The sequence below is a fragment of the Prinia subflava genome, chromosome 11 (assembly GCF_021018805.1).
Source record: "Prinia subflava isolate CZ2003 ecotype Zambia chromosome 11, Cam_Psub_1.2, whole genome shotgun sequence".
Classification (NCBI taxonomy): Eukaryota; Metazoa; Chordata; class Aves; order Passeriformes; family Cisticolidae; genus Prinia; species Prinia subflava.
The window spans coordinates 24,815,112-24,956,359 of record NC_086257.1 but is presented as its reverse complement, the minus strand read 5'-3'; the positions used below and the strand labels follow the sequence as shown (position 1 = coordinate 24,956,359).

General features: G+C 48.8%; 3 protein-coding genes and 2 long non-coding RNA genes across 6 annotated transcripts; 1 reads left to right on the top strand and 4 right to left on the bottom strand.

Annotated features, from left to right (window-relative positions):
• Positions 1–20,986: 20,986 nt before the first annotated feature.
• LOC134556352 (uncharacterized) lies at positions 20,987–23,576 on the bottom strand. Its single transcript, XR_010081655.1, has 3 exons — positions 23,342–23,576; positions 22,818–22,937; positions 20,987–21,120 (listed from the first exon to the last, which is right to left on the bottom strand). It is a non-coding gene; the product is annotated as an uncharacterized LOC134556352 (long non-coding RNA).
• Positions 23,577–56,601: 33,025 nt separating this feature from the next.
• Positions 56,602–85,740, top strand: ARHGEF26 (Rho guanine nucleotide exchange factor 26). Its single transcript, XM_063408510.1, has 14 exons — positions 56,602–58,177; positions 59,560–59,596; positions 62,084–62,229; positions 65,587–65,643; positions 67,473–67,633; positions 73,579–73,731; positions 74,135–74,264; positions 75,395–75,469; positions 76,412–76,501; positions 79,121–79,275; positions 80,386–80,592; positions 82,954–83,021; positions 83,387–83,491; positions 84,310–85,740. Exons 1-14 carry the CDS (start codon positions 56,645–56,647, stop codon positions 84,450–84,452), a joined length of 3,060 nt encoding a protein of 1,019 aa, XP_063264580.1. The 5' UTR covers positions 56,602–56,644; the 3' UTR covers positions 84,453–85,740.
• Positions 85,741–86,575: 835 nt separating this feature from the next.
• DHX36 (DEAH-box helicase 36) lies at positions 86,576–102,823 on the bottom strand. Its single transcript, XM_063408511.1, has 25 exons — positions 102,506–102,823; positions 101,818–101,939; positions 100,707–100,908; positions 100,025–100,063; positions 98,726–98,896; positions 98,046–98,125; positions 97,032–97,106; positions 96,736–96,902; positions 96,095–96,176; positions 95,706–95,846; positions 95,092–95,194; positions 94,716–94,803; positions 93,825–93,880; positions 93,654–93,718; positions 93,022–93,165; positions 92,414–92,531; positions 91,680–91,778; positions 90,773–90,946; positions 90,415–90,501; positions 89,696–89,779; positions 89,497–89,596; positions 89,321–89,411; positions 88,817–88,937; positions 88,096–88,248; positions 86,576–87,490 (listed from the first exon to the last, which is right to left on the bottom strand). Exons 1-25 carry the CDS (start codon positions 102,707–102,709, stop codon positions 87,305–87,307), a joined length of 2,952 nt encoding a protein of 983 aa, XP_063264581.1. The 5' UTR covers positions 102,710–102,823; the 3' UTR covers positions 86,576–87,304.
• A 632-nt stretch (positions 102,824–103,455) lies between these two features.
• GPR149 (G protein-coupled receptor 149) lies at positions 103,456–113,526 on the bottom strand. Of its 2 annotated transcripts, XM_063408674.1 has the most exons (5): positions 111,018–113,526; positions 109,978–110,170; positions 108,991–109,367; positions 106,732–106,953; positions 103,456–104,315 (listed from the first exon to the last, which is right to left on the bottom strand). In XM_063408674.1, exons 1-5 carry the CDS (start codon positions 111,954–111,956, stop codon positions 103,749–103,751), a joined length of 2,298 nt encoding a protein of 765 aa, XP_063264744.1. In that variant the 5' UTR covers positions 111,957–113,526; the 3' UTR covers positions 103,456–103,748. The 2 variants fall into 2 exon arrangements, with proteins under 2 accessions (XP_063264744.1, XP_063264745.1); XM_063408675.1 differs by lacking the exon at positions 106,732–106,953.
• A 1,046-nt stretch (positions 113,527–114,572) lies between these two features.
• On the bottom strand, positions 114,573–133,679 carry LOC134556280 (uncharacterized). The gene is made up of 3 exons (XR_010081631.1): positions 133,521–133,679; positions 126,935–127,010; positions 114,573–114,761 (listed from the first exon to the last, which is right to left on the bottom strand). It is a non-coding gene; the product is annotated as an uncharacterized LOC134556280 (long non-coding RNA).
• Positions 133,680–141,248: the final 7,569 nt, after the last annotated feature.

Genomic DNA, 141,248 nt, shown 5'->3' with positions numbered 1-141,248 from the left:
ATAGATGTAGTAATTATTAATGTATTTGGTTGGATTATGAAGTCTCAAAGCTCATTAAAAATGAGAAACCATGGCAACCTCGACAATCCCTCCTACACATATTATATCTACCTAACAATGTGCAAAGTACATTTAGTGAAGAGAAATAAAGCATAAAGAAAGGGGAAGGAAAAGCATTCACTTTTTATATTACTATTTTTAATTCTCAGCTCCTGCATACCAACACACTTGTGCTGGCAGCCCTTCGAACTCTTCCACGTGAAAAATAAGTAACTGATTATTAGATCTCTTCTCAGTATTGTTCTTTATTCTCCTGAGATTTCCTATGGTGCATTTTTAGTAAAGAATAGATTTTATGGGAGGTTGGTAGCTGAAGAAAGAAAATGTTTCTCTGGTCCTGTCCCCTCCTGAGTCATTGGGAATATGGGTCAGTCCTACCTCTCCTTGACTCTGCAGGTCACAAGTATAAATCTAACATCAGTACTGGTCATCTATCAAAAGAAAGGTGAAACTGCAGCTCTCTTAAGATCAGTTAAAGGATTTTAGAGAATACTAGGTCTTACATCTAATTATGCCTATTTTCTGTTTTAAAATACAGAACATTTGCATCTGAAACTTAATTAAAACTGTTACAGTGGTTTGTGTGGAACAGAAGGTAACAGTGGCAGATAACACAAAAGACAAGAGGCCACAACCTCCATCAGGCTTTCCTGATAAAGGTTTTTCATTTTCTGTGTCTGCATTGATCCAGGATGTTTTGGTAAAAACTTGGAATAATGACCCTGACATCACACTTGAACTGCACTGGCCTGCTCAGGAAGTTCTTCCTGTATTGCAGCTCTTCAAAGGGCACACTTTGCATGAAGGTCATTCATTCCAAGCTTATCCACATTTTCTACACAAAGTGCCTGAATTCAGAGTTTTCTGTTTAGTAATATACTAGAATGAACTCCTGGTGAATGAGGCTTAGAAACGGAATACTCTAAAGAAAGAGCTCCTGGCTGAGCTCTCTGGCACCCTGAGTTAGCTGTTCCAGGATGGAGCTGTCAGCGTGACTGTGAGTGAAGGGCTGGGGCAGGGTGTGCACAGCCAGCCCCACCTGAGCCACTGCTGTGGGGAGGGCACAGCAAGCAATGGCTCTGTGCTGCACCTGCGAGGTGCTTGCTCTCCAGAGTGGATGGAACCAGCTGGAAGGTTCTGCTTTCCTCCTTTTCCTCATCTCCAGTGCCCTGGCACCGGACAAGACAGCTTGGAGGTGTAGGAGTTCTCCAGCAGCCAACAAATTCTGAAGAAGGAAAGATGCTGGGATCCCTCAAAGGCATTTGAGGTTACTTGCACTGCAGGGGTGAAAATTCCTTACAAAGGGGTGGAATTTACAGCTCCCAGGTAATCTGTGTAGATAGGCATACATTTTTGTGGATAAGTATGGGAGTATTCATTTATATGCACAGCAAGGGCAAAACCTTTGTTTAACCAGTACTGGTTAGCTGACTCCTGGAATTTCCTGGAGCTAGGAAAGGAAAGAGCTGGTGCCTGGAGAACTCTCCAACGAGAATGTATCAGACAGCCCTGCACTCCGTGTGGGAGTGCTGAGTGTGCTCACAGAACATGCAGTACCAAACTGAAATAGCACGTTTAACACCCTGGAGACTGCCTGGGGACACTGATGCTTTCTGGGCTTTCTTTGCAGGGAAAAATAATATTATTTGTTTCGGCAGAAGGCTATTTTTATATTGAGGTGGTGTAACAACCTGGGGCTAAAGGACCCTGTAGATTAACATAGCCACAAGGTCTGAGAGGATGTAAAAATGGGTTAAAGAGCTTCTGAGGAACTGTTTTCCCAAATGCTATGCATAAGGAGCTAAGAATCCCAAGTCCAAGGTTAATGAATTTTATTTATCTAATGTACCATATGCACTCTGTGCTCATGGCAACAGTGAATGAAATTTAGGAGTACAGTAAGAGGCAGTTTAGCACCAGGGAGCTGAGTGTTAATGACCTGCTCCCCCCATTCGGGCCACAGCACCTGGGTTTTAGTGGCATAAGGAATAGAAACTGAAGATATTTTTACCTCTGTATGAATTCATAAAATCTGATCATTATTGCTTCCTTAATGGTTTCTTTTTAGCAAAGTCACTATGGCTTTAGCAAAAGTTACTGTGGCTTTTCAAGGAAGGATGAATTCTGCTGGTTTTCCTGCCAGTTTTCCTGCCAGTTTCTTAGGAATGTTCTGGCATGTTCTGTTCCTTTGCTGAGGGAATAATACTGAAATTATAAGGGTTAGCTGTAACTGGAACAATGAGGAAAAAGGGATGGCATGTTTGGGATAATAATATTAAGGAATAACGATGCTGCTGTTCCAGTGTGTGTGTAGTCCATTATCAGCAGTATTTGGAGTGGTTTGAGAGACAGTGGCTTAGAGTGGAGACAGATCCCTCACCGAAAAAGAAGGATCGAGTTGCTGATGGTTGATCAGAAGTTGTGCACCTGAGAGTTACAGCCTCTGCAGTGTGTTTTTTACTGACTGGCCCAACTTCTTGCTTGTGTAAGCCATTATAATTCTCATTATGATTTAACTACATAGCCCATATTGATTTTTACATTTGAAAAAATCTTCAGCTTGGTGGTCTGTACTGTGAGAAATAGCCCAGGCTGACTGTACCTCATTTGGGGGCGTCTTTCCAGTCCTCAGCTTTTAGCATGTGACCTTCAGTGCTGTCCAGGAGCCACTTGCTTCCCTTTTCCAAGAGCTATCACTGCTTTTTAGCTGCAGATTTTTTCTGTGGCCTTAAGTGTACTCAGTTTTCTGAACTGGAATTTAAGCTGAAGCAATTATTTCACCTGGTATTTTGCATGGGGAATGATTGATGTATATATTGGAATGGTAAGATTTCTTATTTTCAATCCTTATTACTCTTGCATTTTTCCTGTTTTTATAATCATGGTTCTTACTTCCTATACCAACACCAAGCTCCTTGCTGGAAGAGTCAATTCACACTGAGTCCTGATGGATTTCCTGGCTGTTGAAGCCAGGTGGGCTTCAAAGATTTAATTTACCATTACAGTTTTACCTCAGAATTTCTAAGGGGCCTGGGAGAGCATTTGGCTTAAACGCATACACTGAAAATTAGACAGTTTTAATTACTTGGCCTGGTAAGTGTCTTCTGTTCAGTTCTCACTGGGGGCTCAGCCAGATCAGGTTGATTCTCTCTGCAGTACATACTGCTGGGTGCCACACGGTGGTTAGCAGGGGAGAAACAGATTAAATGATTATATAATTGTGTGGGGATAATTATGGGAGTTCATGTTTTATTAGTAGCCTGTGTTTGGAATTTTCCTATGTGCATCATTACAGCAAAACACACAAGTTCTTTGCTCTCTGAGTGTACTGTGTGATGTCTCACTAGCGAGCTGGCAGCAGCCCCTTCTCACCTTTCAGCATACAGACAGTATATGGAAAGCTGTAGCATGTTTTAGTCGCCTAATTATTTTAATTCAGTAAACATGCTGCAGTACAGTAGTGCACTGTAGCTGTTGGAACAACTACTTAAGGTGTGGTTGTCAAAATTAGTCAGCACGTTCATTTTCGATGTGTGACTCTTCCTGCTTTGGGGTATTCCAGTTTAAATGGTCACGTTTTGAGGACAGGTCCTTGAACGTGAAAGGATTTCTGGTTTGGAGCAGTTGTGAGCTACAAGCCGGGGAGTATCTTAACCAGTGAGCAGTTCTGAATGGTTTCCTGGTGTTCACACTTTCCCCCTGTCGTTGGTGTAAATGATTTCTGCCTCGATGTGTACAGTGACCCCCACAGGGCCCCTGGGGTGGGCATGGTTCCCAGCTGATGCAGGGAGAGCACGGGGTGACGTTTCCCGCACCAGGTACACTCCGAGGTGTAAAGGTCGGCTAGAATGCAGATCTGCAGCTCACACCTGTGGAGAGGAGGCGTTTAGCCATGGATCTCATTTGTTAGCATGCTGATCTCTTGAGAGGACGGGAGGCAGAGCCCCGGCCGTTCGGCCCCCACGCCCCGTGTGCAGAGCCCGAGGCGGCTCCATCCCCACCAGGCGCGCACGGCCTGGGAAGGTCCGTGTGCTCTCCGGCGGGAAGATCCTCCCGTCCCCAGCCTGCTTTCTCTTCTCCTTCCAGGAGCATTCCGAGTCTCTCTGAAATCGCCCCTTCAGGCCCTGAGGCAAACTGTTCAAGGCATGCCTTTTTATTTCCTCTAGATCGTGGAACTTCTCTGACGCAGAATTATTACTGTGGCACATAATTATGATTGGATGTCTTCATCATATAATTGCATGATATATAATGAGCAGCAAAAGCTTATTTCCTCTGCTCTTTGAATACTGAACTTCTGAGATTAATTAGGCTGATACTGAAAATGCTTTTAATTATATATGCTGCATAAACAGCACTATTAAGATCAGATGAGAATATTATTGCCTGAACAGTTTCAAAATTTTTTCAAATACCCACTGTGTGTTTTACATTACTGTTTAAAGAAATGTGGGGAATTTTGAGGGGATAAAAACGTCCCCAGACAGTGGATGGGATACTGAAGGAATACCTGAATATTTGCTGAAGCAAATCAGTTATTTTGCTCTAATTTCAGTGTATAAAAGCAAGAGACCTCAAAATTAAGAGTATTTTGTTTAAGTAAATAAATGCTTCCACGTGTCTAATCCCCAGTCTTTGTAGGCAGGAAATTCATAAAGTGTGTTTTGATCCTTCCTTCTGAAGCTCCAGTCACCCCAAATCAGAGTGCCAGTGATGCCACTGCAGGAATGGATGTGCTTTATCCAGCGTCAGGTGTGTGCCATATACCTGCTCACCTGCTGGAAACCCTGTGTGAACAGGATTAGAACTGGGGCTTGGTGACTGAGTTTGTGAGAGAAATTTCAGTACACTGACAAAACCTGACATCTCTGCTGAAATCATTCAGATGAAAGAAGGAATCTGAATTTCTTAACCCCGAATTAAATTAAGGGATGTACTGGCAGAATTTAATAGTGATTGTGCCATATTTGACTTCCAGGAGCTATGTTGTTAGTATTTTTAAAAGCTATTCCATATGCAGCAGTAATGTAAATGAGGCCAAAAAAATACACCTTGGACAGGCACAGGTGCCTGGGACGTTCTGGCTGTCCTGGAGCCGGTGGCAGCCCTGGCCTGGCTGCCCGTGGCAGGGCTGTGTTTCTGAAGGGAGGCAGCCGGAGGGCCCTGGCCACCACGGCAGCTGGCCCAGTCTGTGTGCAGATGGCAGCACAAGGCTTGTGAGGCACCTCTGAACTCGCCCTTGACCTCCAAAGGCAGGAGTGGCAAAGGCCAGGAGCAGCTTCCCCTGTCAGCCCTTGGAGGTGGATGCAGACCTCTCTGCTGTGCTGGGACCACATGGGGGACATCTGCCTCGCTTCAGGACGAAGCTAAAACTGAAATTAATGGAATTTATTCGTGAGCTTGTTGCTACACCTTGATTAACTGGCCTTTTGTATCTTCTAACTTCTAATAGAAGAGGAATCCTATCAGCTGGGATTGGTCTCAGCAGCAATCTGTTCTCCACTGACTGTCACTTTTTAAGTGTCTGTCTAGTTACATCTTTGATGCCCTTTGCAGGGATTATTTTTAGCATTGCTGCAGAACACAGGCAGAATAAACTTGGACTTTTTGGAATACCATTTGTTCTCTTGTGTTTCAGAAGGCTTAAAAGGTTGACTAAGAATTACAGTTCTGTAGACTATGCTGCTTTGTGCTGCTGTCTTTATCCATCTGTAGAGCTCCCCATCTCTTCCACAATGGACATTTTGGTGTCTGTCAAGTGCTCAGGAAAATGGATTCATTTATGTTTTCCTGTTCCTCTCACTAGTCATTTGCAACCATTTGAAATGGATGTGTATTTGCAGCAAAGAAAACTCAAATTCACTAATTGATGCACAAATATGCTCATTTACATGCAATTTGGTTTTTTTTTTTTAGAAATGCATCTATTTGCATAAATAGAACCTCTTTCCCAAATATTAGTGTGAACAAAAGCCATTTTCATGGATGCCAAAAAATGGCTGAATAGAAAAGCCAATTCAGAATTTGCATAATAGTTACTAATTGTTTTCCTTGCTATTAGCTTGTCTCTGCTTAAGAGGCAATATTGGCTTCTGTTTCCTTTCTGGGTGCAGTTTGATGCAAGAATATTGAGCTGCTGTAGAAGATCTTAATAGTTTAACTTTCCTGGTGTGCAATTCCAGGCCCTGGTTCCACCCATGAGCAGAGCAGTGGCACACCCAGCGTGCGGCCCCTCGTCAGGAATGTACTTCCCTCAGTGGGGCACAACTAGGAGATCATTTATTCTCACAAAACATTATGAGGTTTGGAGAAAATCTTAGCTTTTCTTTGGGGGAAGGAAGATATATCTTGGTTGCAGCCAACATCTTTGGTTGAATGTTTTGTTCTTTCTAAACAGTATTGCTAAAGCCTCGAGGGAGATTAGGGGAAACACAGTTTAAATTGGCAGTAAATAAATAAATAAACAAATATCTGCTTGCTCGAGTATATTTTACCAGTTTCCTTCGTTTAGAGATCCAGAGAAAGATCTCATGTGATTTTTGCTGTTCTTGGTATTTATTGCAGCATTCCTGTGTTAAAATGTGAAAGTCAATATGGCTCGAGACCATTAAGTCAGACTGAGCTATCAGCCGTCTGCAGGAAACACAATCTGGTTTGCTGGGCAGGGATTTATTCAATAGAGAACTATTGATTCTCCTTGTGAAGAAAGGGAAGAAGAGTAAACCAGATATGTTTTATGCTAGAGCAGAAAGGATGATTGCTTTATTTCACGGATGTTTTGCTGCACCTTAATAACTTCACTGTTAAAAAAGAATTGTTTCATTTCAGTGGAGCTGGAGATTCCAGTGTGCCTGCCTGGAGCAGCAGCAGGGAGCAGGGAAGGTGGAACAAGCTGTGCTCACCTGCAGCACGGCCCCCTGGCAGAGGGACTGCCTGCACTGGGAAACACTTGGGGTTATTTAGTGTGCACAGTGAAAGGATTCAGAGGAGCTGGGCAGATTTAGGAGTTGGAGAAGTTTTGTAAAGCACAGCAGAGAGGAAAATCTAATGGCCTGCTTGGAGGATTTATTGGGAAGTGTAACTGAGATCCCTTTTTAACTCAGATTTGTCTGTCAGCATGGGATAAAGTCTGGTTTGTGCTACAGCAGTTATTAATAGAAGAATTGCATTTCCTTAGAAAAAGGAGAAACAAGAGGGTAATTTTGGCCAAGCTTGTCTTCCAAAGCAAATTGCAAAGATTTGCAATTAATCTTGAGAGGAATGCATTAGATTTTTATTTTAAAGACCAAATTATAGAGGGGATCTGCTAAGTTTGTATAATGTTTATTCAAATACACATACAGAGAGGAGAAAACTGTATCTGCATCTGTATACATTCTTGTCACTTGATATTCTGAAATTCGATATTTAGGGATGAAACACCGTATTCAACAGACCCTCCTCCTCTTAGGTCCAGTATAGCTTTGCAAAGTTGGCATTCCTCATCACTAAGTGCTTCTTTTGGGTGCCGCTTTGGGCTGCAGTGACCAGCAGGAGTGTGCCTGGGGAAAGGTTTGTCCACCCCTGCTGCAGCCCAGCTTGGCGCTGTGGGAAGGGCTCTGCCTGGGGACGTGCACTGTGCCACCCCTGCTCCTGCTGCCCTGCGGCCAGGTGACAGCTGGCAGTGTCAGCAGCCACACTGCTGGCCCTTCGTGTTATCAGGGTACAGAGAGCCCACTAAAGACACCTCCAGTCTCATCTCCAGTGCCGTTCAGCAATCCAGGCAATTCTGGGGTGAGAAAGATTTCTTCCCTTATTTGCAACTTTCTTTCCTTCTCTCGCCCATACTTCCTGCTTTTCACAGCAGTAGTTGTAAAAGAATTTCAGGAAGTGGATCTATTATCAGTCTTTACAGATGTTTCTTCAGCTTCTTGCCGCTTTCAGAAGCAAATCTGTTTCCTTTGAAGATGCAGTGCCCCTTTGCACAGCCCCAGTGGGAGTTCAGCATCCCCTGAGCAGGGCTGTGACCGCCTCAGGAACGCCCTGCCGAAGGTCTGGTTGGACATGTGCTGCTGTGTTCCTGTCTGCTCAGGAAAAGTGTGACACTGTGGTTTCCTTTGTAAGAAACGTATCTCTGTTGAAAAGGAAACATGTTTCCTTTTGGAAAGCCGTGTCACGGAGAAAACCACAGGCCATTCAAGGCGGGGAGGCTGGAAGTGCTGTGTGTGACAAGGTCTGTGCCCTGTCCCCCCGGGCATGGCTCAGGGGGTCAGTGTGCCATGAGAGCCACGTCACCCGGCACACAGGTGACTGCACTGCCCTTCTCTGGGATGCTTTTCCCTCTCAGCACATTTCAGGACGTCTGACAAAAGAAAAGGGATTAGTGCTATCATTTCCACCGTGCAGAGGAAGAAGTAAAGCAAGGAAGAGTTAAATTTGTAGGGAAGAAATTGCAATGTGCAATGCAAGATTCAGGTCTCCTGGGACTGATTTTTCTGCCGCTCTGTTACATCCTATTGCCATTGATGATGATCCTTTTTTAGAAATAGATGATGAATTGGAGCAATAGAGATGAGGTTTAATTTGTTTATCGGCTAGTGAGTTCATCCCTTTTTAGTTGGTTGCATTGTCCAAGGTGCCAAAAATATTTTGTGTAGTCTCCTTTTCCTAGAAGATGCTTCTGAATGATTTATCGGTTTAAAAACACCAGAGGTGAGCAAGGCAGTTGGGATATTTAATTTTTGTGTAGTCATTCAGCAAAGATCAGTGTAAAGGCTTTATCCTCTGCAGTTTTTAATTTCATGTAGATGAGCAAAAGCTACATTAATGCTTTCCCATGTCATGCTTAGCCGGGGTCACCATCCCCAGTAACCTTTTGACCCACGTGTGTCCCAGCCTGGTTGGTTCAGGGGTGTGCAGTGCCAGGGGGAGGTACTGGAGCTATCAGTGCAAACACCTCCTGTACCCAGCTTCTCTAGAGAGCAGAAGAAATTGCTTTACTTTCATCTCCTCATTCAGCATGAAAAAATTATGATCTAAACATCAAAATTTAAAAATACAGTCGTGGCAAGATCGATCATCCTGTTTTAATCACAGTGATTTCAATTATGAGATTTGTTAATTGTTATTGCTACAAGTATTGCGAAATTTTCTTCTGCAAAATGCATCTCTTAATTTAGCATTCGTCAATCACCAGTTCTCTCCAAATTGATGGTATCTTGCCTACTTTTTTAACCAATACAACATAAACCTGTGGCATAACGAGGCAGGAATAACAGGATAAAAACTAAATTCACATTGGTAAGGTCTCTTGATACATTTCACTTTTGTCTGTATGCCATTGGTATAAATAATCATTATCATAATTAAACAGAAAAGGCACTGTGTGAATTTTTTATTCCCTTGATGAGGCCACAGAAACAATATGCATTATATAAAGGTGATAGTCGCTCCAAAGTCAACTTCCACACAGTAGCTTTTAAAATTTGCTGTAAAAGTCTTTGGCAGTTGTGCTGTTCATAGGGAATTAATCTCTTGCTTTTTAGTTCTTTTATATTTTGAAGCTATAAAGTTTATATTTACAGCTGTGTTATTGTATTGCTGTGTTACTCATTACTGTATTAATGGTCATTTCATCATAAATAGAAATAACATTATATTCTCCTACATCTTACTTAGTCAATGCTATTTATTTCTGTTATATTATTTCAGGAATCCTCACCTTAGCAGCACTTGGAAATCTAAATATTCTGCTGCTTTTGGGCAGGACTTGAAATGCTCAGTAGCTTCATAATTACAGACCAGTTTCCCTTTGCTGTTAGAATATGTGAGCTACACATAATTTTAAATAAAATTGATATACCAGGTGCCATGTGTGGAGCAGGGTGTGTCTTAACACATTGTATGAAATGTGGTACTTTAGACAATATTTCACTCCAAGGAGATATTTCATTTAAACCCTTGGTGATTTTGTATTTGCCTCTTATTTTCTTTCAAAAGCTAGAAGTCTGTTTTGACAAGAATTTTACACATAGAAACACTAATTGCGTGGTAATTCTGCTCAGAAGCTGACAGTGCACAACTGGCTTTGGGATAACCCCTTTCCCTGGCTGGAATTACAATCAGCCTTCAAAACTAATGTCGTTTAGGAGACATTGTTAATCTGCCTCGTGCTTACTCACTTGAACAATAAGATCAGTTCAGGATTCCCTCAGGCAGAGTGTAATAATAATTTGTCACTTATGGGAAAGGATGTTTCCATTTATTCATTTGCACTTCTTGATGGGGGCTTGGGCTTCAGCCGTTGTAGTTTTTGAACACACAGTGTTTCATCTGATTGAATTTTCCCAATGCGTCTGTGTTCCACGAGTTTTGTGGCAGAATTGTCAGGACTCTAGAGCGACATCAAAAATTCTGAGCATCAATTGGGCTTAATTCAGTGGAAATTTTATTTCACAGTGGGTAATTCCAGAGCTGCTTGGTGGGGCTGTCCCGGAGCGTGACGCTGGCTGTGAGGAATGGTTTTCCTGGTTTTCCTCCCACAGGATGTCGGCTGTGCCCGCGGCTGTGCCGGCTGTGAAAATGCTCAGGAGACACCGGGGAGCCTTTGCAGGAGGCAGAGCCGGGGCGGGGAGCGGGGGCTGCTCGTGTGAGTGAGATCCCTGCGGAGAGAGGGGGAGAAGGGGCTCCCTGCAGCTCCCTGCCCTGAGCATGGGGCCTGTGCCCTGGGAAGACAAAAGCAGACAGGGCATCACAGGAGCCTTTTCTGGGTGCCAAAAGGAGTCTGTTACCCAAGGAGGGGAAGGGATGGGAAAGCATTGTAGCTGGGAGAAATTTTAAAAGGCTGTAGAGAAACCATGGGAGATCACAGTGTGGAACACCTCGTGCAGCGTGTCGTGTGGCACAAGAGAAACGGGGACAAGCCTTTGGGAAACTCTCGTTAATCCTAGGAGTGAGGAAGTGGATCTGCACTTCTCCCTGACAAGGGTCAGATCCCAAATTAGTCTTTGAGTCTGTGTACTTTCATACTTCTTTATGCTGTCTTGATGTCACCTGAGAAAACAGTCCAGACTGATAGAATGGCTTAGCTGGATGTTTGCATCTCATCTGCTTCCTTCCATCTGCTCACAGGTCATATGTATCTCTGATGTTACTTTAAAATTATAGCAGTGCTTTCTGGGCCATGCTAATTTCATTATTAGCAGTGTCGAGCAGAGTATCAAAGCAAAAGTGGAGGAAAAAAAGGATTTGAAGGCAGGGCCTGACTGTGTGTTATTTTTAGCACTTTTTTGGAGTGACTGTTCTTAACTGCCAGGAGCTGACAAGCAGGAGAAACACAGTGTGAATCAAGATGTTCACTTGTCATCTGTTCACATGTTTAATTTGTGAATTTGACATGCAAATGGTTCCTGTGCCACTGGTGTTGATGTGGCTGAGTGATGTACCAGCCGTGCTGGTGCCTGAGAGCAGCTCCCTGGGGGCTGGGGTCTCACAGAGGGGGGATTCTGGCCATGGCATGGAGGGCCCCGTGGGGCTGGGCAGGAGCATCCTCAATGGGTTACCAAGGCAGGACATCCTAATGTGTGTTAGTTCTCTCTTGTGAGTGTGCTTGTTTACGATTTTTATAATAAAAACAGAGAAAGAAATCCCAAGAGGAGTTTTCAACAGTAGGCAGTATTTTTATGTATGCTGAAAGTGGGAAAATAGTCAAAAACCTCTCAAAGAGAATGACTACTTCTCACTCTCTAGCAGGCTCCAAAATGTTCAGCAGGAGACAAAACGTTCACTTGAATGAGATCCTTATTTTCAGGTTTCCCCCAACGTGGTGCCCAGCTAGCCCAGGCAGGGACATGTGAAGGCCTCCAGGCCCCAGCATTCCGTGTGCACATGGAGCCTGGCACTGTGACTGCACAGGAGAGAGACAAGGCTCGTCACACACAACACAGGGAGAGGCATTAAAATCAGCAATTGTACCAGGAAAGGAAATGGAATAAATTTGTCAAATAGTAGAGATAGAGAAGGAGGAGGAGAGTAACTGGGAGAAAGAATGCATGGAGATGGATTATTGCAAGAGAATGAAGGAAGCTACAAGTGAAAAGTGAGGTGAACTCAGAGATAAATGGGATTAATTTAGCAAGGAAAGCAATCATACCTTGCTGAGTCTGGAAATCAAAATGTCAAGATGTTGTGTTAAGAGGTTTAATAGTTGTATGATGTGCTTTGTGGCATGTACCGAGCTACAGCAATTTCATATAGTCAGAAAGACACTAGAAATATTTCCACTTGCCAGTTTTTCCCAAGGCTTTCTGGTTTTAAACACTTTCTTGTCTATGGTATTTTTCCACATGGTCACAAGATTTCCCAGTACAATGTGTGTGAGGGCTGAATGGTGGGTACATTCATCTGTGTGAATGTAGAAGATCTGTAGAGGAGTACTCAGCGTCTGTTAACGCTGGGGCTGGCACGGTCCAGCAGCAAAGCCTGCAGAATGGCAGGAGGGCATGACACCCTTTATTCACGTCACGGTGTCCCCCGTGGCTCCAGTGGATGGGAAGGAAGGGGGCAAGAGTCCTGAGCTGAAAAATGTTCAGGATGACTGGCAGCAAGGGTTTACTCTCCTACCTACATACTGCTCTTTGTGCAGTTTTGTGGGGTATGGTTGGTTGTTTCTGGCCGATTGCCAGGAACAGTTCAGTGCGTGGCTTGTGCAGCAGCCCTGCGAGGAGGGCCCAGCACAAGCCCCTGAGGCTCCGTCCCGGCTCTGTGGGGACAGGAGGCACCACTGCCTGTGGCCAGACACTCGGCAGATCCCTTTGCTTGGTTTTGGCTTTTTATCTGAAAGAGAAAGAAACAGCTCCCACATTTGTGTGGAGTGGTGGGGAAAAGGTTCCATTGCCTCAGCCCCTTCTGATAGGGATGTTATTCCAAAAGTCTCAGCAGCTGATCTGGTGAAGGAACAGGAAAACGTGTTGTATTCTATAGTACAGCTGGGCTCCAATTCTACAGGAATTTTTAAAGCACTAGTTTAACATTTTCTTCTGTGATTCAAGTTAGCATTAAAACTCTGACAACAGCTGCTGCTTCATGTAGAAGTGGCAAATAGATTCTAAAGTCCAAGACATTTTCCTTCCCAAATCACTTACATTCTTCCTACAGTATCTAAAATGATCATAAGGGTTGCTGCTGGCTCACAGAGCTAATGAATTGGATTTTAAACTCTGCATTTGCTACAGCTTATGACGCCTAAATTAGAAGATATATGAAATGTAGAAAATGGGCACAGAAACAATTCTCCATTATTTGCATTTGCATGATATGTAAGGGACTGATTTTAAAAGATATTTTCTAAGATAAATATATGAAGGCATGGGCATATACTGATTTATTATTATTGTTATAAACAGACAGTAAAAAAAAATCCACTTCTCTTGGGAGGTAATATGTTAGTAAAACTAACTGTTGCAAAGCAAAAGATTTCTTTAAAAATATCAGATGATCTTGATTTTGTGAAGGGCTAACCCTTCGGTGCTGTATTAGCCTTGCAGTGTTTTATTACTTTTGTATCCCAGTAATTCCAGAGGCTTCAGATGAGATCAAGATCCCTGTGTGCTGTTCCCTGCATAAGCTTAAGAATCAAGATGATCAGAAGAGCACCTTAATAAAAACTTCTCATTTAAATTGTACTTAAGATGATCAATAAAATCAGGCTATGGCAGTGTTCATCTACTGATCAGTGTTCATGTACTTGTAGCTGCTTTCCTCATTAGTGCACATGGGCCACTTCTCTTTGGATTTAGTTCCAGTAGAACTGAGCAGGGGCTTTCCAGAGAGGTGGGATGGTCAGGATTGCTCACTGGGAAAGCCCAGTGGGGTCTGTGGGTTGCTGTGGGGTGCCACTCCGCAGACACGTGGCTTTGGGGCTGGGTTCTGCAGGCAGACACCACGTTAGTGCTGCTGAGCAGAGTCCATCTGAGGTGCAGAACCCTTCACCCTGAATCAAGTGTTGCTGTGGGTGGCTGTAGCCTGTACCCTCACCCATGGGAATGAGAATTTTAACCCTAGACATGGATTGTATGTTTATCATTAGCTACGTGGCAAAATAGTCAAAAAACCTCTTCTTTTTTTTTAATACTTGATTTCATTCTTATCAGAGTCAAAGTGTATGACTACTGCAACTCCCTCATGTGAAAACCAGAGATCTGACTGCTGTCAGGGGATGGGAGGATTAATGACTCATGCTAATTGTATGCTTGGGGTATGCTGTTTAGAAGACTGTAAATATCTACAATCAACTTGAATGATCTGAAGTTAATGACCTGGCTGGGCGTTCCAATTCTCCACAGAACTGAAAGAACCAAAGGCTTTTGTGGGACCTGTCTGAAGACACAGTTCCTCCCTCTTCTGCTCCCAGACCATACAGCACTAAGTGATGATTAAAAATCTCTGCTAATGCGAGAATGTGAAGTCGTGCAAGCTGCCAGCTCAGTCGGAGCTGCGTGGTTCTCCTCAGAGACCTTGGCACTGGCGGCGATCGTCTGCCGGCCCTCAGTCCTTGCATTAGTTCTGCTTGTCTGAAGAGATTTTCCCTCGGCTGTTGTGGCTGCTGGTGGTTTCAGCCATCCCCCAGCTGGTGCAGAACGTGCTCCTGTCCCGTCCTTCCTGGAACACAGCAGAGCCACAGCCTGGCTTGGCCTGGCTGCAGAGCCTCCCCAGCCGCCCGGGGTAGTGCCTTCCCCTCAGAGACACTGCCTGCCGAGGGCTCAGCCCCTTCCCAAACTTCCACACTGCTCTGACTTCAAACTTGGGCTCTCCAGCTCTTTCCAACCCTGCCCTGCCCTCTGCCCTGACTTTGGTTTCCAGCCATGCAGCCCTGCTTGTTGTCAGCGTTCCATGGAGTAAAGCAGAAAGAGCTGACAACCTGGCATTTTTTCCTGCTACTCTGTAATTTAAAGCTAAATATGGATCTGGGTCTGCCTTGGCTTGTTTTGGAATTGCCTCTTAGTTATTTTGGCACTGTTTCCCACCAGTGTAGTAGGCTGCCATGTGTATAGACTGTTAGCTGTCATGGATGTGACTCACTGTTCACTTCAAACAGTACCTGGATTACAATCAGTCAATGAAACATGACCTGAATTTCCGTGTGGCCCTTCTGGCAGAGCCTTCCTGAAGCTGCCCCAGCACCTAACTCTCAGCTAGCGCTCCCCAGTCCCTTGGAATTAACACAAGGTGGCACTCTCAGGTATCAGCACTTTCAGATTCACTTTACTTGGCTCTTAGAATTCCTACTTAACCCAACAGACTTAGTTTCCCAAATGATTCCAGAACTTTTTTGCTTCAGTAAGATGCCCTTTAGGTATAATGAGTAAGAACCCAAAATGCTACTGGGGGCTGCAAAAATCAAGCTGAACCCCAGGACCAGGAGCGTGTGGAATTCAGGCCCTGCTCAGAGTATCAATTCCTCCTTTTTCAGAGAGCCCAACACCCCCCTGCTTTTGCTGGTTTGTTAGCACAGTGTATGTGTTAGTAACTTGTTGCTTAGATGTTTGTGTGAGTTTGAGTCAGATGTCATCTCTAAATGTGTGGATAGTGCTAGAACATAAGCAGAAAAGTTCATCCTCTGCACATGCCTTGGGTGGTGGGAAAACTGAGCATTTTGAAGATATATCACTGGTTATACAGTATGAAAACTTTTCACCAAGTTAGTGATTTCTAGGAGTTTGGATGGATCATTTTCCCTTATTTCTCAGCTCAGAGGAAGGCAGCCAGATTCCAGAAGATGAGAACATTTTCAGTGAAAAGTTACTGACAGTTTAATAGAGAGAATAAATTTGTAGTTGCAACACTCACAATAGCAAAACTGGGTGTGTTTTTTTATTCTGATAATAGAAGCAGCATTGTCAAAAATATCGGTGTGGGAAAGCTCTTGTGAGTGCTATCAATAGAGAATTTTCTGAGGAAAAATTATAGGCTTTGGCTGGTGCCTAGAGTGGATAAATTCCCTTTTCATTGGACACCATTGCTCAATGCAGCTTCAATATTTACAGTTCAACACCTATAAGAATCTCAGGATTTTTCTTAGGGACAAAATGGTCCCCATTCAGTCATTCACAGAGCAGTCCTCACAGCTGTCAAATTGAGTTTCCAAGTGCATTTGATTTCGTTCCTTGCTTGGAGTGTAGAGAGGACTGGCCTTGGTAAGTCCCGTAACTGCTCATGGAGCACTTGCTCTTTGCTCCTTCCTACTCTGCTTTAGGAATTAACCTGGACAGCCCCTGTTATTCCCAGAGTTCAGTGGATTCAACATCAAAATTAACATTAGGGCACAGTGAAGGGCCTGTCTGTGATTGTACTGTGTGTACATCACAGCTCACACTGCAAATGGAGTCAGGTCAGTCATGACTTTGCAGGGACAGAGGGAGGCAGATGTATGTCTCATTGTAATTCCAACTTTATCAGCTTTCTGTGTGTCAGAGCATATCGATCCTGTTCTTTGGACATGTGTATTACTCGCATGTTTCCCAGTCAGTTTTCCGTAGGCACAGCATCTCTCAGTTCCATAAGATGCTCCAGCATTTACACAGTACATTTCCTTCCTGTCGCAACATCCTGGAGCTATTTCTTCAGAGACAGATTGTTTGAGTTTCTGCAAGTCAAAGAATGTTCAGTACTGCAGAAGAATCACTGAAGCTGCCATCACACGGTACTTCTGGCTGCACACACTGCATTCTGTTCATTTCTTTCACCTTCCAAAACCTATTGGGAAAGCGCCCTTGGAGTGCTTTAAAAATGTTAACACGTTGTCAGTCAGTATGTTGTCAGAGCTGTTCATTTGTCCTTTCTTGCTTTCTTGGAGCTTAGAAATGATTAAAGAATGGAGCTGTTCCAGAAGCTTGTAAATACTGACAGGTTTTTCACTGCTCCCAGTTCCCAATAGCTTTGGCCAAATTCAGCAGTAGTGAGCAAACACACAGGTAGTTCATGTACCCAACTTTCTCCCTGTTTTTGTGTCTAATTCCGTGCTAGAACAGATGCCACACGTTGTTTGGAGTGCAGCTCTGTGTGTCGGGTACAGAAGCTCTGTGGAGAAAACGAGCACTCCCTCTGAGCCCTCAGGTGCCCACAGAGGTGCCACATCTGCCCTGGGCTGGCCACGCTGCCTGCAGAGCTGCTGGCTGTCTTTCCTTGTTCCTTCTCCAGTGCTGTGAAATCACCATCCTTAAAAACTGATGGCCACTGCAGAAATAACCTCTTTCTTTAAACAACCCTTTTACTATTGGAGGTCATATGTTTTCTGGGAGAATCCAAGCAATGTTTTTGTCACAGTCAAAAAATGCTGCAGAAGAAGCTCTGAAAGGGTGAATAGAATGGATCTCTCTGACATTAAGAGCATTCTCCCACTCTCATGATATCAAATGTGATATTTGAGTGGTTGTTCAAGAACAAAAGTGGCCTTTAGTAGGGCACCAAGCAGAGCAGAACTGTAGTTTGTCGTGCATCATCCACACTTTCCATGGCTCTGGTCTGCGAGGGCAGGGCTGGGCTCACAAGCTGGGCACATGATAAGGCACAGGGAGTGCTTTATTTGCTGTTGATGTCTCTGGCAGCCACCACAGGAGAATGAGCAGCTCAGCTGGCCTGGCCTTGCCCAAGGGTGGCTCCAGAGCTCCCTCCTGTGCACAGCAGTGATGGCATTCCAGAGGCTGCACAGCAAGGTGTCCATGCTGAGGCAGTCCACCCTTCCCTCTGCTAAATGCAGAGCCACAGCTAGGGCAGGAGAGCTCCATTCTGCATGACCCAAATGTTCTGCAGCTCTTCAAATGATTTCCTGTGCCAAAAGATTTTGTGCATTAAAATATAAAATATTTGAGCATTAAAATAGGAGTTCTGGTACACTGTCTTTTCCACACAAAGTGGAAGCTCAAATGCACAGCTTCCCTGAATATGTGTGTGTAGTTTTTTTAGAGAAACATCAAGGAATTGTTTTCTTTCTTCTGAATTTTAAACTCAGCAGCCAATGTACTTAACCAAAACAGCAGAAAACACTAAAATGGATGTGAGAGGACAGTGCAAAGCATCTCGCCCTCCTTCAAGGCCTACTCGTGTGCAGTGGCTCTGTGCTATAAACGCACCGTGTGCTGCAGCCTCCAGAGCTCCTCGCTGCCTGTGCTCTGGAGACAGGAGCAGATGGTGCTGGAGCTGTGCCACGGACACGGTTTGCACATGTGAGTTTCTAAACAGACACAAATCGCCTGAAAAGGGAGCTCACGTTTCCTGGGGCTGCGTGGTGGAACTCTGCGAGAACCTCTTTAGGTGTTTGCAGAAAATGCAGCTTTTACTCCAACTAGGAGAGTTCAGAAAACTTCCAGACACTCGTGAAAGCCCACAATAACCATGAGTTTGGTATAAAATGAAATGATGTCTCAAACTCTTTCACTGTTGCAAGTCCACCAAATGGCCATTAAGGCTTGTGCAGTGTGAAAGCTGGTAGGAACAACTTCTCTGAAAGGAAATAGCTCTGTGTTTGCTTCCACCATCCCATACAGTTCTCTCTGAAGTGAAAAGCAAGAGTTAGAAATTTTTTACATTTCATCTTCTTGCATGAAGATCAGGTTTTTTAAGAATCTTTGGTGAAGGATTCCAAGAACAGCATTTTGAAAATCCATGTGCACTTCCCAGGGAGGTCCATCCTCAGCCCTGACGTGAAATGATGGTGTGAGCAGCTTGCAGTGCCCATTGCTCCCCACATCCAAAAGACCAGGCTTAATAGGAAAAAAGCTTATGACTTTTAAACACCTACAGTTTATGAATGCAATAATAGATATTGAATATTACATATTCTGACATCAGGCCTTCTCTGTGATGGTGTGAAATCTCAGCAGTTGGGGCTAAAGTTGGTGGTGGTCCTGGAGCTCACTTTTATTAATAGAAAAAAGATCAAATTCATAACTGATTAAAACAAAGCTAAAAGGAAAGTTTATGCAACACTGACCAGAATGAAAAATGGAAGCCCAGTGTCCATCAATTTGCAGTGTTTACGCACTGTTAATCATCTCCAGCAGCCAGCAAGAAGCTTTATTTTAAAATCTGTTATGTGTTTTTATTTAAAACCTAAATATGAATGCAATATGTAATGTTCAAACTTAATCCAAAACATCTGGAGGCCACAAAAGAAAAAAAAAATTGCTCATATTTGTAAAGATGAGCACAGCTTTGCAAATTGGCCATTGGAAAGGAGTAGCTGGCTTCCTGGGCACCCTCAGCAGGTGATATCTCCAGCAGTGTCTGCTCTGGGAACACTGAACAGGGCATTTAAATTGAACAGTCTCCAATCTCGTGTGGTTTCACAGTATAAACCCTGAGCAACCCCCAGATCATTCACATACAGGGTAATTTGGATACCTTTGGATACATTTTCTTAAAATGTGCAGATAAAATATTCTTTCTTTGTGCCACTTTTAAAGATAAACTAAAGCAGTTTGCAGTTCAGAATTGACTGCAACCTGTATCTTTTGTTCTTGGAAAAGACCTTAGGGCTGAGCCCCAGTACCCTAGATCTGAGCACAGCCACTGCCCAGAGCCTGGGTGCTGAGTAACCCAACTGTGATTAATGGCAGAAAATGCCCCGGGTGTGAATTCCCAGCAAGCACCAAGGGATTACAGCCCAGCCCTGTGTCAGAGGGCACAACCTTTAAACCAGTGTGGTGCCTAGCAGCAAATCTGTGCATGCAGGTACGAGTTTTGCAATTTTGTTTTGTCTCTGTGCAAATTTTAACAGGATCATCCCCATTCTCAGCCCCTCTTCAGTACTAAACTGTTCAGTGTTAAATAAAATTGGTGAATATGAGTATTTTGTACGTACAAAGAAATTCAGGGTATTAAAATCAGGAAGTAGCTGGGGTTTTATAAGATGCCTGAGAATTCAGCTAAAAGTGAATATGAAGGGTAATACTCATAGAAGGTGAGTACAACCGACAACATATCAGGACTTTAGTCTAGGTGGAGGTGACAATGATAAAACACACTTGTGTTACTTTTGCCAGCACAAAACTGCCTCAGCAGGGCTTTGTTCCCCTTCCTTTCCCTGCTCGCTGTCTCCTGGGTGCTTTGGCTGTTAACACAAGCAATATTTACCCAAATGTCACACCTAATTGCACGTGCTAATGCTCTGTGCATGAGAGATGAGGAGTACAAAGGAGCCTCCTTTCACCTATTCCGACAGCACAAAACAGCTTAAGATGCAACCTACATTTTACAGGGTGGAACTAAGATTAAAGGACAATTTTTCATGTAGATAATTATGTTTATCCAGTTTTATTCTGTTGACAGCAGCGTTTTTAGACTGGGACATACCTGATTGTACTGGAGTCGGATTTAGAACAAGCTTTTAGATATCAAAATACTGAAGAGTATTTTTCATGGGAAGGTTGGACCTGGAGGCTGTGCTTAACAATGCTGTGCACATCCTTAGGCTTAGCCTCACTTGTTTGAAGCAACAGGATCAAATCCTGGCTCTGATAAGCTCAAAAGGAATCTTTTGCCAAAAACTCCAACAGTTCAAATCCAAGAAGGTCACTGTGGTCTATTTTTGAAAATGTCTGATCGCTATTGCTCATAACAGCGTCACACTCTCTCTCCAGCCTTGTCTGAATGAAAACAGGTCTGGAAGGGCTGGGAGCACCCCAGGATGTTTGCCTGCCAGGCCAACCAGCCGAGAATTGTGCTGAGAGTTCTGCTGCAGTTGTTGCTGCTGGTTGTGGTACTGAAGAGTGTGGCTTTCCCTGGGAGTGGAAGCAGCCTCTGAGGCAGAGCTCTCAGTAACTCGAGCGGCAGACGCTGGATGGAGCCCTGCTCTCTGAGGATACCGCTCCAGCTGGATCCCATGTGCAGCGTGGATCAGAGAGGAGAAGCCGCCTTAATGAATCCTTCAGGCGTTTTCTCAAGAAAATGTTGGATCTAAAAATAGAGTGTGGAGCAGCAGCTGTGGCTCCCATCCCGGGCAGAGACTGTGCCCAGCCCAGGCAGGACAGGGCCTTCCTCTGGGGCCGGCTGGGAGAGACAGCGAGTCTGGGAGTGGGGAAGTGCCTGAAATGAAAGGGAATGATAAAAATAAGTCTCTTCCAAAAACCAGTCAAATCTGGGTTTGATTGCACCGGAGAGGGGAGTTCCTCTGGAGCTGGCTGCAAAGGGAAGAGGCCTGGAGCCAGCAGCTGAAGCCCCTAGGCACAATGACAACATGTTTTGGAAAGTTCTGGATCGTGTCTTTTGTTTCTTTATTATTCTGTGGTTGAGCGTATGCCTCTGCTGGAAACAAAGTTTTGCTTCATCAGCCACACTTGTTTATTTATAGATTATTTTTTTAAAATCAGAATTATAGACTAGCTTTGCCAGTGCTTATTACACCAAAATAAAGTCAGGACAAAGCCCTTTGAAGCTACAAACATTTTCAGGCCTTTCATTAGTATATCAAGAGTTTAATTCTTAGAAAGAAAAAATAAGCACTGGAAGCATAAAGGCAAAATTTCCTGGTTGGTTTTGTTTGGGGTTTTTTTATATAAGTAAAAGGCATTTTTGAGATTCCTAATTTCCCTTTTCTGTTGTCCTGCTTCCCCAGGCAGGCAGTGGTGACATCTGTCTCTGCTGAGAGGGGACCCCAGGGCAGTCAGTGCCAGGGCTTTGGCCAGGCCCCACCTGCCACAGCTGCAGAACTGAACTGCCCCAGCACTCAGCACTTCTTTTTCATTTGCTTTGACTTGGGAGATTGTTTTAAAGGGGCCCTGATATTTTCAAAGTAGCCTGATGTGGTTCCTGCTTGTTTTGGTGGTAGATTGGCAGCCAGCTTTCTGCTTGTGGTGTTCTTATCGAATACCAGCATTTTCACTTGAGTCAGAGCTGAATGTGTAACCTCTTGGTGACATTAATCCCCTTGTATTGTCACTGAAACGCTGCCAGCCCATTTTATAGACTAGTATCCTTCTATTGTCAGGAGATGCCTTCAGATTTTCCTTTAAATTATGTTGCAAATTCAAGAGTTGCACACACATAATGGAATGTCCAGGCTGGGTCCCGTTCTGCATCCCGAGAGCAATGCCTGTGAGACATTTTCCAGTGTATTTGAACACAGAGAGTCTCAGCTGTCCTGGTACCGTTCTCTTGCCAGCACTGAACTTCCTGGAGTGTCTGCAAGAAGCAGCTACAGGCAGGGGTGTGTCAGCCACGGCAGGGCTGAGGAGGTGGGCAGCGAGTGCAGATGTGCAGGGAGCACCAGCTCTGCCTCCCATTCCTGCTCACCCTGAGCTCTGGGAGGATTCCCTCACGGGCAGCACTTAACAGAAGATCACATATTCACTTTGTCTTCTCCAAGTGCTGCAAAGTGTTTGGTGATGGTGGCATGGAAAGGAGAGAGGCCCAGAAGTGCACAAAAGCTGTTACAAATTTCTGATCACTGGAAACCATTACTTGTGTCATTCCTCAAATTCCTGGTCTCTACGTGGGACCCACCAGGAGGAGCTCAGTTGTTCATCTCCCACCTCAGTGACACAGTCAGATATCTCTGGCAAACTCAGGATATCTCTTTAAAATAATTTTATTAGCCTAAGTATCTTCAAATAATTAGTTGTAAAAGCTATTACAAGCAATTCCATATGCAGGGCTGCAGCCTGAGTTTGGAAAACATATGGACATCCCAAACTCTAATGAGCAGGCACTGTCTTTAGAGGAGGAAGAAAAGCTGTTTTCCTTTATTCTGTAATCATGAAGTGAATGTTAATCAGAATAGTTACCATTTCAGCTAGTATCCATCGGGATTCAGGGAAACACAAAATAGCAGCATGTCAGTTTATTCCTGGATGGGAATACAGTCCAACACACCACCTGGCAGCTTGCTCCTCTGGGTAGAAGATCTAGGAAAATAGGAAGTATTAGTTGTCAGATTTCCTCTCATTGCTTCAGCACATTTCCTCTGGATCTCTGGGGCTGCGGTGCTTGTTGGGAGTCGTGTCCTCAGTGGGCTCTGCACAGGGATCTCTGTGACAGGCTGAAAGCAGAGCCCAGGCTGCACAGGGCAGCTGGGACCTGCAGTGTCACCTCCCTGCAGAGCAGCTTGGCTTTTCCTGGTTTTTAATGGATAACTACCGCAAAAAACAACCCCCATTGTTGGGATTGGGACAGCAAGGTGGGAGAGAGTCACGGGCTGGGAATCATCTCTGCCCCCCGGGAGGCAGGAAGGAAGGAGGAGTGGGGATCTGCCCTCTGACAGCCCCCAGACTCAGTTCAGCTCTTTGATCAGGCCCCAGCTGAGTCCTACCTCATATTCTTTTTCTGTTGTTCTACTTCTTTCTTCTATTTTTAATCATCAGGCTGACCAAGCTTCCTTCTCTGGGAGGCACAGGAACCATGGCTTCCTCTGTGCATTTGCTGCCTTGGTTTTTAATTCCAGAAAAAGTCAGGTTGCTGGGGAAATCCGGGTGAGATTTCTCATTCACTGACACTCGGTGCATTTGTCTGTACATTCAAATTCTGTCAGGACCTGCCCAACCACTGCTTTAATTGCTCTGTGGCACATTCTGTCCTTAGGGTCTGTCCCTCCTTTGAACTGAGATCACCTTAACCCCATCCCAAGTTTGGTGCTCTCCACAGACTTCAGTGCTGCCACAGGCCAGTAATTACAGCATTAGTTCTGCTCTTATTTCAAGTGAAGCACTGCCATTTTGTCTTTCGTGGCAAAACCAAGCCTGGTTCACTTCACAACAGTTTTCTGAAAGCAACTCTACCTGTTAAATGAATTGTTTGTTTTCTTCTGTCTCTCTTCTGTGCTCAGGAATGTCAAATTCCGTTCACACTTATTAGAGAGTACTTACCTGTAAACTAGTACTGCCAGTACTTAACACAAAAGGCAGATAAGTTCTCATTTGAGGAATAAATACATTGGATGCAGACTGTAAATATTTTTGGTACAATAAATATTACTGTTGTGAAACTGATACTACCAGGTACCAAAGGAATGGTGTGGTGTGGTTCCTGGGCTGGGTGAATGACCACTCTGACTCTGCATCCAGGGGAACGACTGGCCTCATTCAGGGAACACTAGAGGCAGCTGAAGGGAATTTTCAAGCCATAGAGCAGAGACAGGAGCTTGTGAGGTACTGTCCTACCTTTGGAGAGGGGCCAAGCACAATACTGAAAATGTGTGGTGTTTTTCTGGGGACCATCCAATTGCTACAGGAGTTACCATGTCAATAAGAGTAAGCAACATTTTTCAAGGTTAGCAGGAAAATAAAGAGCTAAATAAACCCGTCAGTGAATTTAAAGTGAATGCAAGGTGAGAGAACAAAAATGCAGAATGAGCAAAGATCTAAATATTCCATCTGGACATGCACAGGGCAGAAGGGATGGAGGCTCTGTCAGAGGAGGCTTGGTGTAAAACAGCTTGGCCCTGGGCAATCCAGTCGGCTTCAGCACCGTGCATTTGCTGATCAAATCCACGTCTTCCAGTGAAACCATCTGCAATGTGATTTGTCTTGCCTGACCAGAATGTAATGAGAACACGCTCATGTGTGGCAGTACATGAGTTTCTGTGCTGTTGTTGACAGCTTCAATGGTTGTTTTCATAAAATTGGAAAGTAATCATAATGCTGCCCACATAGAAAGTGGAAATATTCTGAGAAAGTTGAATTGTCTTGAATATGTCAAAGGGATGGAAGCAATGCAACACTGAATTACCAAAGGATTCCATGGAACAGCAGAATCCAGGGCATGGGAGGAGGGAAAGACACAGGAGTTACAGGAACTGCCTGGTTGCATTTGGTGAGAATATCTTGCAAACCTGTCAAATGTGGCCATTCCTTCAACATCTGCAGATGCAAGTAAACGTCTGAAGACAAGTTTAGGTTCTGAATGGAACAGCTGCACTGTTATTAAAAGAGTCATAAAACCTACAAAAGACCTCATGAATTTCTAAAGCCTCTGAAATGAAGAGTGTGCAGAATAACATCTGCTCATCTTTCCTGAGCTCTATTGTTGCATCTGCCCTGACAAAGAACCCCAAAGAATGCACATTGTTTGTATGTTTTCTAAACACTTTAGGAGACATCATTTCTAACAGCTCATTTGAATCTCCAGGAATATCCTTTGACACGAATTCCCTCTGCAATCAAACAGGAATTAAGAGGAAAATCTGTTCTTGTTTTACTATTTGAAAAAGAAATCTGCTGAAAACCAAACAAGTACAGTTGCCAGAGGCACTGATGGGAATGGTCAGGCACTGAACAATGTGATTTTGCTTTGGTCACACAAAGCTTTTGCTCCCACTAGTGACTAGGGGGAAGGAGAATACCTGGAATTTTCAATGCCTGTAGAAAGCTTACAGTACTGAAATAAGTGAATGATGGTAACAGGAGTGTTAGTGAAGAGGTTACAGGGAAATGTGCCACCTCATTTTTTCCCCCTCTTCAAAATATTTCAAACAATAACAGATGCAAGAGTGGTAAACCAGAAAGTAAAATGAATCCCCTGTTCTTGATTTAGCTTCTGAACAAGCTTTAGTTCCTCATCCTTCTGAGTGTTATCCAGGTCAGGGGGTTATTTGGTAAGATGGAAGATTTTCTGTGGAGAAGCTTGAACAAGGCAGTGCTGTAGGATATGCTCTATAGAATCACTGAGCTATGTGGGGATTGTGCAGGAAAAACAGGAGTACCACTGCTGCCAGAAAAGCCACTGTCTTTCTTCACTGCATCACCAAGGTCAATGAACAAACAGGGTTTCATTTAGTGTTGGACCAATGTGATCCTGAGATCTGACATGTTTGGAAGAGGCAACATGAAGGAAACTTGGAACACTTGCATTTTTCTAACTGGATAATTCTGGCTTCTTTCTCTATGACCTTGTGAGTGTCTTGGGTAATCTCAACAAGGTACAGGGAGTTCCTTCTTGACTGACATTTTCTAATTGTTTTGTGACCTTTTCTCCTCTCTCTTTCTCTGTCTTCTTCACACTCAAATCAGTGCTTATTAAAATAAATTCAAAAATTTTCTGTAATTAATATTGATTACTATAGTTAGTGGTGCTGAAAATGCAATTTATTGGCTGTGCTGCCTCACAGATCCTCCTGCAGAAGCTGAAATTGTAGATCAGAGTGGTGGGATGCCTTTAGAATCTGCACCTCCAGTCTACTCCAGATAGGTCCAGATGACAGGTCCAGTCTTTTGGATTGGACTAGAATAGGTTAACATTTCAAATTAGACAAATAGAGTGATAAATTTAATCCAGACTGATAATATTATTTTAATGTTATTTTTATCATACATAAATATTATTTCAATATAATCTCTAAATTAGGCAACAGGCTGCTTTGTTACTTTGAATAATTGGTAATTGAAAAATCTTTCCCATCTGTTTATAATAAAAAGCATCTGCTCAACATCTGCCAGAGAAGAAAAGTCTTTGGTGGGAGAGAATCTGTGGTTTGGAAAAAACATGGTCTCTGTTCAGAGGGCAGAAATCATGGGGGCACCTGCATTATCTGCCTATTCTGATTTTAAATTCACTCACTCCAGGGATGGTTTCCTGGGAGGAGGAAGGGCTCCCAGCTCTGCCTGAGCTCATCTCCACATCCCCCTCTCCAACCACTGTCTTGCTCTGCTTGCATTTAATTTATTATTATTGCATCATTAGTGGGAATCACACATTCATCTGAGAATCACAGCACATTTTATATTTTTTATCTAGCAAAGTCAATTTGCATTTTATTTAGTCCATTCATGCTATGGAATCTCCTATTCCATCTTCCATTGGCTCACATATGTGAAGAACTTGAGGGACTAAATAAATCCTTATATATTCTATACCACATCATTCCTGTGATGGCTTTTCAAAGCAGAATTAGGAAGTCTGCATGTTAATCACCTGCAATCCATGCTAACAATAAGACTGGCCTCAAGGATCCAGATGGATCTGTGCTTGGAAGTGTGTAACTCAGCATGCTCACATGGAATTTCAGTTTCATCCAGAAAGATCTCTTCAAAATTAATGCAGGCAAAATTTTCATTTTACCAGGTCAGAAATACCCAAACTCTTGAGATCTGAAGAGTTTTTCAGTCACTATCACATAGAACTGCTCTGAGTCTGCTACATGCAGCGTTCACAGGCATCTGTAAATGTAAAACTGACAAACCCAGTGATGGTTTGCAGCAGCCTGCAAACTGGGATCCAGGCTGGGAGCTGGGCAGGGCTCTGCGGGTGTGTGCAGGGCTGGAGAGACCCTGGCATGGGCTGGCACAGGGATATCCTGGGATGCACTGGCACAGGAATATCCTGGGATGCACTGGCACAGGGATATCCGGGATGCACTGGCACAGGGATATCCTGGAATGCCCTGGCACAGGGATATCCTGGATGCGCTGGCACAGGGATATCCTGGATGCGCTGGCACAGGAATATCCTGGGATACGCTGGCACAGGGATATCCAGGATGCACTGGCACAGGGATATCCTGGGATGCCCTGGCACAGGGATATCCTGGAATGCCCTGGCACAGGGATATCCTGGGATGCACTGGCACAGGGATATCCGGGATGCACTGGCACAGGGATATCCGGGATGCGCTGGCAGAGGGTCCCAGCGCTGGGGCTGGCGGCAGCAGCCCGGACTGGGCGGCCGAGCCGCGGGGCGCTGCGCCGCTGGATGCGGGGAGGGAGCTGCTCCTGCCCAGCCCTGCCGGCTCTCCCGGCTCCCCGGGCCCCGCTGTGTCCCTGGATCCGGGAGCAGGTGGGCAGGGTCGGCACAAAGGGAGTTCCCAGCCGCGGCTGCCTGCTCCGGGCGTCTCTGCTGGCTTTGTTCCGCCTCAGCTGCGCCCCGTCTGACCCAACATCTGCCATCAGGCATGAATTGCCCTTGGAGACATCAACCTGATCAATTACTCTGTAGTTGTCTTTATTAAATTCTCATTTTGCATTAATACTGAACTACAGCCAGATCAGAACCACTGTTGTGTGCAGCTCAGGCCATACAGACAGTCCATGGAGTTTGCCATGGCTGGAGTCTCTCATCTCTCTGGTGATGATCTGGACTGAGTTTGATGTGCGTAGGACAAGGGCTGTGGCAGAAAGCTCTCTCTGCAGCCATCCTTCCGCAGTGCCCAGTATGAACCCTGTGCTGGTTTGTGCCCTCAAAGCTTGTTAAATCCTGCCTGCATTTAGGTTTCTCTTCATCCCTCTCCTATAGTCACAAATGCTTTTGTTACAAATCAAAGCAGTGAGGAGACGTCAGTCTGTGCCTTGAGAGGACACACGTGTCTGAACCTCTGCCCTCAGTCACATCCTCCTGTGAGCCACTCAGTGGAAAACACCTCCAGCTCTAAGAATCAGGAGTCCCTTCAGCTGCCGAGCTGTGACAAAGTTGTGCCTTTAATCAATGTCAGAGCCAAACATACAAAGGCCGTGGTGGAGTAAAAGCTTTGGTAGCACATCAGAAGGCTGCCCTGGGGCATCTGAGACAGTGTCTGGCAGGTGACTATTTCCATGGCAGCAAACTCAAGTTCACGGCGGGGACGCTCGGAGCCAGCCATCTACAGCTCCAGGTTATCATTTGCAAGCATTGAAACAGTGATAGATGAAATTCAAAAATGTCCTGTGAATGGTGTTTATAGATGCAACTTCAGATCTTCATTGCATTGGATATATCAAACAGCTCAAATAACACTGGCAAAGAATTATCAAACAATTACAGGATTAATTTGCCCTTTCAAAATTTGATTACATGTTTTGTGTCATCTAATCCTGTCACTCAGGGAAATCATAATTATGTTTCCCTGCAGCATAAATGTTAGTGAAATGTGCTGTCCAAGTCAATCAGTGTTATGAAGAAATTAATCTAACCCAGTTCCTGTTTGCTAATGAACTTTTCCATTGGCTGCGAGCTCTTGTCTGTGGTCTGTGTTGGTCACAGAGCAGCTTCAGCAGCAGCTCTGCTGCCTCTCTCACGTGCCTCTGACGCTGTGTCCCCATGTGAAGAGGGCACGGGGGACAAGGTTTTGTGGAGAGCTGTGTCCCCATGCCGTGGATCAGGACATGGCTTTTGGTGTGATGGCTCTGCAGGAGTGTTTGGGCTGAGTTAAAATGCAAATACCCCAAAGTGAGGCGGGCTGAGCCTGGCACAGCGGCAGCAGCGCAGGGTTTGCCTCTCACAGTCCTACCCCGGCTTTGACACTGCAGTGACAAAGGGTTCACCTACACAGCAATTAGAGAGCACAAGTTCACAGTACCAAATAATTTTGGTAAGAAAATTGTTTTCTGTGCTGGTTCCTTTTAAAACCTCCATGATTTGCTGCCCCAGTCTCCTGGACATAAGTGACTGGGGAGTGGTGGAAATGGAGCTGCAAACACAACAGTATTACTGAGAGGCAAATGCAGCAGATTTGAGAGTCCCTCCCCTTTCTGACAAAGTCAGATACAAGTTAGTTCATACTACATTATACTGGTCCTTTATGAAAAGCTGTAGGATAAGTTAAAATTTGTATTATAGTTGATAAAATGTGCTAGAAGATAGAATATAAGAAAAAGTGAAGTGATGAGATGTAGCCCCATATTCCTGCTCATTACCCAGCTCTTCATTCTTCCTATTGTAGTTCCTTTCACACTGTAGTATCTCTGGTTCTGGAATTACCTATTCAGCCATTCCTCCCACAAAGCAATTGAGTGCAGAGACAGTCAGCTGCTTAGAAGATGCTTATTTAGGTGGCAACTCTGTGTGGCAGTTAAGCATGAAATAAACAATACTGTGGCATCCTCACCACAGCCCTATCTGAGTGAGCAGGGAGGGGGTTCGTCTTTATTCTTTATTCTCTTTAGCATATGATTACTATCGAGTTTCTTTTCAAGTGCTTTGCTCATGGATGTTTCATGTTGGAGTTTTGGTTTCCAAGATAACATTCCTCCTCACTGAAAGACAACATAATTTTTCTGACTTGTCTTTTCATCAATTATGCCATGACTTCCCCCTGATAATACAGGGGGAAGATATTTCATTTCCATTTTAATAGCAGAACTCCCTTACGTACAGTGATGAATAGCTGAGATCCTGACCTGACCTGAAGTCTGCTGAAATCAATAAGTACCTTCTCTTGCCTTTTGTTGTCTTTGGATCAGGCTGTGGAGCTTGATCCTGTCCACTGAAGTCAGTGGGAATTCTGTCTTTGATTTCACTGAGCACTGGTGAAGACACTTAATGAACAGTGCATTTCATGGTGGAAGGCTGTTTATCTGGTAAAATGAGCTACTTGCAAAACCCAGGTTTCCTGTGGACATGATGCTATAGATGGAGAAATGAAAAGTCAGACGGTCAAGTCTTCTAGAAAATCACTGGGCTTTTCCTCCTGTGATTAGTGTTTCTTTATGACCGACATGACAACAATTGTTATTCCAGATATTGTTATGATAAAGCCTCGTGTGTCACTCAGCAAAGTGAATACCTCATTCCCCTGGGACATTCAATCTCCACTGAGGAGTCATTCCAAAATATTTTGTTGGCAATTTGGATTTGGAGATTATTGTTAATTTGATGACAAATAGTTTTTCCTTTTACTTTCCCAACCAGAAGGGCTCATTTAACGTTTAAGGTACATCAGTTCTGTGAGCCTGAGGAACACAGAGCAGGTTCTCAAAGCACGGGTTGTTCCCCTGTGCACATGAACCACCACATCCAGACCACAGCTCCACCCAAAATGGGGCTGAATGGCTGTAAAGTCCATTTTGTTTCCTCTCCAACAAAGGGAGCCTCCAGTTCATGTCTTACAAGGACACAAACTTTCTATGCCTGTACGATTATTAATTGCTTGCCATGCAGTTACAATATTGTCTGTATGTGGCACTTGGCTTTGCAGCCAGCTCGTTCCTGAGCAGCTTCGTGAGCAGCAGTCACAGCCTGACCGGGGCCAGCTGCTCCCCGAGGTGCCACCCCTCGGGCCCTGGGAGGCTTCTTTAGGGGAGGCTGCCATCAGCCTACGGCAGCAGGTTCAAACTCTGTGCCTTGTTTCTATATTTAAAATTAACATGTTTACTTCCCGATTGCAGGCATACAGACATGGCCTTTTAAGACTGTTCCCTTGTTTAGGCTCATGGCAGGGTAAATATAATGGCTCCATGTTATCTGGAGCAGTATTTGCATGAGAGGTATGTCATCAGCTGAAGTTAACCTGCATGTGTCTCAGGAAGACAAAGAGCATTTAAATATGGCAGCTGGAAAGCACGTGCTGTTTCCTTTACTCCCCTCTGACAGTCCCACAGTGTGCATCTGTGTAGGACTCAGAGCGTCCCAAGGAGCAGGAGGGTTGTGTGGCCTCAGGCCTGTTAAGCCATTTAGGCAGCCCTGGTGTGTCAATAATCCCCTCCTGAATGAAAACTGGGCAGCAGCTCCTGCTCAGCCTCGCGGGTGCTCCTGCCTGCTCAGTTTGATTTGCTGTGGGTTAGCAATGGCTTCATTAGGGGAGGAATGCTTCTGGGAAGAGAACTGCCTGGCCACGCTGGTGGGAGGCTGCTAAGGATTAGTCCCACCTCCCTGTCTCAGCAGCATCTCTGGATAGTGCTTGGAACAGAAATGGCTCGCCAACAACACACAAACACATAACCAAGGACTCCAGCTGATCCTACGGGCTGGGCCAGAGCTGCCTGCTCCCCGTGGGTGCCCAAGCACTCCTTTGTGCAGGCTGGCCTGGGAACGCAGCTGGGATGGGTTTACTCCACCGTCCCTGGGGTTTCAGTGGTGCCTCAGGACCAAGCCAGGCTGTTTCACACCGCCCTGTACCTGAAGAGTTCCAGTGCAAGAGCTAAACTGAGAGGTGGCTGTGTGCTCCGCAGCCCGGGTCCCTGCATCACAGCTGGCCTTGTTTGCTGGTTCTGCAGCAATGCAGATGTTCCAGTAGGAGTTTGCTGGCACCTCCCAGCTCAGCCCAGATGCCAGCCCTGCTCTTGGCTCCCTGCTGCCCCCCTTCATGTGGAATCCCTGGCTTCAGCAGCAGCAAAGTCTGAGCCATGCTTTGACATGAGAAAAGTCCTTGTTTTCTTTAGAAGATTCAAGAAATTCCCTACTATCATCAACTGCTGATGACAAAAACACTTTCTTACTCCTCTAGGGATATAAGTCCTAGCCTTTCTCTCCAAATGAGGGAGACACAGCTGTCCTGAACTTTAGGAGTGGATCTGCGTGTTCATTAACTGCCTGGACAATAAATTGAGTTTAAACATCCACAGCATAATTCATTTTTGTCTTCAAAGCTTTGGACATCCATCTTGCTCTGCAATGATATGGAGAAAACAATTAAAGCAAAAGGATGCACATTTACAGAACTGTAGAATATGTTGTATCTAAAAATACATTCAACCTCAGCTGAAAATTCAGAATAATATATGCCAAGATCTGCTTAATCACTGAAAATGGAAGGATAAAACATTCTTGATACAAGAAAAGCAAAGCCTTGTCCAGCTCTGGTCCATGTTGGGAACAGTTCAGCCTTCAGTAAAGCCACACACTGCTGGGACAGGTGGGGAGCAGTCGAGGTGCTTCAGATTAACATTCTGATGTGACCAGAGGGGCTCAGCACAACTGAGTAATTGACTGCTAATTGGCAGATGGCTGTGGTAAGAGGATTACCATGAATCAAGTTAGATGGTGAGTCTAACAAAGCAATAGCAAGCAAAAATAACGTTGCTTTTTCATTCCAATTTAAAGCTAAATGAATACCAGTGGCTTTGAACCATATTGAATGACAGCCGCTTTTGATGTCAGCTCAGAGCATCCCCAAAGCTCCTCTTCCCTTTCTCATCTCCTGTCCTGACCTCCCTGGGGCCATGTCCTTGCTGCCTCCACTTGCACAGTGTCTGGAAGCTTTTCCCTGCCATGTTGATCTGACAGCACCTTGGCTGCTGGACTGTCACAGCCAGAATTGCCCTTGAGGTGCACCCAGAGAAGGACCCCAACATCGCTTGTTGTTTACAGCATCACCAAAAAGCCTGGTGAATGCAATGTGTCTGTCCTTGAGCCATTCCAGTGTCCCAGCATGTGGCACTGGGGCACAGGGATTGTTCCTTGATGTGTGTTTGCTCTGGCACATCTTCCCTGGTCCATTCAATGCCCCATCTCCCTTCTGCTACCAAGAGATGACACAGCCCACTCCAGACGGATCTGAGACAGCCTGACTTAAGTTTTAAAGAGCTAATCTCCAGGCTGGCAAGAGAAGGTGGAACAGAAATCACCTCCTCTTGTGCATGACCCACAGGAAAGCCAGCCTTGGGCAGGTCACGCCAGAACCAGCTGCTGCTGGAGAGGGCTCTGTTCCCACGGGTGCTATTCCCAGCTCCCTTTCCCCAGCACCAGTTGATCCTATTCAGTTCCTGAAGCTCTTTGCATTTTATTGCACTTCCAACTGCAAGAATTTCAGAGGACATAGAGCCATAGAACCATGGAATATCTTCCCTGTTTGGGAGGCAAAGGTTGGTAGTTACAAACGAGACATTCCAAAAATCAGTGTGTGCCTGGTGCTGAGGAAGGCCCCCAGGAGCCACAGTTTCCTCCTCGCTTCTCTAACCAAAAGAACACCAGTGTGGAAGGAGGCAGATTGGTGAAGAGCAGAAGATTTATGGTTTGCTTGGCTCCACAGACCCTGAATTTCACACAAAAACCCAGGATGGCAAAACACCTGCCAAGGAACAAATCTATTTGGCTTATAAATTACTTGGTTTCTCTGTAGAAATTACTATTTGGGTCAAATTATTCCCCAAGCAAGGCCACGCTATGTGTCAAGGCAGACAAGTTTTCTTACAGCGCGTGGTGCAGCAGGGAGTCTCTTTGTGACATTTATCACTGCACGGTGTTACGTGTGCAGAGGTGTCCGTGGCACGGGGGATGAATGAAATAGGTGCAGCTTGCTGTGGTGCTTGGCTCTTGCCTGAGAGCTCAGCAATAACAGCCTGCTTCCCTGCCTCCCTTTCCTGGCTATTGGCTCTTTTGGTTTCCAGTTTAGGACCCATTCATACTGGGATGCTCTGTTGGTGTCTCTGTATTCCAGCAGCAGCACGGGAGGGTGAGCCCACACAAGGCGTCTTCTCTCTCAAACACTCAGGAATTTTGATTTGGGGATTTTGAAACATTTTGTTGTGCTGCACCCCAGATGAATTCAAAGAAGAGCTCGTACTGTTCAGAGCAATCTGACACATTACAAGAATGTGATGTGGCATGAAATCTGTGCCACTGTGTTGATGAGCTCTATTGGTTCTCTCAGTCTCACACTAATTTTAGACCATTTCCAATAGTAAGGGTGTCTGGCTTCCCCTTCGTGCCCCTTTTTTCCATTCTCTTGTTATTTCCTTTAGCTCTCACTCCATTGCTTTCCCCCCCACCCAGGGCTGTGTCCTGGTGACTGCAGAGGGGTTTGGTCCTGGAGCACGGCTTTGCCTGGCTGAGGTGCCCAGGCCAAGCCCTGACGGCACCACCCCGCAAGGAGAGCTGCTGCAGCTGCCAGGCAGGGCTGCCAGCTGCTGAGAGCAGCACTTCGGTGGCAACAAACCCTCCCAGAGCAGCCCTGCGATGAGAGGGAGACGAGAACTGCAGGCTGGCAGGGAAGGAGGTTTGCCAGCTGCCCGGGCAGCATTGCCAGAGCCAGCTCTATCTCCAGCTACCCATAGTAAGGAGGGCAGCAGAGGTGTGTGTGAGCCGAGCCAAAAAGATAATCCTTGCTGTGGCAACACAGCGTGTGTGTGTGCAGGCGGGGGAGCTGGCCTCTGCCAGGATAGCTGCAAGGGGGTAAATCCCCAGGGATGTACCGTGGGCTCCCAGCTGCCACAAACCTGGCACTGCTGGCCAGCAGAGAGCTCCATTATAGCCCTGAAACTGGAGAGGAACGAGGACAAAGATATCACTATAGAAATAAAATAGATATCATTATATACAGCTTTATCTGACACTTACACTAATGGGGATCTTTTCAAGAGTTTCAGTGGGCCCAAACCATTCAGTCTTCAGAGGAAGAAAGTGCTTGAGATTTTGAAGGACTATCTATATTACAACTCTCTATAGTCCTGTTCTTGGTTTTCTCCCTGAACTGTGTTTCCTTTCGACTGGCGTCTCTGATACTTTGTGTTTCTGCTAAAGGAAATAGATCAATTTGCTTTTTGTTAGTTCCGTTTTGGCAGAAGTTGGTAGAAGGACTAAGCAGAAAAAATGCAAGAGGTTTCTGCCATGGAAATGAGGCAGGAAAACTTCCGTCGGAATGGCTCACGGAAGTGCAAGGAGTTCTTCCCCGGGAGTGGATGGCAATTGCTGCAGTGCCACTTTGTGGAGGGATTGAGAAACGGATCCACACGAAATTTATCTTCACCAAGAGCAGCTGCAGAAATGAGGAGCTGCGACACTGAGCTGTGCTTAAACCCGGCTCAGCTCGGGTCGGCTCTGCAGAGAGAAGGGTCACGGTCTGGCCTGAGGGTGAGTGACCGCCAGGCCCTTTGGCCAAAGTGAGTGGGTGTCCCCAGAGCACTGGTGACCTTGCCACGGTGCCACCCTGCAACCTCTCCAGCCTCCAAAGCAGAACATGGGCACTCAGCCTCTGGGCTGTGTATCCGTGTCTGAACCTTCCTTGCAGTGTTTCCTACACACCTGCTCACGCTTCTTTCTGCCTTACACATCTTCAAAGCCTGACTAGTCCTTTGCCAATGTCCAGAGATCACCAGAGGAACTGACAAAGGGATCACAGTTTCCTTTTTCTAATCTCCACATGGATATGACCAACCCCTCAATTCTTTCAAAATTCAGCAAGAAGTGAGGAGGCCATAGGTGCAAGAAATGCCGCTGAGTTCAGAAGCGTTACAGCAATAATTACTACTGGAACTTGCAATTACTAAATGACCCTGGTCTATGTGCTAGTGGCAGGGCTGTGGCCCTGAACTTTGCCCAGGCACAGAGCAGGAGCTCAGCCCTGCAATGCCCGGGCACAGAGCAGGGGCTCAGCCCGGGTGTGCCCGGGCACAGAGCAGGGGCTCAGCTCTGCAGTGCCCAGGCACAGAGCAGGAGCTCAGCCCTGCAATGCCCGGGCACAGAGCAGGGGCTCAGCCCGGGTGTGCCCAGGCACAGAGCAGGAGCTCAGCCCTGCAATGCCCAGGCACAGAGCAGGGGCTCAGCTCTGCAGTGCCCAGGCACAGAGCAGGGGCTCAGCCCGGGTGTGCCCGGGCACAGAGCAGGGGCTCAGCCCCGTTCCTGCCGCTCTCCTCGCTCTGATCCGGCCGTGCCTGCACAGCAGCTCCAGGCTGGCCACGGCCAGGCTTTGGGCAGGGATGGTGCTGATAGAGCAAAACCAAACCCTGCACCCACCGCCTGCGTTGTTGTGCAGGAGGCTACAGAACCCCAAGGCAGCCTGGGGGCTTCTGTCTCGCCTCTGGTTACTGCCGAGCATAAAGGAGTGTGACAGGAGGGTGGCTGGGGAGAGCAGCTCCCTGCGGGAAACACCAGTGTGGGACCGGGGCAAGGACTGACAGAACATGACTGCCAAAGTCAGAGTTAGCTGAGTAGGTGAGAAAAAAGAGCCACAGGCATCTTGAGCAACAAAGACATTAACTGAGGGCCTGATGTGTGATTTGTGGGCAGGTTCAGTCCTGCGGTGGCCTTTGCACATCCTTCGGGGGTCCCTGCCCAGCACTCCCCGAGCCGGGCACACAGGCTGAGTGCCACAGCCAGGAGCAGCAGGGACACGAGCTGACAGCCTGGAAAGGCTCCCCAGCCCTGCTCTGTGCGGATGGCCTGGAGCTGGCTGTGGCTGCACAGCTGTTTAACTCCAAGCACAAGGGGAAATGAAGGCTGCAGCTACTGCTGCAGAAATTCCAGAAATTCCTGCTTCGGTTTGCCTGTGATGCAACTCAGGGCGCAAACCCGGGAGCTATTGCTGATCTCTCTCTGCTTCCTCTCGAAACACTTGCTATTCTTTAAAGAAAATGTGCTTTACCCTAAATTTATCAGAAAAGAGCAGATAATTAGATTCTATCGACCAGCACAGCTCCAAGCATTTAAGTTCCTGGATGATTTCTGCATTATCTGGTGGGAGAGACTGGGCAATCCTGCACCAGCCACAGTCAGGCATTACCTAGTGATTAACTGCAGTACTGGGTTTGAACAACCTGCACTGTTCTATTCACTGGGTCCGGTCCACTGGCACTCCCTTAAGGACTGCCTGAATGCATGTCCTCTACCTGGAATGAAAACTTCTCTGTTTTCCAAAGGCACTGTTGTTTGAGCCTCTCCCAGATTCTGGTTAAATGTCTTTGATAGTTACTCCACCGTCAGGAGTAACTTGTTACTTGTCACAGCACTTTTAGATCTCCAGGTGTATTCTTCATGTTCAAGTTCAACACATACACTCTAGTTTAACCAAGAAAAAACAGATTTTTTTTTTCATCTGTCATTTCTTTATCGCTTGCTCTTGGTGAGTGAGCAGAGAATTCATGAGGGGCAGATGCAGCTCTCAGCTCCAGTGAGATTATTTATAGTGTGTGCCAAAGCTCCACCCTGGCTACACACGCCAGGCAGTTGTTACAGGCGTGTGCCACTTTTCTGGAGGAGCCTGTAATGCAAACTCCTCTTGGATTTCTAGCACATCACTGCACTCATAAATATTTCTGAGGTTAGAAATCAGAAGAATAGCTCTGTCTAGTGGCACTTGCAATAACTGCATGAGAAGGTCGTTATTTCTAACAGAATTCAGTCCATGTGTTCAATCAAGTGAGTCTAAAAATAGCAGATTGCCATGCTTTTCCACATGGCAAATGCTCTGAGTACTTCTGGAAACATGGGATAAACATGTGAGGCCACACTCTGCCATAAGCTTTCTGTTCTTTTAAGAGCTTTACTGCCTTTATTTAGTTTTCACCAAAAGCAATAAAATTCCCAGAGGCTTTGCCTTCCCTAAAGCTGTGATTGTGATCTGGAGGGTGCTTCCCTGCCCCTGAGATGTTTGGTGCTGATGCCCCAAATCCATCTCAGCTCACCAGCTTGTTGTATGGCACAGTGACTTTGGTTTGGGCTTTGGGCAAGTTCCATGATACTGCTCTGTGTAGTTCCTAACAAATCCATGTAACTGGCAAAATGATTCTGGAGCCTGCCAGAACCTGGGCTGGGGGACCCTCACTTGACCAGTTTTAAGCCTGGACAGGCCCTGGTTCAGGACCTGGATATGGAGGGTGAAAAGCCCCAGTTACAAACAGGACATCCTTGTGCCTCTCTCTGTGTTTTAGCTCCCAGGATGTGGCCAGATGGTGAGTTACCTTTGGGCTGGTTGTTTTGTAAAGTGAATATAAGAGGTATGATATTGGTTATTCCTTACAACAACCCTGTGGACAGCTTGCTACAGTCTGAAGTGTTCTAAAACACTGTAAAAATTCCAAATCACTTCAAATTTTCTAAAAAAACAAAACAAAACCACAAACGGATGGGAGGTTTTTTCCCCTGAAATATCAAAATTAATCATAAAAATGTTCTTCAAAATATTTCCTTTATTCTCATGATATTGATTCATTATGTTGTGTATGAAATGGGAACAGCACCACACACAGCAGCGGGTGGCTGCAACAGCTTTGTGTTTGCTGTCCCGATGGATGCCCTGTGTGCACCTCTGGCTGTGCTCAGGCTGGCACAGAGCTGTGTTCCCCCTCAGAAAGGGGACAGCAAGTGCTTGCTGTGTTTGCAGCTGTCCTGATACCCCAAGGTTGTGGAAGCCAGCGCTGTAGCCTGAGTGCCCTGAGGTAAATGTGCCACTGGAACCCGCGTGTGCTCCCTGTGTGCAGAGCTCACTTCTGGGGTGCTCCTCGTCCTCAGCAGCTCCCAGGTGTTAAGGCCTCATCCCTGGCAGGTCTGAGCAGTCTGGCACCCACCCACTGTGTCTGGCTTTTCTCTCCTGTCGCACTGAGCTGTGAGCTCAGCGAGCTCCGGGAGCCAGAGCAGCCCCCCTGCCTCCTCCACGCCACCCACAGCTCACTCTGTTCTACCCCAACTGCTGCCCAGAGAGTGATTCGAGCTCACTTGGATGTGAGATGCTGACGGTAAAACAACACCTTTGCAGCAGCAGGGACAATGAGTGTGAGGGGAGAAGGTGGTGAAGTCGCTGGGATTAGAACTGAGCGGGTTGTGTTGGGTGTGTGCGTGCCTCCGTGTGCAGTGCTGGGTCTGACTGCAGCCACCTGTGTTACCTGTCTACCCAAAATTAGTGAGTAATGAACACAGTGCACTAATTATTTCAGGGTAAGAACTCAGCATGGGTCCTTGTCCAGTGGTTTCAGGTTACGGGGCACCGATGTCAGAGCCTAAAAAGAGGGAAGGTGAGTGCACTGGAACTTGCTCAAGATTCCGGGTGAGCCATAGCACAGAGCACGCGTGTGCTGCCCCCATGCCCAGGTCACAGCTGAAGAGCAGGCGCTGCAGAGATTGCAAAGCAAGTGGCACATTCTTTCATATTTAAATCTCTCCTGAAACAAGGACTCTGCCTTGTCTCAGCAGGCAGGACTCTGCTCCTTAACCGTAGCAAGCTGGTAGAGACAGAAATAAAGCCGTGACCGGCTGGGAGTCATGTCCAGCACAACTTTCATATGGAGTCTAAACTTGCAGAATTTTCTGAAATCTCCGATGAAGCCAACAGAATTTCCAAAGGAACGCATTCCTGTTAAATCTGCTCCTCCCTCCAGCAGCACTGCTGCAGCCCTGCCTCGCTTTGCATAGCACAGCCTGGAGATAAGGACAGAAGCGGTCACAGAAACCTGCACCTCCCCTGCCCAGGAGGGATTCCGGGCTTCGATTCCATCGCCTTCTCTGGACTCTTGCTTTATCCCGGTTCCCTGGAACTGCTCTTCTCTGTGTGCCCCATCACCGAGGGCTGTTGCCTTTCTCTGCCACAACCCACACTGAATCTGGAGAACTGGGGTTTTTCCGTTATTTCTGTCCAACATTTTGAAGCTGCAAGTCCTGGATCGTGTCTCCTTTCCTCCTTCTCCCTTGTGCTGAGTTTTCTTTCTCACATCTCCTTCTCTAGGTTCTGACTCATTTCACTCTTTGTGAGCTCTCACTTGGCATCTCCCATGCTGTCTGCCTGCCAATTCCTTGCAATCCCCACTGTCTCTCCACTATGTTACTTGGATGTCTGCCAGTTCTCAGCCTTTAAACTTCAGTATTTCTAGGATCTGCTCTCCTGAGATTTTCCCTCTTTTTAATTTTTTTTTTATTTCCTCTCCCTTTTTAATATTTCTAACCATTTATCCTTTGGCCCTGTGCTGAACTCTCTCTAGGCACAAGGAAAATAAGAAGGTTCTTTTGTGACCTGACTTGGAACAGATTGAATTCTGAAGGGTAGTGTAGAGATTTGTTTCAGTATGCTCCTGGAGGCTTTATTCAAAGTGCAGGGGCTCTCAGCTGCCTCTTTAAAGAGATAGTCTGTAGATAAACCAAAATTCACAGTTTTAATATGCTCCAGTGATCTATATATGATAAACACTTTTATTTTTGACAGCCTTGGGAAAGGCGAGAGTTGACAGCGTTATTCTGATAATTTTATTCAGTGTTCTCCCTATTTGCTATAAAGGGCATTTCCCACAACAATCAAGTACAACTGATGAGGGAAGCTTGCTAATTTACAGGAGAGAAGAAATTCTGGGATGTTTTTCCTTGCCAACCCTTTGACCAGTACTGCAAATTTGGAACAAGTATGCCAGTGCCAATGTGTACATCCCTGCCTCTTCATGGAAGGCAGCTCCTCTGTTCTCGTCAAACACATCTCTGAGCCTTCCTTCAGCCTCACACCTGCTCTGAAATTCTGCTGCTGATCTTGTCCAGTTCCTGTCAAAGGGCTGGTCTGGTGCTTTTTGATATAACAAAGAATATGTGATGTGTTACCTGTGTGTGGTGTCTGTCACAAGCTGGAGCCTGGCCAGGAGCTCAGGCCTGTGCTGGCCCCAGCATCACCCAGAGCTTCCCCAGCAGCTCTCCCGCGTCCCGCACACACGGATCCTGCAGGCAGACCCACACCCATCCCCAGCCTGGAGGTTTAGCTCTCTTTGCCTGAGGGGCCGTGTAAACTCCAAGTCCAGTAATAAACTGTGCAGCTTTCTGTATCACAGGCTCTTGAATACTCTTCTTATGATTTAGTGTTTCTACAAATAGCTGTTTTCTATTTACTCTCCTGAGCTGCATTGACAGCAGTGGGACTCTTGTTACAGTCTGTTGTGTTTCTTATTAATGCCACATGTGTTCATCACAGCTGAAATACTGCAGTGAATACCAGAGGAATTATGCCTTAAGTGGAGTCTGAAATGTAAATCTCACGGTACTGCTCTCCCGTGATTCATCCAAACTGCCTTTCACTGGTTTGCTCCTTAAGTTCTTCTACAAAGACAGGCTGGTCTGTAAGAACTGTCCCCGAACTGTCACTGAACAGCGCTTGTGCTGAAAGCCCTCTGCAAAGGCTCCTGCAAGCCTCGGGGAAGGAGGGGCAGGAAGGTCCCAGAGCACACACGGGGGTTTGTGGAGGCAGGAATCGGGGCACAGACAGGAATCTGGGCACAGACAGAAATCAGGGCACAGGCAGGAATGGGGGCACAGACAGAAATCGGGGGCACAGGCAGGAATGGGGGCACAGGCAGGAATCTGGGCACAGACAGGAATCTGGGCACAGACAGAAATCGGGGGCACAAGCAGGAATGGGGGCACAGGCAGGAATGGGGGCACAGGCAGGAATCGGGGGCACAGGCAGGAATGGGGGCACAGGCAGGAATCTGGGCACAGACAGGAATCTGGGCACAGACAGAAATCGGGGGCACAAGCAGGAATCGGGGCACAGGCAGGAATCGGGGCACAAGCAGGAATCGGGGCACAGGCAGGAATCAGGGCACAGACAGAAATCGGGGCACAGGCAGAAATCTGGGCACAGACAGAAATCGGGGCACAGGCAGGAATCAGGGCACAGACAGAAATCGGGGCACAGGCAGGAATCTGGGCACAGGCAGGAATGGGGGCACAGGCAGCTCCTGCAGGGAGCTGTGCATGGCTTTTCAGAGGGGAACGGGGCACTGCCACACCAGAACTGCCGTGGATGGTGGCTGATTGCTGGGCAGGCAAAGGGGAAGCAGGAAAACCCTGTGCCTCCCCGTCTGTGCAGGGTAGGCATCAGCCGCAGGGCACAGGAGCATTCCTATGCAGGGTGGAAGGCTGGAGCAGATAAGGACAGTGAGCACGAGGCATCTCAGGAGGCAAAAGCAATGTGAGGAAAAAGTGTCTGCAGCTCGGGGTCAGTCGACCATACACGTGTTGCTTGGAGGATCTGTTTAAATCGGTTTGTCTCTTGCAAACTGGGGTTTTGCAAGTGATTTAATTGCTGGTTGGGTGAACGCATGTTCGTGCAAAAGACTGCAAAATGAAAACAGCTAATAATTGATGTCCAATAGCAATTATCACACTGGGTGTCTTTGCTGCAGCTGTGCTTCATGTGAGCAGAAGTGAATTGGGTATGGTCAGCAGTGATTAGGAATGTGGGGTTTTGACTCTTTGATGAACTTTTATTTATCATGTCTCCAGGTGAGATCAGTCAGATGCAGAAAAACCTCAGTGAATTCAGCTTGGGTAGCTTTTCAAAGCAGATGAAAAATGCTGTTAGGAATGAGTCTTAAGTTTCCAGGGAGGCCAGGGAGAAAGGCTTATCCATTTATTATCCAGTACTTTAATCAGGGTCACTTTGGCTTTGCTGAATTTTATCTCCTCAAGGACAAGGAAATCTAACTTTCTCCATTTGCTTTTCACATTTCTCCTGCAGCCAGGCTCTTTTTCAAAATATATTGTAAAATAAGGTGAAAAAAAGATTCCCCTGTTGCTACCAGGGGAAGCAATGACCAAGGTCAAACACTTTCACAATTTTTCCTCCTTTGAAGTTTTAGTCACACTACAGTTTCATCTGGAGATTTGTAAAGGTTGATTGGAAACAAGCTTATCAGTCTAGGAATGTAAGTCATGAACAACTTCAGCTCTTTATCTTCCACTGAATTGGACTGCAGAGGAAACAAAGGATTCATAGGCCTTGGGTTAGGGTGCCCCAGAGGCCACAGTGCTGGGGAGGAGATGGACAGTGCTGGGAGGGATGGACAGTGCTGGGAGGGATGGACAGTGCTGGGAGGGATGGACAGTGCTGGGGAGGGATGGACAGTGCTCAGGAGGGGATGGACAGTGCTGGGGAGGAGATGGACAGTGCTGGGAGGGATGGACAGTGCTGGGAGGGATGGACAGTGCTGGGAGGGATGGACAGTGCTGGGGAGGGATGGACAGTGCTCAGGAGGGGATGGACAGTGCTGGGGAGGAGATGGACAGTGCTGGGAGGGATGGACAGTGCTGGGAGGGATGGACAGTGCTGGGAGGGATGGACAGTGCTGGGGAGGGATGGACAGTGCTCAGGAGGGGATGGACAGTGCTGGGGAGGAGATGGACAGTGCTGGGAGGGATGGACAGTGCTCAGGAGGGATGGACAGTGCTCAGGAGGGGATGGACAGTGCTGGGGAGGAGATGGACAGTGCTGGGAGGGATGGACAGTGCTGGGAGGGATGGACAGTGCTGGGGAGGGGATGGACAGTGCTGGGGAGGAGATGGACAGTGCTGGGAGGGGATGGACAGTGCTGGGGAGGAGATGGACAGTGCTGGGAGGGGATGGACAGTGCTCAGGAGGGATGGACAGTGCTCAGGAAGGGATGGACAGTGCTGGGAGGGATGGACAGTGCTGGGAGGGATGGACAGTGCTGGGACGGGATGGACAGTGCTGGGGAGGGGATGGACAGTGCTGGGAGGGATGGACAGTGCTGGGAGGGGATGGACAGTGCTGGGGAGGGATGGACAGTGCTGGGAGGGATGGACAGTGCTGGGAGGGATGGACAGTGCTGGGGAGGGATGGACAGTGCTGGGAGGGATGGACAGTGCTGGGAGGGATGGACAGTGCTGGGGAGGGATGGACAGTGCTCAGGAGGGGATGGACAGTGCTGGGAGGGGATGGACAGTGCTGGGATGGATGGACAGTGCTGGGAGGGGATGGACAGTGCTGGGGAGGGATGGACAGTGCTGGGAGGGATGGACAGTGCTGGGAGGGGATGGACAGTGCTCAGGAGGGGATGGACAGTGCTCAGGAGGGGATGGACAGTGCTCAGGAGGGGATGGACAGTGCTGGGGAGGGATGGACAGTGCTCAGGAGGGGATGGACAGGGCTGGGAGGGGATGGACAGGGCTGGGAGGGGATGGACAGTGCTCAGGAGGGGATGGACAGTGCTGGGAGGGGATGGACAGGGCTGGTGCCCTGCAGCTGCTGCTGGAGCTCGTCCTGCTGCCCTGCAGAGCCCTGCACTGCAGCAGCCAGGGCAGAGGGTGAATCAAGGAGCCTGACAGGAACTTTCTCTCGAAGTGGGGACATCCAAACAGAGCCCTTATTTACTGAAGTGATTAAGTCATCTGTTCATTTTCACTGACTGAGCCTTGGCCTGCAAATATAGAAGCTAGAACTGCTTGTTCCTCACTTGTTTTTCCATGTCTTGGACATTCTCTCTCCAGTCATGTTTTGTTCCATCTCATCCATTTCTCTGTAAGACACAGTGTCTGTTTAGCAGTGACTTATGAAATAAATTAATGTCCAAGCAGGACACTTCTGCTCTCTGTCTTACCCTTAATAGGTATTGAAATGTATGAAATAATTCCTAAGTTGTTTAAGAATCATACTAATTATCTCTGCTTTATATGTGATTATTTTTAAAAAGAACTCTTTTTATAATTTATTTTGTATTAAGTGAACAGTCTTTAACAGTGTTTATCACAAAGGCACATTTAATTCTATTCTGATCCATTTTGGTTTCTCAGAACAGTCTTTTCACTTCTCCATAGAAAATGGGAATGGACAAAATGTGAAGTATGCGCGAGTGAAATGATGGTGCATGGCCTGGTGGAGAAATGGATCTTTTAAAAATAGTATCTTGCAATCTTTCTCTTAATGGATTGGGAATGGGCCTGTGCTGAGCTCGTTAATGTGGGGCTGGTGTAGCTGCCAGCTGAGCTGCCTCTGTTGAGCTTTGGAAGAGCTTTCCCTACTGTATTTTTAAATACAGAACTAAAACCATGCTGAGCTTTTCTTTTGCCCTGACAGGAGCTTTTATGCGTGAGCAGTGGCTGCTTTCCATTTGCTGTCCTGTGCTGCAGCCCTGTGCAAAGCTCGGTGCGTTTTGGGAACACCAGCCTGGCATCTCCTGTGGTTTCTGGGAGCTTCTGAAGGAACAACCCATTTTGGGATTCATTATTGTCCTGTCCTCCCTTTGCATAAATGAGGGCAATATCCGTCCCCTCTGGGACAATGGAGAACAGTCCCCGGGCAAAGGGAGCCTGTCTCTTTGTCAGGTTGTGAATGCCTCTGTTTCCCCACAGCCAGGGGCTGTCCTTGAGCTGCTGCTCTGGGAAAAGGCAGCTCAGCTGGGCAGAGGGCAGGGCTGGCCAAAGGCACCGGGCACCAGGGGCTCCTTCCTTAGTGAAGGTTTCTGAGAGTGTGTGAGCACACACTGGTATGTGACTAATGGAGACATGTGCTAAAAGAACAAAAGAACCTCCATTAAGTTTCCCTTGCTCAGCACCAGGCCTGGCACTGCTGTGTGCCAGGTAAAGGAAGGGAGAGCTGAGCGGGCACAGAACCAGAGCTCCCCTCCCAGCCCTGCTCCCCTTTGGGACTCCCTCATTCCTCAGGGGACTTTCCAGTGCTCTTACAGCTTCCATACAGATCCTTCACAGCTTCTCCAGCAGCCCTGTTCCTGCTCAATGGCAGGTGCCTGGTTCTGCCCTTCCACATTTGGGGGCATCTCCCAGTGCAGTGGCACTGTCCTTGTCCCTGGTCCCCTCTGCTCCCTTTTCTCTAGGGAAAACAAGATGTCCATTTGTACATATAAACACAGATATCCAATAATGTGCCTAAAATGCCCAAGTAGTTCCTTCATTGAAGTATGTTGAATAAAAGCAGAGTTAGCACGTCAGAGAGATTCCCATGGCAGGGATGGAGCCGTGGGCTCACCATCTACAAATGTGATTTAATGTTTTTCATGGATTAAGGCCATACCTCTATTGAGGTTTCTGCCAAGGAAGGAAAGAACTACAATTGTGCTTTATGAAAACAAGGTGAATGGGCAGAATTGGGACAGCCCAGGCTGATCTTGTTGAACAGACACGGCCTGTGCAGGAGCAGAGGGGCTGCCAGCTGATGATCTAATTTATTCAAAACTGCGCAATAAATTGAAGCATGGTGGGAAGAAATTATTTGTGTGGGGTTTATAAAGGCAAGGTCCTGCAGGACTGAGATGCATGGGACTGGGAAAAAAGGGTTTACTTACCTTCTCCCTTTCCATATCAGTCTCCTGTAGGTATAGAACTCCACATAAAAACTGCAGCTATTTAAACTGAAGACTTATTTCCTTGCTGTGTTTCACCTGTATATGTGGTGACATAAAAGACAGGAGACATGGGAAACACTTATTTTTATTTGTTCTCTTTTCCTCCACAAACCTGTTTGGTTCAAAATAGAACCAGTGTAAATAATGTCAAATATATTGTTACCTAAATCCCTCCAAGTGCAATAATGCAAGGAATTTATGAAATCAGGTATGGATTATTGTTAAAACACACTTTTCTTTCTGAAAACATAACCATGGATTAAATCAATTTGGTAATTAGGAATTTGAATTTAACTGTATAAAGGACAAAGAAAGGTTTCTAATTATATTATATTAATATTAAGTATTCATTCAGAGTAGGGCTCTGTGAGAAATACTATTTTTGGACTGAAATTTTAGAGCAGACCTCCTTTTCTGTAATACATCATACTTCTAGTAAACCTCCTGTGTTTCAAAGATCAGCTTTCCAAACCTTGTGTGCCAGGAGCTTGTTCTTTATGTGTTTTTTCCCCTACTGAAAGCGTCTCAGTTTCTGCAGCTTTAGTTTTGGATGGATGGTTACAGCGAGGGAGTTTAGTCCAAGAATATCAGTGTGGTTTTTATCATTGTGATTGGGCTGCTCTGCTAATGGTTTACTTAAAACAAAGAGATCTTTGCTGTGGTGTTCGCTGCCCAGTCATAACTATCTGGAGTATTTCAAGTATTCCTAGCTTTTCACTCACAAGGATAAGAGCATCTGCAGCTGGCTGTCCTTTCGAATGTATCTTGCTTCTGCCTTAAACATTTCCCTTGGAATGCTCAGGAGCTTCGGGAATGGTTTTTTAAACTCTCAGTCCCTGGCTGGCTGTAGCTGGACACCCAGCAGGCTGTTGTATCCTGTGCTCCAGGAAAAACCTGTTAAACTGATTGAGAAACCTCCCTCTGAGCAGCGGGGTCTGCCCTTGGAGAGGATGGATCTGTCCCTGGAGGGGCTGAATCTGCCCCTGGAGAGGCTGAATCTGCCCCTGGAGAGGCTGGATCTGCCCCTGGAGAGGCTGGATCTGCCCTTGGAGCAGCTGAATCTGCCCCTGGAGAGGCTGGATCTGCCCCTGGAGAGGCTGGATCTGCCCATGGAGCAGCTGAATCTGCCCCTGGAGAGGCTGGATCTGCCCCTGGAGAGGCTGGATCTGCCCTTGGAGCAGCTGAATCTGCCCCTGGAGAGGCTGGATCTGCCTTTGGAGCAGCTGGGTGCTGTGCTGGGCCCTGCAGCCCTGGGGACACTGGGCAGTGGTTAAAATGCACAGCAGGGACTGCTGTTGTCACTGGTCAGTGTTTCTGCCTTGTCTTCAGATAGAACCTGAGCATTTCAAGTTCTTGTGGTGTTTTGGTGCTGAGGGTTTTCAGCAATGCAAAAAATGGCTGTTCCAAACTCAGTTTCCTTCTGCCCTGAGGTGCTGCAGTGAATGTTACAGTGGGTAGAAATCAAGTTAAACATCAACAGCAAAGTAAAGAGGATCAGGGTACAAGCTGAACACTTGTGTGCCTGTTTCATTAAGGCGTATGCATGTCTGAAAACACCCCATTTAATTAGTGTGTTGTTCTTCAGATCGTTAGTTCCTCTAAGAAATTTATTTTTATCCCACTAAGAAAATGAAGCTATAAAAAAAGCTGTTTCACTGTTTTTAGTGGGTGACAGTTTGCACTTTGCTGTTTCCCTCAATGGTCCAAGGTCAGTGCTGAAGCTGCTGAAGGACTCCCCTCACATCCCAGCCAGACAAGGGGAATTGATTTTTATTGTATACTGATTAAAACTTGTATTTAGCATTAACTTAAAAACTAATTCTCAATCAGCAAACTCCTTTAGGAGCATTTCCATGTGACAGGAGTCCATGAAGTACACACAAAACTGCACCCAGGGAAATCCATAGAAATACAGATGGAAACATCTTGTTTGGTAAAAATGAACATTCTCTGCCCTCAGTACATGACAGTTCACCTCATGAAAGCATTTCTATCTGATTTTTAACATCTCTTAAAATATTGAATAAGTCTGTTCAAAGAGCTCACGGAACTCACACTGAGATGACTAAATCATGTACTTTGGTTATCTTGCTACTTGAAGAATTGATTATGATACAGAGCAAGTAGGTACCATTGAGCAGGGCAAACTGGCTGGTAACACATGTTCTTCTCTTCTGTCTTAGAGGGAAAAATATGTTCTCTATTTCCTTCTAGTGTCTGGTTTTTATCACTGAAAAACACGGGATTGTGAAGTGCCTGAGCATTCCCAGGGAACGCTCTCCATGGCTGCACTGACCCTGCGTGGGCAGTGCCAGCTGAGCCCAGCACCTCGGGCACAGCGTGCCAGGGCTGTGTCCCCCTCTCAGCTGTCTAAATCCTTAAGAGAGAAGGAACATGCAGAAACAAGAACAGGAAGCACTGAGTCTCACAGCAAACTGCTCTTTGCAGTTCTCTTTTTGGGGTTTCCAAGCAATGGAACAAAAGGTTTCTCTTGCATTTGAAAACATTTTCAGTCACTTTATTTCCCTTTCATCTCCTGAGAAACTGAGTAAAACTGTAAATGAAACAAAAGCACTTTGACACCACAGATGAATCTGGAGGTATTTAACAGCACAGAACTTGCTAGGAAGAAGCCAGGCAACATTTTCTGAGAAAGAAATGTGCTTGCTGTATGCCTGGTATCTTAATCCACTCCCACCTTTTGTCTTCTATACCCCCGAGGAGCACAATTCAACATTAAAAAACCTCCTCACAAAATATACAAGAACAGCCTGTAAAAATGAAATGCAAAGCACAGCACGAGCATGTACAAAGCTGCAAACAGAAATTACAGTCCACAGGCTCCTCCTCATCCCGCAGAGGGCCAGGGAGCAGTGTCAGTGTGCTGTGGGGCACTGCGGGGGACAGTCCTTGCGGATGGCTGTCTCAGCTCCCCGAGGTCACGGCCAGCAGTGCCGGGACAGCAGGGACAGCAGTGCCCGCAGTGCCCGCAGTGCCAGCAGTGCCGGGACAGCAGGGACAGCAGTGCCCGCAGTGCCCGCAGTGCCAGCAGTGCCGGGACAGCAGGGACAGCAGTGCCCACTGTGCCCGCAGTGCCAGCAGTGCCGGGACAGCAGTGCCAGCAGTGCCAGCAGTGCCGGCAGTGCCGGCAGTGCCAGCAGTGCCCGCAGTGCCCGCAGTGCCCGCAGTGCCCGCAGTGCCAGCAGTGCCTGCAGTGCCGGCAGTGCCAGCAGTGCATGGACAGCAGTGCCCGCAGTGCCAGCAGTGCCAGCAGTGCCGGCAGTGCCCGCAGTGCCTGCAGTGCCAGCAGTGCCCGCAGTGCCCGCAGTGCCCGCAGTGCCCGCAGTGCCAGCAGTGCCTGCAGTGCCGGCAGTGCCAGCAGTGCATGGACAGCAGTGCCCGCAGTGCCAGCAGTGCCAGCAGTGCCAGCAGTGCCAGCAGTGCCGGCAGTGCCGGCAGTGCCAGCAGTGCCCGCAGTGCCCGCAGTGCCCGCAGTGCCCGCAGTGCCAGCAGTGCCTGCAGTGCCGGCAGTGCCAGCAGTGCATGGACAGCAGTGCCCGCAGTGCCAGCAGTGCCAGCAGTGCCAGCAGTGCCGGGACAGCAGTGTTGGGCCAGCAGTGCCAGCAGTGCCAGCAGTGCCAGCAGTGCCGGGACAGCAGTGTTGGGCCAGCAGTGCCAGCAGTGCCAGCAGTGCCAGCAGTGCCAGCAGTGCCAGCAGTGCCAGCAGTGCCGGGCCCGCAGCGCTGCCGGCGCTGCTTAGCCGCTGGATGCTGCAGCCGGCGCGGCACCTCCTCCTTTGTTTCCATGGCCACCACGGGCACGCCGCGCTCCCTTTGCCTTCCAAGGACTTGTAAGGCCTTTGCCAAGCCCTGGAGCAGCGCGTCCTCATGCTCTGAGCTGGGATCTCGCCTGCTCCAGCTCTTCCCAACTAGGTAAAGTATGTGCAGGACCCTGCCCAGCCTCTGCTCCATGCCAGGCCCACGCTGACCTGCTGGAAGAAATAATTTTGCGTGGCTCTCATGCCAAGTTTTGTTAGAGTAACTTGAAAAGCATTTAAACTCTTTATTAACATTTATAAACTGGTTTATTCTCCATGGCAGTGATGCTGGGCAGGGTCCACCCCTGCCTCTCTGGAAGAAACCCTTTTGCAAGGTCTTGATCACCTTCAGTTTGACTTAAGGAATGAAATCAGTCCTTGACTAATTCTGAAACCAACTAAAAAGCAATGAAATTGTTTTGTCTGTGGGGACTCGTTTCACTGATAAAACGAACGGCCTCAGCTGGATTTGCTGCACAGGCTGAGTGCCCTGGCCATGCTGCTGTATCACAGGCCTTGGCAAAGCACCACTTGCTCTACCCACTGCTTTCTTTCCTTCCTTTTGAAACCAGAGTTCCTTTCTTTTGGGAATCTGTTTTTGGCTCAGTGATTGTCTCTACCCCCTCGTCTCTCTCTTTAGTCCTGTTAGAAGTGCTGTGTGAACTCTCAGACTCTCACTGCTCCTGACCTGCTGCTGTTCCAGCTGAGGGGCTTTTCTCTCCTGCAATATCCCCATTTACCCACCCCCTCTTCTTTTGTCCTCCCCAGAACTGCACCTATCAGGTCCAGAATTTCAACTCTGTTCTGTGTGGTAGGTCAGGAAATAAGTCACAGTAAGGTCAGGGATGAAAAAAGAACTTAGATAATATGACAGAAATTATTTCCAAATGAGAACACTGAAGTTACTGCTAGAAAATGAGAGCTTAGATCTGACTGAAAAGGAGACAGAGACTCAAGAAACTGAGCTTAGAGAAACCATACAGTTGAATTTTGGCACGTCCAACAGCAGAATAAATCCCACTAATTAAAATGTATTTGAGCTAATTAGTAGGATCAGAGTTGAATTAGGAACACTTTTAATAGCTTGGAGAGGAAAGATAATAAGAGAAGTGCCAATTTATCAAAATGTTTAGGAAAGGCGCAGGGGGATGGGGAAACGTGAGAGGGGCCTCTCTCTGAGCAGATCAGGGAATTGGGTCAAACTCGTGGGTATTTGGGTCCAATTCTGCCCAGCGCAGCCCCCAGGCCGGGCTTGCTGCAGTGAGTAACGAAGGTGCCCAGCCCCTGGCAGGCGCAGGCTCTGCACGCATCCATCCGTGCACAGCCTGCACTGAAGGGCTGCAGCCAAGCCAGGCGTGGAGCCTGCCCGGGGGGAGTGCAAGGGGGAAAGTGGGATTTAACGGGGAAAGGCACACCTCAGGGCTTCAGCTCATTAGAGGAAAACAGACACAAGCTTCCCTGCCTCGCACTCCAGATCTCCTCACTTTCCCATTCCGTTGCTATGACATTCACAAAATTCCAGCATTTCAATGCAGCAAAGGGGAAATCTGGCACATAACTGCAGGGTAATCACTTGTTTGAAAGTAAATCAGGTTCAGTATTTCTAAAATCACCCCAATTACAGATTCACAAGACCAGTTATGTTGGAAAATACCTCTGAGATCACAGATTTCAACCTTTGACCAACCTCTGCCTTGTCAACTGAGGTGAGCACACAGTCAAGGCAAGCCATTCCCTGGGGCTCACAGATCTCACCTGAGAGCGCCGGGCTGGACAAGTCTGAGCCTCTGTTCACAGCAGCTGCCCCACCTGCAGAGTCAGAGGGGCCTGGGGGGCCCCCAGGACATTCCAGGTGGGTACCTGGAACCTCCTGGGAAGGGCACGGCTGGCCAAGCCCAGGGGCTCCACAGGCCTGGGAGCCACAGCCCGAGAGGGGCTGAGAACAGGGGACTGCAGAGTGGCACTGATGTATCACACCCAGAAATTACTACCTGTCAGCAAGGAAACAAATAAAAAACATTGGGGTTATACATATATATATATTTAATTTATTTCTGTATGGGCAGAATGTTCATTTTTTAAAAAGAGAAATAAATTAAAACCACACAAAAAAAGCCAGCAGCAACCAAACTTAGGGAATAAGCAGCAGCTCTTTGGAGACCCACCCCTGTGCCCCTGTCACTTGCTCAGGCATTTCTGTGCACAGCTGACAAAGGGAGAACAAAGCAGAGCCAGCAAGGCAGCCTGGAGCTGTACAGAGCGTCCGTGCAGGCTCCCAGCGTGCTTGAGTTTCTAATGGCAACCACAAAAACTCTTCAGCTATGGCAAGCTGAGCCTCCATCCTTTTGTTAGGGGATGTTTGAAATCCTGCAAACTCTTTAAATAGCAACATCTTATGAACTGCAGTCATCAGATTAAAGAGCTTTTATCTACATTTTCTAGGACTTTCTCTTAACTGTTCTCCTATGGAAAGAATGGTCTTTGAATTACTGAGAGGAAATTCACTGTCAGAATTTTAAAATGGAATTGTAAAACTGGAAAAATGTGTATAACTAAACTGGAGGTGAAGGGACACACTTCCCAGTTTCACAGTTCTCTTTTAATATTCAGGTTCATTTCATATTCACTGAACAAAATTTAGAAATAGGTGTAACTTTTGGAAGTTTGATAACCTTTGACAGAAATTACCTACTTTAATGTTAGACTGACATAATCCTACTGGGCCTCAAAGCCTGTGGGAGTTTTACTGGTGAAAGTATTGGGAGATATAAACTGTGTTGGAAAATCAAAAGCAAAACCAAAGAAGGATATATAATTCAAGCCAGACAAGAAATGTTTTTCACATCAGAATATGAAATACACATGCACAAAATATGATTAAAATTCCCAATCTACTCTATAAATGATGGAGCTGCCAGGTAGCCTCCCTCTCTCACAGAGGAGACAATCTCTGCACCCACCTCTGAGGCAGGAAAGGAAGAGACATGGTCAGCAAATAGTGCTGGTAAATCAGCTGGGAAACAAGTAATATCAATCTAAATATGTGCAAATCAAAGTTAATTCTACAATCACAGACAAGAATTTGTAACCTCCATGACGAGTGACAGAGGCAGCAGCACCTCGCTCCTCACTTTCTTACTCTTTTCGTTTCATCCCAGTTCAGCAGTAAAACAGCATCTTGTTTCAACTTCGATGCTCCATGGGCATTACCAGGTCCTTTATTCCTGTAGTACAATGAGATGTGGTTTTCCCCTAAAAGCTTTTAGTTAATGCCGCAAAGCTTTCTATTATTGCTGTGTATTTTAGCAACAGCAAAAAACAATTAAGAGGAAAATAGGAATAATTAAATGTCTTCTGCCATCTTGGATTGATTTACAGTTAAAAATTGGCTGAGCAGTGTTCAGAGTAAAGTCTCTCACAGCCTACATACAGTTGTAGAGAAAAGGAGGAGGGGGCACGAGGTCGGAAGGCTCGACCCTTCCTCAGGTCTGTGGCTGGCAGTGCTGTGGGACTGCCTGTGTTGCTGGAGTAACCGTGCCCTGCTTGGGAAAATCCTGCTCCTTGCATGGGATAGAGGCTCCCCTCCCTTGGTTCATGTCCCTGGAAAAGCACTGGAACCAGAGTCACAAGGATCTCCCTGGTGCCTGGCTCTGTCACACTGACACCTCATCTTTTCTTTGCCTGTGGTGACCCCTGTCACTCCTGTGCCTGGGAAGGGTTTTTGTGGGACAGAAGGAGCCTTATCCCCCCCGCATGCTAATTGTGGGACAGAGACTTGCTCTGAGCAGAGCATGGCTGGCTCTTCTTCAGCTGCCTGTGAACGGGCCAGGGAAACAGAAGAGTTTCAGAAGAATGTTATTTATCCTGCTATTCCCGAGCTGGCAGTTAATACAGACGGGACATACAGTCCATTCCTTTGGGGATTAACCAGCAGCTGGGCACTTCTAGAGCCACGCCAGCCCTCCTCTCTCTGGGAGGCAGAGGGGACAGATGTGCTGGGAGTGCCCCTGGGGAGGCCAGAGGCAGCAGGGGTTGGGCCCCACCAGCAGCCAGGGTCACCTGCAGAGCTCTGGAGCTGCAGGGCATGGCCAGGAGCATCCCACAGGACACAAGCAGTGAGCACAGCGCTTGAGACATGAACCATTTGGGTCACAAATAAAGCCAGGTCTCACTGCTGGTTTTGCTCTTTGATTGCACAGAGAGGCAAAGTGTGCTTTTGATGTGGGTATAGGGAGAGGATGAATAATTCTCCATTTTCCTTGGTAGGTTTTCAGGCAATAACCCTGCTCCCCACTGAACATATCTGAGCCCACTCTTGAACTCCGCCTGCCTCGTGCTGGTTATGGTAAACGTGGGCTCTGGGTATCACAGAGTGTTTGGCTGCAGGCAGGTATCAAAATGCTTCTGGTTTGGTGCCAGTTCCTCACACCAGCTTTTAGGCTGGCAGATGGGACGGCCACTTAAAACTCTCCCTCACAGATGCCCAAGGTCCGTATCTGGGTCAACTGGAGTGCTGTGAAGATGGGTGGAAGCTTCCCTGCATCTCCTGCCCCCGTCCCAAGGGTGCAGCATTCCCGGCTCTGCGCTGGGCAGGGATCTGCCCCAGGGAAGGACGCTCTGCCCTGCCCGGGCTCTGAGCTGCTCGGGCCTGGGCACTGCTGCACAGCAGCCTCACTGGTTTCACAGTGACTGCCTTTGTAGCAAGGCTTAATAACCACGTTTACACTTCTTTCTTCTCTTCAATCACAGAGCTGAGTTTACTTTTCTTATTATGGCAATTTTATTGTAAGGTTTTATTTCTCTTTTACTGTGCATGAAATGGAACACTGAGGTGGCTGTTCAGGAATCAAAATTACTCCTGTAATTGTAGCACAGTGAATAAGTATGTGCAAGAGAATAATCTTGTAAAAGCTAATTACCTCGGTCATTAATAATTAGGATTTATGAGTTAAGTAATATGCTTTAACTATATCCAATTTCTTGGCAATTTCATGTGGAAAGTTGAGAGATAATTTTAGAAATAATCCATTGGGAAATCCCAAGTAACAACCAAAGCAGCATCTTAGGTTCTGCCTGTGGCTTCTCCCTTCACCTCTGGCTATTTGAAGCTGGAGTGGCAATCTGAGTTTTGTCTCATTTGTGGACATACAAATTTGTTCATTTTCATTTCTTTGTGCATTGCTTAATTTGATTCTTAGGAAGATTTTTTTTGTTTTATTGCGTTATCCTAGCAGAAGAATTAATAATACATCTGAAGTTTAAGTGCAAGTACACAGGGTTGTCTGGTCCTTACATTTTCCTCTATAATTTTTTTCTGATTGTTAAACAGACTCAGTATAAATTAAATTTTTCATATATTTAAAAAGATAAGAAAGCACTTTCAATCCACTCCATTTTTTTTCCTGATTCGGTGATATATGAAATCTGGCAAATTCAATTCTTGCAAGTATGGAGAGGACAATCACCAACCTAACAATCTTTTTTCTGTCCACTCTCCCTTCCCGTTCAGCCAGGAGCCTAAGTGGGTCCCATCTGCAAAAAGCAAGTGGCTCTGTGGGGCAGAGTCCTGGCTGTGCCGGCAGGGCCTGGCCCCAGCACCTCCAACACTGCAGCAGTTTCTGCTCTGCCAATCTGGGCAGGAGGCACCAACTGCACAGGAACAGAACCACAACTATGTCCTGCCTTTCATGCCTTTGAGGGAAACCAGACAAACCATTCAGCTTCGCCATTCAGTACTAGGGAGGCATTCTATATTGTATTTTACATTCCTAGCCAATGTGGCATTCAGCACTGGAGCTACTTTCTCATGTAGATGTTCCCTATGCTGTGACACAGGTGGCTTTTAAAACATAGGGATACTTACTTTTTTCCAGTGGAAGCAGAGGCAGATTTTAACTGTAGAGGAGCAAATAGCAAAATAAGGGCATGTTGTAATTACTGTTGAATGCAACAGAGCAGAAAAACGCCCGTGTCACTTTATTTCAGGACTCTGTGCTGAAGCTCTCCCCTCCTGGGAGTGCAGGGACCCTTGGCTGGGCTGCTGGAGTGGGCAGAGCTCGTGCCCTGACACAGAAACGAGCATATATTTTGTTTTGCTTTTTAAAACCTACTCTGTTCTCCTTTGAGGCATGTTTAAGCTGTATGTTGTCCCAAAGTGACAGCCAGGTTTCACCATTTTCAGAGACACAGGTTTTTCAGTGTGATGTAGTTTGTCAGAATTCCCAGCAGACACATTGTCCACGTCCCATTTTTTTAGTACAACGCTGTTCCTTCCCCAGCGTTCTCCCAGCTCGTCGGCAGGCAGCAGGGCCAGGTGCCTCTAAAGAACGGGCAGATGCAGGGGCACAGCCGGGCCGGGGGTGGCACCACTGCCCGGCTGAGGCACGGGGATGGGCACGGGGGATGGCACTGCCGCCGCGTGTCAAGCGTGCAATCAAAGCCCTTCCCGGCAGGACACCTGCGGGTCCCTGCCGCGAGAAACCCGGGGCTGTCGCTGCTGGGAACCGCGGGACCGGGGGGCACTGCCCGTCCCGCCCGCGGCTCTCCTCACCCAGCCCCGGTGCCGCGCCCGGCTCCTGCCGAGAGCTCCCCCGCGGCCCGGGGCACAGCCCGGGGCACAGCCCGGCCCCGCCGCGGCCCCGCTACCTGCGCGGGGCAGGGGAGGAGCGGGGCCGGCCCGGCCCAAGCGGGGCAGGGGCTGCGCCGGCGGCGGAAGCGCCGCTCCGCCCGCCCCCGGCCGAGCCGCAGGTGGGGCGGGAGCGGCACCGGGAGCGGGCGGGGCGGCTGTGCCCGGCCCTCCCCCGCCCGCCCGGCCCGGCCCGGCCCGGCCCGCGCTGGCCCCGCGCCCGGCGGGGCTGTGGCGGCGGCCGAGCCGCGCTCCGCGCCCGCCTCCCTGGGCAGCGGCGCCGGGCGGGCGGCGATGGACGGGCAGCCCCCGGCGGGCCCCGCCGCGCCGCGCTGGAGGCGGCGAGCGACCCCGCACCCGCAGCCCCTCGCCTGGAGCAAGCCGCGGCCGCAGTCGTACCAGAGCCCCAGCGGAGTGCTCGTCACCGACTTCCCCGTGGAGGACAGGTGCGCCTTCTCCGTGCCTCAGCCCGCCGGCACCGGCAGCCCCTCGCCCGGCAGCCCCGCCATGGGATCGGTGTCCAACGGCGCCGTGCGGCCGCCGGGCTCCGCCGCGCTGTCCCCGGAGCGGCGCTCCCGGCTGTTCGCCCTGGCTCCGGACGGCCCCGTCGGTTCGACCGCCAACGGCACCGTCTCCTCGCCGGGCAGCGGGCAGGGCCGCCGGCCGCGGCCGCCCGGGACCGCGGGGCTGCCCGTGCTGGCCCCGCAGCAGGAGCGGATCGTGTTCGGAGCCAGCGCTCAGCCCGCACCGTGTCCCCGCGCTGCCGAGCCCCCGGAGGTGCCGGGGGGCTCTCCCGGGAGCGGCGGGTCCCCGGAGGTGCCGGGGGGCTCTCCCGGGGCCGGCGGACCCCCGGAGGCGACGGGGCGGTGCGCGGAGCCCCCCGCGCTGCTGAGCACGCAGAGCCCCGCGGCGCGCAGGGTGGGCTCGCAGCAGCTGATCCCCCGCAGCCTGGCCGAGAGCCGGCCCGCGGGCCGCGCCCAGGGCCACGAGCGGGGCCTCAAGGCGCGCAGCCTGGTGGAGACCCCCCGGCTGCCCCTGGGCAGCGACCCCGAGGACGAGCCCGAGGGCGGCCCGGGCGCGCTGCGGCGCGGGCTGCGCTCCACGTCCTACCGCCGCGCCGTGGTGAGCGGCGTGGACCTGGACGGCTCCGCCAACTGCAACAAGAAAAACAGAATGTCCCAGCCCATCCTGAAAGCGGTGGTGGAAGATAAAGAGAAGTTCTCGAGCCTGGGGAGGATAAAGGTAAGGTGTGCTGACGGGTGAAGGTGTTGGCTCCGTGGGAGCGTGGCCTGCTGATTCTGCATTTTCTAAAAATGCTGGGAGTTTTCAGTTTAGTTTTTTTGCTAACGCAAAACTTTTCATAGTTACTGTGAGTTTTAAAAGGGTTATTTTCCAAGTGAGGTGTTGGAGATGGTAGGCTCTGTTGAAATCCAGGAGGTTCAGAGCCTTTTCTGGCTGCCTCCTGTTGGCCTTCCCTGTTGGATTCACCAGCTTTGACAACTGAACCATGGGCTTGAAACCTGTGTCTCAGAAAGGAGTAAACAGGAAAAAAGAAGGGACATTGTCTTAAAGTCTGCTGGCTAGAATAGAGACAGAAAAATGAACTTCCTCCCTCACTTTTCTATCTGAGCCATTACTTTTAAAATATTTTTTAAAATCACTGAATAATTTTTAAACCAATAGAGATCACTTCAGGTATTCTAATTTTAATGCCTGAAAGTGAAAGCAGCATGCCTGTTATTAAATCTTGGTTGTAATCCCTTAGAATCCCGTAGAAGATTTACAATGAATGTTACTGTATTAAATGATAAAGACACTGATAGTGTTCTTTTACTTATCATAGTGTAATATTGTATTTCTTTATTTTAACTGTAACTTGTTACTGTATGAAATGTATCCATAGATTTCTGTATAATAAAGCACCCAGGCCAAGAGCTGATGCTGTAGTTTTTAAAATAAGTATCAGCTTTATGGCAGTTTTCAGCCAGCTTGAAGGTCTGGTAGTGGATGCTTCTGTGTAAACACTGCGAGCGGTGAAATAGAAGTTGATGAAACTGTGAACGGTTCAGAGTGTGGGGTGGTTTGGTTTGCTAGCAGACTTCAAACAGTGAGTTCAGGAGGACACGACACTGTCCTTACAGAGTTCTCTGCTAGCAGTGTTTTATTCAGCAGGCTCTTGGGCCCTGGGACTTGTAGCACAGAGCAGCTGTTTCATTTCAGGGGCTTGTTGTGCTCTCAGAGGGCTCCTTTACAAAGCCCAGAGGGGTTTTGTCTGCAGAGAGTGGAAGGGCAGCCTCTCAGGGCTGCGCCTCCACGGAGGGCCCTGGGACAGAGGGATGAGTTGAAGTTCACTGAACCCTCTCAAGCCAGTGTAGTGTACTTTTGAAACACAGAGAAAATGCATCTAAACAAGGCATGAGAGAAATGAAACTAGAGTAGCTTTTCACTTTCTCTGGTGACACAGTCGTTTTTACTGAACTCTTGTCCAACATCCAAAGTTTACAGATTAGGGCCTGTTGATTTGGTGCCCAAGTCTTGAATAAAACAGGAATTCTTGTTACTGTGATTATTTTGCATTCTCCTCCTTCTAACATATCTCTCTTTTCTGTTACAATTATCTGCAGAAGATGCTGAAAGGACAAGGGACCTTCGATGGGGAAGGTGAGCCCTGTTCTGTCCAGACTTGCTAATAACTCCCAAGGGAAGTGAACCTCAGGATCGTTTTGCACACTTTGTGTAGAGTCAAAGACTCAGTACCTTGTTTTTCAGTAATGTGACTGAGATGTGGGACTATAATTTTGGCAGTAGACGTACCTTAGGGATATTTAAAAGACTATGAAGTGGCAGATTAAAAAGGTGTGTCAAGGGCTTCTTTTCCACTTAAGCTCGTGCCCTCCCAGAAGGTCGGCTGTTGGCTGAGTTTTGCTGAGCCCTGGCAGTTCCATAGGTGAGCTGTTGGCTGAGTTTTGCTGAGCCCTGGCAGTTCCATAGGTGAGCTGTTGGCTGAGTTTTGCTGAGCCCTGGCAGTTCCATAGGTGAGCTGTTGGCTGTGTTTGCTGAGCCCTGGCAGTTCCATAGGTGGGCTCTTGGCTGTGTTTGCTGAGCCCTGGCAGTTCCATAGGTGAGCTGTTGGCTGAGTTTTCCTGAGCCCTGGCAGTTCCATAGGTGAGCTGTTGGCTGTGTTACCTGAGCCCTGGCAGTTCCATAGGTGAGCTGTTGGCTGTGTTTGTTTGCCTGAGCCCTGGCAGTTCCATAGGTGAGCTGTTGGCTGTGTTTGTTTTCCTGAGCCCTGGCAGTTCCATAGGTGAGCTGTTGGCTGTGTTTTCCTGAGCCCTGGCAGTTCCATAGGTGAGCTGTTGGCTGTGTTTGTTTTCCTGAGCCCTTGCAGTTCCATAGGTGAGCTGTTGGCTGTGTTGCCTGAGCCCTGGCAGTTCCATAGGTGAGCTGTTGGTTGTGTTACCTGAGCCCTGGCAGTTCCATAGGTGAGCTGTTGGCTGTGTTTGCTGAGCCCTGGCAGTTCCATAGGTGAGCTGTTGGCTGTGTTTGTTTTCCTGAGCCCTGGCAGTTCCACAGTGGCTCCTCCATGTGGGACTGCCTTCCTGCCTGTGCCTGGGACCCTGCCCAGGTGCAGGACATTGGATCCCTTGTGGGTTTGGGGCCGTCCCTGCAGCACACACCTGAGTCCTTGCTCTGGGCTGGGGGTTCACACAGCTCCTTCTGCCCTCTCATCAGCTGAGGGTGCTGGCCTGAACCCTTGCACTCTGTAAGCATTTTCTTTTCTTGCTACCTGGGCTTCAAATTGAAGAGTGTTGGAAAAACACTGCCTGTGGAGCTGTATTTCTGTGTTACTCATTAATTCTGGGTTTTGCCAACTTTGCTGCTTTTCCCACTATTCCAACAACAAAACATCTATGATGAGTCCACGGAAGTTCTGTTATAATAACTGCTACTCTCTTGGCTTTTCTCTGCTCAATACCTCTTTGAGGTCATCTCAGCTGCTGTGTTACCTTCCTCTTGTTTCTGTTTTCAAAGCTTCCCACTGCATTCTCTTTGCATCATCCCCTTTCCTACTCTTTATTTTTATCTCTTCTCGCACTGTCTCCTGAGGATGTTTTTTAGATTCTCTTCCAATGGCTCCTTTCTGTCTTGGATGATCCCAGCTGATAACTTTCTCTGTAATGCCTCCCTCAATTCAGTTGCTGCAAGTTTGTTCTGTTAAAAGTGTATAAACTCTACAGAGCCTTCCCCAAGAGCTGCTCCAGAGGCCACACCTGGCCCAGCACTGGGGCCGGGCCGTGGGTCTGCAGTGGGACTGACCCAGCCGGGTGTGGGACTGCAGGAGCTGGGACCCTGCCTGGAACAGCCAAACTTCCACTCCAGTTCACCTTTCTCTTGTAGGGCAAGACTGGATGTTATCCAAAGCCTGGCCCATCCAAAAGTGCCTTTCAGAGCCTGCCTGCTTAATGCCTTGGTTTGTCTGTGGGGTTTTGTGTTGAATCTCTGTCCTTGCTCAGTGCTGTTGCCAGGGCTTGGGAAGCAGCGGGAGTGCTCCACGCCTGCGTTCCCTTGCCACTGATAGTGCTGAATTAATGATGGCACAGCTCAAATACACCATGAGTCCATTTGCTCCTGAGGTTCATAGGTCTCAGGCTTACTCAGACAGGCTTTAAACTTTCTATTTGGAGTAGTTCTGACCTCAGATCTCTGAAACTGTGAAACAGTGAAATGTGAGGACAGTATGTGGAGTTGACAGAAGAAGGGTTGGTGCTTTTCTTGGACATGGTAACAGTGAGACCTGCAGATCAGTGACTGCTCCACTGACACAATAATCCCCTTTTCTAATTGCTGGTTAATTACAGAACTGGGTACAGCAAACCAAGGAAGAAAAAATTGTTTGCTATTTTTTTCCTTGACAAAGGCCACATCTGTTCTTTAATTCGGTCTGGGAGGATCTTTGGGTACAGTGATCCATTGTCACTGTACTGCACCATTGTCCAGCCCAAATCAGTTGCTATCTTTGTCTCATGGAGTGTGAGCAGCACAGTGACACTTTGGTTTCTTTCATTGTTCAAATGTTACTTTAAGTTTTTATGAGAGCAGCTAAACTAACTTTCTAGCAATGACTGACATACTGTTGTTATTTGACAGAAAATGCTGTACTGTATCAGAACTATAAGGAAAAAGCTCTGGACATAGATTCTGATGAAGAGTCTGAGCCCCAAGAGCAGAAGTTGGATGACAAGGTTGTTTTCCATTATAAGCCCCTGAGGTCGACGTGGAGCCAGCTTTCTGTGGTGAGTTGTGGTACTTGTGTGGCCAGGGACAGGATCTCAGGGGGACTTGAAGCAAAGTCTTCTCTTACTCGCTGCTGCAGTTTTTGGCTGAAATTTGTCATCATCTTTTTCATCTCATAAGAACGACGTGGAAGTCCCAGTCAGTTACTGGTCTTTGTTTCATAAAAAAAAAAAAAACCAACAAAAAACAAAACAACAAACAATGAAACCATGTTCATTTTAGAGTCCTGTATTTGGCAAAGACACAACTTTACTGATTCATAAAAAAAGGGTAGTGTGAGTTCACTGAAAGGGTGAATTAGACTAAAGAAGGGCTTCAGTTAGTTGCTGCTGGATTGTTCTAAATCACTGCGCACCAGCTCTTAAGCTGTGCAGATGTTTAATGGCAAGCATTTTGAGGAGTGGAGAGTGGAGCTGGGCGTGCTGTGCTGTCCCTTGCACAGCCGGGGAAGTGTCTGCAGGCTTTGGCAGAGCAGCATCCTTAAACAAAGTGAATTCAGCTGTTCTCATCAGGGCTGCAGCCTCACTGCCCTCCCTGCTAAGAACCTGACAAATTACTGCTAACACCTGATGCTGCCACAGCTCTTTTCGTACATGAAGGAACCATGAAAGTTCCTAAAAGTGTTTACATGGTTATTCTTTGATCATTTCTGTGGCTTCTGGAGAGATATCCTTAAAACGAAGGGTTTGGGATTGTTTGGAGCTTGTAGAATGTTGTAGGTGCTCATCTCTGGTGTTAGAGATTATGCCATGACAAGATCACCTGGAGTATTTGACCATCAGCTCTGTATATCCCAATAAATGAGGGATTAAGCCTCAAGGAGATCCCCAAAGGCTGGTTAGATAATCTGATTAGCAGAGCTGTCTCACAGATGCTAGTGACCTTTTCCAGTTTCAAGTATTGAAAGATTAATCTCTCTGCTTCAGTAATTATAAAGAAAGAAAGACAGTGTGGTTTTGAAAAGATGTGCTTTAATTTTCTTTTTCCACCAATCAAATACTTAAAATATAGTTCATTTGCTTCATATTGCAAAAAAGAAGTGTTTATAATGAAGTCAAATTGGTTTTTGTGCCTTCTGGGCAAACTAGCAGTTAAATGTTCAACAGCTGAGGTATTTTGGAAAGAATGCTATTTAGTAATAATAAAGATAATTTCAAAACACTAATTTGCTTTGAGATACAAATAGCATGAAGACCATCTCAGGAGGAGAACTGTTCTGTGCTGTGCTTGACTTACAGAAACCAACTGGTTCTTTACTGCTCCTCACGCAGAAACTTGGGCACTGTCTGTATTTGATTTATGAGATTGGAAGTAGGGAGTGTATGGGAAAAGGTGGTGCATGGAGAAAACAAAATCTGGGAATCTGAGACTTGTAGTGACTGTGTTTATAACTCTGGAAAAATTACATGCTGTCAATGTGTATTAAAAAGTTAAAAAGTGAGTCTGGAGCTGTCGCAGGAAGTCAGCTGGAAAATGTCAGCCCTGGGTTTCAGCATATGCTGGGAAAGGAGGAGGATAAAGTCTCTGGTGTTCATTAGCAGTGCCTGTGCTGGGAGAGCCAGGGCACATGCAGAGGGATCCCCTCTGTCTGCAGGAGCTTTCCCTGGCAGCTGCTGCAGCTCCAGCCACCTGTGCTTGAGGGGTAGCGCCCTTCAGGTATGGAGTTGTCAAATTCTTTATGATAACCATAATAAAAGGGGTGTTTCTGTCTTCCTGAAGTGTATTCACACGTGTTGATCTTGGTTGTGGCTGGTTTCTCATTCATGTAAAAATCAGCTGCTGTCAGTGGCTTTATGGAGCCACTCCCAGGGTCCCTGTCCAGGGCTGCCTCCTCCCAGGGTCCCTGTCCAGGGCTGCCTCCCTCCAGGGTCACTCCCAGGGTCCCTGTCCAGGGCTGCCTCCCTCCAGGGTCACTCCCAGGGTCCCTGTCCAGGGCTGCCTCCCCTCCGTGGTGCCAGCCCAGACCCCTGGTGTGACTCTCTGGGGCTGTCAGGGCTGATGTCTGCACTGGCTCCCCTCTCTCTCCCTGTAACAAATGGTTTATGCCCACTTTGTGTATGGTGCAGCCATTTAGTAGATTTAGGTGAGTTCCTCCCCTTCAGCACCTCCTTGTTTTGAAGGAAGTTTTGTCCCTGACCAGAGTTCCCCGGTCCTCCTTTCATCCTTTGCTTCTCACCTCCGTGGTTGAATCGGTCATTGCTGGGGAAAAGCCAGGCCAGTGTGATGACAGCAGTCATGTTGGGCCTCTTCCATTCCTTCTGCTCATGTTCCTAGCTTAAATGAAGTTTTTGTTTGCTTAGTATCACACACATGACGTTTTTTAGGTTATTTCAGCTTAAACGTTTTGGGCATGTCAGAATTAGGTGTTGAATTGTCTTTGGCAGAAGTGGCCAAAGCAGTGTCCATACCTGGGCTCTGTCTCTTGGGAGTGTTGCTGTTGATGGGAGTGCCAGGCTGGGCCCCTGGGTGAGTTCATGCTCCCTGAATTCACGTGTGCTTTGTGGGACACACCCGTGTGTGACAGCAGTGACCACGGAGCAGGGCTGCGGGTTGGAGCGTGAGTTCAGCACTCCCCAGGACCCCCGGCAGTGTCTGTTAGCAAACACTCAGTCTGGGGGATGTGTTGGTAGCTATTTCCTGTGCTGGCATACTTTTAGAAAACTCCTCCACTGCATCCACAAAAAAGTGACATTGCACCTTTCAGTGCCATTGCACTTCTTCAGGAATGCTCTGAAGCTTTCAGGCTGCTGATTAAAATGTACTTTAATTGTTTTGTAAAAAGACATCTAATTAGCTCTTGCTCAGCATCCAGAAGTGTCTGCTTGTGGTGCTGTGGGAATCTGGGGCTTGTGTTCCAGAGGACAGTGGCTGCCACGCTGGAATGTTGATGTTGCTTTCACAGGCATTTACCTGTGAGTCTGTACTTTGCTGTGCAGACCAAAGTGTGGCACCTCTTTGTTCCTGCTGTCCAGCATTGTGGGGCCTGGTGTGCAGGAATAAAATGAGGAATAATATATCCTTTAAAATTCCAGGGAACAGGTGGAGCAAGCAGAGAAAGCTGTTGATGACAGTGTGTTAGGAGCTTTTGGAGAGGACTGACAGAAACGTGTGTGAGGTCTGGTGTCTGTGATGTCTCTGCTCCATGAAGAGAACAGAGCCTTGCACGTGTGTGGTGCCGTGGCCCTTTCCCCACCCTTGCCCTGGTGCTCTCCTGAGCTGGGTCCTGTGTTTAGAGCTCCTGTAGAGCCAGGCCCTCCTTGGTGCTTTGCTCTCTAGGTTTTAGTTGTCCTGTTTCTCTTTTCAATCACATTTCCCCACAAAAGGTATTAAAAATACCAATTGATTTGTTTTTTCAGGTGAAGAAGAATGGACTGTCAGAAGCAATCAGCCAGGAGGAAAGGAAAAGACAGGAGGTACTCTGTGCTTTGGGGCTGGCTGCTCAAGGCTGCACTGCCCGCCTGGGGCAGTGCTCTGGTTGTTGATAAGAGTTCAGTGCTTGGCTTGCTGCCCTCCAGGGCAGCACAAATGAACCCAGTCTGTGCCGAGGTGTCTGTGTCCATGCCAGGGCTCCTGGCTGCTCCCTGCACCAGCTCCAGGCAGCACCAGGGCTGCTGCTGTGCCGGGGAAAGGGTGACATTAACCTCCAGCTCACAGAGAGGGGAGGTGGCACGTGAGATTTTATAGCAGTGAGGAGCAAAGAGCAGCTTTTACAGCTTTTTTTAGGGCTGTACCAAGCCCTGTGGGCAGTGCTGGGCACCGTGTGCCTGCTGGAACCCAGCTGGTCCCTGTGCCCTGCAGCAGGGCAGGGGCCTCCCTGCGGGCAGCAGCAGCACCTGGCACTTGTCTCTTCTCTCTCTCTTTCCCCTGTGCTCTTTGTGCCCTCTTCATCCACCATCCTTTCTCCCTTTGCTCCTGTGTCCACTTCATCTGCTGTCCCCTCCTTCCTCACTACAGGGGCTATGCCAAGGGCAGTGAGAGGTGTAGCCTGGCCTGGGCAGCTGTGCCCTGCAGCTCCTCCCCAGGTATGTCCTCCCACAGGAAACCCTGCAGCAGCCCTGCCGGGGCACTCTGGCCAGTGCCTCCATTCCTCTGCAGGACATAGCTCAGCCTCCTCCTGCTGGGAACCCTTGGAGACCAGGCACATATTTCAGTCTGTCCTTTAGGAGCCTTTAGTCCGTGTTTCCTGGGCCATACTTGCATCCTTTCAGAAAGAACAACTTCTTTGGATGCCTTTTCAATGTAAAGTCTTTATTGTTACCAAAAATGTTTTCATGTCTGAGGGTTTTTTATTTGAATTTTAGATGCCAATTCTTTCAGTAATAAATATTTTTAAGCTGTAGTTATATTACCAATTCATGCTTTTGCTGTGTTTCTTTTCAACTGCCTTTTATTCTTCCTTGATCTGTTCTCTAAATTGCATTTTAGAGCCTATTAGATTATTTTATAGTATATACATTGTCACTGCAGAAAAATGTATTTGTTTGTCTTCTGCCTTGATTAATGTCCATGTCCTGTCTTCATACACGCCCCATCTTTCAGATTCTGTTAGTGAGATGGATCTCTGTGCATATTTTGGCTAAAGAAAATGTGTTACAGACTGATTTGAACTAAAATTATTTTCAGTAGGTCTTCCCTTGCCAGCCTAAAATAGCTGTGTATGTGTGTGCCAACTGCAGGGTGCACCTGGCCCCTGAGAGTGTTTCTGTCCTTGGGGTTCACACGTGCCCTGCCCTGGTCTGGTGCAGGTGAGCCCCAGAGCAGCTTCAGGTGCCCTCCAGGGAGCTGCCCCCAGCCCCGGGGGTGCCAGGCACCCTTCTCTGGCTTTCCTTCTCCAGATTGTGTTTGGGTCATGGTGAGGTGATTCTCCCTCCCTCCCTTGCACATCAGAGGTGTCTGCCCCACTGGTGCCTGTGCTGTGCCTGTTCCCAGTCTGGGAGGAGCCCACCAGGGCCCTCAGCCTCCAGCCTCCCCCTGTGCTCTTGGGGCTACAGGTGGTGCTGAGTTGTCTTCAAGCTGCTGGTTTGCAATTCCATTGAAAAGTGAATATAGACTTCTTAAAAAAGACTTTTTTCTAGTATTAAATCACTTCTTTCTAATTAATGAAGCAGCTACTGTAGAGATGAATATTTAAGTCATTAGCTTACATCCAAAACTTTGCTTCGCACCTCTGCTCAACATTTTGTTTTAAAGGAAAAAAGCCCAGTCACTAGTAAGTCTCTTCTTTCCCCCCTCCACTTTGTAGGCAATATTTGAGGTGATATCTTCTGAGCACTCCTATTTGCTGAGCCTGGAGATTCTGATCCGGATGTTTAAAAATTCCAGGGAACTGAGCCTCACAATGACCAAAACAGAGAGCCACCACCTCTTCTCCAACATCACGGATGTTTATGAAGCAAGCAAAAAGTAAGCATGGCATTTCTGTATTTGACAGAGCTGTACATCCTTAAACACAATAGCAGGATTCTTTTGGAAGCTGAGTTAACCGTATTAGTGGTGAGCATTTCTTCCAAAGCTCCTGCTGGTTTGAAGATGGGAAGTCCAAGTGGCAGAGATACACACAGGGGTGTGAGCAGGGCTGGCCTGGATTTGTGTCTCTGAAAATGGGGAGGGAAGGAAAGCACAGAGGGAATCGTAGTCGAAATCAGCATCCTTCAGATCTAAACTGTTCTGAGCTAAATGCTGATCAGGCATTCAGGCCTAGTCCTTACAGTGCATTAGATAAAGCTTGGTCTGCCCTGTTGAGCTGTTAATTTGGGCTGGAGTTCCATCCTTGCCTGGAGAGCTGCTGGTGCCAGGTGATGCAGAGGGTGCTGTGCTCTGGGACTGCCCCCCGTGGGGGCACCAGGGCTGGCTCTGCTGCCAGGATGAGCTGCTGTGCCCTGCTGCTGCCTTTGGGCAGGTCCTGCAGCCTGCAGAGGAGCAGGCACAGCACAGGCAGTGCCTGGGGAGCAGGAAATGGCAGATCTGACATGACAGAAATGCAGAACAGTCTGCTTCATGACTGCTAGTTACTGCCAGTGGTTTTTGATCCTGGACATGCATATGTATGTGCTCTCAGAGTACTTCACACCCTTTCAAGAAGTTGCTGAATGCAGCTTTGCTTCCTTGCAATTTGTTCTACATTCACAGCAGCAGGTGGATTATGTGTTCCAAGTAACTACAGCATCAAAAGGTCTGTGTTGCTTTTTTTATCCCTGATTTCCAGTCCGGAGTGAGCACAGTGGCTGAAGGATGCTCGTGGCCTCCTGAAGATGCTGAGTGGTCTCAGCTGTAGCTCTGTACAGCTTTACAGAGATCTCTTTACCTGTGGAACAGAGAAATGTTGGCCTCCTATCAGAAGGGGGCCTGAAGGCTGAACAAGGATTCTGAATGGTTTTTTATTTTGTTCCCCCTTCTTTTGTCCCCGTTGTAGAAATTGCAAAGTTGTGAATTCTTCAGCATTAAACCCTCATGTACCTTGGTGGAACTTGTGAAGTTCCATGTTCCCAGTCATGGTAAAGTCATTTGTTGCCTTTTTTCTCTGAGACACCACAAAGTCTGTGGAATTTGACATCTGTTGTGCAGCAGTTTGACTTTTGTCTTCTGAAGTTCATGCAGCAGCAAGATCTTGGGTTTTGGAGGTTGATGTGCTGTGCCAAGTGCAAACCCAGTTTAGGGGCTGTAGAGCAGGAGGACATTTGGGTTTGGTTGGGGATCCTTTGTCCCTCCCATTCCCTTTCTTTGTCTCTTGCAGGTTTTTTGCCAGAGGTTGGGGTTGTGTGGCCCCAGAGCCACCCCAGTGTGACAGCAGTGGTGTCAGGGAGTGCAGCTTATCCAAGTCTTTATTTTCAAGGCAAAGTTCCTTTTACAGGTACTCCTTAGGAAGTGTGAGGTGTAAAAGCAAAGGACAATGGGGGTGGGGAGAGCGGTGCTCCTAGGGGAACTCTTACATCCCTTTTGATTAATAGTCTTCAAAGGAAGTGGGAGGGAGAGGGAGAAAGAGTGGAAAAATACCACACTAGCCTAGAATATAATCTTATTCTTTCTTGTCTGTGAAGTCTCATGGTTTAAGAGCTTGTTTTTTTATGACTTGGGGTAAAATGAGAAGTCATAACCCCTTTTTAAACTTGAATGAAAACATAATTTCTTTCCCAAGTTTTGCAATACTGTTAAACTAAAACAAAACTTTGTGCTGCTTTTGAGCAACATCATTTGTGTAAATAATGGAAGCGATTTTAAACCAGATACCAGCTTGATATCTCCAACTGTTGCTCTCCATTTTCAAGGTGTTTCAAAGTAGCAGAATCCACCCTTTTGTTATAAAATGGGGCAGATAGTAACTCCATTTATAGTAAAGATAATAACATTATAAAATGTTATAAAAATAAATCTGTCCCATTCTGCTGAATTTTAATCAGCCTTTGCTGACCTGACTTTGAGTGTAGTTACCAGTGGTTTTGGTTGCTTGGGCAAAGTTTGGTGAGCTGAAGAACCTGAGCTGATAAAAATACTGCAGAAAAACCTTTAGTCAGAACTGCTTAATGCCTCTGTCTAGGAACTCTGACTGGGAACATGTTTAATGGAAACTCTCCAGCAACACCAGGACAGGCCTGTAGTGCCTGACAGGGCCATTCCTGGGGGAACAAAGCTGCCTTTGTTGGAAGCAGAATGCAGAGAGCAGAGACTGTCTCTGCTTTTGGGAGCTCCCTGGAATGTCTCTGACAGAGGGGAGTGGAGATGAATAATCTGTGCAGCACATGCTGTGTGTGTTTATGGAAACCTCCTGGAAGGTGGCTTCAGGGAGCTGGAGCTCCTTGGCCCTGGTGTGCTGTGCAGCTCAGAGGTGCTGGAGCCCAAACTCTCCCTGCTCCAGCCCCGGTCAGGAGCTGCTGGACTGGGCTGGGGGTGCCAGGCAGCCCCTGGGCCAGGAATGAGTCAGGAATGCAGGCTGAGACATCAGTGCCAGGGTCACAGGCAAGTGGGGAACAGCTCCCCAGGAGCCTCTCTGGGGAAAGAGGAGTCTCAGGGACATGAGGGAAGTGTCTTCAGAACAGTGGGTCTGCAGGGTCAGATCTCCAAGTTTATAAGAGAAGGGAAAGCTTTGGCATTTGTGCCTTCTCTGCTATTAGGTCAGCAAGAGACAGATGCTTCTGTGATACCAGAGCAGCATTAGCACAAAAAGATCCTAACAGAACCATTTTAACAGATTCTGTCTGATTTCAAACTCTGTGTCTGAATCACAGAATCACAGAATATGAGCACTGCGGCTGTGATGGGCTCATGACTTACCCAAGCTGTTCCCATTTCCTTGTCCCAGTGTCTCTGGGTGCAGTTATTGGCTGAATGGACATTTATTGTCCTGCAGGTCCCACCTCTGGCCAGGTGCTGAGGGCACCTTCCTGCTGTCTGGGAGTCTCTCTGGATCAGGTATCTGGGCAGGGCTGTGTGGCCTTCCCTGGCCCTGCATTTCTGCCAGAACACTGGAAATGGCTGGAAGGGCCGTGGCTCTGCAGTGGGACAGGCCCTGGAGCGTGGGCAGGTCCAGGGCTGGGTGCAGAAGGAACAGACAGGCTGCAGGCTCAGCCTCTCCTTGCTGGGCTCTGCAGCTGCTCCCTGGATATTGCCCAGGTGCATAAAAGGTGTTCCATGTGCTGGGTTTGCAGGGTTAGGTGTTATATTTGTGTGTGTAGCTATGTGTTGGTTTCCTTTATTGAGACTGTGGAACTCACCAAACAAACTCATTTCAGTTCTGCCCTTTAATCACCCTCTCTCCAGCCATTTTTGTGGTAAAACCTGATTTTGATTCAGTATAAAAATCCTGTGGAAATAAGACTATTTTCCCATTTTTACTGTTTTAAATCCCCCTCCCCTTCCCTAAATAACAGTAATGCTGCAGATGTTCAGATTCTGTTCCTGATGAGAAGGGTCAGATTTGGAAAGGTTCATCAGAAATATCTTACTTGTAGCTGAAGTCATCTCGAGTTGTCAGCTGTTACTCTGGTGCTCATATCTGCAGGGGGAAGAAGCTGAATTCTGCTTGCTGCCACTCCAGTGCTTTCTGTCCCTGGATGGTGTCAGCAGCACCCTGGAGCTAAACCTGCATTTCTGAACTTGGCCCTCGGCCTTCAGCAGTGTTGCAGAGTGGATGATGCTTCTAAACAATGCAAGGGCAAGATCAGGGGAGTCAAATTCTGTCCTGTGATGTCCTTTCTCTTAATTGGATCTAACGTTAACCAGAAAAGTCCTAGATTTAACAGAGATGTTTGTGTAAATCCTTCTGACATTCAGCAAAAAAAGCTGCACACATAACAGCAAATTCCTTGTTGGTTAAATGGAATGGAATCATTCCATCCCTCAGTCCTGAGCTTTATGGCAGAATCTGTCCTAAAGTTGTACATGAAAGGATTTATTATGTGTCTGGTTCATTGATTGTGTCTAATAATTAGCAGATTAGGTGTGGAAAACTACAAGTTTGATTAAAACTTTGATGCAGGATTTCCTTATGGGACACACTGGGAGATGGAACTTTGATTTCCCTTTTTTTTTTTGTGTGTGTGTGTGTGTTCCACTCTCCCAGATCTTTACTGTTCTCACTGTGACTGTCTCTGCTGATGTCACTGATGAAGCACCAGATAAATTCTAAAGGTGGAAGTTGTGGCCCAGCAGGGTCCAACACCTTGTCACTGTGCCATAACACAGCGGGAAATGCTGGATTTCCTCATTTCCTGAGCAAAGTGAATTGGCAGCAGTGGGAGGTTCTCCCAGCCATAAACATGTCCAAGCAGAGAGAAACAAATCCCAGTGTGGGATGGGGCTGTGCTGTGCCTCCTGAGACACTGCAGGCTCCACACCTACAGGCTCTTTTTGTGTCATTTTATTATTTATGTGCCCCTTGGGGCTGCTCCTGACACTAAACCCCAGATCCACAGCACAGGAGCAGTCTGTGACAGCTCACAGTGTGTTGTGCCCTAGGAGAGGCTGTGTGGGGGACAGGAGGGTGCCCTCAGCAGTGGCAGGGCTGTAACAAATTCTGCTCAGCACCTGCAGGCAGAGCCCTGTTTATCAGCCAGGGCAGCTGCAGTTACTGTGTCAGAACTCCACAAAAACAAAATCCAAAACCAGGCCAAAATCCCCTTGATTGTCGTGGTCTGGCTGACCCAGTGAGAGCCTGGCAGCCACTCCATGCAGCAGCTGCTTCTAAGCACACCTGGAGATGCCTTAATTTAGTTAAGCCCTGCTGTTCATCCTGTTCTGCTGCTCTCACATGTTTAAGGTGTGTTTGCAAAGCAAACTGTGGAGAACATCACTTGAAAAAAGGTGGCAGATTTGAAGAGCCACTGTTAGTGAGGAGAAAATGGAATAAAGGGCTGAAATTAAATAAAGCAGATTTCAAAATACTGGAGCCTAATGTGAGCTCATGTGTTTTAAGTATTTCCTAATATTTTGTGTGCTATATGAGAATCTTTGTATGAACTTGTTGACTCCAGGGCATTGAGGAATTCTTGCAGTGAATGCTGGTGTACAAAGGCTGCAGCCAGGACAGCTTTTCACGTGAGGGGTGACCTGCAGAGCTGGTCTGTGAGCAGTTCCCCCCAGACAGTGGGGACTGCCAGGAAGCATCAGGGAAATCAAGGTGCCTTGGGAGCACTGGGAGTGCAGAGAGCAGTGGGAGGCTTCCAGTAGAGAGAGACTCACACGTGGGACAGAGCACAGACAACAGGGAAGTTGTCAGAACAAGCATGGTTAGGGGAAGAGCCAGCTCAGGATTTTGGGTTCTGTGCCCATTTTCAGTGTTTCCAGTCTGTGTTTGGTTCCAGTGGAGGATTGCAGGATGTGGAGCACTGTGCCCTGTTCCACATGGCTTTTGTCCTTGGCTCAGCAGCCACACACAGCTGCCTTCCATCGAGCACTTCTGCTGTTGTGCTGCCTTTAATTGCAAGAGGAAATGTGTTAATGTGTGTTTGAAGTAGTTTCATTTCTTTTCCAACCCCATTTCTGGAAATTCTGGTCTGACCAGCTCAGTGATGCCGTTTGGTTGTGGCAGTGGGAGAGTGGGAAGTGCCTCTGCCAGTGCTGCTGCTGAGCTGCCAGGAACTGCAGCACCCCTGGGCTGTGTCCTGCCAGCACTGCTGAGCTGCCAGGAACTGCAGCACCCCTGGGCTGTGTCCTGCCAGCACTGCTGAGCTGCCAGGAACTGCAGCACCTCTGGGCACCCCTGGGCTGTGTCCTGCCAGCGCTGCCCCGCCAAAGGAGGGACGATGGCCTCACCCTGGCACAGACCAGCTGTCATCAGTGCTGTGGGTTGTGTCAGGTGAATGTTGTGAGGGAAAGATGCTATTTGCATGTAAAAGTCGGTTTTAACCCCCCAGGTTCTTTGAAGAGCTCGAGGCAAGGCACCAGAATAACATTTTCATCGATGACATCAGCGACATCGTGGCGAGGCACGCGGGCTCCACCTTTGACCCCTACGTGAAGTACTGCACCAACGAGGTGTACCAGCAGCGCACCCTGCAGAGACTGCTGTGAGCATGCACAGCCTAAACCTGTGCCTCCCAGCCAGGCCGGGCTGTCCCTCACGGGCACCTTCCTCTGAGGGGACTGCGGCCTCTCTGGGAGCTGCACAGCCCCCTCCTGCCACAGCTCATGGCTCACACTGCCCTTCCTGCATCAGTTCAGTGTCAGTGTGACACTGGCCCTGTGTGGCACTCCTGGGTCTGCCCCCACAGTCAGGGGTGCAGCTCCTGAGGTTTAATGTCAGTGCTGGGGCTGCTGGATCTGAGGGAATAAAGCTGAAGGCTGGGGTGGTCTGACTCCTGCAAATCACACCTCCTTTTTTATAAAATAATGGTTTATTTCAAACTTAGGAACTTGCACAATCGTTTGGTAAAACACACCATTGAATTCTTTCATCCCTTTCCTTCCCAGAGCCACCAATCCAGCGTTCAAGGAGGTGTTGTCCCGGATCGAGGCCCACGAGGATTGCCGGAGTTTGCCCATGATCTCCTTCCTCATCCTCCCCATGCAGAGAGTCACTCGTCTCCCCTTGCTAATGGATGTGAGAACACCTACTTCCCTCTCCCCTTGCTGCTTGTTCCTGCAGTGTTCACATCCTCTCCTACTCGGTTCTGCTGCTCTCCAGCCTCTCCATGCCTTCTCCCTTACACCAGTCCTGGCTGTGGATTGTGGATTCCTGCTGCATTTGTTTGCTGGCTGGGACTGGGCGCTCCTGCTCCCCCAGTCACAAGTTAAATACTTGGATGTTCCAGTAGGACAATTGTACAGTAAAGGGTCAAAATGGTTCTGAAACTCAGAAGGGACCAGCACAGGAGTTGTATGTGGTGCTGGGATTGAAATGAACCCTGCAGCTGAGAACCAAGCCCTGCTGTCGTGTGGGTTGGGTGAGGGCCCTTTGGCAGGGAATGCTCTTGGGGAGCTGAAGGATGGACTCCGTTCCCAAGGGAGCTGTGTGTGGGTGGCACTGGGCTGTCCCTCCCTGTGCAGTGACCAGGGACTCAGAGAGAGGGGTGGAAGTGCCAGGGAGTGTTTGGCAGGCAGAATTCTCATCAGGAGTTGGGGTATTTCAGTTAGGGTGCCAGGACTGAGTGAGGAACTGGACCTCCAGCCGGAGTGCAGATTGTGACCAGGCTCAGATTCCAGCACTGGGAGGAGCCAGAAACAGAACTGATCATTTTGTTCTATGTATTTTTAAATTGAACACTGATGAATTTGATCACCTGGATGCTTAGTTCATGCACAGATGTTGAATTCTCTCTTCTCTGCAGTACATTGCGAGGTAAAAAATGGAATAATAATCCAGTATTCCTGCAGTGTGTCACTGGGGGAGCCTTCTGCTTCTTGGCTTTTGCTTTCCTATGTACTTCCTTCCCCTCTTTGGCTGAAACAATCTAAACAATCAAATCAAGCATTTTATTTCCCACTCTTTTCAGTTTTGTTTTTTTGTTTGGAGATGGTTGTATAAACCCATTCTTGAAAGGTGCAAAGCATCCCTTTGTTCCCAAACCTTTCCAGGGAGGCATTCCTTAGTGTGACCAAGTGCCCACTGTTCCCTCTTTATCTCAGTCCACAGCTGGCACTCAGCTCCTGGATTTCAGTTCAGCTGTGAAATCTCTGGGGGCTGCAGTCTGTGCTGCTTGGTCCTCTGGAGTAACTGATGTTTGGTTTCAGACTATTTGCCAGAAAACCCCCAAGGATTCAGCAAAATACGAGAACTGCACGCAGGCTCTGAAAGAAGTCAGCAAGGTACGTTCTCAGGTTATCCCTGTGTTCTTCTAGGGAAAAGGGGCTGTTTTCCATGCATGAATAATGAAAAACACTGAAGCATAGAAGGTCTGCATTGCTGTATTTAAGGGAGGGCACTGGGGACTGGGTTTGTGCAGAATTGCTGCTCCCTGCCTGGGAGAAGGTCCCGAACTGGATGATGCCGTGGTGGCTCCGGGTTTGTGTGTGGGAGCGGGGTGGGAAGTTAATCCAGCTGGGAGGAGAGTTTGGAGCTGATCATCAGCTTGGAGCAGAGCAGTGGCCCTGCTCAGCCAGGGCTTGGGCTGACCCTTTGTTCCCCCTGGGGAGTCACAAATGGGGGGCCCCTGTGGGATCCCTGGGTGAGGGGATCGGGGGCAGCCCCGGTCACTGTGGCCCTGCAAACACCCTGCTGGGCTGGCCGTGGCCCTGCTGGGCTGGCCGTGGCCCTGCTGGGCTGGCCGTGGCCCTGCTGGGCTGGCCGTGGCCCTGCTGGGCTGGCCGTGGCCCTGCTGGGCTGGCCGTGGCCCTGCTGGGCTGGCCGTGGCCCGGCTGGGCTGGCCGTGGCCCGGCTGGGGTGGCCGTGGCCCGGCTGGGCTGGCCGTGGCCCGGCTGGGGTGGCCGTGGCCCGGCTGGGCTGGCCGTGGCCCGGCTGGGGTGGCCGTGGCCCTGCTGGGCTGGCCGTGGCCCGGCTGGGCTGGCCGTGGCCCGGCTGGGCTGGCCGTGGCCGTGGCCCTGCTGGGCTGGCCGTGGCCGTGGCCCTGCTGGGCTGGCCGTGGCCCGGCTGGGCTGGCCGTGGCCCTGCTGGGCTGGCCGTGGCCCGGCTGGGCTGGCCGTGGCCCGGCTGGGCTGGCCGTGGCCCGGCTGGGGTTAGCAGAGCCCTTCCAAGGAGCAGCAGTCGGTGCTGGAGGCCCCGGGCCCTGCTCAGCCCTCTCTGGTTTGCAGCTCGTGCGTTTGTGCAACGAGGGCGCCCGCAAGATGGAGAGGACGGAGATGATGTACACCATCAACTCCCAGCTGGAGTTCAAAATCAAGGTAGGATGAGGATCATACTCCAGTGTTTTAATTTTCGTAGGAAGTGATGCTACAGCACAAGGGATTTTGAATAAATGCTGAGTGAAGAGTATTCTTGGCTGTAAAGATAAAGCTGCTGTGAAGATTTTGGCATTAGGAGAGAGGCCAAAGGCTCAGTGCTGAGATTTGCTTGTGTACCTGATGGGAAGGGAGGGCCTGGGAAAACACTTCCAGGCCAGGGAAGGATCCAGGGGGTGTTTGTCCTTCCCCTTAAGGGTGAGAGATCACAGATTTCTATTAAAAACTTCCTGTACAATCAGCCTTTTGTAGGAAACAACCAGTCATAGGTAGGGGAGGTTTATTGGACTTTCTTCAAGTATATTTATTGTTTCTATTCAATGTTTGCTGCAATGCTGTTTCTGTAATTGATGTCTGATACCATTACCAATGAGGATTCTTTTGGGAGAAGATTGTTCCATTATCAGTGAGTGGAGGTTGGTTCATGGTGTTAGAAGCACAGCTCCTGAAAGGCTCTGGGTCAGGCTTGGGGCAAATGCAGTCTCCAAAAAGACATTTTCAACTTGGCCTAGAGTATTTTTGTTCTCAAATTTGGTCTTAAAATTGAAAGTAATAATATTTGGTTATAGCAACAGCAACAACAAATGCAGCAATTCTGGGCAAGTGACAGCAGAGCATTTCCTGACGGGTAGTAACAGACCCAGCTCTGCAGCCAGTCCAGCCCGGTGTCAGGGCTGAGCTGCTCTGGGCTTCCACTCAGACCCCGGGAGTCCCTCGGGATCTGGGCTGCAGGGTCTGGAGTCCCTCACCTTCCCCCGGGACAGGATGTGCTGGCTGTCCCTCCCGTGCTGTCCATCCCTGTGCGTCCCTCTCTGTCCCTGTCCTGTGCATCCCTGCCCATCCCTCCCTGTCCCTGTGTGTCCCTGTCCTTCTCTGTCCCTCCTGGGTGACCCCACCCTGTCCTGGAGCAGCAGCAGCTCGGGGTCTTTGTCTTTCTGTGCTTTTGTGTGAGATTTCCCTTTGTGCATCCAGGCCCAGCCCTGCAGCCCTCGGGCCCCAGCTGGGTAAGCCTCGCTCTGGGTAAATGCATTTTTCACTTTTGAGAGCCTCTTTTCTGCAGCAGGGACACAGTGCACGTGATTTGCTCCTTTGGCAATTAAGGAAAAATTAAAGTAAAACCAAGCTGCCTCTGGAAGAGAGTCAATTAGGAAAATGGGATGAACTCATTTGGAGTACAGATTAGAGGAATTTTTTGTTCATCCTTAAACAGAACTTTTGAAAGTATTTTTTGCTTGTAAACCAATCATCATGGGACTGTAATTCTGTTTTATAGCCATTATAAATTAGTTAAAGTATTTCTGTTCTTGCCCAGCCTCACAGAGTTTTGGAGATTTGTTTATTATTATTTGTTAGATGTAACTGTGGAGAACTTCATGGGAGCCCAGGGGAAGTGACTCAAATCTCGTGTTGCTTGTGTACATGGTTCAACTGTAGAATTAAATTTTTAATGAAGTTTCAGCAGTTTTTGTTCTTAAATTTTGCATCTTTTGCACAAGAGAAGTTGTGGGGGTTTGTTCCAGGGAGTCACAGTCTGCTGTTCCAGCAGTGAGGTCTCAGTGCTGGGTTTGGCTCAGCAGGTACAGGCAGGCTGGGCCAAGGGATTAACAGAGACAAAAAGGAGCTCATGCAGAATGGGGAAGGCAGCTGACAAAGTGCATGAAGGAATGTTTTTTAAAAGCATGTGAAAGGTGCTTAACTGAGGGGAGAACAGGCAGTTGTGTCCTTTAGTGTGGACCTTGGTCTGACTGGAGCGTCTGTCTCGGGGCAGCTCGGAGGGATCTGTGTGACCTGGACAGTCCCACATCTGCCTCCATCCTCCTGGCCCACAGAAACAAAGGCTCCTCCTGTGGGCTCTGTGTCTCTGCAGCTGGGAGTAATTTGGATTAATAAAGGCAAGTGCACATCAGGCAGCTCAGGTCCCCTGGGGCTTTGGTGCAGCTGCTGCAGGTGTTGGCCCTCACCTGGGGAGAAAGGAGCTCCTGCCCATCCCCGTGAGGGGGGTGAAGAGGGAGCTGTGGGAGCCCTGATCAGCCACTTGCAGTAAAGCCTGCCAGGTGAGTGAGACACGAGAGCAGCCCCAGGGAGAGCAGCAGGGCCATGGCCAGAGGTGTGAAGGAAGGTTTGTCCAGCCCTGCCTGCCTTCCCCGGGTGCCACGGGCACAGGGAATGGCACCTCTGCCCCGAGGAGAGCGTGAGGTACCGACACTCCTGTGTCCCCACGTGCTCCAGGGGCTGCTCCCACCCTGCAGACACATTCCTGAAGTTGGGCTCTGCTCTGTGCCCTCGGGAGGCCTCACAGTCTGTTCATCCCCGGTGTGATCAGTCGGGTCAGTTCATTTCTGGTTTCCATGAGCAGTGGTGACAGGTGCCCAGGTGATTCCCAGGTATTTGCAGCTGCTACCTGTGTTTTGTAGCAATGATGGAGGCCCTTAAACTTTGGTAACCTCTTTGTGTTCGTAATCTCTGAGCTCTGAGCTTTTCCCAAATGCATCCTACTCTGTTGTCTGGTTTTTAAAATTTCTCTGATTTGGAAGATTAGAATGTGATTTTCTTGCCTTGCAGCCATTTCCATTGGTTTCCTCTTCACGGTGGTTGGTGAAAAGGGGTGAATTAACAGCATTTGTAGAAGACACTGGGCTTTTTTCCAAAAGAACCTCTAAGCAGCAGGTATACTTCTTCCTCTTCAACGATGTCCTCATCATCACCAAGAAGAAGAGGTAAGAGCTTCACCAAAGCTGCTTTTGTGTTCATCCCTTGAATCACAGTGACTTTTAACATGATCCTGGCTGTGCAATGGTTCAGGAGTTACTTGAGCCTCTGTCATGGGTTACAATAACAAGTAACTGCTTGGTAAACAGGATTTACTTTTGGCAAACACAATTAAGATTCCGATTTGTCAGATGAATTAAAAAGATGATTCTTAATGCCCTAGCAAAGACAGAAGTTTGGGAAGGATAAGGTTTTGGGGCTGTCCTTTCCCCTCCGCGCTTCCCACAGTTCCGGAGCTCCCTCTGCTCCACTAATCAGTGCAGGACTGACTCCAGAGGACTGGCAGGAAATGCGCTGACTGCTTCTACAGGTGTTTGGATTCCCCTCAGCAGGAGTCTGATCCAACGCGTTTGTGGGATGGAAGTGAGGAGTAGGAGGGATTTGTAGAGGTTTATCTGTTGATTAATTAGTAAGAAATGCTGTTATGATTAGCTGTGCACATGTACAGGCTAGCTGATTAATTCATAAGAAATGCATTTATTATTCATTGCACAAACGCATAGACACATTTCCTTTTCAGACCCAAGATTCCCAGGTAGTGATGGCAGCATTCCCAGCTGGGATTGCCAGTTCTTCCCTTGGCTAAGGAGTTACTCAGGCTAAAATACTGAACTGACTTCTTAAAAAAAAAAAAAAAGCAAACCATACCCCCAAAATCCCCAAACTTACCCAAAACCACCAAAACCCACCTCTCTCAAAAAACCAAGCCCCAACTAAGCCCTTCCCTGGCTGAGAGCAGCTGAGCAGGATTGGTTCCATGAGCAGCATGTTCTGTGTCCATCGTTTGGGAGTGCACAAGGCTGTTCTGCAGAAAGAACCCAGAGCCCTCTCAGTGTTTATTTCACAGAACCAGTGAAAATGTACCCCGGGAGTGACCTGGGGCTTTGTGTGACACCAAACCCGCTGGCAGGAGCTGGTTCCCCGTGTGGAGCTGGAGGTGCTGGCAGGACCATCCCTGCCGTGGTGTCTGTGTCTGTGACTGCCCCCACACGAGCTGAACGTGGCACTAAACCCTGACGGTGTTTTCGGTGTTTTCTTCCTCCGGGCGTGCCCTGCAGCGAGGAGAGTTACACCGTGACGGAGTACGCGCTGCGGGAGCAGCTGCTGGTGCTGCCTGACGGGGACGAGCCGTGCTCCTCTCCCGGGAGGAGCACGGCCGGGATGCTCCACGCGGGACGGAGCTCTGCATCCCACCTCTTCCGCCTCGTGCTGCTCAGCAACCACGCCGGGGACCGCGGGGAGATGCTCCTGGGAGCAGACACTCAGTGAGTACAGTTACTAAAGGGATTTCTTCACCTGGTTGGCTCCCCGGGCTGCTCCTCCCGCCCTGCCTAAAGTAGTAAATATTGCTCGCTTGCTTGCTTTTACTTCCCCTGGTTTATTAATTTAAACTGCCAGGTAAGGCCTCGAGTGGCCTGCCTGCAGAGATGGGTGCTGTGCTGGGGATGATGGCTGTGCTGTGGTGATGGCTGTGCTGGGGATGATGGCTGTGCTGGGGGTGATGGCTGTGCTGGGGGTGATGGCTGTGCTGGGGGTGATGGCTGTGCTGGGGATGATGGCTGTGCTGGGGATGATGGCTGTGCTGTGGTGATGGCTGTGCTGGGGATGATGGCTGTGCTGGGGGTGATGGCTGGGGATGATGGCTGTGCTGTGGTGATGGCTGTGCTGGGGATGATGGCTGTGCTGGGGATGATGGCTGTGCTGGGGGTGATGGCTGTGCTGGGGGTGATGGCTGTGCTGGGGATGATGGCTGTGCTGGGGATGATGGCTGTGCTGTGGTGATGGCTGTGCTGGGGATGATGGCTGTGCTGGGGATGATGGCTGTGCTGGGGGTGATGGCTGTGCTGGGGATGATGGCTGTGCTGGGGATGATGGCTGGGGATGATGGCTGTGCTGTGGTGATGGCTGTGCTGTGGTGATGGCTGTGGTGGGGATGATGGCTGTGCTGGGGGTGATGGCTGTGCTGGGGATGATGGCTGTGCTGGGGATGATGGCTGGGGATGATGGCTGTGCTGTGGTGATGGCTGTGCTGGGGATGATGGCTGTGCTGGGGATGATGGCTGTGCTGGGGGTGATGGCTGTGCTGGGGATGATGGCTGTGCTGTGGTGATGGCTGTGCTGGGGATGATGGCTGTGCTGGGGATGATGGCTGTGCTGGGGGTGATGGCTGTGCTGGGGATGATGGCTGTGCTGGGGATGATGGCTGGGGATGATGGCTGTGCTGTGGTGATGGCTGTGCTGGGGATGATGGCTGTGCTGGGGATGATGGCTGTGCTGGGGGTGATGGCTGTGCTGGGGATGATGGCTGTGCTGGGGATGATGGCTGTGCTGGGGATGATGGCTGGGGATGATGGCTGTGCTGTGGTGATGGCTGTGCTGGGGATGATGGCTGTGCTGGGGATGATGGCTGTGCTGGGGATGATGGCTGTGCTGGGGATGATGGCTGTGCTGGGGATGATGGCTGTGCTGGGGATGATGGCTGTGCTGGGGATGATGGCTGGGGATGATGGCTGTGCTGTGGTGATGGCTGTGCTGGGGGTGATGGCTGTGCTGGGGATGATGGCTGTGCTGGGGATGATGGCTGTGCTGGGGGTGATGGCTGTGCTGGGGGTGATGGCTGTGGTGGGGGTGATGGCTGTGGTGGGGGTGATGGCTGTGCTGGGGATGATGGCTGTGCTGGGGATGATGGCTGTGCTGGGGATGATGGCTGTGGTGGTGCAGCAGTGGCAGCACAGCAGGGTTCGTGCAGGAGGAGCCTGCTCCGCGCTCTCCCAGGCACCCTGAGCAGTGCCCTGTCCCAGAAAGCAGCAGCAGGCAGTGCCTGCTCTGGGGTGTGCGTGTGCCATCAACTTCCACACGACCTCCTAGCACTGAAAGAGTTCATTTGTTCTGGGGGAAGCTGGAGGCAGGACAGAGACATGAAAGGGAGTGCTCCAGACATGTCCCTGCCTGGAAAAATCGATAGTTTTAGGTTGGCTTTCAAAGTTTAGAATAACCATGAAAGGAACTGAAGATCATCAGTGCTTTCTATTAAGGATCTCATTATGAAGGCAGGAGATGATTCAGACTTGTTTGGAAATGCAGTTTTATTGGGGAGAAAATGCAGGACATATTTAGTTGTCTGGGCTTTCTATGAAAAGGCATTTTGTTCTGTAGACTTATTATTGATTTGTTCTGTGCTGGTTGCAGTATAAATAGCAGTCCAGCTGATCGTCACTCAGAGCAAGAGTCTGAAAAGAATTCTGTATTATAAGTTACCTATTTTTACAGTCTTATCCTTTGAGAAGGATGGGAAGGGAATTTCCAAGGCCAAACAGGTCACAGAGTTGAGCGTGCCTTTGGAATAGTTTTGTGCAGGTAAAACTGAACTATTTTCTCTGGCACAAAGATTCCCAGCATAGTTTGATGCTGTGTTGCCACCTCCTGTGGTGTGTGGGTCCCAAGGACACAACCACCAGTGCTGGGTGAGAACTCTGTCGCCCTGTGTAGACGGCAGAGGGTACGGAGGTGGTGTCACACGGGTGGTGATACCCAGGGGTCCCTCACAGGCGCTGCAGAGCGAGGCCGGCCCTGGAGAGGGGCGGGCGGGCTCAGTGCTGGCCGTGACCCCGGGCTCTGCTTTGCAGGAGCGACAGAGCGCGCTGGATCGCGGCGCTGCGCCGGGACAGCGACGGGCACCACACGGACAGGACCAGTGAGTGAAACCGCCGGGGCCTGCGGGGAACAGCCCTGCCCTCACCGGGTCAGACTGCGGGGAACAGCCCTGCCCTCACCGAGTCAAACTGCGGGGAACAGCCCTGCCCTCACCGGGTCAGACTGCGGGGAACAGCCCTGCCCTCACCGGGTCAGACTGCAGGGAACAGCCCTGCCCTCACCGGGTCAGACTGCGGGGAACAGCCCTGCCCTCACCGGGCCAGGGCCCTGCGGGGAACAGCCCTGCCCTCACCAGGCCGGGGCAGGGCTGGGGCAGGCGGGCTTTTAAATCTGTAAAAGAAATGGAGGTGATAAAAGCCCCTGCCCTGTGACTGTGTTAACTGAGCCTGGTCTCTCCTTCCCCAGCACTGGCCCAGGTGGAGATCGTCAGGACGTACACAGCCAAGCAGGCCGATGAGCTCTCTCTCCAAGTCGCCGATGTCGTTTTGGTTTATCAAAAAGTGAACGATGGTGAGTGAGGATTTTGCTGTCAGTACCATGTGTCTCCTCTGCAGGGGGTTCCAGCTACAAAAACTTGTTTCCTATTAGCACAGGGCTTCAGTGAGTAAAATTCAGCTTCCAAGGTAAACATGAGCGTTTGGGTTCAGGTTTCTGAAGGGAGCAGCAGATACAACCAGCTGCAGAACGTGACTGCTGGCCAGATGTGGCATGGGAGGTGTCCACAAGTAGGAAATTGAATTTGTTGAAAACCACGGAGCTCACACATTCCAGTGAGTGCCGGGGTTGTCCAAGAGAAACATCCCCAGTCTGTCATGCCATGGGCTGGGCTTTCCTGCTACAGCTCTGGCACAGGGTGGTTGCTGAGGTTTTCCACAGGATCAGCTATCCCAAGATCAAAGGGATTCTTGTCCACACCTGCCCACAACTACACTGATAGCACCGAGTGCTGGCTCAGGGATGCAGAACACTGTCAGTACTTGAGGGACTGAATTCTAATTTGCTGTTGCTCAATGACTTGTAAAATAAGAGATCCTGTCCCTTGTGCTGCATTGCTCTCTTCAGGTTACAATGGTACTACAGCATGACTTCAAACTACATTTGAATGACAAAGAAAGTAGTGAAATTGTGCAATACTTTGCACATACTGTTTTTTCCTAGTCTGGCTGTATTAGGAACATCGGCCAAAGCCACCCTGCATTAGTTGATTGCCAGTCAAGGCAAATGCAGGAGGTGTGTGATGCCTGTCAGCCGGGTCACCTCGGTGCCAGCAGCAGGGGGGCTCAGCTGCAGAGGTGTCCCTGAGGTGTCCCTGTTGTCCCCTCCCGCAGGCTGGTACGAGGGGGAGCGGCTGCGGGACGGCCAGCGGGGCTGGTTCCCGTCGGAGTGTGCCAGGGAAATCACCTGCAGGGCCACCCTGGACAAGAACATGGAGCGCATGGGGCGCCTGCTGGGGCTGGAGACCAACGTGTAGCCCTGTCCCACCCGCCCCGGGGCTGGGGACAGGGGACAGCAGAGCCACAACCCAGCAGCAGCACACTGGAGCCTGGCCAGCCCTTCCCCGCTGCTCTGAGCTGAGCCCTGGCCCCAGCAGCAGCATCTTGGGCACTCCTTTGCAGCTCCTCCCTCCTCATGCTCCTGCTCCATCTGGTTTTGGGCATCTGAACTCACTTTCAGCAGTAGAACTCTGTGGAGCTCTGGGCCCCCGGCCCCAGCCCCAGAGCTGCTGTGAACAGGGTGTCCTGCTGCCGAGGGGCTGCAGCCCCAGTTTGGGACACCTCCCCTGGCGTCAGCACCTGAACTCGAGTGAGCAGCTCTGCACCCTGTGAAGGCTCACCTACCTCTCCAGTGCCAACCCCGGCTGTCCCTGGCCTGCCACAGGACCCTCGGCCAGGAATCTGCAGCTCTGCCTCTGTGAGGCTGCTCAGTCCTGCTGTGGGAAAGGATTTCTGAGCCAGGAGCAGGCACCCCTGCAGGGCAGGTGCTGCTGCCCCCTCCCATCCAGAGGAACTGCCGTGAGGGGGGCAGGGGTCTCTGCTTTCCCCAGGGCTCTGATGGGCTCTTGCACTGCACTCGGTGCTTCGGAGCAGTGCTGAGAACACCGAACGCCCTCCGGGGTGAGCAGAGCTCAGGGCAGTGTCTGGAGAGGGGAGGCTGTGGGATGGATGAACCCCTCCCTTGCACGGACCAGCTGCTGCCTCAGCAGTGCAGGAATTGTCTCTCGTCCTTCCCCAGCCTCTGCAGAGGGGACGAATGCTGGTTTTTATCCTGCACGATGCTGACTGGAGTGGTGAGTGAATTAGGTGTTTGTAAAGATGTGTCGCTCTAATAATTTAAACTACATTAGGGAGGCAGTGATTTTTGTACAAAAATACTTACCTGGACAGTGGGACAGGGGTTATACAGCCTTGCAAATTAATTTATAAGTGGACTGATAAAATAGTAATGAGAGAAACTGTAAATTCAACAAAGACTTATTTAACATAGCAAAAATAGTGCTACTGTTTTAACAAATTTTATTGTATACATGCGGATGTTTAACACATAACTGAATGTATAAATTCAGGCATTAATTTTATTCAGATTTTTTTAATACACTGTATATATTTTTCATACCTAGTTTTTCAAAAAATGCTGTAATGTTTTGTAAAGATATTTTTCATTTTTCTTATTGGTGGACACAGTTCTTCAGGAATTAAAAGACTTCTATGACTTTATAGGACAACAATCAATAAAATGCTTTTAAATCTTTACTAAAAAAAGGTTTGATTTTTTTAATGCCATAAAGCTGCCAGTTGATAATGTCATTTTTGTCAGAGAAATGAAATCTCTTCAGCAACCACTGTAATTTCAGATTTTCCTGTCCTGTAGAGGTGAGTGGCACCATCCCGTGTCCCACCTCGTCTGTCACAGACCCCATTCACCTGCTGGACCTGGAGTGGGGCCTGGGGCAGCAGCCCCTGGCTGGGACCCCATGAGGAGGGAGATGGGAAAAGCCTTCAGCTCCCTCTGCCTCGTGCAGTTCGGCACAGTTCAGCTGGAAGGGCCCTGCAGCCCAGGCTGACCCAGAGGCAAATCCTGTTCTGAGTCACCCCGGGGCCATCCCCACCCTGTCCAGGGCCTGGCCCTGCCCTGTTCCCGCTGCCTCCTTGTGCCCAGTCCCAGCTCAGCCTCTGTCCCTGCCTCCTGTCCCTGCAGCCAGGGAAGGGAGCTCAGCACGGCCCCCTGCTTGCATTAGAAAAAGAACAAAGTCATTTTGAGCACTGCCCTCTCCCTCAGGGCTGTGCTGTGTGCAGCTGGCAGTGCCACTGAGGCCTTGGTAACCCCAGGGAAGCACCTCCATTGCAAGTCTCACCTGAGCTGCTCTGCTTTCTTCAGGGTAAAGCAGTAAATCCTCCTGAACTTGAAGAGTAAGGTCATTTTTGCAAAGGAAAAAAAACAACAAAACACCAAAAAAGGGAGAAAAGTTATATTTCCAGGCTTTTCTTCTCAAGGATAAACCTCAAATCCTTAACAAACTTTGTTATTCAAATACTCTTCCATAGCTGGAGCTCATTCCAAACAGAAGAACATTCAAAACATTGAGAACAATTGAAATAAGACTTGCAAAAAAAGACTTTTAATGAAATACTATAACCCATACATGAACTTCTTAGAAAAAAACAGAACAAAACAAAAAACTCGAATGCAATTAAACCTTAACATGTAACCCAACATGACTTTTATCTAACCATGCTTTCTGTCCTCTGCAATTTCAGTCAGTAGTGATGATGGAAGGGGACAGAAAGCAAAGCAAGATTAATTGAATGGGATAAAATGCAAAACAGGAGAAGAATTGCTGAAGGTTGTTTCTTCCCATCGTACAAATTCAACATGTGTTTTTAAGTTGAGTTTAATTAAGCTGTAATTACCATCTATGGAAGTGTTGGTGGAATAACACAGCAGCTGTAATTCCTCACCACACCCCATTAAAAAACAGAACAGTTCAGGTTTTACTTAGCAGTATTTGAGCAGGTTTCTGGAATCTGTTACCTGACGGGTGACAAACCCAAAGAAAGCAGCTACAGCAGGACGAGAGCCTGACACATCCGACACCGCCTGTCCCTCACAGCGGCACCCGGAGCACAGCACACACCCCGCACACGCTGCCGCACAGGAGGAGCAGCAGCTCACCCGCACAAGGACGGCGCTCCTCCCGCTGGGGGCGCTGCAGCCGCCGTGCCGAGCTGAGCTGAGCTGTGCTGAGCTGTGCTGAGCTGTGCCGAGCTGTGCTGAGCTGTGCCGTGCCGAGCCGTGCCGTGCCCTGCCCTGCCCGCAGGGGCCGTGTCAGCTGTAGCGCTCGCCCTGGAAGCGCGGCGCGAAGTTGCGCACGGCCTCGTTCTCCTGCGTGGTGATGAGGTCGATGATGGCCGTCAGCACCGCCGTGTCCCTGCTCCGGATGTCGTTCCAGTCCACCGGCTGCGGGTTCTCTATCTTTTCTTGCAGAAGATCATCAAGCTCTTGTCTCAGTTTCTGGAAGATGTGGTAATAGAGGAAACAAAGGACAAAGGGAGGAGATGAGAAGCTCGAGCTACACACAGCACCAAGAGAGAGGTTCCAGTGCCTCAGGCCCTCTGCTCTCCTGACCTTTCCACCTGCTCTTCTCCCATTTCCACAGTGCTGTCTCCAGGATCAAACACTGCCCCTCCAAACCCAGTCTCTTTGATGAGAGATGACCATGATGCCTCTACCAGCCCACCCAGCACTTAGCTGATTATTTTAGAATTTAAAAGACTGGTTTAAAATAAAAATAAAATTTAAAAAAAGAGTCAGGTATGATTTCTGGGATCTAATATTAAACAGTTCTATGGAACCCACTCCTGTTAACTGAGGAGCTCCACTCTCACGGTTCCATATCTCTGTGGATATTACTGGACTGACCAATTCCTCCTACAGCTCCTGTGCAAAGTTAGATCTCTTCAGTTAACTTTGTGTGCTTGAACTGCTGGCTGGGAGTGCATTTCAAACATCTCCCTGAGTGATGGATCAGCAGGCACACAGGAATATCAAATGCAGAAATCCCTAAGCAGAACCAGCGTTACACCGAGCCTTCCAGGTTATGATTTTGAAACAGTCACCTTGACCAAGTTTGCTATTTTTTCTGGGGACTGGAAAACAATCCACTCGTCCACAGCGATGGTGTCCTGGTCCTTGTCCTTCTGGATGGAAATATCCCCTCCGAAGAACAGCAGGCAGTATGGAGACACCTCCGTGCAGTCATACAGGTAAATCTGCACAACAGAATTGTCTGATCACCCTCCAAATATCCCAAGTGCTGTCAGTAATCCTTGTGAGACTCCTACAGAATTCCAGGAGATCCTTACTCAGTTACTCACAAATTCTGAAGATGCTTGAAGCAACTCAGTTCAAAAAAAGTTACATGAAATCAGATTGAACAAGGGCAAAAATGGTCCCAAGTCTTTCAGTCTTTCACACAGTGGTGAAACCAAACCAGAGGCTCCATAACAATGAGAGGAAAAAAATGTCAGCGTATTGAGAAGTGTCAACACTGGATTGAAATAAAAAAAAAATAAACTAAAATAGAAGAATTTACACCTGGTATTGCCAGACCTTAAAAAACCCCAAATCCTCAAAAAACCCCAAGAACTAAACCACATAAATTCATTACTTCTGGTACAATAGCCCCAGTATCACAAAGGACACACTCTAACGGTGTGTACAAGGAATGGCCCGGGACAGGAAGGCCCAAAGCTGTTGCTGTCCCCTCTGCACCCTGATCCAGGCTCATTCAAAAAGGGATAACAAACAAATGCACCCCTGAGGCACAGCCCCACTCACGCTGCTGGTCCTCATCTTCAGGTGGTACACCAGCCAGTTGTAATGGAACTCTGTCTCCTCCACATTCACTGACTTGGGGTGGATATTGACTGATCCATCGGTCTTGGTGCAAACTTTCACCCTTCAAAGAAAAAACAACAAAAGGAGTCTGGTCATACAAGAAGTGATAAACCAACAGAGCAGGATCCCTGGGGTCTCCCTTCCCAAATAACCAGAGGTGACAGTGTTTGAATTGCTGCTTAGAACCCCTTTAGAGCAGTGCTACTGAGACGTTGTAACATTATCCATGGTGTGGTAAGGCCACACAAATTATTTCAGGTGTTAGCAGGAATCCAGATGTTAGAAAATCAGCAATCCCACCCTTCTCAGAGGAAGTAACACACAACCAGGACTCAGACTCTAAAGTGAGACTCATTCATGCACTCAAGCCACTGTTTCACCTTGCCAAATTCTGCCACATTGAAAACACCTTGAATACAAACCACCATTAAACCAAACCCTCACATTTTTCTCCTTTTGCTGAAGCTGGGCCGGATCTTTGCCACTTTGGGATAGAGGCCAGCACAGATGACTGCTTTGAGCAGCTTCTCATTACCTGCAGGAGACAGCAAAGTAAGTCAGGCAGTTCTGCAAGCCGAGATTTCAGCTAGGATAAATTCTCCCTTTCCCTCCACAGTTACCTGAGTTGGTGTTAGATTTGGGATCCTTGGGGTTTCTGCTGTTCACAAATCCAGCTGCAAGGAGGTGCTCAGCAAACTGCCCTTTCATGTTATGCAGCATCTAGGAAACAGTGAAAATCGCCCCCGAATGAAGCTGTGCCAAAGGCTCCCCCTCTTCCCCACACAAAGGGCCCTGGCCAGCCTGGCAGGGTGCTGTTACCTGCATGGTATTTGAGGACAGGAAATATTCCCAGCAATAGTCCTTCTCATTCCTGAAACCACAGCTCCGAGCCTCCTCCCAGCCCTGGAATGGAAAGCAGAGTTCCCAGGCTTTTGTAAGGGAATGCAAAGCTTCAGACAGCGAAAACTGGAGGTCAGCAAAGAGTCACGTGTTCCCCACCAGGGAAAAGCAAAGCCTTTGATCTCTCTGTGCATGTGCACACACCACAGGGCACCAGAACCACCTCCCAGTCCTCTGAACCACAGCCTCCCCTCCTCCCTGGCGGGCAGTGACACCGGCTGTGTTTGCCAGAGCACCCTCTGCTGTAAGTTACAGCTCTGGGCAGGAACTGCATTTTCCAGGCCCTTCACTTCCTCCTCTCCTCACCCCAGCACAACACACAACAATGCCAACACTTCGGAGCTGGCTTCAGCCTCTTCCAGACGCCACAAGGACAAGAATGAACAACTTCAGCAAGGTAATTATAATACTACGTTTCCTTTGTCTTTTTCAGACTTGTCCACCAGGAATCAGCTTACTGAGCCTGGAGACAAGATTATGCAACACTAGAAGGGTGAAAATCAGTTTGGTTTTATGCTTCTCTAGAAGCCAAACACAAAAGCCTACAGAGCATAAACTGATCCACTTTCTCCTTAGGATCATCTGTATCACTCAGATTAAAATTCTCGAAGGAAAAAACCACGTGAAAGCTTGCTTACAGTGAAAGCATTCACCACAGTCAGATGGTCGCTTTTCGAGTTCTTGGAGAGCTCCTTTCTCCTTGCATCTGCGATCTTCTCTTTGCCCTAAAAATTAGAACCCATATAACACCCAGACTGACATGACAGTTCTCTTTTCCAAATTCAGGTACATCTGTGCAGCAGTACTTTGTATGTAACACGTGAAAATTACAGTTATTTCCAATATTCCCCAAGAAAAATGATAATTCACAGTATGCAAAGGCAATCTCACGAATAAAAATGTGATTACCACGGCATTAATGGCAGTGCTCTTAACCTGTAACACCTCTCTAAGCCCAGCATGCTCCCAGGTGGAACTGCCAGCTGTGAGCTTTACCAGAGGGATGACAAAGGGGTCCTTGAAGCTGAGGCTGGCGGCGATGGTGAGCACGGGGTCCAGGCAGCAGAAGAGGGCTCCGAACAGGATCATCTTCCCGATGTGCGGCTCCACGGGCAGCCGCGCCAGGTGCACCCCCAGCGGCGTCAGCTCCTCCTGCCTGTCCAGGGCGTTCTGCAGGGACGGGCACCAGGAGAGAACAAACACGCCGTGAGGAACGGGGAGGATTCCTGGGAACAGCCCCTGGACACCGACATCACCCACTAATACCCCAACAGATGTGCCTGCTAATGGCTGCAGCTCACTGTACCAAAATCACCAGAGCAAGAGTCAGCAGGACAAAGGCGCCACGAACCCCTCCCTGCCCAGCACCCAAGGGACAGTGACACACAGGGGGCTTCCCCACAGGCCTCCTTTGCCTCCAACTCCTCACTCACCCACCTGGAACAGGAGGGCTGGGAGGAGCAGGGCTGTGGAGGAGGGGTTAAATCAACACCTGCAGGGAGCTGAAATGCAGGCCATGTGTTTGGAGTCCCTGATCACCCTCTGCAGAGCCCATGAGCAGCCTGCACTGTGCGAGTGCCCCCTGTGCAGGGAGGCTCCACAGAGGCTCTGCACAAAAAGGGCAAGGGCTGGCAGTGCCCAGAGCTGTGCAGTCAGAGCTGCCTGTACCACACACCACAGCTCTGAACTGACCATCCTGCATGGGACACAAGGCTTTACCAGCTCCATGAGGTGATTTATGGCCAATTCCTGCCTGTACCACACACCACAGCTCTGAACTGATCAATCCTGCACAGGACACAAGGCTTTACCAGCTCCATGAGGTGATTTATGGCCAATTCCTGCCTGTACCACACACCACAGCTCTGAACTGATCAATCCTGCACAGGACACAAGGCTTTACCAGCTCCATGAGGTGATTTATGGCCAGCATCACAGCATCACGAGACGGGGGGTCCATCAGTTTGCTCAGAAAACAGGCAATTCCACCAAGCCTCAGGATCTGAAAGAAACATCACAACAAAAGCCTACAGCAGCTGCAGAAAGACAGTTGCCTTAAACTGGTCAGCAGTAATCACACTCTGAAATAGTATGAGGAATTCACAGCTCCAGTTAGAATTTCTTTAGTTAAGAGCTAAGGACAAAAAAAATGTATTAGTGATGAAATTTGTAGCAGAAGGATCTATTCTTCACTCAGTTCACATCCACATGGCATTCCTTCTGCTTGCATAAGGAACTCAATGCAAACTGTCAAAAAGGGAAATTCACACCAGTTCTAAAACTACTTTGTAGTATAATTATTTTAAGAAATCATATAAATCGACTCACTGGCATTCTCACTGGAGCTTCTCTGATTGAATGATATGTGGTATTTGGGGGACAGCACAGCCTGAATTTTTGTTAGTGGACTTCACCTTTTACTGATACCACACAGTTCTGTTTCCCCTGGGTCTGATGCACCCAGACACAAGTGTGCATTTACAGAAGCTGCTGCAATTATTGGCTAAATACACTGCATTTCTGGTGTAACAGAATTTGGTTTAACAACCCTAGGCTCACAGTTGCATTAATTTAGTCTCTCAACCACTTATCCCAGTGGAAAAGCAGCTAATAAATCTATTTGGTGCCTCCATTTACCTTGATTTGTAAGCAGAGCTCTTCCAAGGGTGTCCTGAGGATCTCTGGTAGCTGGTAATCATCCAGAAGGCTGGCACGCAGCCCGTTGTACAGATGGTAACAGTGGCCTGGCTGAACTCTGCAATGATTTAAAGAAACAATTCTTTTGGCTTTGGTTGTTTGTTGTGGGTTTTTTCCCCATGAAACTGTGACATTATGGTTCTGTTTGCTCACAGAGAGCTTCCCAAAACTCAAGGAATTACAACTGAAGTGTATTCAACTGTAAAAGCCACTTCAGTCTTCTGAACACAGACCCATCAGCAGGAAAGGTGCATAAAGAACACAGAAATTAATTTTTATGCCACTTCCACTTTACTGTATCAGCCTCATAAATTAGGTGTGAGGGCAGTGACAAAAATAAAATTAAGATAAAATGCGGGGCATTCTTCTATAGGAGGGAAACTCTGGAGTTAAACACAGCACAAGTTAATTCAGCTTCCTAGGAAGACAAGGAAATGATTCCCTGCCCAGGAACAGGAGCCAGCAGTGCCAGCACATGCAAATAATGAAGAACCCTCAGCACTGTTGGAAACTCAAACCCCCTGAGCACCGCAGTGCTCCCACCCCACCTTCCTGCGCGGCCCTTCCTCTGCTTGGCGTTGGCTCTGCTGACCCACTCTGCTGCCATGGTGCTGATGTTGTTCTGCGTGTCAAAGTGGGTCTCCTTTATCTTCCCCCCGTCGATGACAAACACCACGTCATCGATGGTGATGCTGTTGAGAAAAGGGGAAAAGCAGCTTTTCATCTTGGCAAGTGTGACCTAGGATTGGGCTTGGCCTCTCTTTATTCCCTCCCCGAGTCAGCAATTTAAAAAACCTGTCTTTGGCATTTCTTTAAGAACTGTGTTACTGAACAGTTCAAGAAAGAGCTGAACCTTCTCCCCAGTATGGCAGAAGTCCTCACCTGGGTTCTGAAGGGAGGACTCAGCTCAGATTATCCTGCACAAGTCATTCTAGCAATTGTTTAGTATTCCTGTAGTTCAATTGTTCAAAACAATGTAGTTGGTTGAATTGTTTAAAACAATTATAGGAAAACTCTGTTTAGTCTATAAATATTTCTAAAGATGAAGTGTAATAAATGAATGGCACAAACACAGAACCGTATTTTTGGGAACATCAATCAGGTTTATACTTTCAATTATCACTTCCCTTTCTTTTGCTGAACTCCCAGCTTTCCTGGCTTTGGGCAGGCGGGCACTTACCTGGTCTCTGCAATGTTGGTTGCAATCACGATTTTCCTCACTCCTGGTGGGGTCTTCTTGAACACCTGTAATTATCCAGGGCCATTTATGCCTTTGCCAAAACCAAACACGTGCTTCATTCTTTTTTTTTTTTTTGTAGTTGTGAAATATTGCAATAAAAGAGAAGCATACCTGAGTCTGGTTAACAGTAGGCATCAGTGAATGCAGAGGTATGATAATAAACCTATCTGAAAGTTAAAAATCAGTAAAGATATGGTGTAAGCACAGAAACTTCCAATTTTACAGGAAAATCTATTAAATCAATTATGCAGAACAGAGAATATAGGGTGTAAGTCAGAGCTTCTTGCTCTGAGATCACAGGTATTTGTATCATAACAGCAAATTCTAAAGTAAAAAGGTATAAAGGCCTTTTTTATTATGCTATAACATGACAAGTTCAAGAAAATATATATGAAGTTATGTATAGTAATTTAGACTTCCTTTTTAAATGCCAAAGTTATTTAATAACTGGTCAAGTTTAACACACAAACTGACACTCAATCTTTCAATAACTGGAATTCTGCATCTGTGGAATGCACACAACCACACTGCAAGGCACCACCTGAACAGTCAGAGCCCAGCTAAGACAGGTGAGGTGGAAATACGAGAGATGCTAAAGGACAGGTTCAAGTGTGTCACACAGGCACAGAGCACTCGAGAGTGTGAGAAAGCTTCTCAAACAGGGCTGGAGGGAGCTGCCAGCAAAGCAGGGGAAGCTGCTCAAGGCTGAGGCGCAGGAAGCGCACACAGAAGGGAGTTTGGGTTTGGATGGGAGCTCCCCCAGCTACAGGGAACGACAACAGGAGGAAGATGCAGGTCAGGTTGTTTTTCAGACTGTCACTCCCACACTGAGAAAAATGAGTTGTCAGCAGAGGAAAGATACCACAGAGACACAAGAATTGCTGAACACTTTGGGGAGGAGACAAGGGAAGAAATGAACCCAGCGCAACCACAGCAACCCCATGCAAAAGGAGCCTGCCCCCAGTGCCACTGCAGAATCCCCACGCAGAGTTTGGGTTTTACCTGACTTAAACATGACTTGAGATGTCAAGATCTCGTGCAAAGTGCTGATGTTATCCCAGCCTGGCAGGAACACCAGAATTGCACCATCCTACAGGGGAAAGAGGTCAGAACATATCACACACTGCACAGAGAGCCAGCTCCTTGCACACTGATGCACGGTGGGCATGTGAGATCTGAAACCTCACTGACCCACTCTGGAACAGTCTATCAAGGATTTTTTTCCTATAAAAGAGATACCTGCATGTATTTATTTGAATGTAAGAGTAATTCAGAACTGTTTAATTACTCAGAATAACAAACTATGGTTTCTGTTCTTTCTGTGTGAGCAGCCAAAGTGATGGCCAGCTCTGCACTGCCCCAGCTCAGCCCCCTGTACCTCCTCTTCCAGCACGATGTGTCTGATCAGAGCTGCTACAAGGTCCAGGTCCACCTTGTCATCATCCATCATCTCCAGGGCATCGATTGTACTTGCTGAATACCTGCAGCAGGGCAAGCACACACGGGTCCCTTGGAACATGCAAAGCTGCTCCTGCTGCCTGGCTCTGTGAGCCACCCAGCCATGAACCCACCTCCCATCAGCTCAGCTCACTCAGCAATTCCTGCACCCCCAAGGCACTCTCTGCTCTTAGCTGGGTGTGATTACTGGCAGTTCAGAACCATTTGAGAATTACCATGTCATGACTGAACTGTCTTTGAAGCACTTACACAACCTCTCTTCTCCTCATCGATGAGCCAGGCACTGACAATTTGTATTTAGGTAATGAACTGAAATTTAACTTGAACAACTCACAGGCAAAGGAGGCCAATCCTGCTGTCTCTAAAGCACTTCACTGATTGCCAGCCAACTGTACAGGCAATTCCATCATCATTTTCCACAGCAGCCACTACCCCACTGTTACTAAAGCCCAGCAACACAATACAGCACTAACTTATGGTTCTCACTTCAGAGCTGCCTGAAAACTGAAAACAAAAGAGAAACTTGGGCCCAACCTGTCCTGCAGCTGCCTCAGGTAGCCCGGCCACTGCTGCCTGTAGATCTCCTCCTTCTCCTCCTTCTCTGGCCTGCTGACGTGGCCCTGCATGAAGCCCTTCCTCCAGCGCAGCCGCCGGTCCGTCTTCTCCGGGGTGTACCTGACACAGGGGCAGCAAACACAAGTCCTTTTGAAACTGAGGGAAATCAGAGCAGCTGCACGGTTTTCCACACCATGGACAACATGATGTGCTTTAGCTAGACCATGTGTAAGAATCTCCAGTTTCTCTTCTGGCAGAAATCTGACAAAAGTAGGGACCAACCCCAGTAAGCATGCAAACACATCCACTGAGCTAAACACCCCCACACCCAAATACTCTCTGGAGTGATGTTCAGAAGAAACACTTGCCTCAACTTCTCAATGACATCTTCAAGCAGATATTCCACCACTGGGAAAGTGAAGCCAGGGATGTGAATCATTGGACAATGGTCTGTGGGGGGAGGCAGAACTCGGTTTTAAAACTACTGATGAAATATTGCACTGAAAAAATAGAAGCAATAAACATTCCTCACTATTTCTGCAATATAGCTGCCATGTCTACAGGACATTTCCAACTGTCAGGGAAGATGTCAAATTCACCCCAAATAAGGCTGCTGAACAAAGAAAGCACAGGCAGCAGCAGGCAGTGTTCTGCACACCAGAGTGTTCAACTGGTTCCAGCTACTGGAAAAAGCTGGGAGACTGAACAACTCAAAGTTCATTCTGCTAGCCCACTCACAGCAAGAATGCTAAAACATGGTAAATATTTACTAGGAAAGCTCTCTGTGGATTCTGTTTCCATAACACGTCTGAAAAGCAAAACCAGAAGCCATAATCAGGCCGTAATGAAATGAAACAGAGAAACTGCATCTCCGGCAGCTGGCAGGTATTTGTAAAACTGAATTAATTTCTTCTTTTGATACAAATCAATTCTATGATTCGAGAACTGCACTATACTGTAGAAGCCTAAATTACTCAAGAGGAACATTTCTAAGAAGCTTTTCACCTACCAAAGTACTCAGAAAACTTCTCTGCATTTAAAGTAGCACTCATCAGTATGACCTTCAGATCCAGTCGAACATTCAGAAGATCTTTAATAATGCTCATTAAAACATCTGATTGAAGATTTCTTTCATGGATTTCATCTAGAACTATGTGACTAATGCTGGACAAGTGCCTAAAACAGAAGGGGAAGAAGTTAAACTTTTGTTTTTAGAAAAAATTAAAAGCAGAGCCATGACTGTTTGGAACAGCTCAGGACTCATTTCATAATTGCATTCAGTGTCTCATTAAAAGGAGCTCTTACTTATCTGACTGGAGCCACTGCAGGACAATTCCCGTGGTACAGTACAAAATTGAACCTTGCTTCCTTGGCAACCGACTGAAACGGACACAGTAAGAAAGAACTCCTCAGTTCTCTTCTGCATTTAACAAAATACTTCAAAACCTTGAACCCCAACTGCAGATGCCACTGCAGACGTGATGAGATCTGCCTCCCTCTGCCTCTCTCCCTCACAGGACAAGGGCAGGAATAAGGAATTAGGCTCTCTTGCATGACTTTTAGGTGGGGACTGGCCCAGGGAGAGGCCCGGCCTTCCCAGGCACCCTCTGCCCTCCTGTGCACCCTGAGGTGCTGATCCCCACTCCTGCAGCTCCCCAGGCTCAGCACAGAGGGCACCCACATGCACAGCACTGTGAGCAAAGAGAAACAGCAGACAGATTCCATGGACTCCAGTTAAAGTGCTGGGAGGGCTGAGCTCTCCTCTCTCACCAGCACTTTTGCTTCAGCAATAGGGCTCCATTAGGTGCTGGTACCACTTCAGGTTTTTAAATTACAGCTGACTACAAATGTCGTAAGAGAGCTTTTTTTTTTTTTTTTACAAAGAGCTTTTGCTCTGTAAGCTCCTGTCGCTGCACCTATTACATGGTCCCAGGGACTCAGTCCATAAATATGTGTAGCAGATACACAACTTTCCACATAAATATGGTTTGGAACATTCTCCCCTTTAGTATTTTCACTTTTCCTTGAAATTCATTGATTAGGGACATCAGTTTTATTTCTGCCCACTGCAGAACCTTTTACAAGAGCTGCAAACAGGACTTACTAGACAAAGCCTAACTTAGGCTAGTCACTGTCACATGGGGCATAAAACACAGTAACTGCACTCAAACCTCTTCCTAAAATTCAAAAGCCTCATTCCTTCCTTGCAGGAATTCCTTCAGGGGACAGTATCAGCAGGAAAGCAGTTATTTCTTTTCAGAGCTACTATTCAAATTGTGTCCTTGGACTAGCAGCAGGCCCTTGCCCGGAGCCGCTCACCTCTGCAGGCGGATCTGGTAGCCCGTGCTCCTGCCATTGCCACAGGCCTCCGCCCTCTCAGCAGCCACTCTCTCAGCCACCTGACAGAGAAAGAAAACCGGGCTGATCTGTGACTGAGCTGCTCATCCGAACCCCTGGAACTGAGACGGTTTGTAAATAACAAAGAAATGTCCTCAAAGGCACCTCTTCTCCTCCCCTGAGAGCACCAACCCGGGGACAGGACTTTGGAGGAGCACACCCACTCGGGCATTAGCAGCACATTCCCCTTCCAGCAGGGTGAGCTTTGCCCATCTGACACTGAATATCAAGACAGTAACTACTGAGCACCAGATTCTTTCCTGCTCATTAACACCCCTCTGAAGGGCCTGACACAACGTTAGTTTTTACCTGAACTGGCATTTGCACTGCCCAAACTCATTAAAGCCACGGATGTAACCCATGACTGGAGTCAGGGGAGCACAGGCTGCAGCGGCAGTACCGCCCCTGTGAATGCTGGATCGGTGCATGGGCAGGGCAGGGCAGGGCAGCAGGGCAGGGCAGGGCAGGGCAGCAGGGCGGGGCAGGCAGGGCAGGGCAGGGCAGCAGGGCAGGGCAGGGCGGGGCGGGGCAGCAGGGCAGGGCAGGGCGGGGCGGGGCAGGGCAGGGCAGCAGAGCAGGGCAGGGCAGGGCAGGGCACTCACGGAGATGGCGCTGATCCTGCGGGGCTGCGTGCACACCACGCGGCAGGCGGAGCCCAGGCCGCGCTCAATGTGGTCGTCCAGGATGAACTGCGTCACCTGCGTGGTCTTGCCGCAGCCGGTCTCGCCGCTGATCACCGTCACGCGGCTGCTGTTGATCAGCCGCACCAGCTCCTGGCCCACAACGAGACAAAGCAGTGTGTCGTGGTGTTGTAGACAGATCGGAGAGCGTTGAGAGAATTCTCTGCTCCCCTGGGATGAACTCTGAGCAGAGTTCAGCTCTCTCAGAAATGACAACTCTGAGGCATGCTCAGCTGCTTCTTGTAATGCCACAAAAAAAGTTTCGTTTAAACCTCACAGAAATCATTTCTGCACATTTGCACTTCTCACGTGTGGGGCTTAAAGCATACCCAACCTCGACACTAGCTTTAAATGTCTTAGATCCTGTATGAAAACAACATGAAAGAACTGAAATGAAAGCCTCAAATACATCTTTAACCTTTCTGTGTCCTGTTTGGCTCCTGTAGATCTTTGGAGACTGAACACAAGAGTTTGCCCTGTTGGACTACAAGCCTGCACAAACTAAAGGTTTTCAGCCCAATGTTTTAACACTTCTTGTACCAACAGGAGCAGCTTCCCAGGCTCCTCCTCCCCACCCCAAGGACTGTTAAGGGGAGTATGGCTATTTTAATAAACAAATGCTAGCAGAAAGGACATGATGGCAAATAGAGGAACAGTAGGATGGAGATCACTAATCACCCACTGAGCCTGCAAACATATCAGAACACTCCATTTCTGCTGCACACAGGGGATATCAGCCTAAGGATTAACATCAATTAATAACAGCCCCTACTGTCACTGACCTTATCCTGTGACTGGGAATGACAGTGGGGACCAGCAGTGCGGCCATTAAGTCTGTGGTTAAAGCTAAAAAGGCTTAATTGGCATTATATTCAATTCTGAACTGGCTAATTGTTCAACAAAGGGCACAATTTCATACACAGAAGAAAGCGTAACAATCTGAGTAACCAGGATCTTCTAGAAGCTGAACTGACAGAAAAAGAAGCCCTATTATTAAATGTATGTAGCAGCCATGTACTCCCATGACATTCCCAGTTATATTCCCAAGAAAACACTGTACTGAGCCCCGTGTCACAACCAATGAGGCCCTGGCACTGTCTGGAAAGAAATCACCAGGGTCAAACCTGGAGGCTGCTCCCCATCCTAGAGGCCACTAAGGATTGCTGTCCCCTGTTTGGGAGCACAGCAGCACAGAGTGTCCCTCTTTAAATACACACTCACCTCTCTCATCCCGTACGAGGGGAGCTTCTCTCGGAACCTCTGAGGAAAAAGAAAAAACGTTTCTCTTTAAACACCTTTTCAGCACTAAAGCAATAGAACAAACTTCAGTCCTAATCTGGGCTAAACCACAGAATAATGACAAACTGCTCAGCAACACTTGTATAAACACAGGCCTGTGGGAGATAACTTCAATGCCATATGTGGTTTCAGTTTTGCTCAATTTAGAAAAATGATTTCAGCCCAACAATTCCGTACATGATAAGACAGGTATCAACAGGTGCAAGAGCAGGGTCTGGCATGGAAGAGAGAACTTGTGCTCAGGGTAAGACAATTTTCTACACGTGGCTGTTCAAAACAAAACCTCTGTTTTCAGGAGGCCATAACTTCAGAGCCCAGTGTTGTGCTTTCAGGGACACAGTCCATAAAAAAGAAAGAGAAACCCATCCAATGAAACAACATGTCAGCTTCAAGTTTCAGATTCTAACTGTTTCTGAATTTTTACCTTCCATTTTAAATCACTTTTCTATGAACGGGTAGGAATTTTATGAATTCTAAACATAATTTTTAGCAAAAGTAACACCAGGATAACTTTCTAGTAAATTGCAAGATATTACATTTCTAGGTTAGCTTAATTAAAAAAAAATCCAATGAAAAGTTTTCAACTTAACACAGGGAAAAGTACCTGCATTTCAATATATCTGGGATCAGATCTCTTCTTCATTAAGTCTTCTTTAAGTTGCTCATCTAAATTAGCATCCTGCTCGGTTTTTTCACAGAGATATTCCAAATCCAGATCCAGGGATGTTTTTTCCCAGGTTGGTCTCTGTCTCACAGGAGCTTTTTCAGCATCTGGCTTCACTTTGGCAGGCTGTTCCAGAGCAGGGCTGGAATCACAGAGCAAGAACTTCAGATCCCCCAGCCATGCCTGGCCACATGCAGAGTGCAGCTAATTGCACCCAGCAGTTAATGAACCAACAGTCTCTGGGAATATGGAACCATGGAAAGGTTTGGATAGGAAGGACCTTAAAGCCCATCCAGCCCCACCCCTGCCATGGCAGGGACACCTCCCACTGTCCCAGGCTGCCCCAAGCCCCGTCCAGGCTGGCCCCGGGCACTGCCAGGGATGCAGGGGCAGCCACAGCTGCTCTGGGTCTGTCACTACAGTCAAACTCACCACACCACATAAAGCCTCAAACTACCAACCACCAAAACTGGACATCAGGATCTAAAAAGTAACACGTTCTTTTGTACCAAACAAAGCTACAAAGCAACAAAACATCATCACAGAATTATGCTTGATCCACTGCCCCATAACTGGATCCCTCAGCAAAAGGGAGGCCCCATCCCCTCAGTTCAGCATACTGCTCTATTCCAGCTGCCCCTGAAAACCCTTAATGAGTCCAGAACAGACCCTGCTTCAGACACTGCGCAAATGTTCCAAGACTGCACAAGAACTGAAAACAGAGGCCAAAAGCCGTCTCTGGAAGAGTAATTCCAGAGGCTAAGGGAGCTGAAAAATCCCACATATCGAGCATAGTAGGCCCTGAGATGACTTATAAGTGTTATGAGTTTAAGCAGAAATTAAAGACCCCAAGCTGAGCAATAATGAACCAGTTTTACAGCAGTGGATACAACCATTTCAGCGTGACAATACATGTGGGGAAACTGGAGGATATTTATTGAGCCAACACACTCAATGAAGCTAAATAACTTCTGACGCATCTTCCTGCCAGCTTACGGAAAGTTTGTGCAACTCCAAATAAATAAAAGAACTGCTAATTATATCTCTTTACCCTTCTTCGTCCCCGGACCACCAGGACATGGCTTCTTGCTCTTTGTCGTTTTTAGTCTGAACAGAATTCAGCAGCTGCACGATCTGCTCCTCCCTGCGCTCGTCCATGCGCACCACAGCTCTCTAGGGCAGAAAGCACAGCCTGCATCAGCGCGGACCGCGCTGCACAACCTGCGGCACAGCCCCACACACCTGCGGCACAGCCCCACACACCTGCGGCACAGCCCCACACACCTGCGGCACAGCCCCACACACCTGCGGCACAGCCCCACACACCTGCGGCACAGCCCCACACACCTGCGGCACAGCCGCACACACCTGCGGCACAGCCCCACACACCTGAGGCACAGCCGCACACACCTGCGGCACAGCCGCACACACCTGCGGCACAGCCGCACACACCTGCGGCACAGCCCCACACACCTGCGGCACAGCCCCACACACCTGCGGCACAGCCCCGCACAACCTGCGGCACAGCCCCGCACACCTGCGGCACAGCCCCGCACAACCTGCGGCACAGCCCCACACACCTGCGGCACAGCCCCGCACACCTGCGGCACAGCTCCACGCGGGCTCTGCGCCCACCGGGGCTCCTCGGCACGGGCACAGACCCGCGCTTCGGCCTACGCGCTGTCCCAGCGTGCAAATCCACAGATCCCGTCCCCAGAGCGCGTCCCCGCCGCCCTCACCTGCTGCCGGTCGGCGTCCCGGTTCCTCTGGCCCTGCTTGCGGGCGTACCACAGCCCGATCTCGCGGCCCTTCAGGTGGCTGGGGTGCCGTCCCCGCCCGCCGGGCCCGCCCGCCGAGGAGGAGGCGGCGGAGGCAGAGCCGCCATCGCCGCCACGGCCACGGCCGCGGCCGCGGCCCCAGTCGCGGCGCTGCTCGTAGCTCATGGCCGCGGGTGCCGGCGCGGAGCCGGCGGCAGAGCCCGGCCCGGCGCGGCTCAATCGGTGCGGCACGGCCCCGCCTCATCCGCCCGCAGCGCCCGCCTCATCCGCCCGCAGTGCCCGCCTCATCCGCCGCTGCACTTCCGCCCGCCCGCCGCCGCACTTCCGCCCGCCGCCCCACAGCGCGGCCGCCCGGGTTCGAGTCCCGGCGCCACCAAACCCGGCCCGTGCAGGGCACGGGTTCGAGTCCTCTCACTGACCCGGCCCCTGCAGGGCACCGCGGGTTCGAGTCCTCCCACTGACCCGGCCCAGGGGCTGCGGGTTCGAGTCCTCACACTGACCCGGCCCGGGGGCTCCGGGTTCGAGTCCTCACACTGACCCGGCTCCTGCAGGGCACCGGTTCGAGTCCTCACACTGACCCGGCCCGGGGGCTCCGGGTTCGAGTCCCCCGGCCGGCCGGTGTGTTGCAGAATGGGGAATTTGTATCTTTTTCTTAATGTTTGATCTGCGTATGCTTTTAGGTCTAATCAACATGAAGAGAGATTTAATCCGTGAAACAAAGAGCAGCCAATGAGCTTGAAATGATGTCCAGGTGTTAGAAAAGTATTTCTAGTATTATGTGGATTTAGATGTTGACAAGGACTGCAAGTGAATAAAACTGCTGTAACTTCCCACTTGTGGAGCTGCTCCCTCATTTCCACAGGTTCCTGCAGGCACGCCACCCAGTGCCAACAAACACCAAAGCTGGGGTTAACACTTTATTTGATTCCCTTTAGACACACGTGTTCCTCAAATAAATAGGTATATAAATAAATAACTTTAAATCCACTGTGGAAAGCTGTAAAGCACTTGAGTATTTGTTATCCCCTTGATACAGCATTAACAGTTTGAATTGATTCAACGGTGCACCCAAATAAAATTTGGGATGAACACGTAAGGAATGATAGGAATGACAAGAACACAGCTGATATTTGCTGGGGTAACTTGAGCCGAGGGGAGGGAGGACTGTGTGTCGGAGCATTGAGGCGTGTTGGTGAAACACCTTTTAGCTGCTGTTCCCCTGCTCCTCCCGCTCTCTGTAGGCTTTGTTCAGCAGCTGGATCTCCTCCTGGTACCCCGCCCTGGCCGAGTGCTGCTTTTGGCTGTTCTGCCGATGAGCCTCCACGGTGTCTGGGATGGAGATGCTGAAGTCGCCGCCGGGGCTGTGCGAGGGGATGAGCAGGGAGTAGGAGGCGCTTTCCCCCAGCTCACAGCACACAAACCTGTTCTCCTTGCGGGAGTAGCGCAGGGAGGGCGACCGTGCCTGCGCGGAGGACTGGCTGATGTTGCTGATGATGGACACGGTGTCCAGGGCCTCCTCGTTGGCACAGATCTCCAGCACCTCCAAGTGAATCTTCACGCTCGTGTCAGCGAACGCGTCCCGCGGCTCCGCCGGGCCGGGCTCGTGCCCGACGCTTTTGGAGCGGTACACCTCGATTCTCTTGGCCGTGGGGGTTATCCTGTGGCCCTCGGAGCTCACCTCGTAGGTGGACAGGGAGAGCGTTTTGCCGGTGGGGGCCTGCAGAGACACGGTGCCCTGGAAGGCGCACAGGGGCACGGCCAGGGCCGCGCGCTGCAGGGGAGCAAGCACAGAGTGTGAGTGCTGAGCACCCAAAAATCCACCACCCCTCTGCCACGCACGCTCCGGCTGGTAACCCCTCTTACTGCCTGCTCCTGGCAGAATTCTAGAGTTGAAAGAGTAGCAACAAGTTCTTTGTGTTATACTACATCTTAGTGTATGAAGTCCCAAGTGACTGAGACTCACTATGAAATCTGCAGAACATGAAAAACGGAGTTTAAATAAAAGCTGATTCCTTCAAAGCAAGGTTATGTCCTGTTTAATCAAACTCTTTCATTTGTCAGACTGAACATGAGGCACCTGGAAGAGAGAATGTGCAATCTGCACTTGCAGGAATGAACACTCCAGGTCTGGAGAATGAGACATTTCCCAATCACTTAGTGCCTCTTTCCGAAAATCTTCTCAAGTTTTCTCTTGAGAAATCAGTATTTACTGTTAAAGTGAAAAAGATCCATCAAGTCTCCTACGGCACTTCCCAGTCACTAATCAGGAGACACTGAAAGCTGTCATTTCCCACTGGATCAGCTCCAGTGGAAATGTTCTATTCCAGCCACTTTTACCTGTTTCCAAAGTACAGAATCCATTTGTCCCTGCAAACCACAATAATGTGCTCTGGGGAGCACTGTGGATACAAGTGCTGGGACTAAACCCATGGTTATGGGGCCCAAGGGAGGGATAAATACATTTATCCTGGGTTTAGGTACAGCCAGGTCACACTGATTATTACTGGAATTACTTTCATAATAAATTATTATTAATGAGAACAGAAAGTGACCTTTATCTTATCTTTGATACCATTATTAAATAACCATTTTTGCTTCTCATGACACATCCATGGCAATACATAGGAATCCACTAGCAAAGCAGACTCTACTGATACATCCTGTGAGTTATTTTGCCCCCCGCTCCCACGGTTCCCTGCAGTTCAGCTCTTTGCCTTCAGCTCCTGGCCCTTCCCTCACCAAGTTCCACTGTTTGTGGAGAGGCTTTCCCACCTCAGGGCACCCCTCCATGCAGCCCCTGCCCACAAAGCCTGGAGAGTGTTCTGGCTGTTGGGACAGGGACAGGGACAGGGATTTCACCGGAGAGCTCCATCTACCAGCAAAGACAAAAAAATCCCAGTGAAATAAATCACAAATGTCCTTGTTCCTTACAGAATGCTGATGCATTCTGAGCAGAGAAATCTCTGCAGAATCTATCAAGCAAATCCCCTCGTTATTTAATTATCATCCACCTTCCAGAGTTCCCAGAAGACAGGAAGCAGCTGTGGTTGTCATGAGGCAAAACCCTCCCCACCATCCCTGTGGGTCAGGAGCGGGTTCCCACTGCCTGGGCAGGGTCTGGGCTGGATTCACCAGGGACAATACTGTCCCTAGGGAAGGCCTGGATGTCTCTGAGTCCCAGAGCAGCTGGAACAGGCTCTGACAGACAGATTTCCATGTGGAAATGGTCAGAGCAGCAGCTGGGGCTGAGTGGGACCCTGGGACGCCATCCCAGCTGGTTCTCCAGTGTCTGGTGACAGAGCCAAGCACAAGGCTCTTTGTAGAGTGTCCCTCACAATTCCTGGTCCCACGGGCCCTGGCACAGGCAGGCAGGTGTGCCAGCAGTGCCCCAGGGAAGCACAGATGGGCTGAGCCTGCTCCTCTGCACAGGAGCACACACAGGTTGTGCTGTGTCCGTGTTGCTCCCACTGGGCCATGCTGCCTTCCCAAACACAAACCCAGCAATCTAAAACAGCTCGGAGGAGTTTGCATTCCTAATTACTTTGGTCTAACACAGCTTGAGATAAAAAGGGCTATTTTTAGAATGTTTCCAGTAAGGATCCCAGGTTTTTCTTTATAGAGACAGTGAGTTTTCTGTTTGTTTTAAAATAGAGACTTAGTCTTCCACTTCCCTAAATATGCAAATTAGCTGCAGTGAAATTAATTGCTGCAATGATTTGCCTTTTCTGAGGCTGACTGCAGTAAATGTAGAGCCAAGGGGGTATGACAGGAAGAGACAAGCTCACCTCAGGTGGCCTGAGCCCAGCACTTGCCATTGGCCTGCCCGATGCAGACAGACCTGGATTTGTATCAGTCAGTTCCAGGAGGTGCAACAGAGCACCCAAGGTAAGGACACCTTGGAGGGAAGGCCTACAGGAGCTCCCTCCTGGGCAACTGTCCCTACTCTCACTCTCCCTGTGCAGCTCCAGAGGGAGCCAAGGGCAGCAGAACTGCAGCAGGGAGCCAGCAAGGAGCACACAGAGCACACAGGCCTGTGGGAGCAAAGTGGGAAGGGAAGGTGAAATGTTACACTGATTTTCCAGCCACAGGAACCTCTTTGGAAATCAGGAACAAGTTCCTGAGCAGGAAGAGCTCCAATAGGAACAGCTCAGCACACCAGCAGGGGTGCAGGGGGTACAAATTCTCACCAGCCAGAGGGAAGCAATGAGAACCTCCAAGGCCGTTCCTAACTCAGCTTCTGTGCTGTGCCTGCTCACAGCTGTCCTGCAGCGAGTGAGATGCTGTGTATTTCTCATGTTAAAATTCTCCTGTGCTGGCTCCTCCTCAGTGAAGTCACCTGCACAGCTCCCCCTCTCCTTCCTTGCAGGGCACATAAATAGGTCCTGTGCAGGGTCTCTGCAAAGAGCTTCCTGGAGGAAACCCAGAGATGAGGCAGAGAAAAATAATCAGCAAGCCTGGAACAAACTGCCAGCCTGGGAGATTTCTGTTGCCTAAAGGCACTGGAGCATAGACAAAATAAGACATGACATATTTACACTCAACCTCTTTAGGAAGGGAGATACAAGGGTATTTTACGAGATGTTAAAGGTATTTTTCAAAAATGCAGCTGAGCAGGAGTTAGCAATGACAAGTACAATTTTCTCTCTCGCTCCCCATTACAGCCATCCTATCATGTATTCAATAAACCCTGCTGTCTCACTCTCTCGTGCCACTTTTATTCCAGAGAAAATACTTTGATGGAGCAAGTGTACTCACAGAGTAGACAGTGAAGAGACAACCAGCTCCACAGTCATTACTGTCACCCAAGGAAGTGCCACTCTCCAAGCCCACAGCTTCCAGAGGAAACCAAAGGCATCCCGAGTCCTGTCTGCCCCCTGCTCTTCAAACAGCTCAAACTCGCTGATCCCACATCCATGGGATGGCTGCTCTCCCTCCTACTGTCAGTTCTTACAGCTTCTCCTCCTGAAGGGAAAACCAGCAGCACTCCAGTAAGAACCTCTGAATTTATGGACTCTCAGAAGAGCCCCTGTGTTCCCTGCAGAAGGATGTGGCCACTCAATGACGGGGGAGCCTCCTTCTTTAACACACATGGGAAATGCAGAGGGATGAGAACAGAGTGACTTTTCTTAGACTTTGGGACTTCCAGACAGGATGAATAAAGGAGATGGCTTCCAGCTTATTAATGTGTAGCTCAAATTGATTTTTCATCCAACATAAACCTAAGCAATGCATGAAAGTTACATTTCCAGAGCCTGCAGGGGTTTCACGCTCTGCCCTTTCCCAGCTGCAATGCAAATGTCAGCTGTGAAGCTCTGGCAGCTCCTGCTGAATGTCAGACCCAGGCAGAGCTGGGACTCCAAAGCCTGGAATTTCACCCCATAGGAGCTTTAGTGCCTGGCACTGGGTTACACCTCGGAAAGCATCAGAGGTGGATGAGTTGTGATGCTTTATAATGCAAGGAGGGAAGAGTATGTCCAAAAGTGCCATAGCAGGTCCCAGGACACCAAAACACCTCCAGGCAGTCACTGCCAGCTGCTCACAAAGAGCTGCTCATACCTGCTGCAGTCCCGGGGCTGCAGCTGAACTGGCACCAGGGGAATTGGGCAAAGGAATTATTTTTTTTTTTTAATCATCTGGAAACTCCTGCAAGGAGAGCCACAGTTATGAACCTGATACAAGGATTTTATTAACCAAGCTGTACATGGCACATAAGCCCCTGGCAAGAACTGGTTGATTAAAACCAGGCTGAGTCATCACTTCCTCTTGCCCCCAAATGCAGGAATTCATCTCTGCAACAGTGTAAGCATTGGGTTTTTTATGAAAGGGATGATCAGTCATATTTGAAATATCAGCCAAATTCCTACTGTGACTCAGATGATAAACTTGTGTTTATCAGCTGGAGAGAGATTCCTATATTTTAATAAAAATACATCTTCCCATCTCCCGTGTGTGTGCAAAGGCCCAGCACGAGCTGGTCTGGCTCTGAAGTCACCCTGCTTGGAGCAGAAGCTTGGATTAGGTGACTTCCAGAGATCCCCTCCAACCTGAAGCCTTCCGGAGCTCCTGTCTCACAGACAGTGACTCTTACCCCACTCCCACCTACTGCAATGCCCAAGGGCCACTGAATCCCACAGTGGAATTCCCTGGAAAATGTCATCTTTTAGAGAGAAACTTCCTATTCAATAAGATAAAGTAACATAATTCATACTTACTTCTTACTATACAAACCATGCAGGTGCACAAAATAAAACCCCATGATTACGAAGACAAGTGAGAAATTGCAGGATCAGCCCCTGCAAATAGGTCTGTGATTACTAAACATCGTACGATGCCATGTATGAGTTTTACTAAAAAATAGGACTAATAGAAGTCTCCATGTCAGTGAAAATCATTCCTATTTCCTAAGGAAGCTCTTATGATCAGAAAAGAATGAATTCCTCCTTTACCTGCCGAGGGTTCCTCTCGGATTTGCTGCGGCACCACTCCCAGTCCGAGAGCTCTGGGGCGGGGCTCTCCTCGTGGAACAGCCTCCACTCGGGCCCTTCGGGGAGCGCCGCTGGGCCACGGTTCGTGTCCTCCTGGCCCTGGCAGGGCCCTGGCCCCGCGGGACAGGGGTCCCCAGGGGTGTCCCCGTGTCCCAGTGCCACGGGTGCCACCCCGGTGCCACGGCCTCTGGCAGGCTCCTCGCAGTCAGAGCCCACCAGGCTGTGGTGGGACGTGGATTTACCGTGGCTGCTGTGGTGGGGAGGCTTCTCCCGGGATATCCTGTACATTCCATAGCCTCGCTGGAACGACAGGCTGAACTCAAAACCGCTGCGCTTGGCTAAGCAGGAAGGAGAGAAACTGTGTTAGGAGTTGAGACCAAAAAGAAAAATGAGATTACGAACACAATGCAAATGATGTACTAAAACATGGAATAAACTATCCAGCTCCCACTGCAAACAGCCAATTTTCCCTCCATAAAAAAAATTAATTGTTGAGAAGAAAGACTTGTGAGAAGGAACTGCCTTCTAGATGAACTGCAGTCATTGTCTTTGGGAAAGTGGCTAAAAGGGTGGCAGGGGCAGCACAAGCCATTCTGCACCTGGATAATGTGTTTAAAGCAAGTGAAAGCCATGCACTGAGGATGGCTTTTCTCTAAGATTCAGTAGTTCTTTCTCCCTGAACAAGCAGGGAATGTCAGGAGTTTGTCCACTGGTGGTAGAGGATTTTCACTCCAGGGATAGGAAACAACTCTCACATCCTCAGAAATATTTAACCCTTAACACTTGCAGTTGAGACCAGCTGTCTGTGAGTCCCTTCTGACCCACTCTGTTCCTCCAGCTACTTTTACACAAAGCCCAAGGGAAAGCAGGGCTCTAGGAGACACCAAGAAGATTGCCAGGGAAGGTCTGGCAACCTCTGTTACACCAGGGCAACCCTTCCTCACTTACTTTTGGCACCTTGTGAGGACACTGGACAGGGGTTCCTCCTGCAATTGATGATGCAGCCGCAGGGCAGGTGGAGCCAGTGCTGTGACAGGACAAACACCGGGGTGACAGTGGCAGCCAGCACAGTCAGCAGGAAGCTCAGTGTCTCAAACAAAAGGCTCTGCAGCCCAGTGATGTACTGGACAGCCATCTGTATCTGAAAGGCAGAGCATTTTGAAATTTAAATCACTTTGGGCACATGAGATACTTCCAGGAACAAAGAGAACACCCCACTATGAATATGACACCACTGTAAGACACAGATTGTCATTAGTGTTTGCTGAGGACAACAATTCTGACTCTAACACACAGCAGAGGAAACACACTGACTGCTCTCCTTTCATGCTACTTTTCTCAGAAAAGCCCTCGCTGAAGCTAAATATAGATGCTGAGCACCACTGAACAGCTCCCAGTGCCAGCCAGTCCCATGTGGTACCGAGGAGCCCCAGCCTCACACCCACGGGCAGGGGTAACTCCCCCAGAGCCGTGTTCCCTGTTCCAACACATCCCTTTCCCAGGTTCCTGTTCCCAAACACACACACATGCACACAACAGCGCTCCCTCCCGCCCCAGCACCACAGTGTTTACAAAGCTACAACCAAACTGCATTTTTCTACCAAACTCCTGTTTTTTAACCAAAGGATGTGACTCAGAGGACAGGACAGAGGGGCCCTTGGCTCAATTCCCAGCCCCAGAATGCTGAGCAAACCCCGTCCCACAGCTGGCAGCACCAGAGGGGACCTTACTGCCCCTGGTATTCAGGTGACACGAATGATGTGATGAGAGAGTGTGAGAGAGATGAACCAGGCTCTGCCAAAGGCACTGGGCACCAGTTAAACCCATGCAGTGACACAGACCTGCTGGAGGGGATTTCTGCTGGCACAACTACACTACGAGGAACAACTGCAGTGGACACTGTTCATCTGTTTCAATCCACGGCCCACAGGTGACATCCCGCTGAAATGTAAGTGAGCATTGGAAAGTGAAGCCATCTGAGAATTTACCATCATTGGGAGCCAGAGAAGGACTTTGGCCAGTGCCAGGACCAGTGAGAATCGTTTCTGGGCAAAGCCAGTGGTGAAGCTCCTGCTCTGAGTGCTGCTCTCAGCCACGCCCTTCCCAAAAACCGCCTCCGAGTTTTGGAAAGGCTCCAGGGCTTTATCCCCAGGGTCCAGCAGTGCCAGGGCAGGGGCAGCAGCGCCGCAGCCCCGTGGTGTCCCGGGGCAGACGGAGCCTGCAGAGCCCTGCAGCTCGGGGTGCAGCAGCTGGGGCTCACCTGAGCACAGCAGCCGCAGCGCCAGGGGCACGGCCAGCACCGCCAGGAGGGAGAAGCACAGCAGGTACACAACGAGCACAAACAGCGTGTAGGAACTGGCACAGTCTGTGAAGCAGCCCCAGGACGTGGGGACGTACCTGCCCCAGCCACAGAGAGGCAAAATGCACAGCAGCAAACTGACAGTCCAGATGGTGAGAATGGCCCATACCACGCTCACACGGCGCTTGGAGGAGCTGCAGCTCCGTGTCCCAGTCATTTTGAGGTTGTAGAAGTTGTAAGAAATTATAAGAGACCCTTTCAGGTTACTAGAAATGCCCTGGAACAAATACATAAATGCTGAGGTGGTGCACAGAGGCTGAGGGAGGGCTTCGCTTGACCACTGCGTGAGCATGAAAATAATCACTGGCATGATGCTGATCAGATCATCTGCTGCCAAAGAGGTCACAATCATCGAAACCGTGGTTTTGTTCTGCAGTTTCAGCAGGGAAACTAGTGAATAAATGCTGCCCAGAAGGGCTGGGAGTGCAATGGCAAAAGTCAAGCAGAACAGAAAGACATTCCAAGTTCTCTGCTCACTGGGTTTGTCCATAATGCTGTGATTCTCAGTGAAGAAGCTCGTCCCATTGAGTGACAAATTACCAGCAGTTACCGTCATTGTCCTGGGCATTTTTTTCTTTGCCTTCTCACTGATTCTGCAAGTTTTCACCAGCTGAAACCAGAACTGTCAGCTCCACATCACAAGTTTCTTTGTTTCCCTAGACTCTGTTTTGTGGCATCTGATGAAGAAATATTCAGGCGGCAGCACCGCTAATGACCAGAACTCATGCTCTCAAAAGCCAGGCAACAATGAAGTAGCAAAGGTGCCGATAAAAACGGAGTTCCTCAGAACGGTTCCCGCGCTGGCAGCGGGTGACCCGGGCTGCCGAGGTGCGCACATGCCGCTCCCGGGAGGATGGCAGCGCTGCCGGGCACAGCGCGGCCGGAGGCGGCACAGCGCGGGCAGCGCTCGGGCCGCGGGGGCTCGGCGGACACGCGGCTCGGGAGGCGCTGGACTCACCCTGCGGAGCCGCGGGAGGGAGGGGCCGGTGCCGCAGGGTGGCACACGGGGAGGCGGGATGCTCCAGCCCCGGCTCCCTCCCGCTGGATCGGCAGCCCGGAGCAGTGTCCCCGCCAAGCCCCACCTCCGAGCCGGCGGCGGAGTCCAATGCCAGCCGTGCGAGCTGATGTCAGCCGAGGATGTCATCCCGCGAGTGCCGCGCTGCTCCGGGGGCTGAGGGGCTGCAGGACGGGCTCTCAGGGCTCTCTGCCCCCAGCACTGCCACCCCACGGGCACACGGGCTCCCCCGCCGCCTCTGGGAACAGCACGGAGCTGTGCCGGGCAGCCCGCTGGCATCTGCGCTCTGCTCGCTCAGCTCAGCCTGGGCTCTGAAAACTCTCGTTCCTCGCACGACCCCAACCCGAGCCGCATCGGGGGCTGCAAAACTGCTCTGCTGTGCCCTCAGCCACCACAGGCGCCCTGCACCGACGGCAGAGAGCAACACGAACTTCCTGCAAGCTCCCTCAGAATCTTCCTCCTCACACATTTCCCTGCCCCTGCTTCCTTCCTTCCTCTGCCTCTCTGCAGCTTTGACACGGGCAGAGCAGCCCATCCTGTGCCTCCTGTTTGTGTTTGGAAGGAAATGCCCATCAGTGTTCTTGGGAAGAAAGGCACTTTTAATTGCCTTGCCCATTCAAGGCAGGTGACATTACTTTGGTTTGTCTTCTCACGCAGTGTATCTATGATGTGAACTGCACCTTGCCCTTTCTGGAACAGCTTTTATCATAATTACAACATGGTGAAGATTTCCTCCAGTTATCACTGCCCCTCGTGTCCCGAATTTTCTAAAGAAACCGGGCTAGAATGGAGTAACACAGCTGTGCCAGAAAGGCACAGGTAGTGATGGTGCAGAAGCCTGGAGACAGGAGGAGGCACCTTGGAGTGTCCTTGGCAGGGCTGTGCCAGGCAGGCAGGAAGCTGGAGATTCCCTGTTCTTCCCTTCTGTGCCTTCAGCCCCCTGCATGCTGGGAGGTCCCAACACCAGAACTGTCCTTCACTGCACTTGGATTTACTCCTTATCCTGCTGTGAATTCTCCTCGCCCAGGACTGGCCCCAAAGAGAAGATCCACTGAGATGGGACCTCCCCTCTGGCCTCGCTTCACACAGAGCCCAGCAGGCTGGGAGTGGAACTCATGAACAGCACCAGGTGAGTGATTTTGGGTTTGCTGAGTCACTGTAGCAGTAGGACACCTGTAACCCCGTGTGTCAGCGAGGTCACACCCATCACTGAGCACACCCAGCCGTGCCACACTGCTCAGGAGGCTTTGGAGGCTCCAAAGTGTCTGTGGGGTGCTGGAGAAAAAGCCAATGTTATGCAGTCTGTAACACCACACCCCTGTGGGAAACTGCACAGGGAGGGATAAACATAGAATCCAAACTGCTGAAGAAACTGTTATCCCTTTCTGAAGGGAGGGAATGAAAAAAGAAGATGGCAGATGCTTGGAGTGACCCAGCTGTGACCCCATCTGGAAGCAGCAGAACATCAGCTGTGTATATGGAGCTTTCTCCAATAATGATAAAATTAATGGCTGCAAGAGCCACGTGTAAAACTGCACATTTCCCTGCCTGCTGTGTATTCCCAAGAGCTCTGCCATGGCTTGTCTCAGCCCTTCATTGCTCCATCTTTATTTCCCCATCACCTTCTCTCCCAAGAAGCTCCAAGGAAGGCAGAGGGAGCAGATGGGAAAGTTCAGCCCCAGGAGCTGTAATCAAATCGAGTTTTGATGACAGGTTGAAAGCTCTGGAACCAAATTCTGCCTGTATAAGACCAGGAACTTGTGTAAGAACAGTGCTGGTTAGCACTGCTCTTACCCACACCCTGCATTTGATGGGGAACCTTCAGCTCGGGGCTCCAGGGCTGCCAGCAGCTGTAATTCCTGGGAATCTGTGCCTTGGGAAGTGCCCTGGCGGGGTCAGTGTCTCTCCACTCTGCAGGGTGCAGAGTCCCACGAGTGTCTGAGGAAGGGATGCTCAGGGGATCCACACCTGACAAGGCAAAGCTCTGCCCTGGGGCAGTGCCCTGATTAGAAGGTTTCAGATTGGGAATATTGAAAGATCCAGAAAGGAAGTGCAGAGCTGTGCCACTGACATCAAGCATTTATTAATGATTCCAGTCAAGAGAAAGAACTCATGAATATTTTAATGAGATTGTGAGGGGAAACCTCCCAAACACGATAAAATCACACTTAGCAAACAGCCTTTCAACTGCAGGGACAGTTCCAGCCTCTCTGATCTGTGGTTTCTGAGACTCAGGCTGACAGAGACTGCAGAAGCCAGGCCTGGTGCCAGGGGTCAGCAGGATCCCAGGGACTATGGAAAGCCTTGCCAGAAACATCTTTCTTCATCAGCCTAGATGGAAGCCATGGCTCACTGCCTCTGAGATGAAGGTTTCAGAGAAAGATAAAAGAAATAATGCTTGAGAAAAAGCCAGGGTATTTTCCAACACTGAATCTTTTCAATTTATGTGTTTATCTTATTCCCCGGGGCTGATGACAAGCTGGACCCTGTGTTCACAGGAAGGGGAGGCTCCATCAGTGTCACTGTAGGTAAAACAGCCCCCACTGGGGACCCCTCGCCCTGGGCACACCCGGTTCCTCCAGGGGAGCCCCAGGCCCCTCGATGAGCATTATCTGGGACAAAGAGGGACCCAAGGGACCTGCGAGTTCCAGAGGAGGCAGCAGCGCTGTCCTGGGAGCAGGGCGGGCTGTGCTCCTCACACTGCACGGCTCAGCTCTGCTTGATTTTCCCAACGTTTCCCACACGCACTAACAGCGGTTATCCCGGGTTAACTGCCCTTATCCCGGGTTAACTGCCCTTATCCCGGGTTAACTGCCATTATCCCGGGTTAACTGCCATTATCCCGGGTTAACTGCCATTATCCCGGGTTAACTGCCATTATCCCGGGTTAACTGCCCTTATCCCGGGTTAACTGCCCTTATCCCGGGTTAACTGCCCTTATCCCGGGTTAACTGCCATTATCCCGGGTTAACTGCCATTATCCCTGGTTAACTGCCCTTATCCTGGGTTAACTGCCCTTATCCCGGGTTAACTGCCATTATCCCGGGTTAACTGCCCTTATCCCGGGTTAACTGCCCTTATCCCGGGTTAACTGCCCTTATCCCGGGTTAACTGCCCTTATCCCGGGTTAACTGCCATTATCCCGGGTTAACTGCCATTATCCCTGGTTAACTGCCCTTATCCTGGGTTAACTGCCATTATCCCGGGTTAACTGCCATTATCCCGGGTTAACTGCCCTTATCCCGGGTTAACAGCCGTTATCCCGGGTTAACAGCCATTATCCTGGGTTAACTGCCGTTATCCCGGGTTAACTGCCCTTATCCCGGGTTAACTGCCCTTATCCCGGGTTAACTGCCCTTATCCCGGGTTAACTGCCGTTATCCCGGGTTAACTGCCTTATCCCGGGTCTCTGCAGACACAGCCCGGTCTGTGCTGGGAGGGCTCAGAGATGGGAACGGAGCGTCAGCAGCCCCTTACACAGCGTTTGCTTTGCAGAACGTGTACCTCTGAAATATGCACGTGCTGAGAGGTGATCAGGATGCAATTCCTCATGTTGATTAAAATGCTGCTTCCTTTATGAGCTGAGCTTCACAAAACAGCCTGATTTGTATGCTTACATTGAATTTTTGTGGTTTGTTTTACAAACTAAATTTAACTTCACTGCTATGTGTGCAAAAATGAATGCAAATATGCAACTTTCTTTAGCTTACAGTTATTAACCTGAGAGGTTAACTGTTAAGTCCAAGCCTAAAATGATGGCTTTATTTTGGGGGTTGGATGCTGGCATTATTTTTAATTACCTGGAACACTTTTTGCCCAGGATTACATACCCATGCTGCCAGATGCATTGGGACTGGAAAAGTAGGTAACTGTTAGACCTTGAGCCTAAGTTAGATAACCCCATTTTCGGCATCCTATCAAAAGCCTTTACTACTGGAATTCCTGAAGTGGTTAGGATTGGCAAAAAAAATCATAGTCTAGAGAAAATTGAAACTCATTTGGAGTAAGCTGCATTAGATGGCAAAATGGGCCTTTCTTTCTTACAAATGGCAGAAAACAAGCCTTAGGGGACAGAAAAGAGATTTATTCCATAGGAAAAGGTGCAGTAATTTTGTTTTCCTGCCCATTTTACCAGTGCTTTTGTTACAGATTTTGTATTATTCACTCCTGTGCCAGCATTCCACCAGGGCCTGACAACATCCAGTAGCACAATGTTCTGAAATGGAGCTGGTTGCTGTTATTATTTTAATGTCTTATATATCACAGCCTCTGAAAGACCTGCCAGAAGCCTTTTCACAGTGAAGATATCACTGGTCTTTGAGCCTCTAACAGTGTCCTATCTGCTATTCTATTCTGAGACAGTGAAGTTCCTATTTCTTTGACAATTCTCAGCCTCCCTTCAGTCCTCAATTTCAATTAAAACAGAACAAAGATCTTAAGGCAATGTTCTGGTATCACTCACTGGGTATCTCTAACCTTCAGCAACAGGCACTGGGAGAACTGGGACCTGGTCAAGTTTGTTCAATGAGAACACATCTCCTAAACCCCCCCAAATCTGTTCAAACAGAAGAATCTGTTCAAACAATTCTTCCCACAAGAAAATGTCTGCCAGTGCCAGGATCTCTCCACTCCATTTTGCCTGATAAGAGAATTCATGGGAGTAACTGTGATTTCATTCACCACTCTTCAGTGAAATATTAATGAGCTTTTTTTATTCTCCTCTGCTTCTCAGAACTGTTCCACCCTTTATCTCCTGCCAGATTTGAATGAGGACGACAGCAAAGGTCACCATGACAATGGTAACTGTGAACTGCTTCAGCACAGGATGCATTTAGCACTGAGCATTGCCAAGGCCACTTACAGATGTAGTAGGAATCCTAAATGCCTGCTTATGAGCCACTGAAAAAATTCCAGTCAAACAGCAAATCATGATCAGAGCAGCAACTCCCTGTGGAGTACCTTGGGCACTTAATGCGAGTGCAGCACTGTAGCCACGAGCAGACAATAAATATTGGTCTCTATAAAGGTTAGGAAGACATTTAAGAGAAAAGACATTGAAGCAGAAAAAGGAAACAAAATGACTAAGCCAAATTCCAGTGGAAATTGTATCACAGTCCAGAAAAACTGGAGTCAGTGGCTTCCCAAAGGCACAGAAAATGGCACACATTGTCCCAACACAACTGCGAGTTGCAAAACAAGTTGCAGGTGAAACAACAGAAGGAACATGTGCAGTGCAAATGAAGAAACTCTTCAGAGTGTTCCTGCTCAGGGCTGACAGCAGGCCCTGGCTGCTGCAGGAGCAGCGTCCCTCGGAGTGGTCAGTGCCAGCAGATGCGTCAGCGTGACGTCCACGGGCTGATGTCAGTGGGAAATTCACCCTTCCCCTGAGAGCTGCACTCCGAGGATCTGCACACGCTGAGGGAGCTGCTGCACAGCCCTGCTCCCCCCAGCCTCAGTCTGCTCCCCTCCGCCTCCCTGCCCAGCAAAACAAACGTCAGGAAAATTCAATTTTCCACAGTGAGCTAAGAAAAACTGAAAGAATGATCCTTCACTCATTTACTGTGTTCCCAGGAGAAAACCCACCTTGCCTTTATAAACTGCATTCTCCAAGCTCAAGAATAAAATGACTGTCCTTACATCATGGATAGGAAACAATGAAGTCATTTCCATTGGTATTTCCTTCTTTCCTCGCTGCTCACATGGGAGCAGGCAAGGGAGTCTCTCCCTCCATCACCACAACTCCCTAAGGAGGGCTTGGGTTAGGGTAGGAACAATACAGGAGAGATTTTTACTTCCTCTTGACTTTCTCCATATTCATTTTCTCATAATGGATCATTTTTTCTGATCTGTTTCCAGATAAGATCCACTCAGGGTGAGGACAGCCAGTGGCAGAGCTGCCATGGGCACATGAGGGCACTGCCATAAGATAACGGGGGCTGCCTGAAGCCACAGCTTCAGTATGGAATCCCCTGGAACAGGGAACTGCCATCAGAAATCAGCATTTCCACCTCTTTAAGACCTTCTGTCACCTCTGGCAGTCACACCCTCCTGCTGAATGCAGAGAGACCTCAGAGCACCTTCCCAAGGAGGAAACCTTTCCCTGTCAATCACTAACAGCAGAAGAGAGAAGTACCCGTGGTTGTCTTCTGGACCATAACCCGTTCAGAAGGCCCCAGAGCCCACTACAGCTCAAACCAGTGCTCAGAACAAGCTGACTGCTCTAAATGGGACATTGTAGAACATAATGAACTTTCATTATTCATTCTCACTCTGAAATCTGCCTGAACATTTGTGCTTGTTGGGATTTCAAGTGGGATTGTTCAAACAAAATTACAGAAGAATTTGCAGTGTGTGAGAGGAGGTTCTGGTATGATCAAAGGAAGAAAATCAAAGCTTTACAGGGTCTCACATGACAACACTGAAGAATCTGGACTTTCATTCTGCTCATATGCACCTCATTTGTTGCTTTTATGACTGTTGAGGAACGCCCAATTCATGGCTCCTCATTTTCACCCGTGTAAAACTCTCCTGAGTTCAGAAAGTGAGGCTGATGTCAGGACAGCCTCGCACTTTTCAGCAAAGGCTAAAACAGAACAATTAAAGAACATTAATCTCCATCACATGCAGTGACCTCTGCCAAAAGCTGGGATCAGTGAGGGCTGGGGAGACAGGACTGTGCTGCAATTCTCCCTTGTTTAGTCCTGATGTATCGAGTTTAGTCCTTCTTGACAATCCTGAGCAGCTTTTTTTTCTATTTTTACCTCCTCAAACATAGGATAATGTCCCTAAAAACAGAGAGAGAACATCAAAACAACTTCTGGAGCCAAAGTTCAGTCTCTGGAATCAAGGAACCCGATCTCTGACAAAGCTCCCAGGACAGGCAGCAACGCCAGAAATCCCAGACCTGTGTCTTGCTCTGCTAAAGCCTGGAGCAATCACTCCGAAACCTGCATCCTGTCAGGAGATATCACACTGCTACAAGATTCCAGAGACATGGAGCCAACAGTCCTGCAGCCAAGGAAAGGTTTCCTCTCAGGAAAACAGTTGGAGATAGTCTTGAACTAATTATAATAGAATTTCAGAGAGGCCATGAGATTTTCCAAAATAGGGAAATCCTTACTACTTAACTGAATTTATTTAGGAAATAATAAATAAACCCCCCAACATTAAGGACAAAGCAAGTTGTAATTGTGAATACAGAAGGATTTTCCCTTATGGAACTCCCTTGAACTCCTGAGGAGCTGCCTGTAGTGCTTGTGCCCAGGCTGTGGCACTGTGGAGCTCTCTTCCAGCAGAGGGAGGAGGGACACAGGTGAGTGAACACTCAGGAGAGTGGAGCAGGTGTGACAAGAACCGCCACACACCATTGTCCCATTGGTCTGGATTCCTGTCCCAGCTTGGTGGCTGATGAGTATCAGGTTTTTGCAACATCTGTCCTTGTCTTTATGTCTTATGCATTGCCAGGACTCCTGGCACAGAATAGGGATCCATTTTCCAATTTGCATTTCTGGTTTGTTTATTTTCATCTCCCTTAATTACCTGTAAATTTATACTGGTGATACAACTTATCCACTCTATATGTCTCTGTTCTTGCTCAGCTGCTTTGAGCACAAAGCCTGGCACCAGAAATATGCAAGATGACTGCATGTACAAAGAAAAGTAAATATATATGAGTCACAGAAAACACAGCTCTTGCTCACATGCCTGCACTGAAAGAGCCAAGTTCTCCCTTCAGTCACCTCTTCAAAGGGGTGAAGCAGTGTCAGCCAAGGCTGGGACACACCACTGCTGGATACAATGGAGTTCACATCCATTTTCATGATGAAGTGGTAAAATGTGGACGTTCCATGAAGAAACTTCACTCCAAAGGCCTGCAGGGCAGGAGTGACTCAACAATGCCAAGCAGGAATTGAGCTAACAAAGCTGCTCTGGTCAGCTGGCTGCCCCAAGCACGATGCTCTGCCCACACACACACCCAGGGATAACAGGGACTGTCACCTGTGGGAGCTGTTGGGGGGACAGCACAGCACCTCGTGTCTCAGCAGGGAGAAGCAGCACAGGGGATGGATGGAGGTGGGGGCAGGGTGGCAGTGGTGGCAGCAGAGCCCCAGGCTGCACTCTCCAGCTCAGTCAGTGACCAGTTCACTACCACACACTGCCCGGACTGGCAGGGCATGGGGATGTTTCCTCTTGCTGCTGTACAGATCTCATTACAGTAACAAATCAGGTACGCTCCTTTCCAGACTAAGCTGCAATCACTGTTGATTACCAGCCTATTAAACTCCATGGAATTACTTAAGTGCTTCCTCTGGAATTAGTGCAGTTATCAGCATGGCTAATGGCAAGTGGTTTCAGTCATTTTACCACACACTTCTCATGTTCAACTTCATACAATGAAATAAAAATTACATTTAGACACAGTGTGAAGTGGAACACCTTCTTTCTCAGTGTCTGCTCAGTTCAAGTGTTTCCTCTGTGTATTTTCCGGAGTGGGTGTTTGATCATGATTTTCCTGCACATTTTCCTGCTCTTTAGCAGTGAATCAGCAGCTGGAATGCCACCGAAGGGGAGCAGCAATCACAGCAAAGACTAATGGTGCTTTAAAGGACTGCTAATAAATACACACAGTGTGAAAAACCTGCTTTGAACTTAAGAACCTGCACAAAGAACAGACCAGCTCCTGTGGGGTTTAGGCACCCATTTTTTCCAGATATGCCACCAGTGTCCACAGCAGGACCCAGAGAAAGGGCCTGGAAGCATACAAGAGTTTCTCATGAAATCATTTTCATCTGTACATGTAAATTTAAAATTTCATGTAGTGAATATGCTTTCTCTAACAATTAAGTTCATACTATTACTGAGAGCAGAAAACCACAGGCAAATAGGAAAAAAAAAGGTACGATAACACCAAAGCAGATACCTACATATTCCTTACAAGTGCATTGATATGAGCTTGAAATAGAAAGGGGAAATTTACTGTGCAAATTGTTTTTGAAGACTCAGAGAGGTTAAATTAATGCCCCTAAATGTCAACATTAAAGGGAGATTCAAGAAGAACCAGGTTCTTTCCCTTTGCATAAGGGGAAGATTACTTTGGAGGTAAGAACTTTGCTCTGACTATTATTTTTATAAATTTTAATTACTATTATTATTCCTATTAATCACATCTCAATTCTTTATAGGCTTTTAAGTCAGAATCACAACATGGTTTGGGCTGGAAGGACCTTAAAGCCCATCCAGCCCCACCCTGCCATGGCAGGGACACCTCCCACTGCCCCAGGCTGCTCCAGCCCCAGTGTCCAACCTGGCCTTGGGCACTGCCAGGGGACAGGGACAGCCACAGCTGCTCTGGGAATCTGTGCCAGGGCCTGCCCACCCTGCCAGGGAACAATTCCTGCCCAATATCTGACCCAAATTTCCCCTCTTTGAGTTTGAAAGAGCAGGAAAGGCAAGCACAGGACAAAGCCAGCAGCCTCTGGCTGCTTTGCTGGAAGCAAATGGAATGTCCAGTGCCTTCAGCACCAAGTCCCTGAAGGTTTTATGGTTTCCTACGGGTCCAGTCTAGGCTTGTGCTCCATGGAAAACAAGGAATGATAATTACAGGCAATTTTAGCCCAAGCAATACACTGAGTGAGAAACGAGAACTGTACTGGTCACTTCTGCAGCATGAGGTGCTAAAACCACCGGGGATCTGGGAGAAAACAGTCCAAAATGCATTACAGATTACTGTCCTACTGTTAATGCACTTGGAGTTCCATTTGAGGTGACTTCTGCAGGCCCAGCAGCTCTGCGGGCTGTGCAGGGAGCTGTGAGGGGAGCTCCGGGCACTGCCCCGGGCACTGCTGCAGGGACACACCGGGCACTGCCGCAGGGACACACCGGGCACTGCCCCGGGCACTGCCGCAGGGACACACCGGGCACTGCCCCGGGGACACACCAGGCACTGCCCCGGGGACACACCGGGCACTGCCCCGGGCACTGCCGCAGGGACACACCGGGCACTGCCGCAGGGACACACCGGGCACTGCCCCGGGCACTGCCCCAGGGACACACCGGGCACTGCCGCAGGGACACACCGGGCACTGCCGCAGGGACACACCGGGCACTGCCCCGGGCACTGCCCCGGGGACACACCGGGCACTGCCCCGGGGACACACCGGGCACTGCCCCGGGCACTGCCCCGGGGACACACCGGGCACTGCCTCAGGGACACACCGGGCACTGCCGTAGGGACACACCGGGCACTGCCCCGGGCACTGCCGTAGGGACACACCGGGCACTGCCACAGGGACACACCGGGCACTGCCCCGGGGACACACCGGGCACTGCCTCAGGGACACACCGGGCACTGCCTCAGGGACACACCGGGCACTGCCGTAGGGACACACCGGGCACTGCCTCAGGGACACACCGGGCACTGCCGCAGGGACACACCGGGCACTGCCCCGGGCACTGCCCCGGGGACACACCGGGCACTGCCGCAGGGACACACCGGGCACTGCCGCAGGGACACACCGGGCATTGCCGCAGGGACACACCGGGCACTGCCGCAGGGACACACCGGGCACTGCCGCAGGGACACACCGGGCACTGCCCCGGGGACACACCGGGCACTGCCGCAGGGACACACCGGGCACTGCCCCGGGGACACACCGGGCACTGCCGCAGGGACACACCGGGCACTGCCGCAGGGACACACCGGGCACTGCCGCAGGGACACACCGGGCACTGCCCCGGGGACACACCGGGCACTGCCGCAGGGACACACCGGGCACTGCCCCGGGGACACACCGGGCACTGCCCCGGGGACACACCGGGCACTGCCGCAGGGACACACCGGGCACTGCCGCAGGGACACACCGGGCACTGCCGCAGGGACACAGCGGGCACTGCCGCAGGGGCACTCCCGGCCCGCTGCAGCCCCTGGTGCCGGCCGCGTTGGCAGCGCTGCGATCGGGGGATGTTTCCTGCAGCAGAGGGAGCTGCAGCCCCGCAGTTCCAGCCGCAGTTCCAGCCTGCGAGCCCCGGCAAACAGGCACGGACCCCGGGACATCCCGGCACAGCCTGCAGGGCCAGGGCCCGGCTGGGTCGCGCCAAGGACAGCCCCGAAAGGGGCTCTAGGCAGGTACAGCCCGGGGGTTTTACCTCCCTCATGCCGTTCCTGGCCAGGTTAGTCCGGCAGTGAGCCGGGGTATCCTCAGGGCAGTGCCTGGTGCCAGGGGACCACACTGGCAAAACGTAAAGAAATCAGCCGCTTACTTAGTGCCAAACATCTACAGTGCCAGCATCCTAATCCTTGTGGCTTTCTGTAGCTCTCCCTTTCGGGACAGGCTCCTGCGCTCCCCGGCCCAGGCTGGTGCTGCAGGGGACGGTGGCGCTGCCGGTGACACCGGGCAGGGGTGGCTCACTCACGGACACGGACACACAGACACAGGGCTGGGAGTCAGCAGCTGCTGATTTGCTAAGGCTGCTCTAAAAAGGGTGTGCTTCCTTCGCCCTGTGGGATACTGCTGTGATCTCCACACATGGGACTGAGTGGCAAAGGAAAGGACTTGCACACCTCCTTCTGAACCTCCTTCTGAGCCTGGACAGCTCCAGCTGTTCTCTGGGTCACTCTGAGGTGTTCTGCCACACCACGAGGGCTTTGCACAATCCTGTGCACTCGGTATCCACCCTGATACCTTGATGACATTTAGGCAGTACCTGAACTTTACCCAAGTCTTCTGTACCTGAATATTCAAAGTAATAAAAATCAAACTTTTACAAGATTCATATAGGGTGAACAAATTATCTTATTCCTCAGAGCCTCATTATACAAAGTTATGTAAAGGGAAAATCCCTAAGAATGGAGTGGTAAGATTAAGAACTACACACAGATGCTGAAGAGCCTAATCAAAGTCTTTTTTTCATGTTCTTATAGGAAGGATGAGTAACTGGAAGATTCTGTGCCTATACCTTCCCTTTCAGTTATTTTATCAGTAAAAATGTGACACTCAACCTTTTTTCTGCATCCACAGATAAGGAGATCGTTCCCTGAGGTTCCAGCTGGGAATGAAGAGGAAAGGCTGAGTTCCTGCCTATCCCCTGTGCATTAGGGGTGACACTGTGACACACCGAGTGTGACACATTTCCTTGGATTGCAGGTTCTGTCCGTAATGGGTCTCATGATGTTTTCCCTTGCCTTGTTTCTGTACCAGAGCCGGGCTGGCTGTGGGACGGGGTGACACTGCTGAACCTGCTCACTCAGGTGTGCTTTGAGCCGCAGCACTGAAGGGGAGCACAGACCTATGCCTTCATCAGGGAACCACTTTGTGTCTCCCTAACCCTGCCCGCAGATCAACACTTCAGGGATCTCTGGAGTTAAAACATTGTATCTCAGTTCTGCTGCTGCTTGTGAATTGGCCTGAGTGGGTTCGCAGGGCTGGGAGAGCGACGTTTGGCTGGAGGAGTGTTGCCTTTTGTTCCATTGTGGCATTCCTACTGATCCCCCACAGCAAGAACAAAACAAAACCAATTTCTGAAGTCGATTCTTAAAAAAATCCTCTCAGCCAAGTCAGAGATGCCTGTATTGTGCAAGGCCTGGAGGCAGTTGGGGGAGTTTAGCCATATAAAAAAGTGTTTGTTTTAAATGCACTCCCCTTCGTTTCAGGATACAATGTCCTGAAGGATCTCTCTTCCCTCCCCGTGGCCAAGGGCTCTGGCCAGGGGAGGCAGCTTCTCCTGGAGGTCCCAGTGCCCAGGGGATGGGTGTAACCCAAATCCAGGGGTCCCACAGAGCCTCTGAGCCCTCTCGTGTCTTCCTAAGCACAACTGCCAGAAGCTCTTCCCTCCTCTTGGGAACCCAGAGCAGAGGGTGTTCTGTGCCAAAATCAAGCATGATCAAGAACTGAAATAAGCCTGGACAGTGGAAGAGACTTCTTTAAAATCCACATTTCCTGTGTACTGTTTGTTTGTTGTAACACATCACAGTGTTATTCTGCATGGAAAGGACTCAGAAGCAGTAACACCACTGAAGGCCTTCATAAGAAAGAAAAACTCCTCTTTCTAAAATACCTCTGTCCCCTGGGGAGCTGGAGTACCTGCCACTGGAATTCAGTCAGCATTTTTCTTGTCTAATCTCCACATGATGAGCTCACATAGCCCTTAATGACTCAGTGTGTTTATTATTTTTAACAGGGAATATTACAGTCTCTCACCTACTTTTAGGTCATGGTGTTACTTTTTTTACATTTCATTACAGAAACAGGCAATAATTTCTAATAAAACATTGGAAATTTCTGTACAAGCTTCAACCTAGTCCTAAAAGGACCCTAAAGCACTGACAAGGGCTTGAAGAGATTTAAAAGGATGATAGAAGAATCAAAGACTCTGTATCTTTGATCTCAAATTATATTCTAAACTGTGTTATTAAATTAAGTCTAACTTAAATGTCAAATATATTAAATGCTTCAACTGGATCAAGGTTAATGTATAGATTGAAAGCATCTCCTAGAACTTCTCTTTTAAACTGTGCATTCTGTGCTAAGCAATTGAATTTACCCCAGCTCTGAGGCTATAGATAATCCCTCCTCGTTTGCAGTAACCACCACCCAGTGAAGTTCCCTGAATTCTTTGTAGAGCATCAGTGTTTCACGGGCACTTCCAGGGGGTCTGTGGAGTTGCTCTTGTCAAGTATTTCCCAGTTTTCAGCAGTGTTTGCTGTAAAAAGGCAATCCCTGAGAGCTTTCAGGAATTTTTGGGAACACTAAAGACCTCCCTACTTGTCTGCTCCAAGTCCTTCTCTTGTGTGTTTCTCACGTGGGAATTTATTTACACTAAAACTTGCTGTTTCAGGAGAAGCAGCACAGCACAGAATTGTATCCCCCTGTGCAGATGGGAGCAGCTGGAGCTGAAACCAGCACAGGAGACTCAGGAAAGCTGCTGAGCATAAATCCTGCAGGCAGAAATAAAGAGCACGGGCAGAATGTGGGGGAGAGGAGCTGCACACCCCTCATTCCAGGCAGGAGCCAGCTTGTTTAACTCCTTCCAGCAGTGTTCCACAGCAGCAGCAGCAGTGCAGGGCTCCCTCAGCAGTGTTCCACAGCAGCAGCAGCAGCAGTGCAGGGCTCCCTCAGCACCCATCCACAGCAGCAGCAGCAGTGCAGGGCTCCCTCAGCAGTGTTCCACAGCAGCAGCAGCAGTGCAGGGCTCCCTCAGCAGTGTTCCACAGCAGCAGCAGCAGTGCAGGGCTCCCTCAGCACCCATCCACAGCAGCAGCAGTGCAGGGCTCCCTCAGCACCCTTCCACAGCAGCAATGCAGCGCTGCCTCCCTGCACTGTGGCCCCTGGCATGGCACAGCACCCCTGGGTGCTCACAGACCCCGTGTCACAGCACAGGCTGCTCAGGGTTTCACTCACACACTAAACAGGGCAATTGTTTGAGGAAGTGTTGAGTATAAACTAAATAAGGACTTAAGGGCTCTAAGCAGAGATTCCACCCGGACTCACAGTTCAGCTGAGGCGTGGGAACAGAACTGGGAGGGAAACACTCACCAAAGCTGTTCAGGTGTAAGCACAGCTCAAGTCTCGGGGGCTGGGAAATCAACCTTCAGCTTCTCTCCACTGTTTTCTAGAAGGAGGGAGAAGGAAAAAAAATGTAGACATTTGGGAATAATTAATTTGCAGTGAGCCCTGCTTAGGCAAGTGCTTCTCCACCAACTCTTCTTTTAAATATTTCTGATAATGGGATGCAGATACTTACACCTGTGAATTACAGAGGCAATTTGCACCCACTTAGAGCTCTGTTTGGGAAGGTATAAAAATACCCCAATAACAGGAATCCGGTCCATTCCTTATAACCATTATTAGAAATGAAACTAGAAATTATTTTTGCTTCACTAATAACAGGAAAATCAGGCAGAAATGTGCCTTTGAACATTCCGTGACAATCTCGGCTGTCACTAAATGTATGAATATTGTCCCTGCAGAAGTTCTCCTTGCTCTTCCATCCTCCTGCCCCCTTCAGCCACCCCCTTCCCAAGAATGGGATGACTGGAAAAAGCGAAGTGTCCCAAGATTGTTCCAAGACATCTCAATACTTCAGGTCACTGAACTGTTTCAAGCCTGTGCTCGGTGCCAGAGGCTGCATCCCTGCAATCCTGATCCCCAGGATGTCAGATACACTCTGCAAGTTCCCCTGCCCAGTCAGCCTGGCTGCACACTGCCCACAGACACGGAATGTTAGGATCCAGGGATCAGGGACAAAGCAGTCAAAGGAAAGGGTCTAAACAGCAGACTCCAGCACAAAAAGGCATTTGTGTCCATCCCACCTGGGAACATTCTGTGTGTAAATCCTTTCTGATACAAATGCTGCATAAACAGACATCATTTAAACCCTGTAAGTGAGCAAGCTCAAACTTTTCATAAAGAACTGCCTAGAGAACAAAAGATCTTTTTTTTCCTAGGGATTCTTCCACATACGCTGCAACAACACCGAGATATTTTGGGAATGCTGCTCCCCCTGTAAAATTGACTCTAGATTCTCCATGACAGGTAATTGTGGCAGGTAACAGAGCAGATGACCTGAGATTGTCCAAACAGATTCGAGTGAGCAGGAAAATGAAGGGGTTTGAAGGCAAGCCATTTGGCTCATCTCTCCCTGCAGTTACAGCTGTCATACTCCACATGACAGCTACAACTTCAATGTCTTTCAGCTTGATTTGATCCTTGTGTGACAGTCCATCAAATTCAGGAGTCAATCCCACAACTGTATCATATCTTTCCCTAAAATTCACAGAAATCACACTGCTTCTAATTCTTTTAAAAGAAATGGCCTGAAATGAAAACTCTCCCCAGCTTTTGATAATTTCTTTCAGTGAGAGTGCAGCACCTCCCTAAGCAAATGTGCAGCTGAAAACTGTGACAGTGCAAGAGCAAGGCCTGCACAGAACCCACCAGACACAGGGAATCCTTCCAATGTCAGACTGGAGCGAAGTCTGAGCTGCAGGGGGTGCAGGCAGGACTGCAGGGGATGCAGGCAGGACTGCAGGGGGTGCAGGCAGGACTGCAGGGGGTGCAGGCAGGACTGCAGGGGATGCAGGCAGGACTGCAGGGGGTGCAGGCAGGACTGCAGGGGGTGCAGGCAGGACTGCAGGGGGTGCAGGCAGGACTGCAGGGGATGCAGGCAGGACTGCAGGGGGTGCAGGCAGGACTGCAGGGGGTGCAGGCAGGGGTTATCCCAGCCCTGGGCTGCTTGGCAGGGCAGCTCTGGCACCTGAGCCCCTGTGCTGCCTGCTGAGCCCACCAGGCCTGGCAGGGCTGGAATACCAGCGAGGAGCAGCCACAGTGTCACTTCCAATGGTGAAACCCTCTCTGGTGAGCACTCACAAAGAACACGCTTCACCTTCCCAGTTTTGGGAACACATCTCTGGTTTGGAAGTGCACTGTTGTGTACAGGATTCAGTGGTTCCATCCCAATCTCCCTGCAGAAAATGGGCAAGGAGTGCAGAGAGGCCACACAACTTCCAGCCCAACCCTGCTGTCCCCAGCACCTCTGCCAGCTCAGGGACACGCACATGTCCCAGAGTCCAGCAGAGGTACCTGGATCAAATACAGATTCACAGGACAAGGAAATCCAAGGACACTTCTCCCTCAGCACTCCTCATCAAGAGCCTCCATGCCAAGGATCCGTAGGTTTAGTGTGGGGCAGCTTACACATCCTGGGGGAAGACCTGAGCTGAATGCTGGGAAGAGCTCCGGGCTCAGCTGTGTCCTCGTGGGAAGCCCCTGAACCTCCCCACACAGAACTATTCCAGGCATCCCGAGTAATCTCCTCTGTTCACCGTGCCCAGGTCTTTCCCTCTGCCAGGTGAAGGCTGCTGGGGCTTCCAGAGGGTCCTGGCAGAGCCCCCATCCCCTGCTGGGACACACTGAGCCCCTAAGGAGCACCCTGACACCCGGGCCAGCCCCTGGCACACGGATCAGGCCTCTCCCTCGCCTCGGGCACAGTTTGTGAATAAATCCTCCCTACATGCCTTGTGCAGGCTGGGGCTGTCAGTCATGACACAATAGCAGTGCCTCGACTTAATCACAGCCTTTCCATCAGCTGCTGCCTGGGGGCTCCCACAAACCCACCCCTCCTCTGCTGCTCCAGCCTCACCTCCTGCCATTTCTGCCCTCACTTGTTTACAGCTGACGTTCCAAAATTAATCACAAATCAAGCAAAGCCATTCACGTTCCCAGACCCTGCCAAGTGTAAAATAAAGGCACTGAAGGAATCAAACTTAATTTTAACCCAATGCTAACAAGTTTAAATTAAGAATTTTGATTATTGAAAAGCAGATGGGACTGTGAGGCATTATATGGCCACTGCTATAAATCAGGCCAATGCCTGATTTATAAAAAAGAAATTTCATCAAAATCCATTCTTCATAGTAATGAATAGACGAGATAACTAAGGCCCATTAAACCAAGTTATTTTCTTAAAATATCCCATTGCAGTGGTAGAAACTTGTGTAAATACAGTCTCTTACTGCAAGATAAAAAATATACCTAATTTTCTTTTTTTCTTTGTTCAGGGGTACATCAAAGGCATCAACTTCATCAGCCAGAATTCTATATGGTGGAAGTTGGAAGTATTATGCAAATCAGGATTAATTCTCCTGGCAACAGCAGAGGAGCCCCATTTCACTGCCAGGGTGCCACTGCCTGTTCAGAGGTGTCAGAGACAGCCCGAGTCACACAGGGCATTATGCAACAGGGAAATGAAACATTCAGAGCCTCCTTTCCCAGCCTGGCTGTGGCTCCTCATTCACTCAGCAGCAATGATCTCCCAGGATTCTCCTAGAGAAGGAAATGGGTTAAACTGATGAGGTATTTTTAATGTGTGTTGACAAAGGTCCAGAGTGAATGTACAGTTACATTAGTTAAATTGGGACTGCTCTGCTCAGCCCCAGTAGGAATGTCTTCCTCTTGCATTATTTAAATCTTCTAGGTTTTTTTTAACATTTCATTATGTAGAAAGAAGAAATGCATCAGATGCAAATCCACTGGGAAAATATTCCTGCATTTTCTGTAAAATCACATTGAAGAAGCCATGGAAATTTGTTGCATTTTCACACTATCTTTACACTTAATTTGTACACAGTCCTTTTCCTTTTCTTTCCCTAATTCCACTGTAGGGTGCAAAGAAAGAGGAAGGGAAAAGTACATTTTTGTACTCAGCTTGAGCAGAGTACCCCTGCACAGCAAGGATAGGGATCAGTGACACCCGTTCAATCCCCGTGGTTTCAGTCCCCAGTGACAAGCAGAGAACAGCCTGGAAGAAGCACTGAGATCCTCCTCGGTGATAGATTGTCTGCTGCCACCTGAGAGGACAACATCACATGGATTTTGTGGCTGGTACAGGAAGATAACAAAGTGATGCCCTATCACATCTCTGAGTCAGTGACCTGAGTTCCTTTGGATGCTTCCCTAGGCAAGGGAAGTCTACACAAACCAAACTCTCCTCTACAGCAAATCCCCCTGCACTGTCATTCCTGGAATCCTTCCACAGGGAACTTCCTTTCCTTTTCCTTTGAGGGCAAAATTCAGTGCTGAGTGATTTGATCAGACTGTGATTGCTTTTGTACATGTGAGCAATCTGTTCACTCCCACTCAGACCTGCTTGGCATGTTGGCTAAGCTGCACGTGGTGCCCCATTTTCCCCTCATTCTAAAATATTCAGGGGTCGTTTCTGATGAACAACTGTGGGGACTTTTAAGGGAGGCCCCAATCCATATGGCAACTGGACTTAAAATAATGTATAGGTGCAAGTTCCCTGCTGAAAGAATGCATCAGTCTTGTATTACAAACAGCCCAAACATAAACAGATTTTACTGTTATTGCTTTAGATAAAATCTTTCACCCCTTCCAAGGTTTTATATCATTTCACACTTATAGGAAAAAGTCCCAAAAGGGACTTTTCAAATGGGATTCAGCCACAGCTGCTCTATCATAAATCTAGAGAATTAAAACGTGCAGTGAGACAGTTTGGCTAAACAACATCTTGATTTCCCTCATGTGAGGCAGCTTGTGTAAACAGGAACAGCAGCATGGATGGGATCTTGCTCAGGACATGGAAATGGGGAGAAAGGGAGAGCAAAGCACGAGGAAAAGCGACAGTGGAGGAGGCTGAAGGAGGACATGGGGGTGCCAAGGAGAATTAACAAAGTCTTTGGAGTCAGAGAGCACAGGAGGGGAGAGGGAGGGAAGGGGAACATTCACCTCAGCCATACGTGGTGAGATCACCAGTTCCTGATTATGAAAAGCCCCCCCTGGAGCCACTGGAGACCTCACTGGCAGTGGGAAGACAGAGCAGCATGACCTGGCATCACCTGTGGGACTCTGGGAAGAATTTAGATTTTGCAATCTAAAAACAAATTTAGAAATTACCTTGCAGTCTTCCCAAATCAATCCCTCCAAGATTTAAACAATTCTCTCCCTGAATCCAGCTGGAATTCCTCCATTTCTGGCTCCATCCATGGAGGCACGCTGCCAGCCCAGGTTGGGTACTGGGTGTAAGTGACTGCTCAGTGTATTGCAGATTTTAGCAGCCACACCAACGAGCTTTCCATGAACAGCAAATTCAGGATTAATACCAACCCCAAATGTAACATGTACACACACAGCATGCAATCTGTTCCTCACTCTTGTACGACCAGCTAAGCTGGCAATTGGCCATTCTTATACAAATACTGAGTATCAGAAGAAAGAAAAAGAATCAAGAACCATACAGGTCTTACTTCTCACTCAATCAGAACCATATAAAAAAGGTATTGTGGTTCATTACAGGAAAAAACCCCGTTATTCCTAATGGAAAACATGTTTTCTCCTGATACCAGCAACCAGATGGCAGCTAAACAATGAACTGTCGAAGAAAACTGGGAAGAGTTTTCCTTCCCCCAGCTAACACGGACATTGGGTTTGCACTGCCAAGGTGCTCAGTCCTGCCCCTGCCCCACAGAGCACAGCCTGTGGCAGGGAGGGAGCAGCTCTGCTCTCAGCTGGACCCTATTCCCAACAGCTCTGTGTGACCCAGCTGTGGGACTGGAGCTGCTCCACAGCCCCCCAGCCTGGGAGGCCTTGGGACACAGGGCCTCCAGCTGCACTCACTCTTCCAAGGGACAGTTTCTTGGAGCTTTGAAAGAGTTTTATTTTAGCATCTGTATGAAGTTCTTCCCTGTCAGATCAAATGCAGTGATTGCATCAGCCTGTGCAGGTACAATTCCAGGACTGTTCCTGCTCTCAGTTTTAGATCTGACATTTATATCCCAGCACTGCCATAACTGGTGCCCGTGGCTGGAAGCTGAGAAGTCAATTGTGTGTTTTCCTTCTCCACAGTGTCTCAAAGGGAACAGAATGTCTCCCCCCTGCTGAAACACACTCCACTCATCAGCACCACTTTGTGGGCCTCTACCTTCCTCTGTCAGTTCATAAAAGTGCCTGCCAAGTTCTGCTTTGGGATGGGGCTGGGACAGCCCGGGGGATGGCCCTGCTTTCCCTGAGGCAGAGCTCAGCCAGGGCGCAGCAGTGAGTGTTGGCAGTGAATTGGGAATCCATGGCCCACACAGGAGCCTCCCTTGTCTGCCAGCACCGACAAACGCTGGAACAGCTGCCAGAGCCCACGGGGAGTATGGCCACAGCACCACCTCTCTGTGCGTGTGCCATCAGGAATAATGGGATGTGCAGGTTTGCACTAACCCCTTCCTTCTCCAAACTCCTGCTATTCCACAGCCAGGTCCCACCAGAGTCGTTTCCAAGCTGGCCGAGGGCAGCAGGAAAGGCCAAAGTGTGGGGACCTTGAGCTTGAGCTTTGATTCAGCTGCAGGGTGAGCAGAAAGAAGTGTGAGCCTGCTGAATGCTGCAGTGTGGCACCGTGCACTGGGGCGCAGGAACTGCAACAGCAACACCAACAACAGAGCTGAGAGCACAGAGAAACGGCCTAACTTTGGTCCCAGAATTACTGTGCAGGACAGCCAGGGTTAAGGTGACCCCCAGGCAGGATGAGCTGCGTCTCTGCCTTTGCTCCCAGGTGAGGCACTCAGATGTCTGCAGGTCAGTTCCCTGTTTCTCACAGAGCTCTTTGGGACCCCTCTCTCACCTGGCTGAGGTGTCACCACTCCAGCTGCAGTTCCAGGCCCACCAGGGTCTGTGCTCCCATTCTGTGCTGCATCCACTGCCGAGCTCAGTCAAAGCAGGGTGTGCAGGCTCCCACCCCCTGCTCCGTGTGCTCACTGAGCCGGCTGGGGCTGCGGGCAGCTTCCCGGGCTGTGCTCCACACACAGCGGGGCGGGCCCTGCCGGAGGCTTGAGAGGAGCCAGGAGACCGCAAACACCTCTGCTGGTTCTGAGCCCGGCTGCCCTCCCACCCCCGGAGCCCTCCGTGCATGGGAATGTGTGGGCACATTCCCGGGGAAGCTGGCCCGGGAACACCAGCCCTGCGTCCACTCCGCAGCTGCCCTCGCTGCTCTTCTCTCTCCTCAGTGCTCTGGGAGGGCTGCGAGCTGACCTGCGGAGACTTCTGGCAGCCTGAGCTCAGCCTGGCTGTGGAGGCACTGAGGATTGTGGAACCAAGTCTCTATTGCACCTTTGGGCTTTGCCACTGTCCCTGAGCATAAATACATGAGCATAATACATCGTCTCATTCCTGCCTTTCCCACTGTCTCTGCTACTGCCCCACAGCAACCACGAGCTGCAGAGCCAGTTCCTAAGAAAGGCTGCTTTAAGATAAAACAAAATAAAAGACTCCCTCCTTTTGAAACAGAAGCAGGAGGCCCCAAGCAAAAACATGCACACAATTAAATTGATTTGTGCATGGAAATGTGGTGAGCACATGAAAATGCAGCATATTTCTGTGCTGCCTTGGGCTTCTGACTTTATGGAAATTCACTCCAATATATTAAACCCTATTTTTCCTTTGAAAAACAAACCCCCATTATTAACTAAAATACCCAAACTGAATAAATATGATTGTCCCATTCTAGCTGCATTGCCTATTTTAAAAAAACCCACCAAACTAACAGTTCACATCCATTTGATTAATATAACTGTCTTTTCAGCAGAAAAAAGGAAAAAGACAATGGCAGAGTCTCTTATGTTGACATGCACATTAATCAGCAAGTCACCAAGCAAAGTTCATGATCCAGACAGGCTTCTGCTTTCCACACCAAATCAAGCACGAAAGAGTGACCCATACTGAGTGAGAAAATCTCACTCCTGGGCTGAATTAAATCCAAAATACCTATTAGTAGGTTGGTTCTTAAAATGAACAAAGTACACTCCCTGATGGAACAAGATATTTCAAAATGAGAATCTGGGAAAGTCTCTTTCCTCAGGGGTCAGTCAGTCCCTGTAACTTCACACAGTTGTGCCTCTGGGCTGTATTTTGTGGGCATATTGGTTCTACCAGACCAGCAACTGCTGTTTCAAAAAAGAGTAATAAAACTTTCAAAACTGAAGGAGTGGGGGGCTAAGACAGACAAAATCCTGCAGCCCACAGGATTTTTGAAGCACTGGATCATTGTTCATTCTCCCATTTCTGACTCCCAAGAGTTTTATCACTGACCTGGGCAGGTTATGAACACTCAGGACTATAAACCCTGGAAGGTTCCCTCACAGAACCTCTCAGTCCACTGCTCACTTTAGTTATGAAGGATTTATCAAAACCCACACTTCCATAGGAATACTGCATCTGAATAACTGGTGCTGATTCTGTTTTATACCTCATCCACCTGACCAGTTTCTTTCCAATTTCCATATATGATCAGGTGTAAGAAAACACCTGTATTACCAATTCAGGCAGTGGCATGACAGAACGTGACCCACATCATGTATTTGCTGAGAGGCTTGCAGCACCGATGTGTGTCCTTGTGTAAGGAGACTGCAGGCATAAACCCTTTTCCTGCTATGATGTTTACTGAGACCAAACCACAAAGAGCAGATGAATTACAAGATCATCAAAATTAACTCCTGACAAACAGGGATAAGATTCAAATTGAACACTGTTAAACATAAATTAGAGCAGAGTGAAATAGTAATACTGAATTACCAGCAAGATTCTAGGGGTTATTTAAGACACTCTGTGCAAGTCGTAAATTGTGATATAATATTTAATTGAAATATTTCTGTCAGCTGGACACAGTAAAAAGTTGCCAATGTTTTGTTTGAAAGGGATAAAGTGTGTGTTTGGTGATAGTTCAAGAAAATGAATCCTTGCATGTCAGAGTTGTGAACACCTCCATCCAAGATGAAACTTTGCCACGAGGACCTACCCCAGGCCCATCAGGACAGGTGTTCAGAGGTTCTGCCCTGGGGCTTGCTGGCCACTGCAGCTCAGAACAAGACATGCAGCACAGATTCATTCCAGCTGGAATCGTTTCCCAGTCTGTCCCAGCTCAGTCCAGGACAGAGCAGCTGTGTGGTCCACAGATGGCCACCAGTGACACCCCCGTGTGTTCACGGTCAGGTGATAAAACCAGTCCATCTCCCATGGAGCTCACCCCCTCACAGGGAACGAGACTGACAAAGACTCAGGTTTCAAATACTAAAAGCACAAAAACACCACAGTGAGCCGATATTTCAGTGCCAATTTGATGAAAATGCTGGTGGTGGGGAGTGCTCAGGAGACCTTCCAGCACGGATACTCCGGGTGCTGAGGCACTGTCCCAGCTCCTGAGGAGAGCAGCCAAAAGAGCAGCAGTGCTGGAAGGAGCCAGCACTTCCCCAGTGCAGGGAGCCTGAGAGCTCTGAGAGCTCTGAGAGCTCTGAGAGGCCGGGCTGTGCACCAGCACGGAGCAGAGGTGCCTGGGCACCAGGGCAGGGGCAGAGCCTTGGTGCCTGTGTCCGTGCCGCCCTGCTCAGCAGCGCTCCAGCACCAGCACCAGCTGCTCTCTGCTGCACAGGGAGGGAATAAGGTTTCCTTATTGCTCAACAAAAGCTGCTCTGTTGGGACGCTGTGGTTGGGGTTTGTGGTGCTCCTGCTGCCAAACACCTGCATTTATTCAGACACAAGTGCAAAAGAATGATAGTTTGTGCTTTGTGTTTGTTGTCAGACACCACCACCAACACGGCATCCAGAGCAAACTGCCCTGACACTGGGTTTTGGTGTCTTCACACCCTGCACACCAAGAGTGAGTAAGTGATAACAACAGCAGCCCCTTGAGCTCAGTGTTGGGCAATTCTGCATTAGCAAATGTACTGCACAATGTTTGGGGATAATCAGACCCTTTATTCAGTTCTACTTTTTCTTTTGTATTTTTAATGTCAGTTCTTACTTCCTTTTATCTCTATAGTGAGATTTCCCCCTTGGTTCTATTTGAAGTAGTGTATTTTATTTCTTTATTTTATAATTATTACAGATAACATAATCAATGTGTATTTTAAGGACAGCTTCATCTGACTCGCTCTGTTTAGGCTGAAGTTATCTGCTGAGAAACTACCCGGAGACCTTTCAGAGTGCAGAGCTGTGCCCTGTGCCTGCAGAGCAGCCAGATGTAATTACCAGGTTACTTATCATGCCAGATCTGCATACAGAAACTCAGCAGTGCCTTCTCAAGGCCTTACACACCAAAACATTGTCTTAGTTATGGCAGTGGAGACTGAGCTCCTCAGGGAGGCTGGACCCTGAGCTTCTCTGTCCTGCAGAACTGCCGCAGGTCACCCTGTCCAGCTCTGGAAATCCCACACGGGCTGTACCCGGCACTGACACCGAACGTGGAACACGCAGAGCCAGGGGGTAAAGCTGATGCAGGAACAGCTCTTTCAGCAGCCCTGGTACCCCTGGGCAGTGGGCACTGGCCGTGGCACGGTGGCACACAGGTGTGTGGTACCTGCCAGGCGTGCCACAGCCACAGGGGGCTCACAGCAAGAAGCCACAGCACATAAACAGATACAACTGAGAGCTGGCAAGAGCTACCCCACTCAATCACCCTGTTCCTACAGCACGTGAAATCAGAAAGTAACTCCAACAAGGAATACAGCTGCATGAGATTAGCCCTAAAGGGATTCTCTTACAAAGGCACTGGCAGAGCCATTGCATCGCTGCTATGAACCAAATCTGTGTAAGCAAGCCCAGGGCTCTTAATCTGGATTTATCACTCTGCTACCAACTCTATAAACCATCTACAACCACTTGAGTGGCTGCACTAAAGTCAGCTGTGTGGGAAAGAATGTGAGTCTGTCAACTTCAATGAAAGCGTGTCCACCTTGCACTGATCCTGGACCTGACTCCAGAGAACCAACTGGAGCTGGACTCGGGACACACACGGAGCAGATGGGACAGTTCCAGCTGTATTTTGGAAAACTGGATCCCTCAGCTATTTCTCTTCAGAGTTTTCTTGGTTCTCCTCAGGAGCTGTGTTTACACATCCTTCCCACACAACCTGCAGGCTGATCCCGCCTTCGGTTTACACCCGCATTTTATTTAGCTGGCATCCTCCACTACCCAGGAACCCCCAGAGCAGTTTGCCCCTAAGAATCCTGACTCCTGCCTGAAAGGTCAGGGTGCTGTGGATGCCTGACAGCTTTTACTCTCTGTGTTATCAGAACAAACCCAGCCCTGCTCCTTTTCAGAGGCCGCTGGCTCCATGGATGGTGCCAGTGCTGGCTATCACAATTGGAATTGTTCTCTGTGCACGTTGTACTGAACCAAGATTTTGGTTAACCTCTGTAAAACCTCTGTAAATTTCTTTCCTTCCTCCACCGTGTCCTAAAATAACACTTTTTATGCCCAATCCCTGTCATTCTGGGGGAAAGTGTGTACGGAAAATTATTATGTTGGGAACATGTATTTAAACAGCTGCCAAAAGTACACAATTTTAAAATAGTAAGAGCAAAGCAGAGCACTGTGGGGTGTGGCCAGAAGAAATCTTCACTCCAAAATACTTATTTCATATACACAATAATTTCCCCAAATAAATAATGCCATAATGCTAATAATGTTTATGGGATGAGATGGATCTCTTCTGAATGCCGACACAAAATGTAAATTAACTGACAAGAGGCATAATTTACCTTGAGTTCTCTTCATTAGGCACCATTGGCAGCTTCTCCTGAACTAGGAGGAATAATAATTAACTTCAGATGGAAATATGAAATCTAAATTACAGTTGCTAAACCTAAGAAGAGTACGGAGAAGATTCTATTATAATAAGATATATTCAAATTGCATACACAGCACCTTTAATTTGGGAGAGTGGGCTTGTGAGGAATGACAGAAATGTGGATAGAGTATGTGGATGATAGAAATGTGGATAGAAGTTTAGTATTTCTTTATATTCCTCAAACAAGCAACACAAGACTGCACCTTGTATTCTCTCAGCGTTTATATACAGAAAGTCCTAAACAGCTTCTCAACTGTTAGACACAGGTACAACTTATCACACATTCTGCTGGGCCTCTTTCCACCCTAACCCTTCCAAAGATTGCTGCAGGGGACACCAGGAGCTGTGCTTCAAACTCCAAGAGAGCAACAGCTTCTTCAGTTTCTCACCCTTCCCTCTCTGACGAGGACTGCAAATACACAGGAGCGAACTCCTCCGTTTGTATCACTTGACTCCTTGGACTTCTTTCAGCTGGGGAGCTGCATGACACATCTCCTGTCCCAAACCTCCCCTCCTGCCTAAACATTTATTACAATTTTATTAGAGATCAAGTTCTCACAACCAGGACATGCTTTGAAGCCGCGCCTTCAATGGGCCTTACCCCAGCCCTGCTTTGGAGCCATTGAGGGCCCTGGGGCACTTCATGTCCCTCCTCCTGTGGAGTGACTTGGAATGTCACCACCCAAGGATGTCCTAGAGCTGTGGCAGGGCTCCATATTCCAGAGCATCCCTTTCATCCCAGGCATTGTTCTCAGACAATTTCAAATATCTTCCATTTACATTCAGACAATGACATGTCACTGTTCGCTCACACTTGGTCAGCTCATGTTGAGTTATGAGAATTCATTTCTGCAGCTCACATGGGAAGTGGAATAAACTAAATAAAAATTCCTGGTAAGAATGGCATTTGACTGATACAGAACCAGGCCCTCATAAACCCCATTATTCTAGTACTGTTAAAGGGAGGAAAGAATTTATAGGACAGACTAGATTTTATCCAAAAGCATGTAAATAAGTTATGAATTCAAGTTCTAATGGACAGCAGGTAGGACCTGTACTATAAATGGCTGCAGCTCTAGAAAACTGAACATACCTTGGTAGGTAACCACAGAGCATTCTCCTTTAGAAAATACAAACTCCAGAATTGTTAATCTTTGTTTTGGCAGAGGATAATTCTAGCATGTAAAATTGCATCATCTTAAATACCACCTGGAAACCAATGGTGGAATTGTATGTGCTGTGTCAGAAACTGCTGCAACACTTCAAACACTCTTGTCCTGCTTTTTTTCACTGTACACCAGCAAAGAGCCCAAGTGAGAACATCTGGGACCAACACAGAGCATGGCAGCAGCACAGGCAGAGAGACTCGGCCGAGTTCAGACACGTCACTGACTGGGAGGCCAGTGGAGAGAAACCTGCCACGAGCAATGTTCTCACACTTAGAAATGCTGTGTTCAGTATTCCTGGGCACTCAGCCTCCAGGGACCTCGGGGTATCTCTGCCACCTCCCCCATCCTCCGTGTCTGGGGGCTCAGCTCATCCCCTGTTTGCTGTCAGTGCCCTTCCCAGTTCCACAGGGGTTACAGTGGGGAAAGGCTTTTCTGGCAGAGGGAAAGATCAGTGTTTCAAAACAAAGGATAACTATGACTATTTCCAAAAGCTCCCTCTGCTCCCACCCTTTATCTGCCTTGGGCTGTCACCCAGGAAGGCTGTAAGTGTTTAAAAGGGAGACGTGCCTGGAGCTCCCTTTAACACCGGATTTTGAAGTTATTCCCAAAGATTGTCTGATTATCCCGGGGAAGCTGTGATCCCACAGCAGGGTGTTCATCAGGCCCAGAGCAGGACAGAGCTCAACCAAAGGCAGAGGCAGCTACAGCTGTCACCAAAGCAGATGCTGTGGCTGACATTTTCTGGGGGTTTGAGCTGTAATAAACACATTCCTTAACTTTCTTCTAGCAAAACCAGGGCATGGAAAAGCAGTGGTGTCACCTCCTCAGGTGCTTCTTTATTCAATCCCCTGGCACCCAAACCCTTTAAATTTAGCAAGTAAAACTAGGTAAACCTTAGAACTTCAGAAAAACCTTCTTCGGAACTTTTGAAATTTCAGAGCTTCTAAACCTTCTGAGTTTGTGCTCAGAGAAAAAGAAAACCACCACTGCTGAGCCCTGCTCCTGGGCACTACCACCAGTACAGAAATGTCACATTAGCCAGGATCTGCATTCCCTCTTCACCGTGCTCTGAGCTCTCTGTACCTCAACTCAAACACAAGAACTTCAGGGGAATCTTATTTTATTAAGGCTGATACAGAAAAAAACTTAATCATTATTATGCTGGAAAATCTTATTGTGCTTCTATACCACAAGATAAGAAGAAAATTAAAAATTAAGTATCACTTGTAAGTATCATTATAATAACTAAAGCTGGGAACTCTGAATGCATCTTAACAAAGCTGTGAACATCATCATAGATAAAAATTTCTAATCCCCTAAAATGCTGCAAGCAGAATGGTTCATTTTTAAATCCCCCAAAAATTTGGATTATTCCCTCTAATCTTCACTAAAACATATAAAAGATAATGAAAAGCTATTTTGTTTTAATCACTCTTAGCAAAATCATCTGAGAAATCTCATCCTTTAATCTCCTCATGAGTGCCATCAAGATGACTGCCCCAGCACAGATTTTGTTACTGGCCAGGGGGAAGCAGCAGCCAAGTCCACGATTATGGAATGT

Bases quoted from the DNA above. Each gene is read 5' to 3' on its own strand.
- DHX36 (XM_063408511.1), bottom strand. From the start codon at position 102,709: ATGAGCTACGAGCAGCGCCGCGACTGGGGCCGCGGCCGCGGCCGTGGC. The intron at 98,126-98,725 runs GTGAGTGCCCTG...TTTCTCTGTCAG, and splicing joins GCAGGATCAGCGCCATCTCC to GTGGCTGAGAGAGTGGCTGC. The intron at 87,491-88,095 runs GTGACTGTTTCA...CACATCTTCCAG, and splicing joins AAATAGCAAACTTGGTCAAG to AAACTGAGACAAGAGCTTGA.
- ARHGEF26 (XM_063408510.1), top strand. From the start codon at position 56,645: ATGCAGGGGCACAGCCGGGCCGGGGGTGGCACCACTGCCCGGCTGAGG. The intron at 67,634-73,578 runs GTAAGCATGGCA...TTAACCCCCCAG, and splicing joins GTTTATGAAGCAAGCAAAAA to GTTCTTTGAAGAGCTCGAGG. The intron at 76,502-79,120 runs GTAGGATGAGGA...CTTGCCTTGCAG, and splicing joins AGCTGGAGTTCAAAATCAAG to CCATTTCCATTGGTTTCCTC.
- GPR149 (XM_063408674.1), bottom strand. From the start codon at position 111,956: ATGCCCAGGACAATGACGGTAACTGCTGGTAATTTGTCACTCAATGGG. The intron at 106,954-108,990 runs GTAAAGGAGGAA...GGTTTCCTCCAG, and splicing joins CCGAGAGGAACCCTCGGCAG to GAAGCTCTTTGCAGAGACCC. The intron at 104,316-106,731 runs GTGAGAATTTGT...GCTCCCCTGCAG, and splicing joins TCATTGCTTCCCTCTGGCTG to CGCGCGGCCCTGGCCGTGCC.